The 144,179-nt window shown below is 41.0% G+C and overlaps 3 protein-coding genes and 1 long non-coding RNA gene across 16 annotated transcripts in view; 3 read left to right on the top strand and 1 right to left on the bottom strand.

Annotated features, from left to right (window-relative positions):
• The window catches only part of LOC117516901 (mitogen-activated protein kinase kinase kinase kinase 4-like), a 122,535-nt gene extending 83,492 nt beyond the window's left edge, over nt 1-39,043 (top strand). Inside the window, exons 15-33 of one of the 13 annotated variants that reach the window (XM_034177862.1) lie at nt 2,601-3,071; nt 8,329-8,481; nt 15,027-15,311; nt 15,877-15,977; nt 16,998-17,137; nt 17,404-17,498; nt 17,673-17,681; nt 20,301-20,479; nt 21,649-21,757; nt 22,153-22,413; nt 27,618-27,735; nt 28,721-28,891; nt 29,120-29,263; nt 32,090-32,224; nt 32,354-32,454; nt 32,554-32,703; nt 32,789-32,948; nt 34,647-34,786; nt 35,985-39,043. In XM_034177862.1, the coding sequence (XP_034033753.1) occupies nt 2,601-3,071; nt 8,329-8,481; nt 15,027-15,311; nt 15,877-15,977; nt 16,998-17,137; nt 17,404-17,498; nt 17,673-17,681; nt 20,301-20,479; nt 21,649-21,757; nt 22,153-22,413; nt 27,618-27,735; nt 28,721-28,891; nt 29,120-29,263; nt 32,090-32,224; nt 32,354-32,454; nt 32,554-32,703; nt 32,789-32,948; nt 34,647-34,786; nt 35,985-36,068 (3,006 nt within the window). In that variant the 3' untranslated portion in view covers nt 36,069-39,043. Of the gene's footprint in view, nt 1-2,600; nt 3,072-8,328; nt 8,482-15,026; nt 15,312-15,876; nt 15,978-16,997; nt 17,138-17,403; nt 17,499-17,672; nt 17,682-20,300; nt 20,480-21,648; nt 21,758-22,152; nt 22,414-27,617; nt 27,736-28,720; nt 28,892-29,119; nt 29,264-32,089; nt 32,225-32,353; nt 32,455-32,553; nt 32,704-32,788; nt 32,949-34,628; nt 34,787-35,984 lie in introns of all 13 variants that reach the window. The other 12 variants (XM_034177816.1, XM_034177832.1, XM_034177801.1 and 9 more) reach the window with 12 other exon arrangements.
• On the top strand, nt 8,871-14,351 carry LOC117516982. The gene is made up of 3 exons (XR_004562604.1): nt 8,871-8,881; nt 9,494-9,498; nt 14,126-14,351. It is a non-coding gene; the product is annotated as an uncharacterized LOC117516982 (long non-coding RNA).
• A 1,828-nt stretch (nt 39,044-40,871) lies between the features above and the next one.
• LOC117516881 (probable ribonuclease ZC3H12C) lies at nt 40,872-70,536 on the top strand. The gene is made up of 6 exons (XM_034177768.1): nt 40,872-41,004; nt 60,888-61,746; nt 61,849-61,988; nt 62,072-62,306; nt 63,713-63,819; nt 63,906-70,536. Exons 2-6 carry the CDS (start codon nt 60,944-60,946, stop codon nt 65,468-65,470), a joined length of 2,850 nt encoding a protein of 949 aa, XP_034033659.1. The 5' UTR covers nt 40,872-41,004; nt 60,888-60,943; the 3' UTR covers nt 65,471-70,536.
• Nucleotides 70,537-72,632: 2,096 nt separating this feature from the next.
• Nucleotides 72,633-139,507, bottom strand: LOC117516893 (radixin-like). Its single transcript, XM_034177780.1, has 15 exons — nt 139,371-139,507; nt 128,999-129,079; nt 106,421-106,504; nt 105,682-105,777; nt 97,149-97,271; nt 88,516-88,667; nt 88,086-88,169; nt 87,757-87,903; nt 83,548-83,644; nt 83,249-83,412; nt 79,293-79,423; nt 78,978-79,138; nt 78,770-78,862; nt 76,770-77,006; nt 72,633-74,890 (listed from the first exon to the last, which is right to left on the bottom strand). The coding sequence occupies exons 2-15, from the start codon at nt 129,008-129,010 to the stop codon at nt 74,726-74,728; spliced, it is 1,746 nt and encodes a 581-aa protein (XP_034033671.1). The 5' UTR covers nt 129,011-129,079; nt 139,371-139,507; the 3' UTR covers nt 72,633-74,725.
• Nucleotides 139,508-144,179: the final 4,672 nt, after the last annotated feature.

The following is a 144,179-nucleotide window of genomic DNA, read 5'->3' as shown; positions in this document are numbered from 1 at the left end:
GCCCTGCAGACATACAAGTCCTGTAGGGATGGCAGACTGCAATCAATCATCTTCTCTGCTGCATGTATGATACACTGCAGTCTGCACCTGTCCTTAGCAGTGGCGACAGTGGACCAGATGGTGATGGATGGACTCAGTGATGGCAATATAGAAGTTCACCATCATTGTTTTTGGCAGCTTGAACGTCCTCAACTGCTGCAGGAAGTACATCCTCTGTTGTGCTCTCTTGATGAGAAAGCTGATGTTCAACTTCCATTCAAGGTTCTCTGTGATGGTGATCCACAGGTAACGGAAGGACTCCACATTAGTGACTGGGGAGTCACACGGGGTAATGGGGGTGTCCAGGACTGGGTTCTTTCTGAAGTCAACAACCATCTCCACTATCTTGAGGGCATTGAGCTTCAGGTTTTCTGTGTGTTCCAGGACACCAGGTGGTTGATCTCATGTCTGTAGGCAGACTTGTCCCCATCAGAGATGAGTCCAATGAGGGTTGTATCATCTGCAAACTTCAGGAGCAGCTGTTTGTGTACAGGGAGAAGAGTAGAGGAGAAAGAACGCAGCCTCAGCCTTGGGGGGATCCAGTGCTGATGGACCATGTGTTGGACAGGAAGTCAGTGATCCACCTATAGACATGCCAAACTGAGAGAGCTTGTCCTGCAGCAGGGTCGGGATGATCGCATTGAAAGCAGAGCTGAATACTGGAGGATGAAGTTGAGGGCTGTGTTGACAGCATAGTCTACACACCTGTTGGCTCTGTAGATGAACTGAAGGGGTCCAGGAGTGGGTCAGAGATGGCCTTGAGGTGTGTGAGGACAATGCGCTCGAAGGTCTCCATTACCACAGAGGTCAGGGCGACGGGTCAGTAGTCATTAAGTCCTGTAGTGCTTTGTTTTAGGGGATGGGGATGATGGTGGAGGCCTTGAAGCATGCTGGCACCTGGCATGTCTCCAATGAAGTGTTGAAGATGTGTGTGAACACTGAGGACAGTTGGTCTACACAGTTCTTCAATATGGATGTGGACACAGACTCCGGTCCAGCTGCTTTGCATGCATCCTGTCTCTTGAAGAGCTTGTTGACATCCCTCTCATGAAGGGAGAGGAGTGTGGTGGGGGAGGGGGTGGGGGGTCTTGTTGTGAACAGTTGTATGGTGGAGCAGATCCCAGATTGGGAGGGGGAATAGGTGCTGGTGAGCTGGAGCTGATGGTCGTCCTTGGGGATGGTAATAGTACTGTCCCATTGTCCCTTCAGAATGCCTTTATTGTTATTGTACAGTTGTACAATGAAATTTGGTGCTTCTCCACAGCGGTGCATGTATACAATATAAAAACACCATAATTTAACATAAAAAGATATAGACAAATATAAATTTAGAAAAATATAAATTGTCAGTATTGCTCTGTGGGTCAGTCTGATAGTGACTAATTGTTGGACTTATTGAAATTATATTGCGAGTCATAGTAATAGTTACTGCAAGTCTTCACTATTCTGAAGTTAGGTTCAGTTCTATGGTGGCATATGGTGAGAAACTCTTCAAGAATAACTTGCTATCCTGTATTTGTACAGATATGCACACAACCTATGGTGTATATTAAAAATGGTAACGCAAATGAAAACTCCCAAAGTCTCTAAAGGCTCATTTATGCTCTATTTACATGCATACATCTATGTATGCTTTACAAACTGTAATCGTCAGTACCTACATGCTTCCATGCTCCCTTTACGTTGCCATGGAGGTTAAGGACAACATCCACTAGAGGGCACTGAAGAGTCTCCTGAAAGTTTCTGACAGAATCAAACATTGTAACAGTCAAACAAATCGTAATAATATTGTGCACAAAAGAAACAAATTAATTTCAATTGAATTCTAAAGTACCAAATCACAACAAAGCTCATGTGCCCAAGATAAGCAAGGTTTAAACGTGTCCCACCCCCAGTGGTGACGACAATGAGGGGAAAAAAACCCACTCGGGTGTTAAAGGAAGAAACCTCAAGCAGACCAGACTCAGTGGGGTAACCATACTAACGGAATAAAAGAAAACACAGTATTGTCAGAACATGCAGTTATAGAAATATTGCAGTTAAGCAACCATATATAGTCCAGTGTTCAGATAGCCTGAAAGGACAACCCTCAGTCCCGGCCACACCAGTCAATCAGCAATTGCTCTGATGCCAGATTATTCACTGAAATTAGGACATGTCCCAGTTCCATCCCAAGTCAAATGTTGTTCCAAACCCCTCACAAAGTGGTGCACATCCCAGAAGAATGTCCTGGAGTTCAAAAGCTCCAGTATGGCCTGCACAGATCCCGTGTCCAAGGCCACATGCAGGTGCAGTGCAGGTGGTTCTCCCCCATCTGCCACCAAACACAGCCAATCAGAAGCATAGGCAGTGTTGATGGAAGTGGTGTGTGCTTTATTTTATTCATGTTTGTAAACTTTAAGAAAATGGGCACAAATACGGACGAGATGAGTGTAAATGAGCCTTAAATGTGTTTTTGGGAGGGCAGGGGTTTATAAGATGACAGTGGTTTTAGTCGGCCTGACTGGCTTCGTCTCTCGTCTGTTTTCACCTACTTGAATCAACCCTGCACTCTGCAATAGGAATTCAAGTGGCGGGAGCTTGAGGAGCAGCGCAAAGCCGAGCGACTCCATAAGCGGCTGCAACAGGAGCAGGCTTACTTGCTGTCGCTTCAGCATGAATCCAAACAGCCTGCTGATAAGACCAAACTCCTCTCAGACCATTCCAAACCCCCACAGACCTCCACCCTGCCCCCTGACAGAGTCCTCCCCACAATCCCACAAGCTCAGGTCCTTGATGGTGGCATTCCTGAAGCGAGAGTTGCTTCTGAGCCCTCCAGAACTCTTCAGACAGTCCTCTCTGACAGCAGTCAATCCCACTCAATAGTGCCAGAAAAGACTGACTCTGAAACCTGCGCCAGCCATCTGTCTAACATCAGTCCCAACCCCCCTGAGACTGAAATTCCCACTGACCCTAAACCTCCCCAGGGAGAACCTGTGGAGCCCCATAGGCCGCATGAGTCCACCCAACATCCTCCTCAAGCTATCAGAGAGGTGACCTTCTCGCTGGCTCTGCCTTACCTCACTGCCTGCTCTTTCCAGCTTCTTCTTGCTTCTTCTTACATAAAATAGAGCTGGTGCAAGTGACAAATTTTTAGACAGTTGCTGCATAATGTTGAATGTGTTTTTTTTGGGGGTGGGGGTGTGTTTGTGGATTTTCCCAAAGCAGAAGTTAACGTGCTGCAGTGCATAGCTTCAAAGAATCGTCCTTTATACGAGACAAATAGGGGTATGATGGAGAAGGAAAAACCACAGGCTTGAAACCAAACTGTGTTTTAATGTCCTGAAGCTAAAGTGAAGCTGTTCTCATGTACTAAAGACAGAAATAACAAAGTATAACAATGTTTACAAAAATAATTTCCTCATATTTTTGATAAATTTGTCACCCTTTTGAGTAGTGGTGGGCACAGCTTACCTGAAGGTTATCTCATCTTCAATGAGCTCTAATCCGCTAACTAAAAAGTTAACTGTGAGAATGCAAAGCTGATAAACCGCTAAGACATTTAGCATATGCTATCAATAACAGCTAGCTTCTGTTATATGACTGTTGCTGGAGGTGGGGGATAATATCCTGAAAGACGGACCGAAAAAAAAAGGAATTTTTATATATTGTAGCATAAACATGAAGGTTCCAAAAAAGGTTTAGCATGCCAACATAAATGGTTAAATGAACAAATGAAATTAAAATGAATGAATGAATGGATTTATTCGGCACACACACAAATCCGAAAGAACAGAAACATACCAATAATATGAATGTTATATAAACAAGCCTGTGAGTCCAAAAGGGTGTGGGCAGAAGCAAAGCTTATCAACGCCCACCCCTGCTAGAATGAGTCCAACAATTATAACAGTCATAACAACATATACACAAATTCACAACACACTACATATCAACACAGACATACGCTTCAATATTCAATTACATTTCAATTCATGTATAAGTATGTTATGTATAAAGCGCCAAATCACAACAAACTTGGCCCAAGTCACTCCATATTAACCCTGCCGACCCCCAGAGCAAGCACTAGGCAACTGTGGTGAGGAAAAACTCCCTCTTAGGAAGAAACTTCAAGCAGACCAGGCTCTAGGGGGTGACCCTCTGCTTGGGCCGTGCATATATACCTGTATACGTACATACATACACACACATTATATACATATATACACATATACACACTCACATATATACACTACATATATATACACATACATACATTTATACCTACACATACATATACATACCCCCCCTACACATATATATATATATATATACACGCACACATATACATACATACACATACATACTACATATATGCATATACATATATACACACACATATACACGTACATATACATACATATTGACTGATTGATCATTTATTTTGAGTTTTACAAAATAAGCATTTCTTTGACATCTACATTTACCCACATTGGGTTGAAAAGAACAGGAGATACAAACATACACGCATACATACCCACGCACTTAACCCGAAAAGGGGTGGGATGAAGACGAACTTATTTAATCCCACCCCCAAATACCCATGTTATTACGACTACCGAGTGTGACCAATATTCCTTTTTTATTACTATGTAATTGATATCATATATTAGTGATGAGTATCTATAATAATAATAATAATAATGATGAAAACAATTCCCACCATAATAGACAGTAATAATGACAATAATTATTGTCAATCAATTTTTTTTTAAATTTCTATCATTATTATTACTACCATTTTTTTTAAAATTGCTATTGATATTGCTGGTGTCATTCCTTAAGCCATTTTCATATGTCAATAAATTCCCACATTTACTCAGAAAATGACTATTTAAAAGGACTATTCTTGTGTGTGTCGATGGTAATTCTCTCTCTCTCTCTCTCTCTCTCTCTCTCTCTCTCTCTCTCTCTCTCTCTCTCTCTCTCTCCTCTCTCTCTCTCTCTCTCTCTCTCTCTCTCTCTCTCTCTCTCTCCTATATATATATATATCTATATATAGATATTATCTATATATATATATATATATATATGCTACATTCATTTTATTATTTTCTTTTTCTTTTCCCCTTTCCCTCCTTCCCCATTTGTCATGTGTGTGGTGCATTAAAAGATGCAAAGTATTTTGTAAACCTGCTGCCAGAGAGGGGTCGCCCCCTGACACAGGTCCACCCTTTGCTGAATGTCCTAGGCTCTGCATTAAAAGACAAGGTTTTGAAGTCTGCTGGCAGAAGGGGGAGACCTTTGAGCAACAGACCCCCACTTGCCGACCCTGATCTGGTGATAATGATGTAAGTGATGTAAGAGGGGGAAACAAGGAGGAAAGAAAAGGAAAAGTCTTTTTATGTATCAGTAAACTTACATATGTACATATTTATATAAATGTAAACATAAATATACGAGGGCTGTCAATAAAGTATAGGTCCTTTTTATTTTTTTCAAAAACTATATGGATTTCATTCATATGTTTTTACGTCAGACATGCTTGAACCCTCGTGCGCATGCGTGAGTTTTTCCACGCCTGTTGGTGACGTCATCCGCCTGTGAGCACTCCTTGTGGGAGGAGTCGTCCAGCCCCTCGTCGGAATTCCTTTGTCTGAGAAGTTGCTGAGAGACTGGCGCTTTGTTTGATCAAAATTTTTTCTAAACCTGTGAGGCACATCGAAGTGGACACGGTTCGAAAAATTAAGCTGGTTTTCGGTGAAAATTTTAACGGCTGATGAGAGATTTTGAGGTGATACTGTCGCTTTAAGGACTTCCCATGCAGTGGGACGTCGCGCAGCGCTCCCAGGCGCCGTCGTCAGCCTGTTTCAAGCAGAAAACCTCCACATTTCAGGCTCTATTGATCCAGGACGTCGTGAGAGAACAGAGAAGTTTCATAAGAAGTCGGTTTCAGCATTTTATCCGGATATTCCACTGTTAAAGGAGATTTTTTTAATGAAAGATGTGCGGATGGGTCTGCGCATCGGGACGCAGCCGGCGCGGTGAAAAGGAAAAACACCTCCGTGTTGATAACCATTTGTAAAATCCAGGCGGCTTTTGATGGCTTTCAGTGGAGTGAGTATCTGAGAAATTGTTTAACAGTTGGACATGTTCCAACTTGTCCTTAAGGCGTCCAACAGAGGTGTTTTTCCTGTGGCGGAGCGTCGTGGCGGCTGCGAGCCGACGCTGCAATCCGTCCGCACGTCTTTCATTAAAAAAATCTCCTTTAACAGTGGAATATCCGGATAAAATGCTGAAACCGACTTCTTCTGAAATTCTCTGTTCTCTCACGATGTCCTGGATCAATAGAGCCTGAAATGTGGAGGTTTTCAGCTTGAAACAGGTTGATGACGGCGCCTCGGAGCGCTGTGCGACGTCCCACTGCGTGGGAAGTCCTTAAAGCGACAGTATCACCTCAAAATCTCTCATCAGCCATTAAAATTTTCACCGAAAACCAGCTTAATTTTTCGAACCGTGTCCACTTCGATGTGCCTCACAGGTTTAGAAAAAATTTTGATCAAACAAAGCGCCAGTCTCTCGGCAACTTCTCAGACAAAGGAATTCCGACGAGGGGCTGGACGACTCCTCCCACAAGGAGTGCTCACAAGCGAATGACGTCACCGACAGGCGTGGAAAAACTCACGCATGTGCACGAGGGTTCAAGCATGTCTGACGTAAAAACATGAATGAAATCCATATAGTTTTTGAAAAAAATAAAAAGGACCTATACTTTGACAGACCTCATACATATATGTATATATACATACATACACACCCACATATACATACATATTATACATACACACACACACACATATATATATATATATATATATATATATATATATATATATATATATATACGTACATACATACAAATTAAACAGTAGTTTCCATTCAACATACAGTTTACTAACAGTAAAGAAGGTATAAAATGAATAAAAAAAATTACAAAATACAGATGGAAAATAATTTTTATCTAATTAATTAATTTGCTTGACCTGCTGCTCGTCCATCTCCTTGACGTGATACTTATTGCCTTTGTGCAATGTGTCAGTTTTGCTTATTGATTAGTGTATAAGTTCTAACAGTAACCAACAAAAAGTACGATTTATTTATTTATTTATTTGGGATGGGGGAGGTGGGTGTTATAAACATTTTTGAGTGTTAAGCTTTATTCAAAAACATGTTCGCGGACTTAAAATTTGCAGAACTAAATTTGGTGGAAGATAGTTGGTCCGCTCATGGTTTTCAAAATTAGCTGACAAGCTAATCTGCTAACAAAAACTTAACTTTGCTAATTAGCTGGTAGCTGAACTGTACCCACCACTACTTTTGACAGTCAACAGTCCATGCTGAAGGGATCATCAGTGATGCTTTGTACATTACTGGTTTCATTCATCCTTTTTATTTTATTTTGACTTATTTTTCTTCAGAAATTTTAAAGAATTTTCCTCAGTCTGGGTTGCCTGCCTATGAAATGTTTAATGTGGCTGTGTTTTGGGCCATTGCATGTTGATGACTGAGGCCTGAACTAACATGCAAGACTTTCAAGAGGCATGTCTCACCATCAACAATGCTATTTAATGTTCTTAACATGGCTCTATTATCTCTGTTTTAATTAATCAAATGTGTCTCAGCAGTATTTCTTCAAGAGACACCTATGTCCATCTTTGTGTGTCCACACACTTGTCTGTAGCTGCCTCGAATAAGCTTTGAGCATGTTTAACATCATTACTCGTTTTTCTCAATGAATACTAAAGGTTTAAAAGTAATGTCAGAAAAATAAGGACATGAGAACCATTTTCAATGGACGAAATCTGAGACACAGCTTTTATTTTACATCTCTTTTTAACATTAGATACCAATTCAATTCATTTGTGTGGTGCCAAATCACAACACAGTCATCCCAAAGCCCTAGACTTTATCCACCCAGGGTGCACGCAGATTGGCCACAGTGGTAAGTATAAACGCTTCTTTTAAAAATATTTAACAGGAAGAAATTTCAACAGGATTGGACTCAGTGGGGTGGCCGTCTGCTATAGCCACTCTGTCAAGACAGAACAGAAGGCATAAAACAAGATTAACAGAACGTAATAACTGCAGCAGTGAAAGACAATTTTAGACTTTCAACATGCTGTTGAAACTGGTTCCATGTTTTTCTTAAATTCCTCTTTGTTTTTGTTTTGTTTGTTTTTTTTACTTGATTTAGTTATGCGTTTCCTGGCCCTCACTGTAATTTAGTTCTCTACGATTTTCTCATACCAGGCTGATGAGAGGTACCGTAAGAATATTCAGGGCTCTCCTCAGGCTGCACCTCCTCCCAAACAGCCTCCCTTACCTCCCCGTTCCTCTGAACCATTCTCCAATGGCGGCTTGTCCTCTGAAACATCTGCCATGCACCGACCCATGGAGCCTCAGGTAACTCCTCTCTTTTCTTTGTTTTTGTTCCACATTCTCCGATTGTGCCCAGTGGGGGCAGTGTCACATACAGGAGACATCGACCGGTTCAGAGTACATTTAGTTAGATTCAGGGGTCCATGTGCATCAACGTAGTCATAGCCATTACTTTAAAAATTAAAAAAATAATAATAATGATTAATTTTTCTATCTGCATAAGTTTACTATTACACCCTTAGTACTTAAAATAGTAGCTTAAAGATATTTTATTTGTGTGTGTTGTTTTGGTTGGTTATTGGAGAAGAAATGTTCTCTTTGTTTTCTCTCACTTACAAACTAGCTTGTGCATCTTCATTCTGCACTAGAGCTGCAAGAATTAACTGATTATTAATTGAGTAAAACTAATCAGCTATTTTTGAAAGTCTGTTGAGTTTTAAATATTCAGATTCCTCTTTCCATGACAAAAACTCCTGTAACAGTGGAATGTGCCGTTCATTTCCAAACTGGACGCTGTGTTTTATCCAGGATGTCATCTGGCTAGCACAGGAATTGTGAAAAGACGTGGACATCAGCACTTTTTCAGCACATTGAGACAGACGTGCGGAGGAATTCCGCGTGTCGTGGCGGTGCCGCATGGCGCAAAGCAACGCCGTGATGAAGCCTCACGGGACATGTCCAGGCACATCCACAATTTCTTGGGTAATCACTCGATGGAAAAACCACCGACAGCTGTCTGAACGCCATCTCAAAGCCGTCCTGTGAGACCAAAACGGAGGTGGTTTTGTCTCGCTCCAGTAGCGAATCCATCGTGACGCGCGAAGCCTCCGCTCGGCTTTCCATGACAAAATCTCTTGTTAAAAGTGAAATCTGCCGGAAAATGGTTGATGTCCAGCTCTTGTGATAACCAGAGAAATTGCACACAATGGTCACGGATCCATACAGCCATCCGTTTAGAAATGAAATGGTCGGTCAGCCTGTCGAGGGCGGCTTCGGAGCGCAGCGCACCACCAGTCGCTCTGGGCTGTCCTTAAAGCGACAGTAACACTCCGTAATCTCTTTGAAACCCATAAAATTTTCACCAAAAACCATCTGAATTTCTCAAATGGTGTCCACTTTGATGTCCCTCACAGTTTCTGAAAAAATTTTGATCAAGCAAAGCGGCAGTCTCTGAGCCATTCCTAAACAATGAAAAAAACGACGAGAGGGGTGGACCACTCCTCACTCAAAGCCTGCTCACAGGCGAATGACGCAACCGACAGGCGTGAAAAAACTCAGGCATGCGCACGAAGGTTCAAGCTTGGCTGACGCAATCACACGATTCAAATCCATATGGTTTTTGAAAAAAATAATAAGGTCGGATACTTTTCTAATAGACCTCGTGTGTATGTTTTTGCAAAAATTGTGTGGCTGTCCTTCTTTGCTGTTTTTTTTTTTTGTTGTTTTTTTGTTTGTTTTTTTTGCTTTATTTTTAATCAAAGTTTTATAATCTTAGAGAGAAAAATAAAACACAAACTATACAACACATAGAACCTAGAACAGGTGGGTCATGGGGGGGCAGTGGTGCATTGCTAAAAAGAAAACAGTAGTTTTGAATAGCGACGGGTTACAATAAACCTTGATAAAATGCCAAGAAGTATGAAGGAATTGGGGCATTGGCTCAAACCCACCCACCTTGAGCACATGGACTGCCTGAGTAGGTCCGTCCAGTATGAATTAAGAACGAGGAGGGTATCCCATGCTGCTGTTGTATTAACATGGATTAATCAACTCAATATCAGAAAGTTGACCGGTGGGAGTTTACTGCGTGATTCACTGCAAAAAAAAGGGGTGGGGGCATTAGTTCACGCTACTTTCACCTTTGCATATGTTAACCATGTTGAACAATATTTTTGGGCCTTGCTACTATTGAGTCTTAGGGAGAAGGTAAGCATTTCCATTTCACAAATTTCTTCTATGGTGGCTGACCATTCGTTTATTTTCGGTGGGTCCCCATTAAGCCATTTCCTTGTTGCTGATTTTTTTCCCAGCTATCAGTAGTATTTTCAAAAGGTACTTATCCTGAGGGTTGATTTAGTTTGGTAAATTACACAACTATATAGTTTGAAAGTTATGTTCAATTTCCAAGCCAAAAATTAATCTTATCTCTTTGACTACCTTTAACCAGTAGGAATGAATCAATGGGCAACCCCAGAAAATATGAAAATGGAGAAAAATTGTCTTCAACAATATCCAGATTTAGCCCTGCCCATCTGAGAATTTGTCCTTTTGGGGGTTAATAAAAAAAACCTAACAATATTCTTCCACATGAATTCCCTCCTTTGCTCTGAGCTAGTGGTGGTGGAATTAATTTGGCACATGTTAAGCCACTCATTTTCTGTCAGTATTACTTTTACGTCCTTTTCCCATGTACTTTTAATGTATAGAGTTGATTTTTTTTCTTTTTTTTTTGTAAGCCTCTAGGCATACATATATTCTGGATAGCCTCTTCTTATAGGATTTACCTTTGTAGGCATCAGTAAAGATATTAATGAAATCTTGATAGTTTTCTAATGTTTTAACATTTTTATTAAAATAATATCTGAAAATGTTTCGCTTGTTGAGATCAAATTTTTCCTGCAGTTGTTGGAAACTTTCAAGGTCGGACCCAGAAGAGATTACAGTATGAGGTAATGCCTTTTCTGGTCCATTCTTTAAATCTAAAGTCAAGTTGTGCTGGTCTAAAATCCCTATCATGTTCAGTCCATTTCAGTAATCGTGTTCTTCTCTCTAAAAGGGGATTACGGAGTTCTCTGAACAAGATGCTGAGAGGGACTCTAGTATAATCGCATAACGTTTCTGAATATATAGTAATGAGGTATTTTTCACCCAGCAGAGCTTGAAGGGGGATGTCAATTTGACTTTATTCTAGCTCCTTCCACTTTGCATCATACCCCTCTTCACACCAGTAAACAGCATACTGCAATTGTGCTGCTCTATAGTAATTTCCCAAACATGGGAGTGACATTCCTCCTTTATCTCTTGGTAATTGTAATGTTTTCTAGCATACCCTCCGTTTCTTGTTCTGCCATATAAACCTAGAGATGGTTCGATCCCACTCATTGAATTGCTTAGTAGGAATTTCCAATGATAAAGATTGAAAAAGGAATAACATTTGAGGTAAAACAACAACATCTTTATAATTTCTATTCGGTTATGTAAATCGAGTGTTAAGGGGGCCCATCTGTCCAAATCATTTTTCATTTTGTTAGTCATAGTGCAATAATTTGCTTCATATATTTTGTTTCGATTTTTAGTAATATTAACGCCTAAATATTTCATGATTTTTGTTTTCCATTTAAATTTGTACAGTTTACTTATATCCTCTCTGGGTGTGTAATTAAAGCATAGTGTCTGAGTTTTTTCTATATTTAGTTTATAACCCGAGTAGAGTCCAAATTGATAGAGGCTGGACATGAGATTAGGTAGACTGGCATCGGGGTCAGATAAGGTCACCAAGACATCTTCAGCGTATAGACATAATTTGTGTTCTCTTCTCTTAAATAAGATTCCCTTAATTCTCAGATCCTCCCTAATTTTTTGGACACGTGATCCTATGAAAAGTGCGAAGAGAACAGGACTCAGTGGAGATCCTTGCCGGCATCCTCGTTCCCAGGGAATTGCGCCTGAAAGGCCACCATCTATTTTAATCCAGGCCATTGGCAAATTGTATATTGATTTCAGACAACTTATAATTGTATTATTAATGCCAAAACATTGTAGGACCAGATATAAATATTCCCAGCGTACAGAATCAAAGGCTTTTTCAGCATAGAAACTAATTGCTAAAGAGTTCATATTATTCCCACTCATAATGTCAGTAAGGTGTAATGCTCACCTCACATTATCCTGTGTACGTCTATTTTTAATAAATCCCGTGTGGTCTGTATCAGTCAGTTCAGGGGTGATATTTTCTAGTCTAACAATTATTGAAGTAAAAATTTTATAATCGATGTTAAAGACAGAGATTGGCCGATATGAATTACATTCCATTTTGTCTTTTCCTGGTTTTGGTATGATGGATATTATTGCTTGTTTCCAGGATGGTGGAGTCTCACCCCCTTTAAACACATGGTTAAGACAGTTTAGCAGCAAAGGTGTTAGGACGTCCTAAAAGTCTTAAACATTCAGCTGGTAATCTGTCTCCACCTGGTGCCTTGCTTGCTTTCAATTTTGAAATGGCTTGATCGACCTCTGCTTGTGTTATATCAGCAGTTATCCATTTGTTTTGTTCTACGCCCGTTGAAGGAAGGCCCAGAGAATCAGGAAGCTCGGTTTAGTTCAGGTTGACTATATAAATTCCTATAATATATTTCAAATGATTTATGTATTTCATCAGGTGTAAAGTACATATGGTTGGTAACAGGATTTTTAATTTTAAAGATAGATCAGTCCAGTTGTTTTTTAGTAACCAAGCCAATATTTTTTTGCTCAGGGTCCATTTTCATAATAGGTTTGTTTATATATTTGAGTTTAAGTTTCACCTTGTCGTTGAGTTTCCTATTTAGTTCTGCTTTTATGGTTGCAATTTGCTGTAGTAGATTAGGGTCTTTGGTCTCTATATGCTTTTGCTTGAATGTGTTTAGCCGTTTTGTCAGGTGATCGAATTGCTCAGGTTTTTCCTTTTTCTTCCTTGATGCCCACATTATAATTTTTCCTCGCAATACTGCTTTTGCAGCGTCCCAAAGGATGCTTGGGGACATTTCTGTGCTGTTGTTAAATTCTACATATTCCATAAATTCTTTGTTAATGAATTCCTCATTTATTATCATTTAACAGGGCTGTGTTGAGTCTCCATATCGTTGTCTTAGGTTGAACATCTAAATGTAGTTTCAAGTATACTCCAGAATGGTCTGACACATCCCTAGTGCCAATATTACAGTCTGTATCTGTCTGCTCTCAATAAGAAAAAAAAATAGTCAGTTTGTGAGTAGACAGCATGAGGGTGAGAGAAAAAGGTGAACTACCTAGCCATTGGGTGACATTCCCTCCACACATCACATAGGCCAATCCTTTTAGTCATTTTTTTTAATATACAGTGATTCAGAGTTAGGTTTTGTTAATGGGTTTGAGGAATCCAGGGAAGAATGCAGTTGCGCATTTCAGTCTGAGGTTTCTGCCACTATGAGAGCAAATATTCTGTCAATTGTTTTATCGTGTCCTGGAGGTTTGTATACACTGAGTAAAGTTACTTTGTTTGAGTCTGTTGTTCCCCTCACCAAAACAAACCACCCTTCCTTGTCCGTGATCTGTTTGGATAACTGGAAGTCTACTTTATTTGCAATTAATATTGCAATGCCCCTTGTTCGTCCATTTGTATGGGAAGAATAGTGTCTTTTATAAACCCCATTTTTTTAAAATTTCTCATGGTTCTCTCTTGTTAGGTGAATTTCTTGCCAGAAGATATGTTGCTGTTCCCTCTTCATCTTAGCTATGTGTTTTCCTCTTTTGATTGGCTTCTGTAACCTGTGAACGTTGAGTTATAATTTGATATTGCTATTGAGACATAAATCATTAAATAAAGTTGTTCCCTCTAACTTACACATCCAATACACACGGATGTTATTTCTTCTTGAGTGCGCTTCTAAATCAGTCAGCTTGGCTTGAATCTTACCTTGGCTGCTTGTAGTTTGAGACGGCACCTCTTTAGCAACCGTGGTCCACTCCTCCATTTCTGCTATGCGTTGTAGTGACTCCTCTGCTCTGTCTTTGGTCTCTTTCATATCGGCCATGATTTCGTTTAGCTTTCCATTAACCTCCTCCCTAAAATTATTTAACTCTCTCTTCATGTCACTGGAGAGGTTATCACGAAAGCAGCTCAATTCTTCTTTCACATTTGAACAGATAGCTAAAATCTCTTTGTGGATAGCTTCTGTGCTAGCTTATAGCCCTTGTACCCCTTCCATAGCCATGTGTTGGTCAAATGCCTCCTCGTTGACCTTTTGTTTAGAGTCCCTCTCGCCAATTTCTTGTATCTGGTTCGGTTTACAGTTACTTTTTGGTGTCTTTCCCTTTTTCATCATAAGTTTTTGGATTCTAGAAGGTTAATACAGCTCTAGCATAGGGAAGCTAGCCGACTGCGTTGGGAGCACTTGTTCAGTATGTCTGCTCACCTCAGCGCCATGCCGGAAGTCCTTGCCACTTTTTTAAAAAACAATTTGGTTTTGCAAGGACAAGTCACAGTAACAATATCAAATTTTTAATAATAATTTTATGAATTAACGTTCATCGGTAGACTAATTATAAGCAGATAAACCCACAAATTATGACATTTATGCAAAATAATTACAGCTGTGGATTTATATATTGAGCAGATTTCAGATAAAATAACTGAAGCATTTCAGATTGCATTGGTTGCAAAATAAAAACATTGTTGGGTTAGTGTTGTGGTTTGTTTGCTTTGTTTACATGTGAATATACTTAAATGTGTGTGTGTGTGGGGGAGAGATAAACACACATCTTCCCCCATGTCTCACTGTGCTGTCTGTTTGTTTCACCCCTTTCCCCTCACTCTCCTTCCGCCATAAAAGGTCCAGTGGTCCCACCTGGCTGCTCTAAAGAGTAGCAACAGTGGCGCCCCCTCTCCTCCTCCTCCCCCACCTCCTCCACCTGTGGTCGCTCGCTCACAGTCCTTCAGTGAGCCTGGAGGCGTTACTACTAGCATTGCACAACTCCACCTGCGTTCCCAGGACCCTCACCATCACCACCACCCATCGCCCGCACGCACTGACCCCCAGCCCCAACCTCCCCTCCATCACCCCCAGGCCCAGCCTCGGCCTGAGCGCCAGGCCAGTAACGAGGAGGTGCCTCCTAAGGTAAGGACAACCAGGGCCTGTCTACTCTCTCCTTATGTCAGTCTCTTCACTGGAGCTGCTTCACCACTTCATGTCTCCTGTCAGCCATCCTGTCCTTTTGTGTGTCGTCTCATTGTTGCACATCAATACTGTACATGCCTTCATCATCTGAAGAACCACAACAATAGGACAATGTGTAAAAATGTTTTGGCAACAATAAGTTGACTAAACAGGACAGTCCATGGTCTTGAATGAGTCATTGTATTATGCAGTGGAGGTGTCGGGGACTGCTGTTGTTGAAATTTTCTGTGGGTTTATAAGATGTTTCCTGTTTTTCTGCACAGTCTGCTTTAGATTTTGGATTTGCACAGTTATTTATGGTGGATGCATCTGTCTATTTCACTAAACAGTCTCATCTTGTGCTGCTTTAAATTCTTGATGCAACTTCACTTTCACATTAACTGCAATGCAAGATGTGCTCACACTCTGCAGCTAAAACATTTATATTCAGTTGCTAGTTATTTTATTGATGGGTTTCAGTTTAATCGCATCTCTCGCACACATTCTGTGAATCTGTTTCCTCCAGGTACCAGTAAGGACCACATCCAGGTCTCCGGTACTGTCACGGCGTGAGTCCCCTCTGCCGTCACAGCCCAGCAACCAGGGTGGGCAGAGGAGCACTGGCAGGTAAGTAAATCGGTCTTAGTTAGTGATGGGTGACCCATCATATCGATGAACCAGTTTGAAATCTACCTTTGGTTAAAAATATGTCAATACTAATATATCAGTTACAAGCAGGGAAGTCTGTGTGTGTGTGTAAAATATATAATATATATATTTAATATATAATATAAAGATTTTTGGCAAAACCACCCACAACTAATTTCCATTCATTTGGATTTCAGTAATCATTTCTGTGCAGCTCTGATCAGCACTGCAGCACAAAAGCCCGACATCTGTGTGTTATTCTCAAATTTAATATTTCACATTTGACAACTAAAGCTGCTCTTACACCTGAATGAGTTTTCACAGGCAGAGTCACGGCTCTGTACATGTCCATTGACTTCCTCAAACAGCTCCTGCCTGGGTGCATTCAGTGCCACGTGCTTCCCGTGCAAGCACATCTCTTGGCAAAAGTTGGAAAAGGTTGGATTTGATAAAACACAGTGGACCAACACCAGCAGACGAAATATGTGACACAAAATATTGAAATCTTTCACAATATTCAAATTTTTTGAGATGCATTTGTATACTCCATACTCAGCTCTTCATATCTTGCAGTAAGTCTTTCCTTACTTTACTGACAAACTGGATACCAATGTGTGTGTGGATCCTAAACCACATCAAATGTACAAGGCAGCCAGGAGTCCAGCTGTGCTTTCAAAAAATGTTGAACATATTCAGGCTTAACAGACCTTTCTGGAGTTGTGCTGATCTGTGCTGAGTAGCATGTCAGCAACCCTGGACGCGCACACACACAAGGTTGTGAAAATGCTGCACTGAACTCGACTAGGTGGAGGAGCTTCTTAAGATAATGGTCTTTTAATAAATAAAATATAGCTGGTATTGGGTGTGATGTCATCTAAACATCAAAAATTATTATTTTTTTATGGCAAATTGTAAGAAAAAGTAAATCACATCATTGTACTGTGAATTTTATTTCTACTCTGCTTGGTTATTAATTAGATATCCCCCCCCTTGTGACAGTAATGTGGAGCAGCGCCCTCTGTGGGACAGAGTTGAGAAGCTACAACCCCGACCAGGCAGTGGTAGCTCTTCTGGTTCCTCCAACTCCAGCTCCCAGGCCAGTTCTGGGGACCGCTTCAGGCCACGCTGTGAGTCCCCTGGTACTGTACTCAGCTGTACTACTTTATCTCTAAAGACTACGCGTGTGACTTTATAACTACTCGACTGGCATCATGCTTACTACATTACATACACAAGGAACTGCAGAAAGCGATTGTCTTGGTTCTCAGTTTGGTGTTATATCTTCCTCTTCATACTTTAATCATCTTTGTTTGGCTCCATACCAGCGTTTTTATTAGGTTTTTAGCTGTTTTCATTACTTCTTGACTATAATTTGTTCATAACTTCCTTATTTGTTTCCTCAAAGCTTCCTCTAAATCTGAAGGTTCACCTCTCCAGAGACCTGAAAATGTTCCCAAAAAGCAAGATGACAAAAACCTGGCCAGGCCCACCCGACCAGCTGTAAGTGCTTTCCTGCTAAAGCCCATGCTAAATTAGTCTGACTACAGAACTGTTGAAACATTTTCTATACTTTATGTCCTACATTTTCTCTGCAAACTGCTCTTAATTATTCAACCGCCTGATGGGTGCAACTTCACAATTCTAATGGGTCGTGGTTGTTTGGGGACCTCTTAGGTTGATGTGGTAAGATTAAGTGAGACTAAATATTCATGCCATTACTATGCTTGTGCCATTGCATCAATCTGTGCATTGTACGCTCAAGATTTTTGATGATTTTTGTTCTTCTTGCTAAATCTGTGTTACACATAACGATGGCAAGTCATGAATGCCACGAAGTATACATTCTTGGCCGCTTATAGCGAATGTGATGATTTGAGGCAGAGGGGTCAGGTGTCCTCAAGAACTGCTGCAACCTGTTACCACACATTATGATTAATGGCACGTGTTGCTGGAGAATTATCAGGAACCATTATGCATGGTCAAGAATAACGTTCCGTGCTGTTGCGCTCTATCCTGTGTAACAGTGCATTGTTAAGTTCTGCCACATTGTGAATGAGGCGAATTGTCTTCTCTCTCTCACACACACACACACACACACACACACACACACACACACACACACACACACACACGTATTCATCCAACTGTCAGTTGCTGAACAATTCAGATCGCTCCAGTTTGCTCCTCAAAATCCACAGCAGAAGAACTTTGTGATTGCATGCTTAGTTGGGCTCTGTGCCATGGAGTGGGGCAGAGAGGAGGAGGAGACTGAGAGAGCCATATGTGTGGCTCCACACGGCTCTCATCTTGCTCGTTTTCCCACACATCAGGCACATGCAGCAGGTGGAACACCTGCAGGAGCGTGCGGAGGAGCATTGGAACGAGACTTTTAACCGACTTGGCGTCACTGTCCTTCTTCAGCACACTGCAGCAATGAAACTGAATGTGGTGCAGCAGGGTTTAATTGTGCGTACATCAGAGAAGAACGCTGTCACGCTCTATTAAGGATCACCACTAATCAAGATGGATCGGCACGCTCACTTGCGACCTCCACGACATGAGGCAAATGAGGGTGGTGCGTGACATTCATGGAAGATTTTTTTGACACCCAAAAACATGCTCCATGAAAATCACGCACCAACACGCACTATTAAGAAACCTATTCAGATGTGTTAAGACACGTTAAGAATGTCAGGAATGTGCCAAGAATGACACAAATATGACATTCGTGATGCGTCCTGCCTATGTGTAAACGCAGCATTATTCTGCCTCATGCCTGCACTGTTCTGTTTATTGCACTAGAAGAATTTGCGTTCACAGGATTTAATGCACTCACTCTGCTCCAATTTCCCTTTTACTTTTGAGAATGGCACTTACTTCCAACAGGTGTAGTTGATTCATAAACCGTATACCTTTGTGGAACATCTCAAAAGTATCTCTCCTTTGTTTCCTGCTTGTCACTGTTACCACAAGACCACATTAAGGGATAACAAAGGAGAGCAATCAGAGGATCAACATTGTTGCATTAACTGACCATAGATCCTAGCTACTGTTATGGCCAAGATTCCACAGTGAAATATAGGTGAGCATATCTCACCTATATTGGCCTCTCTTCATTGGCTTCCTGTTAATTCTAGAATAGAATTTAAAATTCTTCTTCTTACTTATAAGGTTTTGAATAATCAGGTCCCATCTTATCTTAGGGACCTCGTAGTACCATATCACCCCAATAGAGCGCTTCGCTCTCAGACTGCAGGCTTACTTGTAGTTCCTAGGGTTTGTAAGAGTAGAATGGGAGGCAGAGCCTTCAGCTTTCAGGCTCCTCTCCTGTGGAACCAGCTCCCAATTCAGATCAGGGAGACAGACACCCTCTCTACTTTTAAGATTAGGCTTAAAACTTTCCTTTTTGCTAAAGCTTATAGTTAGGGCTGGATCAGGTGACCCTGAACCATCCCTTAGTTATGCTGCTATAGACGTAGACTGCTGGGGGGTTCCCATGATGCACTGTTTCTTTCTCTTTTTGCTCTGTATGCACCACTCTGCATTTAATCATTAGTGATCGATCTCTGCTCCCCTCCACAGCATGTCTTTTTCCTGGTTCTCTCCCTCAGCCCCAACCAGTCCCAGCAGAAGACTGCCCCTCCCTGAGCCTGGTTCTGCTGGAGGTTTCTTCCTGTTAAAAGGGAGTTTTTCCTTCCCACTGTAGCCAAGTGCTTGCTCACAGGGGGTCGTTTTGACCGTTGGGGTTTTACATAATTATTGTATGGCCTTGCCTTACAATATAAAGCGCCTTGGGGCAACTGTTTGTTGTGATTTGGCGCTATATAAAAAAAATTGATTGATTGATTGATTGAAATTGACCACTTTGTCATAGGAATCTGATAAGAGGAACACAAAAGCCACACACACCTAGTTTTCATTTTTCCAGAATTAAATATACTGGCAATATCAATACAGTCACAACAGTTTTTGTATTTACTGTTGGTTGACTTGAGGAGCATGTTGATATCAAGCCTTTATTATCGCTGAGAGGTTGCATGATATGAGGAGAAATAACATCAATGCTGCTTTCAGGTTGTCTAGAAAATCACAGCATCTAATGCATCGATTCACCTGAGATGTGGCAATTTATTTAAAGTTATTAAAGCAACAACACTTGCTCACACCATTGGTACTTTCTGTTAAAGTAGTTGGTAGATAAAAAAATAATTTAAAACTGGTAAGTGATTATTCTAAACAACCTGAGTTTTGCTAAAGTGTAGACATGTATGACTCCAAGGTGGTTTTAATGGTTCCTTTCAGGACCTGACTGCTCTGGCCAAGGAGCTCCGTGCGGTAGATGATGTGCGACCACCACACAAAGTTACTGACTATTCCTCCTCAAGCGATGACTCAAACACCACTGATGAAGAAGATGATGAGGAGGTGGATCAGGAGGCTGGAGAGGAATCCACCTCAGGGGCTGAGGACTCCAGGGCCGGGTAGGTTCACCTACAATGATCGTGTATAACTACTGTGGAATGCGATTTAAGCCCTGGTGACACGGCACTAGCGAAGGACACCAAAGCTAAAACAAAACAAGAAATTTGGACTTATGTTGACTTTCGGAGACATCGTTTAACCGTTGTCCAGTTTTGTTTCTGTAGCTGGCACTTCCTCAGAATTTTCAGATTGTTGAAAAATGTGAACGTCTTGACGGTTACAGCGGAGCTGCAGGTGTCTGTGGACAGCACAGACTCGCTGCAGAAATGATCACACGCTGGCGCTTTGTTTTGATTTTGTTTAAAAGCATCAAAGTCACTGTTCGCTTCGTTTTTGTTCGTTTGGGTCTTTTATGCATTCTGCACTCGCAGGCTTTGTGGTGATGGGAGAAGTCCAGGCTCATTCGCCCAATTTTCTCGACTATTTGTGACTTTGGGACTTTTTTCCCTTCGTTCAGCTAACACTGGGTGCTAACTAGTTTGTACTCTTACATTTAGAATGAAATAAAAATGTATTTTAACTATATCCCACCACTATGTACATGCTAAGATACAGTTGTGTTCAAAATAACAGCAGTGTGTTTAAAAAAGTGAGTAAACCTCAAAATCTTTATAACAGCTTTTACTTACAGATACGCAAATGCATTGGGAACACTGCACATTCTGTTCCAAATCAAAACATGAACATTATTTCTTTGAATTCATGATGTCTAGATGACTTTTACTGAGAGTTTAAAGGTTGTCATTTTAGAAGTTTTAATGTATAAAGCCAGAATTTGTTTTCAAACTTTTTCATATCACTGTATGTCAAATATATATATATATATATATATATATATATATGTGTGTGTGTGTGTGTGTGTGTGTTTTAATGTCTCATGTCCTTATTGTTAAATTTCACTTTGACAGAACACAAAATTCAATCCAGATGTATTATTCTCACTTTGAATTAAATAAAACTGCTTCACTTTGTCATTTGAAAGAGGAATATGCCTAATCAAGTTAAAGCTTTACATATTGAATTTGCATTTACTTTACATTGCCAAAATATTAATCTTAACGCAAGGGTCCATTTTTCAGTGACAGTCAGAAACCTTGCATGGTTTTCCGGCATGAATGTTAGCCTGGGTCTGGTTTAGAATTTGAGATATCTTGACTGGTTTCTGCAGGAGGCTGAGTAATGGGGAGGCAGACTCTGCCAAAACCATGCTGGTTGAAGACTCGGAGCGTGACCAAACCACCACCCCTTCCAAAGACGGCACACTGGTCATCAAACAGGTAGGAGGAGGGGACAGGACTCAGACTTCATTGAGATTTTCTATTTTTTAATTTTTTTTTTCTTTTTTTTTTTTTTTGCACCCTTTCAGATATGACAGAATGTTCTTGTTGATAGATGTTGTTTGTTCCATGTTACTGTCTTCACTTTTTTTGGCTGTATAATCACAACGTGTTCAGATTTAGTTTGAAAGTTCTGTTGAAAATAACCAGCCCAGCAGTGGCAGGTTGGCTAGTTGAGTGAAGCTGATGTTTTGTATGATGATGTGGGCGTAAGGCAACCTTTTTGGGGAAATAGAACAAACTTGAGGATACAAAGCTGCAGGCTAGCAGAACTAAAGCTCCTCCATCACTCCACCTGCATGTTCGAGCCAAAGTGTTGCTGTTCTTGCTTCCAGAGCACCGTTGACATAAAGCGGTTGGTCAGTTTCTCATCCTCGGCTATCCCTGGTCATGGTCACAGCCTCCCAGAGAAAAATGGCTTTGCCGGCCGCGTACACCATCTACCAGACCTTATCCAGCAGAGCCATCACTCCCCTTCCTCTTCCACAACCATTCTTTCCTCCTCCTGCTCTTTCCCTTCCTTCCCCGCATCATCTAGCAATGCCAGTCCCGCCATATCCCCACAAAACCCCCCGGAGAAGCTCACTGTTGTAGAGGTACGTCACCTTCACTCTGTCAAGACGAACAACGAGGATTGGACTGTTGTAAAGTGTTCAGACGTGTGCAAATCCTTAAGACTCAAAAGACATTTGCAAATCATTCTTGATTTTTTTTTTTTTTTTTTTTTTTTTTTTTTTTTTTTTGTGTATGTCTATTGCTTGTCTTCAGTGGGACTCTAGTATTTGATCACTGTCAGTAGAACTGACATTAATGTGCCAATTAATGATAAAATCCAGTGACACTCTTCAAATAGCTCATGTTTAAGCATCATGAATAAGTTAGGATCCAGGTGAGCAGTGCTCTTACCAGACTTACTTTTTCTCATATATATTCTACAAATGAGCATGCAAGTTAAACAAAATTCCTTTCTATTTTTTAATAGCACGGTATTTCTCCCACACTGCCCAAATGTACACACATGCACACACCCTTCAACAATAAACTGACAAAGATTGCAATCAACTACAGTAATATATATCTACGGGGAATCCCCAGCACCAATTCGGTTCACGTATTTCCTTGATTTAAATGCCTGACCTTGAATGGGGTCTGACTCATTTAATGACCGGGTCAAAACTTCATCTGGGGGGAAAAAAAAAAGTGCCTGCCTTAAGTAAGTGCCGGCCATTATTATCACTTACTGAGGCGTTGCTGGGCCGGTAGCATAGATTTACATTTACACTACCTGGCTATACCTGCCTGCAGTAACGGGCGGGTATCCCAATACCCACTGTGCATAAACTGATGACGTCATAGCGCACACAGCCCAAGAACTGTCCGCAGAGGAAAAGATGAAAAGGCGAGAAGTGTGTGTTGGTCCCAGTATGGATATTACAGATGATTTTCTCATGGATAGTCTGACAATGAACAGCAGCCAAAGCAGCCAGCTTGATGAGGACACCCTGGCAAATTTGGAGAGCAGCGTGCACCAGCCAACACGACAAAAGTTAAAGTGAGCCAACTTTTTACGTATGTTTGCTGGGTGTTGCGCGTTTTGAAATGACATTAAATATTGTTAATGTGATTCCACGTGTTGTGTATCTCAGTAAGTGATAATAATGCAAATAACATGCAGTTGTCGTGCGGTATGCATTTTCAGAGGCCCGACGTCTATGCCCAGTCACCCAAAATGACCGATATTTGCCCGAGTTACCATGTTATTGTGGTTATCATTCTTGTTTCTAAGTCCACTGCGGAGTGCTGCCTTAAAATCCTAAAGCCTGATTTATGCTTCTGCAACTCCATAACTCTGTGGCCATGCAATGACGTTGATGTGTGTGTGACCCTTTTAAAGTTCTCCATCGCGACTTAATGGTAAATGGACTGCATTTATATAGCGCTTTTCCATCTGCATCAGACGCTCAAAGCGCTTTACAATTATGCCTCACATTCACCCCGATGTCAGGGTGCTGCCATACAAGGCACTCACTACACACTGGGAGCAATGGGGGATTAAAGGCCTTGCCCTTAGTGATTTTCCAGTCAGGCGGGGATTTGAACCCATGATCTTCTGGACTCAAGCCCAACACCTTAACCACTAGACCATCACCTCACCCATCACCATCACCTCCCCCCTGACTTAATGCAATTTACAGCAGGAACAGCAGCCTTTTCTGGATCAATTTGTCCCTCAACGAGCTTTAATGGGCATCATTTCCCATGTTCACCTGTGCACAAATTATTGCTGAAAGGGAAATCACCAAGTCCATAATTTTACTTGCAAGACACCAATAACACAAGTCTCTTATAAGTTTGATACACAAACACAAAATAGATATTGTCATGTTCAAATTTTTACTGCCACTTTTATTTCAGAAACATTACCTGCTTTTGCCCCCGAAGCAGTCTGGTATCTTGTTTACATGTTTGTTTTTGTGCATGTGTATAACTACCACATGCATACAGTGCCTCAATGTTAATAGACTTAAGCTTAATAGCAGCGCCAGAGCAGTAGTATTTATTTATTTATTATATTGTTTAGTTGTTTTGGCAGTATTATTTATTGTTCCAAAATGTAGTACTGTGCAGAAGAAATATGCTGAAAACGTGTAAAAAAAAAAAAAAAAGACAATCTATTAAATACGTAATACTTACAAATAAGTAAAATGTTTGAGCACTTTTTACCTTTAATTTACTGTTTGTCTAGTGGAGTTGATCAGAATCGGGTTGTATGTTAGTTTAAATTTATTTTTAGCTCTTATTTAGTGGTGTTTGGAAACTATTTATACAGACAACACATACAGATAAATCAAGGGCTTTTTGTACTTGCTGATTATTTTATTTAATGCAGTAAAATGGGAAGGAATCCTATTTGAATTTAGTATAATATGAATGTATGTAGTCCAAATTCAGTTTAGTGTTGATCCACTGAAGAAAACCAAACATCAAACACTGTTTTTATCAAAAGTGTCTGAAACCTTTTGCACAGTACAACATTTAATTTTAAAATTCACTCCCTGTCCCACCAGCAATGGTGCTTTGGTGACCTCTGCTGTCTTAGAGTTAAAATATAAATACATAATTGTTGTGTTTAGTTTAACATTTGGGATGACGTAATATGCAACTGTTTGAGTCCGAACTATGGTGAGATTTACTTCAAAAGTTAAGTAAAAGTAACATATTAGTGTTTTTGGATGAGATTAGGAAATGTCTAGATCATCATTCAGACATAACAGGTTTAGCAAAGTAAATTTAAATAACTATATGCAAATGTTATTTTGTCTCACGCTACTTTCAGTTACTGTCAGTAGTTTTAGGTAATGTTAACATTCATCACCGTGTCTCCACATCTCGACAGTCCAGTCCTTCACTGTTGGTCCGAGCCTCTCCGCACCCTGTCCTTCCCCGTTTGTCACCTCCTGGCTTTACTCTGGCTCTCCTCTGCCCCCTTCTGGCTTGATGGTTTGACTCTTAAGTGGCTGCAATTCTTCTGCACCTTGCTACATATACGAGGTCTATTAGAAAAGTAGCCGACCTTATTATTTTTTTCAAAAACCATATGGATTTGAATCACGTGTGATTACATCAGACATGCTTGAACCCGCGAGAGTTTTTTCACGCCTGTCGGTTACGTCATTCGCCTGTGGGCAGTCTTTGAGTGAGGAGTGGCCCACCCTCTCGTCGATTTTTTTCATTGTTTAGGAATGGCTCAGAGACTGCTGCTTTGTTTGATCAAAATTTTTTCAAAACTGTAAGGCACAACTGAGTGGACACCATTCGATAAATTCAGCTGGTTTTCAGTAAAAATTTTAACGGCTGATGAGAGATTTTGGTCTGGTAGTGTCGCCGTAAGGATGGCCCACGGCGCCTGACGGCGATCTGCGCTTCGAGGCGGCAGCGTCTCGCCGTTTCAAGTTGAAAACTTCCACATTTCAGGCTCTGTTCACCCAATAAGTCGACAGAGAACAGAGAACTTTCAGAAGAAGTCGACATGAGTTTATTCAGACATTCCATTGTTAACGGACATTTTGTAATGAAAGAACATGCGGGCAGAGTCGCGTGTCGGGCCGGACCCGACCGCGGGGGGTCGCGACAGGAAAAACACCTCCGTTGGAAACCTTAACGGGCAAGTTGGAACATGCCCAAGCTGTTAAACGATTTCTCAGTTACTCACTTGTTTAAAGCCATCAAAAGCCGCCTGAATTTTACAAATGGTTTTCAACACGGAGGTGTTTTTCCTGTCGCGGCACACACAGATTCACCGAGTCGTCACGGAAACGACTCGGCGAATTTGCGCGCACGTCTTTCATTAAAAAATGTCCTTAAACAGTGGAATGTCCGCATAAAGTCCTCATGCCGGCCTCTTCTGAGTCTTCTCTGTTCTCTCACGACATCCTGGGTCAACAGAGCCTTAAATTAGGATGTTTTTAGGTCGAAACAGGCCGGCGACGGCGCCTGGAAGCGCTGCATGACGTCCCGCTCTGTGGGAAGTCCTTACAGCGACAGAAACACCCCATAATCTCTCATCAGCTGTTAAACCTTTCACCGAAAACCAGCTGAATTTCTCGAATAGTGTCCACTTGGATATTCCTCACAGGTCCAGAAAAAAGTTTGATAAAGCAACGCGCGCCGTCTCGAGCAGCGTGTGAAACAAAGGAATTCAGCCGAGAGGGCGGGACCACATCTCACTCAAGGCCTGCCTACAGGGAAATGACGTCACCGACACGCGTGGAAAAAACTCATGCATGCGCACGAGGGTTCAAGCATGATTGGTGTAATCGCATGTCATTCAAATCCATATAGTTTTTTTTTTTATAAAACTGCCGGTTAGTTTTATAAGATACCTCGTACTTGTGTCGCTGCTAATATGGCTCCTCGTATTTGTTGAGGGCAAACTAAACGGGAGTTGATTTGCGGTGAACTGCAGTTAAACGTTTCTCAGCATCGCAAAAAAACCCAATTTGTTGTTGGTGTTGCAGTGCCAGCTTGTCTACCTGTGGTAAAGTGGGACTGTAAAGACTATAAATGAGCTACTGGCTTGAATACTGCCTACACCTGTCTTGCACAGTGAAGCTTCATTGTGGGTGATGGAACAACAGCCTTCTTCTCTGCGCTTTATTACAACCATGTATTTTCCTTTCACGTTTCACAGCAGGTTGGCGAGGTTGTTTCTCATTTCCTTTTAACACGTGCCTTTGCTGCATATGTTGTTTTGTCTTTCTAACAATTCTGTCCTTGCCGGCTTCACAACAGCTGACAAGACTGCATGCCAAACTCGAATGAATGTCATCTTTTCATTTCAGTTGATATAAATTTGAACTGCAGTGCCAAGAATGTGTTCCAGGTTGCTTGTCATTACAAATGTAATTTGAGTGTCAGGTTTTTACTGCACATAGTTAAGCAGAACATTCTTTTACAAGGCCCCTGAGGTAGAACTGTAACTCATATAGTTTGAGCTACTCTAGTTTAAATCAACAGCTCTGATTTACAGTCGGCTTTATTCGTTTGCTGATGGGCTTAAAAGTTTAATCAGTGCAATGTAACACTGGAACAAAGTTTATTTATCCAGGCTTTGGATAACATACCAAACCACTGCATTTCTGACTTTTTTTTTTTTGCCTCCGTTGTCTGAGTAATTTCATTTCAATTCTGACACCACAGAAACTAGTTTATAATTATTATCACAGAATAATGTGACACATCTTAATAATGATGTTACTTGTTCAGGAATAGTTTCCATGTTTCCGTGCATGTATTCCAGAGCCAGTCAGAGAGCAACTCCATGTCCAAACACAAGTCCTCCTCTTCCTTCACTCCATTCATTGACCCACGGCTTCTACAAGTCTCGCCATCCAGCGGCACCTCCCTCAACAACATGGGTAGGTTACCTTCGTATAACTATACTAAGGTGATGCCACTGAAGATGGCAGATGTTTGCAACGACTGCTGCTGCATTAAGCTTTTGCCAGGATGTAAATTTGGGTGAATTGATGACTTATTTAACCCTCTGAACCCCACAAGCCGCCAGCGGGTTTGGAAGGCGTGTCATCATAATAAAAAACAAAAATGGGGGGAATGGCAAAATAACACTGTTTATCATAGCTGGGAACTGTAAAAAGAGAAATGATCAACTTCTCAAATTTGCAGTGGTTCTTGAACTCGTCATGTACATTGAATGCTTCCATCAATGAAGGTGAAATCACTAAATTAACTTAATATATTGATCCAGAAATAACTTTAATCTGTATCTAAAAAAAAAAAAAACACCAAAAACCCTTTACATTTTTTTTTAAACTTCATTTTGTTTGTGTTTTCCTTTTACAGGTTAAATGGTTAACACAACTTTAAAATATATGTATTTTTGGTGAAAATAAGTTGCAGCCTTTACTGTAAAAATAAAACCACTTTCAGCATAATGTGATTTTTTTTTTTTTTTTACATTAATGTATATCTGTTTATTATTTAGAATATATTGTCTATTTTTTGAAAATGTTGTGTTAATATGCTGAATAAAATGAGTAAAATAAATGTTATTGTCTTAGTGGACAAAATATTAGAGCTGATCTTTGCAAATGAACCCAAACTTATGTAAATTCTGGGACATGATTCTAAAGGGGCCTGAGGACAATTGGAATAATTTAGCCCTGATCCAAAATGTGATTGATTTAAATAGAGTGAAAATTCAAAACACTTGTGGCAGTGGGCATGCAAACAATTATGACAGAGGTCTGTATATCATATTAACGCACAGATACAGGGCTTTAGTTTGATATGTTTATACTGAAGTAAGTTTGGTTGTTCCCGCTGACGAGTTTTTTGTGCTGTAGAAGAGGTCTGACTTTTGTACGTCTGTGCTCCCATCAGCAGGATTTGGGCAGGATGGACGGCTGGCAGACCCGCTTAAGTCTGACCCATCCCGTAAAGGGTCCGTGGTCAACGTAAATCCAGTTAACACACGACCACCAAGTGACACACCAGAAATCCGCAAGTACAAGAAGAGGTTCAACTCTGAGATCCTGTGTGCAGCACTCTGGGGTATGTTATCTTCAAGATCTGCATTTATTATAGAATCTGCTGGAGGCTGTTCTGTCAGTCAACCATATTTCTGCAGGATGGATGCTTGTAGAACCATGAGGATGAAGCTAGTATTCCTGATCCAAATTCCCTTTTCTCATTACTCTACCAGAATCATCACTGCTCATTTGACTGCAGTTTGTTGGTTTTTTGGGGGGGTTAATTTCTTTATCTTTTACCATCCTCCAGGAGTAAACCTACTGGTAGGGACGGAGAGCGGCCTGATGCTGCTGGATCGAAGTGGTCAGGGGAAAGTCTACCCACTCATCAACCGGCGACGCATCCAGCAAATGGACGTTCTGGAGGGCCTCAATGTCCTCGTCACCATATCGGGTATGATGGGCTGTTTTTTGTGCTAGCAGATAAATGCCAGCTGTCATTATTGATAGATAATGTTCAGCTGTGGAAAAGGAGTTTCGGCTGGAAATTTGATTGAACAGATTAACCAGGCTACCCCCCACACCCCCAAAATAATGGATGACCCACAGCATCACAAACTGTCCATCAAGCAGATTTTTGAACACTTTTGATACACTTGATTTTGCTGTCAGATTAGTTCCAACATTGAAGTTATACACACACACACACACACACACACAACTGGCCATAGTTGGTGCCGTTTCACACACAACACTATTACAAATTGATTCACCTCAGCTGATTTCCTAAAGCAGCGTTCACCTGACTGTATCAAAATAATTACTGGAACATAGGATTACTGTATTTACTCCATTAAAGGCCTCCTCTCTGATAAAAGCCCCCCTTGATTTTTTTTTTCAGCACATTGCATGTAGTGAAATTATGAATTTCTGAGAGAACAGAGTCAAATGAAAATGAAAGTCTTACCTCATTGCCACGAAATCTCATCGACTGTTCTAGTTTTCATGTTGCTTATGCAGCTGTAGTGCCTCGTATTTCAGACTCTTCCCTGTCACGCGAACACCTGCTGTTCTCCTTTCCTGGAACCATTTTATCAGCTTTTCTTTGCTGTCCCGATAACGCACTTTGCTCCCCCCACCAGGCAGCTGTTTTGCTGTTTTGGCCAGGGTTACAAGCTCATAAAGATAAAGATCGACTTTATTTATCCTGAATGAAATTATTTTGCCAGAGTACACAAACAGTATACAGTGGTTAGTTAAATACATGATTACAGAAAGTGTTTGTTTGATTTCTATTTAATACTATCAATCTTTTTTTTTAACAGTAAGTACAACAAATTTATGTGAAATGACTTGAAAATATATTGCACAAGATGTTTGACATTATTGCATATAACTCTGAATAACTGTTCATTATGTATTCATCCTTCAGAAGGGGGAGGAATTATACAGTCTGATTGCCACAGGTAGGAAAGACCTCCTGTGGCATTCTGCGGTGCACTTCAGTGGTTTCAGTCTGTGGCTGAAGGTGGTCTGACAGGATGTCAGTGTGGCATATGCAGAGGGTGGGAGGTCACCTCCACCCAGATGCCAGCTCAACCCCCAGGACAGAGCCAGCTCTCCTGATGAGCTTTTTGAGTCTGTTCCTGTCAGCTGTCTTTAGCCTGCTGTGTCAGCACACTACAGTGTAGAAGATGATGCTGGAGACCACTGAGTGATAACACATCTGCAATATATTTCTGTAGACATTGAAAGATCTGAGACTCCTGAGGAAGTACAGTCGGCTCTGACCTTTTTTATACATAGCATCTGTGTTTACAGTCCAGTCCAGGTTGTTGTCTATGCGGACACCCAGGTGCTTGTAGTAGTCCACAATGTCCACCTCTGTTCCATTGACGATAACTGGGTTCAGACGGGTCTTCTGAAGTCCACCACCAGCTCCTTTGTGTTAAATATGTTGAGCTGCAGTGTCGTTGAGTCCACACCACTCCACAAATCTGTCCACCACACTCCTGTACTCAGCTTCCTGGTCACTGCCAGTGCAGTCTACAATGGCAGAGTCGTCCGAAAACTTCTGCAGGTGGCAGGACTGTGGCCAGAACCTGAAGTCTGAGGTGTAGAGTGTGAACAGGAAGGGAGACAGGACCGTCCCTTGTGGTGCCCCCGTGCTTGTCTTGATGGTGTGGGATATAATGTCTCGAAGTCTCACATACTGTGGGCAGCCTGTGAGATAGTTAGTAATCCAGACCACCAGTGGAGACTCCACCTTCATGTCAAGTAGCTTATTGGAGAGCAGGTCAGGACAGATGGTGTTGAACGCACCAGAGAAGTCAAAGAACGTGACTCTCACAGTGTTATCCTTGTTCCTACACCACTCCCAGACATGTTTCCTATTGACTAGGAAAATCTGAGTGGCATGGTGCTTCCTCTTTTCTGTTTCTTTTGTAACTTTCAGCTTGAACGATGCTGATAACTTTTGCACAGAGCCATTTTATGTAATTGTGTAGCAGCTATTGCATGCATAAAACAATATTCATTTTGAGTCTGTGCTGCTTCTCTTGCATGTATTACGCATGTCCCTATGTGCCATAAAGCTGTATTGTGTACAGCATGCATGCGAACGCAAACTATCGTCAATAAACTCCAACCTTTATGAAAATCACAGGCCCCCCGGGGTATTTAATAGAGTAAATACGGTATGTACATTTTGTTGATGATCTACTTTGTTGTTTCTCAGTAACTTTCTGTCGGACAAATAATAATATAATAATAGTAACCACCCTGACTCACGGCGGAGGAAGAGGAAGACAGAGTTCTTGCTTCAATTTGAAGTCTATTACCTCAGGAGTGTCATTACTGCCGCATATTAGCAAAACCTAAGAATATATCCAGTCTGGATCACATGGGGGGGTTTCCTAGCAACCATTTTGCCAGTCATAACCCGCTCCATGTCTCCGATACAGCTGCCAGACTTGTCTACTCAAGGTTGGCCAAGATGAGCATATTTTTCTCAAATGGGAAGTGTGGCCTTCTCTTATCTTATCCCCTGAGGAAAGCTCTGTCTTTTCTATTTCACATGAAAAACTCTCCTGCATTAAGTGGTCACACTTAAATGTAAAGTTAGCACTATATATATATATATATATATATATATATATATATATTCAGCATACATGATATCAATTAAAAGAAAACACCACATTCTCCCATCATGATAATAATGAAAAATAATCAAGCAAAAGAACCTTTCCAACACTTTCTTTCAATAACCCCCCCGCAGGCAAAAAGAACAAACTGCGAGTGTACTACCTGTCATGGCTTAGAAACAAGATTTTGCACAACGACCCTGAAGTAGAGAAGAAGCAAGGATGGGTCAATGTGGGCGACCTGGAGGGCTGCGTCCACTACAAAGTCGGTACGTTGTTCATGCTGCCACACAAGAATGAAAACCAAAACACACCAAGCACTGTTCAGGAAAGAGCCTGATTGGTTGAGAATGTTTAGTTTTTGATGGACTCTTCATCACTTCTGTTTTTCATTCCAGTGAAGTATGAGAGGATTAAGTTCTTGGTGCTGGCTTTGAAGAACTCTGTGGAAGTGTACGCCTGGGCACCCAAACCGTACCACAAATTTATGGCTTTTAAGGCGAGTTGTGTCCCTGCAGTGATTTGGATTTTTATTAGATTGTTCCAGCCACACAACAAAACGGTACTTCTTTGCTCACTGATTCTTGGTCTGCTTTAGTCTTTCGGTGACTTGGTGCACAAACCTCTGCTGGTTGACCTGACTGTGGAGGAAGGTCAGAGGTTAAAGGTCATCTATGGCTCCTGCTCAGGCTTCCATGCTGTGGATGTGGACTCTGGTGCTGTCTATGATATCTACCTGCCCACACATGTAAGTACTGTGGTGCAGAGTCACTGGGTGACCTCTGCTGTGACAGCAAAGACCTGGCCAACATTTGTTTTTTAACTCCTGTCAGATCCAGACCAGCATTCAGTGTCACGCCATTATCATTTTGCCCAACACTGACGGGATTGAACTGCTGGTGTGTTATGAAGACGAGGGCGTCTATGTCAATACTTACGGACGCATCACCAAGGATGTGGTGCTGCAGTGGGGAGAGATGCCAACTTCAGTGGGTAAGTGAACATTTTGTTCTTACAGTCGCTCGTTTTCTCCATAATGTGATTTTCTTAGCACTGCTCATTTACAGGTGATTGTTTTGCAGGAATGACTGGATTGTACCGGACGTTGCTATAGTGCCTTCAAAAAGTATTGAGCCCCTTGGTATTTCACACATTTTAATTTGTTTATGCCATTTAAAACATAAAAAGTGAATCAGGCTTCTCAATATAAAAATGTCTAAAAATTATCTTCCTTAAACTTAAACTCAAAGAAAATCTCTACAACTTGATATAAATGAATTACAAATATAAAAGCCAAGATGATGGGTTGCATAAGTAATCAGCCCCTTTGGTATAATACCTGTAAATAATCAATTTTATTGCCAGTTTTCTTCAGACAAGTCAGGGGATGGATACATGAACATTTCCAAGTCACTGAATTTGTCTTGGAGTTTATTTACATAAATTATGAAGAAATACAAACAGTATGGTAAATCTGTGTGGAGTAGACAGTTCTCAAAAACTGAGTGACTGTGCAAGAAGAACAGTGACGAAAGCCACCAAGACACTCAGAAATCCCAGAAGGTTACAGGCTTCTGTGGCTGTGATTGGAGAAATTGTGCACAGTGCATGTTTTACATGTTGTATCCCCAGTTATACAGCTTCATGATGAAGTTGAGCAGAGGAGGATTTTCAAAACATATCTAGGCTTGCATCTCAGATGTACCTTCTGGGAAATTGAAGTTAAACTTATTTTTAAGAAAATCCTCTTCTATAGCACCTTTTTGTATTTGAAATGGCATAAACAAACTAAAATGGGTGAAATCCCAATTGGCCCCAATACTTTTGGAGATCACTGTATATTGATGTGGTTCGGTTGACTGACTGTCCATTTTAAAGGAAATGCTAATGCAAATTTAGCAGAGGCATCATCAAGCACGAAAGAAACAGGAAAATACTTAGAAACTGTTTGAAAAAAGCAAATTTTACACTGGCAGAGGAATACTTTTTTTATGTGTTCTGTTAGGAATCTCATCATGAGCCCTGCATCATAGATCAAAATCAGCCATGAGCTGTTTGAGCGGTTGTGCTCTTCAAGCTATAGCGTGTAAGATTTAGAGGTGTGATTTAACAGAAATGGAATATAACATTCACAGCCATTTTCTCATTGGTGTATAATTACCTGCGTCAACAAATCAAAGTGTTTTCATGAACTTAGAATGGGTCCTTCATATCTACACAGGAGTGGACCTTCACATGGAGGCCACCATGTTGCACCATATTGCCAGCAATGGCATTCTGCAACCTCACCACTAGATGACACTAAATCATACACACTGTGTCTTTAAAAATGAGCTTTTTTGCACTATGGGAGAGAACCTTTGACAGTTTACAGTTTATAAATTTGTATTTTTAAATTCATCCTTCTGAGGTTGCAAGATAGTTCAGTGCTACAATACCGTAGGAGAACAAAGGACCCCGTATTTATGTTCCTGGTGCTTCCTGTCTTACTGTATGGTTGGGAGACCTGGATGCTAACCAGTGGCCTAAGGCAACAATTAAATATCTTTAGAATGAGAAACCTAAATTCATTATGTCCATACATATATGCCATGGTAGAAGGCCAAAACAAAAATTTGTTGATGTCCAAATAAATACAGACCTGAGGGTATGAACGTGCACGTATCTGTGCTGGTCTCTGTGTCTCTGCAGCCTACATTAGGTCGAACCAAATAATGGGCTGGGGTGAGAAGGCCATAGAGATCCGCTCTGTGGAGACGGGCCACCTGGACGGCGTCTTCATGCACAAGAGAGCCCAGAGACTTAAGTTCCTCTGTGAGCGGAATGACAAGGTAAGAATACGGCCACTGCAAGACCTTTTAGTTCTTTTTTTCACTTTGATATGCTAACAGATGACCTGTTGCAATCAGCTTTCATTCAAGCAATCATGTTTTCAACTTGGTCTCAGAAACCTTCTGTCAGAGTTTCATGAAACTTGGTTGATGCTGTGACACGGTGCACTATCATTAGCTCCCAGACTTTACTTGACCAAAGATAGAAATATCTTGAGGCTAAGTGCATCCAGTTTAAACGGAACCAGACAAGCTGACACTACACTGATTCTAAATCTTAACTGACTCTCAACAACTTTGGCAAACATTGTGGACAAAGAACGAATGATCATGTATGAAGAAGATGTTAATTTATTTCTTGAACAGTCACAAAAACGATGCCCATTTCCTTTTCTGTGCTTATCTAATGCTAGCCAAGCACTACTAAGTTGAGAACAACTGATCATTGGTTATTTGGTAAATATTTAAAAAAAAAAATGCTGAAGCCAGCACTTGTCTCCCGGAACATCATTGCTAATGAATGAATTGGCAGTCACAGCAACTGGACTGAGCATCTCTTCCCCTCAGAGATGGCAATTATGTCATCTAATGATGTCAGCTGCACAGGAACTATACTCAAAGGGCTGAGGGGCGGGGCCTGTAGAGGATAGAGTACAAAACCTCCAAGTGATGTCTCCTCTCAAGCATAACAATGGATGTTCACCAACATTTCATAAAATGATTCTTGGATGTCTGTATTAATTGATACTTCGGGAGGGGTTGAGCCCTGTGGTTGTGGTCTTATAGTGGGTCACTTGGTGATAAAACTTTCCGCTGTCAGCTGAAAAAAAAAGTTTACTTATGGACTTGCTGACTTGTTACTATTATAGGCTTAACAGTCAGGTGACCAGTAAGGCCTATCGGCTGCCACTACTTAACTGTACAGCACTGATTTTTGTTGGGCAGAAATATCAAATGGAATTTTATTGAATTACTACCAAAGTTCTTACTTACAACAAAGTTTTCGTCAGCAGACTGAAGGAGGTTTGCACGTTAGTGTGTCCATCTGGTGTGCACGAGGCATGAGCACGTTGCAGGATATGATGCTGTGTTTCAGCCACCAGGATGATCAACGTGTGTGTGTGTGTGTGTGTGTGTGTGTGTGTGTGTGTGTGTGTGTGTGTGTGTGTGTGTGTGTGTGTGTGTGTGTGTGTGTTAGGTGTTCTTTGCCTCTGTGCGCCCTGGAGGTGCTAGCCAGGTCTACTTTATGACGCTGGGACGCTCTTCTCTGATGAGCTGGTAGTCGAGACCCCAGTGCTCCGAACACCGTGACGCCCACACCTAAAGCAGCGATTCAACAGATGATGATTGTGACGATGACCAACACCGATGAAGAAGAGAACTGCCTGAAGGAGGAGCATTCCTCACGGAGGGAGCACCTCAGGCAAGCAGACGACATACTGAACTGTAAGAAAAGACGCGTTCGAGCAGGGAGGGGTGGGTGTTCGGCGATGGGGAGGCGCGAATGCCGAAACCCCCGTACGCCTCAACGTTTTCCTCGCGCCAACCCCGACGCCCAACCTTTGAGCCGATTCCCTCTTCTTTCGCCGCGCAGCGTGGGATCTGCTTCCTGTCGATGGTAAATCTGTGTCATAGTAAAAAAAATAAATTCTGCATTGTGTACGTGTGCGAACGCAGGACGGTGCAAGAGACACTGAGCATGTGAAACGAGGGTGTCGGGACGCCAGGAGATGAAATGGAGCTGTTGCTGTGTTGAAGGTGAATACTGTATGCGCCACACTTGTGGGTGTGGCCTCGCTGTTTGTTTGTGTGTTTTAGTCCAGGTCCTGTTCAGGTAAACTTAAACTTCTAGTCCCACCAGGGTAGACATCTGTCAGAAATGTCATTAAATTTGAGCTCACGTCATGGCCTCAGTTTTCCTCCCATAAATGATGCTTGACGTGTAAATCTGCCTCCACTTGTCTTCACTTTTTTGCCTTCTTCTCCTGAAAGTGGAGATTGATTCATTATTTTATATTTTTAAGGGACCTTCTCGATGAATCCATTAAATACAGGGTACTGGACATGAGCTTGTACATACGGAACACATTATCCACACCAGTTCAGACTCCGCCAGACACGCTCTCCACTTTTATTGCCTCACATAGGTTATGTTGGATGGATGTAGCCCTCTTTATGACAGCAGCTAAATTATTTCCACTTTTCAGACACTGTATGGTTGATTTTCTGCATAGAAATCGAGCCTAAGAAGGGAAAATTCTGACATTTATCAAAAATCTACGACTACTTTTTCATGCATTATTCCGTGATAATATGTTAGACTTTTCCTGAATTGGTTTTGTCTTTTTCCAGCTTTTCGTAGAATGTGTTTTAGGATGCCTCGGAGAACAGCTGTGAACTTAAGCGTGAGCCATGAACACTGACTTGGAATTCTGCTAGGTTTTTCAAACAACAAGCTGCGTAATCTGTGTAATTTTTCTGTCATAAATGGGGCTAGGATAAACTGTGAATTAGGAACTAGCAGGTGGCCACTAAGGTAGCATCAGGTGAGTGGAGACAACCAACACTGATGAAGACGAAAGTGAGATGAGCCAATTGTGTTGTCGGCATGGTTACAAAATTTTACATATTTCCAATGTCAACTATTTTTAAACTATCGTTTTGTCTATAAAATGAAGAAAAAAAAATGTCCATCAGGTCTCAAGAGTCCAATATAAAGTGTTCAAATGTCCAAAGTGCAAGGATATTCAGTTTAAGTAAAAATGTAAAAAATTTGTGTATTTTCACATTGACCCTTTAAAAAAAATTGTCTGAATCACTCAATCAATCAATCATTTCAGACCAACAAAAATTCACAATGGCAGTTGAGGATGGACATGAACCATAGCCTGACTGCATTTTTTATAAAAAAAAAAAAAGAAAAAAAAAAAGCTTTGGGCCAGTTATAACTGCCAACCTTCAAAACTTACTGGCCCCCTCAGGAGAGGAATGGAGCACTTAGGGCATGTTTTCTGATGAGGCCATGGCCGACAGCGGCCTGAAATTTTAAAAATGTTCACTTTGATTACAATAGTATAGTTAATGCCATTCAGTGAGAAGATACGAAGATTTGGCACCCACATTTTCAAGGGTGGCCAGTAAATTTTAAAAGTTACTGGCCCCCTGGGCTAGAGGTGGAAAAGGCTTTAATGTCTGCCCCTGCCCAGCGCTCAGCTAAGAGTTGCCTTAGAAGAAGCTGTGTTTGCCTAAAATCCACAAATTTGGATTTTACACCCTGCAGCAACACTTTAGTCTGAACCACCCATGTGAATCAATATTGGACCTTTTCCCCCCATTTTGGGCCAGGAATGACTCATTTGTTTCCTTATTCCAGAGACAAATATTGAGGCAGTTTATGTATCATATCATGTTTTTCTTCATCTCTTCTTCATTTTCTGAAAAAGGCAGCATTTTTGTCTTTGAGGATTTCCTGTCACTTCATGTCTCATTCTGCTGTCGGGATGTAGGAACCATCCTGCGGCTGCACGTGTGACTGAGAAAACTTGACAAAACCAGGCACTAACTCTGCCTGCATAAAGCGGACCATTTCGTGCTGCCTTTACTGTCCAACATGAGACAACCTCAGAGCCTTTAAGTTGCTTTTACTGTCTGATCTGTGAAAAACAAAACGAGGCAGAGGGTCACACGTTCTAATAGCAGTGTTACAAAAACCACTTCAGACAGCGTGAATTATGTGGATCATTATTATTATTATTTTTAAACTCTGACTTCGTTTTTAGCCTTGTTTCTGCAATTTTTAATGATGTAACCCTTCAGATCAGTATGCAACTGCAGTGTTTTTTTTTTTGTTTTTTTTTTCCTGACCGTAATGCACACCATTATGTTGGAAATGTTTACAGTAACAATCTTGTTTTGTCAAACCAACGATATTGATATTTATGGTTATTTTAAGGGCAGCCCCCCGTTTGTATTTTGTATTATTCCCTTTTTGTACTATCATTTAGACGTTTGTGTAGAAGAACGATAGACTTTTGCTCATGACTCCAGAGTGTGACATCACTGATTTCTCTGCATCCCGCTTCGTGGTTGTGTGACAACTGTTGACCAAATGTTTTCTACCTGCCAGGTGACATGTTCTTCAGTCATCTGTTTCAAATGCCTGTCTAATTTATGTCCTGTCTGTGTGTACTATGGGAATTACTGTATTTTCCTGAAGGTCTTTTCCCCCTCATTGAATAAAATCTGAAGTAATTTACAGTGTGGTGTCTGACTTTGGGTTGTAAACTCATTTTAATGCACACTTCCTGTACATACCTCAATTTTGCTGTCTGCCTAAATATTACAGTACCTACAGAGTGAGCAAATTTAATTTGGAAAATTCGAGGTTTAAAAGGTTTCAAAGTGTACAAAGAAGTCAAATCAGTTTGGATGACCATGACCTGCATTTTTGTCTTTGAGGACTTCCTGTCACTTCATGTCTCATTCTGCTGTCAGGATGTAGGAACCATCCTGCAGCTGCATGTGTGACTGAGAAAACTTGACAAAACCAGGCCAAGACCATGACCTTTGGCCAAAGTTTGGCCGCAGAGTCACTGGCATTCTTCTTTTGCATTGGACTTCGATTTATATTCTATAAATGATATTACTCGCGAGACGGAAGGTACAGTTCAAAAACAAGCTCAAGGTCATACTCCTGTTTGAGCTCCCCAAAGGGAGGGGTCTTGTTTTTGTCCTATTTTATTCCTAAAAGAAAGAAACAGGAAACTACATTACTACTATAGATTTTAAAATAAAAAAAATATTCTTTTCAAGTTTCTCTTGGGACAGAATTGACAGTTTTAAAAGTAGCTCAAGGTCATATTCCTCTTTAAGCTCTTTCTCCCCCTTAAATCAGAGGTCTTTTTTTTGTCCTACTTTATCTCTAAAACAAAGGTAACAGGAAATAACACTACCATTCTAGATTTTAAAATAAAAACTTTTTGAATTGTTCTAAAGTAAACATCTAAAGAGATTTCAGCCATGATGATTCTTTAAAAGGAAAAAAAAATGGTGTAGCTCAAACCAGCCACAATAATATTTGTCCTCAATTGTCTGAGTATCAAATTCAGAGTGGAAAGATCACCAACCTCAACTAAAAAATTTTTCCCACAATTTGGAAAGACAAACTATCAATACGACCAGAAGAGGGCGCTGTGATCCACTTCCTCATCTTTAAACGAAACGCATTTCAATATAAAGGTACTTGTATATTTTTTAAAAACAACATAAATCACGTCAGCGTTTATGTGAACATAGTGACTACATTTTAGAAATAAAAGCCTAATTTTAAACGAAGTATGGTTTCTGCTAAATGTTTTATCAAATGTAAACCGCCGCTTTATGTAGAATTAATGTTACAGTTTATGAATACACTAGTTAATATGATTAATTTTTATACATCGTAAGAAATTAAGATTTTGATTTGATCTGAATTTATTCGGCAATAAAATTACATAAAAATACTGTCGAGGATAACAAGAAAGCTTCCATTATGGATGCTTATTTACATTGTGGTCCTCGGAAAAAAAAGACAAACATGAAATACAATACTGAAAAAGCTCAACAAAATGTGTTACAGAAATAAACGGACCAGACGACAACACTAGTGAAATAACAAAAGTAATAGAGTATTCTTGAGCAATAGCTATAAGCAATTCACATACAGACCAAATACTTAAGAAGTGGACGTTGATTAGACGTGATTAAATCGCACCACATTATAAACTGATCGTGTTTTTTTTTTTTTTTAATAGTGAAAAAGTAAACATACCACTGTGATATATTTAAAATATCAGTTTATTCTTAATGTTGGAGCTGGTGTCTTAAAAAAAAAAACTAAAGGAATTGCAAGTATTGCATCACGGTAAGAAAAAACTAAGCTTGGTGTCTAAAGTTTAGTTTTATTTATTACTGCACTTTTAATGGTTTATCCATATAGGACATTATTAGATTTTGTGTTGGGACGATATAAATTTTTAAAATGTTAGATCTTTAAATCGGTAGCTTTATTTTGAAACGCTGACGGAACAGGAGTCTGCTCTCGCTTTGGCGTGCTCGACGCTGCTCGCTGGGTCACGCACGCTGCAGTCCGGCTGGATGTTTGGCGTCGCGTGTACGCGATGGGAACGTTACCCGGTTTGCACATCTCGTCCTGCGGCTTCACCGGCGGTGGCGACACGGTGAGTACCAACGTCCGGCTTCGTCCCAGCGAATCTACTCCGGAAGAAAAAAAAAAAAAGCCTCTCGTTTGTTCTGCTCCGGTTCCGAGGAGGTCGTGACGGTGCTGGTTTGGCCGTGCACGCCCCCTGCGCGCTCCCCAACATCCATAATAGAGTTTGTGCAGATTGCGCGTCGTCTGCGTAGAACAAAGTTTAATTATGTCCAGCAACAAGACAAACCTTAAGTAGTTCTTCAGGGAATAAATATCTGCGTTTGTGCTTTTTTTAAATTTTATTTCTGTATTTATAGGTTTCAAACTGCTGGTCCGAGTACTGATTGAGGCCCACAACTGCTCGCTCACACGTTCCACGGTGTACCTTGTGATTATTCTCCTTATTGACGCCTTTGTGTCAAATCTCGCGCGTAATCACGTTCTCGCTGGGGAGGCCGAGATTTCGTTGTCATTGGAGTGGACAAGCAACTTGTTTGCATCATTGCGTCGTTATGGAAGTGAGTTCAACTAAAATATGTATTTAGGTGTTTAAGATAATCGTGAGTCTTTAATGTGAGTTTTATAAAAAAAAAAAAATTTTAAAGCGTGTTGCTATTAGGGTTGCGTGTTACTGGTTCTTTTCGTGTATCCTTAAGAAATGATTCGATTCATCGACATCAATAGCCTTTTTGCTTAACGATTCCCTCATCGGTCCTTCAGAGTGGCTGTTGTTTTTGGGGGTGTTTGTCAGGAAAATGATCATTTCTCTACACTGATTACAGACCCTGCAGCGGGTCTGTATAATCAATCGTCTCTGCAGCGCAGCTTTGCTTTGAACCTTGAACCAATGAAGCAGTGCTTCGATCTTGATTTGCGGCTTCATTGGTTCTTTGTTTTATTTTGCTTTATCTTAAAGAGCACCTAAAGAGCATTTGTCTGTGAGTAATATTTACATTTTTTTTATGTTAAACCGACCTGTTATGGTCTTCTGAAACAGTTGATAGATGTATTTTATAACTTAAAAACGGGACCGATGCTAACGTGTTAGCATGACTGTGGCATCTTCAGTGTTAAAGTTAGCATTAAGCTGAGCCATTATCAAGCCTCCCTCCCCAGTGCGCAAAGGATTTTGGGATAGTCTAAAACCATCAATACAAATTGGCACTTAGTTGATATTGCAGTAGATCCAGGTTTCCCAAACTATGCGTCGTAAGAGTAAATTTGTCATAGCGGATTAAAAAAAAAAGCATAAAATAGGTACGTGTATGACCTAAATATGGCGTCTGCTGCAGTGGTTGTCAGCTGTACCTGGCCTAAGAGACTTTTCAGGCAGTAGCGCTGAGTTTGCCCTTTATGGATTGCGTTTATGACGTATTCTGATCAAAAATGACTCCAAGATTTCTCACAGCATTACTAGAGGTCAGGGTAATGCCATCCAGAGTAAGGATCTGGTTAGACACCATGTTTCTAAGATTTGTGGGGCCAAGTACAATAACTTCAGTTTTATCTGAGTTTAAAAGCAGGAAATTAGAGGTCATCCATGTCTTTATGTCTGTAAGACAATCCTGCAGTTTAGCTAATTGGTGTGTGTCCTCTGGCTTCATGGATAGATAAAGCTGGGTATCATCTGCGTAACAATGAAAATTTAAGCAATGCCGTCTAATAATACTGCCTAAGGGAAACATGTATAAAGTGAATAAAATTGGTCCTAGCACAGAACCTTGTGGAACTCCATAATTAACCTTAGTCTGTGAAGAAGATTCCCCATTTACATGAACAAATTGTAATCTATTAGATAAATATGATTCAAACCACCGCAGCGCAGTGCCTTTAATACCTATGGCATGCTCTAATCTCTGTAATAAAATTTTATGGTCAACAGTATCAAAAGCAGCACTGAGGTCTAACAGAACAAACACAGAGATGAGTCCACTGTCTGAGGCCATAAGAAGATCATTTGTAACCTTCACTAATGCTGTTTCTGTACTATGATGAATTCTAAAACCTGACTGAAACTCTTCAAATAGACCATTCCTCTGCAGATGATCAGTTAGCTGTTTTACAACTACCCTTTCAAGATTTTTTGAGAGAAAAGGAAGGTTGGAGATTGGCCTATAATTAGCTAAGATAGCTGGGTCAAGTGATGGCTTTTTAAGTAATGGTTTAATTACTGCCACCTTAAAAGCCTGTGGCACATAGCCAACTAATAAAGACAGATTGATCATATTTAAGATCGAAGCATTCATTAATGGTAGGGCTTCCTTGAGCAGCCTGGTAGGAATGGGGTCTAATAGACATGTTGATGGTTTGGAGGAAGTAACTAATGAAAATAACTCAGAACAATCGGAGAGAAAGAGTCTAACCAAATACCGGCATCACTGAAAGCAGCCAAAGAGAACGATATGTCTTTGGGATGGTTATGAGTAATTTTTTCTCTAATAGTTAAAATTTTATTAGCAAAGAAAGTCATGAAGTCATTACTAGTTAAAGGAATACTCAGCTCAATAGAGCTCTGACTCTTTGTCAGCCTGGCTACAGTGCTGAAAAGAAGCCTGGGGTTGTTCTTATTTTCTTCAATTAGTGATTAGTAAGATGTCCTAGCTTTACGGAGGGCTTTTTTTTATAGAGCAACAGACTCTTTTTCCAGGCTAAGTGAAGATCTTCTAAATTAGTGAGATGCCATTTCCTCCAACCTACGGGTTATCTGCTTTAAGCTGCGAGTTTGTGAGTTATACCACGGAGTCAGGCACTTCTGATTTAAGGCTCTCTTTTTCAGATGAGCTACAGCATCCAAAGTTGTCCTCAATGAGGATATAAAACTATTGACGAGATAATCTATCTCACTCACAGAGTTTAGGTAGCTACTCTGCCCTGTGTTGGTATATGGCATTGGAGAACATAAAGAAGGAATCATATCCTTAAACCTAGTTACAGCGCTTTCTGAAAGACTTCTACTGTAATGAAACTTATTCCCCACTACTGGGTAGTCCATCAGAATAAATGTAAATGTTATTAAGAAATGATCAGACAGAAGGGGGTTTTCAGGGAATACTGTTAAGTCTTCAATTTCCATACCATAAGTCAGAACAAGATCTAAGGTATGATTAAAGTGGTGGGTGGACTCATTTACATTTTGAGCAAAGCCAATCGAGTCTAACAATAGATTAAATGCAGTGTTGAGGCTGTCATTCTCAGCATCTGTGTGGATGTTAAAATTGCCCACTATAATTATCTTATCTGAGCTAAGCACTAAGTCAGACAAAAGGTCCGAAAATTCACAGAAAAACTCACAGTAACGACCAGGAGGACGATAGATAACAACAAATAAAACTGTTTTTTGGGACTTCCAATTTGGATGGACAAGACTAAGAGACAAGCTTTCAAATGAATTAAAGCTCTGTCTGGGTTTTTGATTAATTAATAAGCTGGAGTGGAAGATTGCTGCTAATCCCCCGCCTCGGCCCGTGCTACGAGCATTCTGGCAGTTAGTGTGACTCGGGGTTGTTGACTCATTTAAACTAACATATTCATCCTGCTGTAACCAGGTTTCTGTAAGGCAGAATAAATCAATATGTTGATCCATTATTATATCATTTACGAACAGGGACTTAGAAGAGAGAGATCTAATGTTTAATAGACCACATTTAACTGTTTTAGTCTGTGGTGCAGTTGAAGGTGCTATATTATTTTTTCTTTTTGAATTTTTATGCTTAAATAGATTTTTACTGGTTGTTGGTGGTCTGGGAGCAGGCACCGTCTCTACGGGGATGGGTTAATGAGGGGATGGCAGGGGGAGAGAAGCTGCAGTGAGGTGTATAAGACTACAACTCTGCTTCCTGGTCCCAACCCTGGATAGTCACGGTTTGGAGGATTTAAGAAGATTTAGATTTCTAGAAATGAGAGCTGCTCCATCCAAAGTGGGATGGATGCCGTCTTTCCTAACAAGACCAGGTTTTCCCCAGAAGCTTTGCCAATTATCTATGAAGCCCACCTCATTTTTTGGACACCACTCAGACAGCCAGCAATTCAAAGAGAACATGCGGCTAAACATGTCACTCCCGGTCCGATTGGGGAGGGGCCCAGAGAAAATTACAGAGTCCGACATTGTTTTTGCAAAGTTACACACCGATTCAATATTAATTTTAGTGACCTCCGATTGGCGTAACCGGGTGTCATTACTGCTGACGTGAATTACAATCTTACCAAATTTACGCTTAGCCTTAGCCAGCAGTTTCAAATTTCCTTCAATGTCGCCTGCTCTGGCCCCCAGAAGACAATTGACTATGGTTGCTGGTGTCGCTAACTTCACATTTCTCAAAACAGAGTCGCCAATAACCAGAGTTTGATCCTCAGCGGGTGTGTCGCCGAGTGGGGAAAAACGGTTAGAGATGTGAACGGGTTGGCGGTGTACACGGGGCTTCTGTTTAGGACTACACTTCCTCCTCACAGTCACCCAGTCGGTCTGCTTTCCCGGCTGCTCGGGATCTGCCGGGAGGGAACTAACGGCAGCTAAGCTACCTTGGTCCGCACCGACTACAGGGGCCTGGCTAGCTGTAGGATTTTCCAAGGTGCGGAGCCGAGTCTCCAATTCGCCCAGCCTGGCCTCCAAAGCTACGAGTAAGCTACACTTATTACAAGTACCATTACTGCTAAAGAACTTTAAGAACTTTTTGTGACGTCATTGTCTCACCGCGCTTGACATTCATTGGCTTTTAAATGTCAGCTTGTCAATTTGAGCTGAGAAAAATGAACAGATTTTGGATGAATGATCTCTTTGCAGTGGTCTCTGCCCTTTTCCTGATGGCTGTTTATTTATATATAATATATATATATATATATAAAACCTGAAATAAATTCCTCTGTTGACCTAAATATTTAAATCGTCATTGTTACACCTGAGAATGTTTAAACTTGCTGCCAACATATTTTACTGAAATCTTAAAAAGGACTTGTATTAGTTTTTACAAATGAAATGACTCTTGAATCATATGCTGAAAAGTAATTCTGTCGGTCACACAGCTGAGCGCTTACGTCAACACCGGCTGGTCTGACAACAGTTGAGCCGGATTGGATTGTTTCTGCAGTGCATGGTTTAATTTGACGTGATTTTCTTAAATTGTAGCCACTGTTTTTGGGTGAATGCACTTTAAATTCTCAACGGAGATGGATCCACAGTGCCAGAATATGCTGTCAAGATTTCATGAATGGTATGTCTAAAATTAGTTTATAGAAAGTTAAGACATTAATGAATTGAAATATTTTGTCATTTGTTGTATGATACAAATGTGTTGATGCTCTTTGCAATGGATAAATAAAATGTTTAATGTGACGGAGGCCAGCAGGAGGCACTGTGCAATAGTAGTGAACAGGCCTCACTCTCCTGCCCTGACAGCTGAAGGATCTGGGTCCCTGCTTTGAAAACCTTTGATTTACAACAGTGTACATCACAACAGTACGGCAGATTCTGTGCCGATTCTCCGGCCAATCACACGCCCCACTGTCTTCTCACTCGTGAACAAGACACCGAGGTACTTGAACTCCTTCACTTGGGGCAAGACCTCATTCCTTATCCGGAGTAGGCAATCCGTCGGTGCTGATCCTCATCCCAGCTGCTTCACACTCAGCTGCGAACCGATCCAGTGAGTGTTGGAGGTCACAGGCTGATGAAGCAAACGGGAACACATCATCTGCAAAAAGCAGTGATAAGACCACCCCACCTACACCTCCATATCCTGTCCATCGCAAACATAATTGGTGACAAGGCGCAGCCCTGGCGCAGGCCAACCTCCACCGGAAACGAGTCAGACTTACTGCCGAGCACCCGAACACAGCTCTTGCTTTGTGAGTACAAAGATTGGACGGCCCTGAGAAGGGACCCCCCTCACTCCATACTCCCACAGCACCTCCCACAGTATCTCCTGTGGTACCCTATCATACGCCTTTTCCAAGTCCAGAAAACACATGTAGACTAGATGGGCATACTCCCAGGCACCCTCCAGGATGCTTGTGAGAGTGAAGAGCTGGTCAGTGGTTCCACGGCGAGGACAGAACCCGCATTGTTCCTCTTAAATCAGAGGTTTGACTATCAGCTAAATCCTCCTTTCCAGCACCCTGGAGTTGACTTTACCAGGGAGGCTGAGTAGTGTGATGCCACTGTAACTGGCACACACTCTTTGGTCCTCTTTTTTTAATATGGGGACCACCACCCCAGTTTGCCACTCCTTAGGCACTGTGCCAGACCTCAGCACAATGTTGAAGAGACGTCTGTGTATTTATATTTCTATATATATATATATATATATATCTCCCTTCGTAGTACTGCAGCTCCCCCCGAGATGATATTTATAACTACTAAACATTGTGCATCTGCTACAGTAAAAAAAAAAAGAAAAAAAAGAGATTCTTTTAATATTGTAATGCACAATTGTCATTTTTATTGTCTTCTGAAATGAGGTGTAAAAATGATTTATTTCCATAAAGGGTCCATCTGTGGTTTCGTCTTCTGACCTCTGACTTTCCACGTTGGCTTCATTCAGTTTTTGTTTGTGTGCAAGTATCGATCAGACTTGCGTTGGTCTTCACACGCTGACGTATTCCACAGTGACGGCTTTGTCAGAGATTTCAGTGCAGGGGTCAGGAGACACGTCAGAGGTCACACGCGTGAAGCTTCTGGTATTAAGATGATGAGTCTCAGGACTTTCAGGGTATGAGAGGATAGCAGCCTGTTGTCCTGTTGCCGTTGCAGTTGTTGCGAGCGCACACCTGCTTCCTCTGACAGATGGTTTGTGTCAACTGAAAGCCCTCACTGTGTTTGCAGCCACTCAGCTGTTGTGTCTCTTCCCGTCTGCTCTTATCTGATGAAGCAATCTGACTCAGAACATATTAGCAGGCGCTGGTTTTCTTCCCGACACATGAAGGTAAAATGACACAGAAAAACATTGATGACTTGAAGGTCTGATCCAGGGCTGCACAAGGACACATATCAGGTTTGTTTTAAATTTAACGCTAATTTGTCCAAAAGTCTCATTGCCATTCTCACATTATTTCACGCACTGCATCCCAAATGTGCATTTTTAGGCCTGGTGGTGCTCAGAGATGAAAATAATATCCACTAACTGCATGGGTGCAAACAATATTATATAGTTTTAAGCAAAATTTAAATTGCATATTGCAGTCATCACTGACAGATATCTCGGGGTGCATGTGCACCCACTTTACAACTCATTACAGCTTAAATCCAGACACCCGGGTGAAGCATGACTGGGCCTTATGTGGCCCGTAGGGCGCCAGTTTGTAGCTTTCCTTCATATGCTGCACAGTGGCAGATCTACTGTACAACAAACCAGCGCTCAGTCCACATTAAGAATCATGGAGTTTTTATATGTCTGATTGTTTAATGACATGTTGACTTTTTCACTGCTGAATCTGGTGTGAAACGAGTTATTGGGGACTTTTAACAGCGCCAATAGTGAGAGCGGGTTCTTTTTTTTAAATGCCTACTTTTTCCAGTTAAGCTTCAAGGGGGTGTGCAACCTATTCACCACGTACACCACTGCAGATTGGCACTCGCCAGACAGTGTCCGATGCGGGCTGGTGACACACGGAGGTGGACACAGGCAGCGTGGAGACACTGGGAGGCCACTCCCAGCCACACCCAGCAGGTGTATGCGTGCATGACAGGTGCCTCCCCCTCTCCCCATGCAGGAAGAGGAGGAGCAAAGTGGCGAGGGCGGTCGCAGTGCGTCCCAGAGGGGCCAGCCCTCCATATGACGTGAGTTTTTAAAAGTCAGGTTCACAGTGTCATTTTGTTGGCTTGTTTTGGGAAAACTACTGTTATGTTTTATTCTACTACAATACTGTTTTATGAAAACTGTACATGTTTAGAAAGTTCATTGTGGAAGCATTTGAAAACCAGCGTTTTCTGTTTGTCCGGATATCTCTACGGTGACCGTTGATTAAAAAAAATAAATAAAGACTTGGTCAATATCTCGACTTCTAAGCAAACCAGAGCTTTGATTTAAACAGCTAAACTTATGTTTTTGGGGGGCAGAGGAATGAAGTGGTACCAAGCTGGAGAAGCTTAACCTATCCGGTGGCCGTTTTGGATTTTACAAAAAGGGTGACTATAAAACTAACTTTTCCATTAACTTTGCTTCTAAATGACCTAGGAGTATGATTTTAACAGCGTATGATTTTTATTATGTCCTTGGCGGACGTAATAAAATTATTGGCATTTATTTGTATGTCTGTTAGCAGGATTACTTCAAAACTACTTCACAGATTCTCACCAAATTTGCACCACAGATAGATATTAGGGCATAGAAGACTCCATTGAATTTAGGAGGTGATCCAGATCCAGTATTGCAGACTGAACGGTCCCCCCTAAAAATCAGTCTGCCCTGCCTTCACTGCACACGTGTCATTTGGGACCACAGCAGCTCGTGTAAGACGGACTCTCTACACCCAAAGCAGTCAAAGGGAATAATGTGATTATTAACCATTAGATGAAAAAGTAAAACCTCTTAAATCATTATAAAGTCAGTTTTAAGCAGAAATGAGGCGATAATTGGTGAGTCGCTACTGACGCTTTGAAATGATGGAGGTGCAGTGAACCCAGCAGCTAGCAGCTCGTCTGGCTGCTGCGCTCTGATCAATTCCTCTGTCTTTTATTATGAAATAATGCTGAATTTATGTGGAAATGATTGTTGTACGACAGCTTCAGATATCTGTCGCTGAGACAGATGACTGGAGTGAAGTTTGACGTAGAAACGAGGTGATAATCGGTGAACCGCGGCCGATGCACAGAAATGACACGTGGAGGGAAGGCAGGACGGACCGATTTTTAGGACTGTTCAGTCGGCGACACCGGATTGACGTATGTCACAAATCTCTTATTGTTCTTGTTTTTATTTCTATGAACTAGATACAAATAACATCTATACACACGTTTACCAATTTTCAAATACAAATGTCTTTTCCGTCTGTACACTTTGACAGTCAAATGAGTCGTCTAAGATAAAAGTCAAATGTTTAGTGGCTGTGTGATTTTAACATCCAAAAGTGAAGCCATGATGGGGGGTAGTGGGGGGCAGATTGCTAGAGTAACGGCGCGCTCCGTCCAACCACATTAAAGATGGAAACCACGTGTGTTCCACATCATCTGCCGTAAGTGTGCCACAACAATGGAGCAGGTTCTCTCCTCTTACTTAGAGGGACATAAAACTTTTTGATGTGCATCACCCCCCCCACCCCCAACCGCACTTAACTTTTTTTTTTTTTTTTTTATCATCAGTGCAGTCATACTCTTTATGTTGGAAACCCGCCACCCAGTACAAAGACAGCAGAGTGACTGTGGCGCTGTGCAGCCAGGTGTCCCCCCCCCGCCCCAGGCCGTAATGGCAGCAGGCCTCACACTGCAGCTGCCCTCTCCAGCCTCCTCCCATTGTTCAGCGCCATTGTTCATCCGCCCCCTTCACATTGATTCGTCGGCCACACAGGGGAAGCCCATTCAAACAGAGCGACCGTGCGTGTGTCCACAGGAGTGTGCACAGTGCCTACGCGTGCCTTGGGGGAAACTGGGTGGTGCACGCATTAGCCAATAAGCCCCCGCCCCCAATCTGCATGCCTCATTGTAGGACCGCTTCATTCCTATTGGTGGAGAAGCAGCCACTCATACGAGGGAAAGGCGGACGTTGTTGGTCCATCTGTTCTGCTGCTCATTGTCCAACGTCATCTGTGAGGGATGTCCAGGACCTGTGGATGAAGTCGGACATGCTGAGCTCATACCTTCAGCTTTGGATTTCACTTCAGAATGAACTTTAGCGTTTCAGCGGCCACAGTTTCACCTGCAGTGTCTGAAACCTGATTTTCAAGGATCAAAAATATGCAAGAATTAAATAATCAACCCCTCTGAGGCTTTTTGCAAAAGTCCGGTAAGTGTGATGAAGCCTCCGTCTGTCTGTTTGGAACTTTTTAATTATCTGCTTGCATTTAGCAGTTCTCATTGTGTGGGAGCACTGATGTTGGTTAAAGTTTTGGTGGGGGGTGGAGGGGGGTTGAGTTGTCCCTTTGAAGGCCTTTGCAGTAAGTGTTGCAGATACAGCTTTACATACACGTTAGGTGACGCACCGTGCTTGGCCCTGTACAGTGCTGCAGCTTCACTTTTTGGGTAACTGACATGTTCTGAATTCTTGCATATTGTAACCAAATTCATTTAAAATAAGGCAGAAGAGTCACAGTCGTTTAACAAAGTGGATCAGGTGCAACAGCTGAACCAATTCAAGTTTAGAAATATTGAAACTTAAGAATATGGCTGATGGTATTGTATTGATTCTAAATTAATATTTTGGTTAATATTAACTAATTTCAACAAATACTGTATAAACTATCACTTAAAAAGAGTTAAAATGTCAATCTGTCACGTTGGGGAAATCCTGGAACCAAAGAATGGTCACTGGATACGTGATTTAAGCACTTAGTCCATGATCAGAATAATTACCTCTGAACGTCATGCTTTCTTCTATAGCTGCTATTTGTTTTGTCACCTGGATTATTCAAGAAATTAACCAATTTCTAAGAATACATTCTTAAATTTTAGACATTCAGGTATTTTTATTTTCATTTCTGCATTTTGAGAGAGCATCTATAAAATGTATTTGGTCAAAAGGTTGGAATACTTATTACTTATTTCACCAGTAGGTTTAACAGAAAAACAAAATATTCAACTGTGATTTTGTTGTATGAACCAGCGGATGTTTGCATCGCTGTCTCATTTAAAGCTGTACGGCCTTTCAAATTTCATGCATGCTAACATTTGTAAGATGTCTTGTAAATCACTTCAAAGGTGGTATTTGGTTACAAAAATAGTGTTTTCAGATTTACAAGATTTTAGTTCTTGCTAACTTTTACAAAACATATGAGGAAACATATTAGATTTACACACAAAGTTTTAGAGCTCATACCTAAAACTGCCAGCTGACGTCATTCTACTTTTCTCAACTCCGACTGGCTGTCACAGTGTGCTTCCCAGCATCCTTCGTGCAGACAGAAGCCCACACCATATGACGTCACTACCAAATGTAGGTTCTGGCTGTCTGATTGCTTGAATTTCTCCCCTTCAGGGGGATAAATGCTAAATTCTTTCCAGACAGTGTGAATTTTGATCATATTGGCAATATAAAACTGTAAAAGTCTTTGGTTCATGGCGTTTTTCACCCTCATTGGAAAATGAAAATAGTCCAGGTTAAACTCTTGCTCAAATAAGATCATTATTACAGGGATTATCGAGTGCAAAAGCAGTAATACTGTGACATAATACAGTCACTGTCCAAAAAGTGAACAATACTACAATATTAATTTTAGGTCATACACCTGGGTATATCTCTAAAACTTGTACCTAGTGATGGCCAAATGAGGCTTCATGAAACATTTGTTGTTTTTTCTGAGCCCACTCGATGGCGGCCTTTGTTAAAGTGTTAAAGGTATCGCACTGCAGTGTGTTTTGCACGTCTTTTTTTTTTGTAAAGAGAATTCCATCTAGTGAAAAAACAGCAAATGAATTATGAAGCCCCATTTGGCCATTAATACTTGACACCATCCTGGACCATGATAGGCAGGGCTCACCAACCCTGCTGCTGGTGTGTATCCTGCATGTTTTAAAATCTTCCAGCTCCACCCACTGCTCATTAAGTTGTGTGCTCAGCCAGTCAAGAGATAGGAAACACCAGATGTGACCAGCTGCAGCGGACCCACAAGGGAAACTTGCAGGGTTTGTTGACCCCTGGTGTAAAGATTTACAGTGTTTGAGGAAGGTTTCAAGTTGTGGCCTTCCAGGATACATAGCTGTGAAAGTGAGAACAGGGTCTTACCATCTACCCGCCATTAGGGATGTTACAGCACCACACACAGGCCTGGCATATGTACTGCAACGTTAAACAGAGCGAGGCACAGAATTTACCTCGAACATTTTTTGTAATAGAATTATTCGAGTTACTCCACTAATTGTTTCAGCCCTACAGAACGCACAGCAACATTTCTTGACTCACCACAACTGTGTCGACCACAGACACTTCGTCCTGACCTCCCTTAAATTTGGGGAGAAGTTCTTTCTGTACTTGTATCCAGATGTGCACTGAGTGTGCACTATGCTCTCTTGTAGATCATGAGGCTGTTTTTATACAGGCTGCATTCACAACTTAATGTGCACGTGTAGCAGCAGCCTGTCCACTCAGTGTAATTTTTACCAGCACTGCATTGAAATTAACAGTTATCACTTAAAAAAAAAAACACCCACCATGACATGAAATCACTCATATGTAAACTTTTCACTTAAGATGCAGTTTATGTGTGCTGAACCGTGGGGGCACTCGTACAGATCGGCTGTGATCCGTTACACCTCTACCCACCATCTTAATTGGTAAAGTTTGCTGTTATCAAATCTCATTTTGAACCTTCTGGCTCGAAGGATGTGGTTGTTTCATGCTCAGCCTGAGTAAAAAGGTTGACGTCATATCACCTTTCTATTGGTCTGTCATGTTTTCCCTGTGCAGCCATGAGCCCACTGCACAGTGTCGCGCTTGAAGCGTGTGCATGGCTACTTTCTCTGGGTCAGGCTCCAAACTTTTCAGTCATCACTGAATAAAAAAAATGAATTTGCATGAATTGGTCAAATGTGTAAAATGTGGGTGTTACAATCTGAGTGTCCATTCTAGGCTTTTTATTTTTTAAATGTAGGTCACATGAGGGCAGTGAGACAGTTGGTGCCGAAATGTTGTGGCTTAAAATGTTGACCTTAATAATTGTATGTGCACTGTGAAAGTTGTGCATGTGCAACTGTGTATGTCTCCACTGTTTTTGTGCGTGTGTGTGTGCGTGCATGCATGCATGCATGTTGCAGGTCCCGCTTGGCGGACATCTGCTGTCTTGTTGCCGTTGAATCCTGAGCGTGCAGGCGCGCACACACACACACACAACCCGTGTCTCTTTGACATGATATTTTTGCACAGCGTCAGGCATACAGCAGTGGCATCGCCTCTTCCACCCCCCATTCCTCCTGTCACCCCACCCATCTCGCCCTCAAACAATATAACCCCCTCCCAAAGAAAAAGATGTTTTACATATTCATTACTGCCACCATCAAAGCTGTCGGTACTGTTACACGGGAGCCGACCCGCTGAGTTTTGAAAGATGCACCCGCTCCATGTGGAGGTCTAGAGATGCCCCACGTTGCCGTTGGTCTGTAAAGAGGAACTCTGGGCTCCCACAGTGCACTGCATGCATTATTGTCAAATACTGGGACCACATTCGAAGACGTTAAATAGGCCTCAGTGTTGCACAGTAACGACAAAGCGAGTTGCTGAGGATCACAGCACCAAGACTACTACTGCATAGTCAGCACGACATCAAGACGAGGCCGAGGTTGTCCATGTGCAGTAAATCAAATGTACCCCTCTTCTTCTGTGGCGTATAACGGCAGCTGGCCTCCTTATTGTTGCATTGCTGCCACCTTCTGTATCAGTCTGTTATAGCACTAATAAAACCTCTCAGTGAGTCCAGTGTCTTTTTAAAAAGCCAACACTTCCCCCTCTCACTTGACCTTATGGCTAAAATACTTCCTACAGAAACCTCTTTTAGGCCTTATAATTGATTTCCTTCAGTTTTTACTCAATAGATGAGCCATTCAAAAGTGATGATAGATTTTGAGGTAAAATTAAAGCACTGCTAAATACAATAGAGGTATAGTCATTGGTTATTATTTTTATTATTTATGTTCCAAGTGGTGGCATTTGAAAGCGCTGCATTCTGGTGATGGCATTTCACAACGTTATTTAGAATTCAGTTGGTCTAGTGGTGGTATTTGGAATTATGTGGTATTGATCTGATGGTGTATTTTTTAATTATTGCATCAGTTTTAAATGAGTTACAAGTGGCAAAAGACTTTTCATTGGCAATAGTTGTCTTTAAGTGTATTATGTACTAAAAGCAGAAAGGGTGTAATTATTGATTTGTTTTATAAGTACAGCTGAAACAACTAATCGAGTTAATTAACTAAAATCGATTAAAATAGTTGTCAACTAATTTAGTCATCGATTAGTTGCTAAATAACTTTGTTTTACTGCAAATGTTTCGTTTCTTCCATATAATCAACTGAGCTTTGCTTTGAATCTTGAACCAATGAAGGAGTGCTTCGAGCTGCTGCCTCGGTTTCATTTGTTTTATTTCGCTTTATCGTTATTTTTCCCCACTAAAACCTTTAAGAGCATATGTCTGTGAGGAATAGTTACCTTTTTTATGTTAAACTGACCTGTTATGGTCTTCTGAAACAGTTGATAGATGTATTTTATGCTAATGCTGATGCTAACGCGTTAGCATGTCTATGGCGTTTTTAGTGTTAAAGTTAACATTAAGCTGCTGGCATTTCAGCATGTTTGTACATTTGTTTTCTGTATAATAATTAATGGCTCAGCATTTGTTGTCGTAAGAGTCAAATATATTACTAATTATGTTTTTTAATTTATTTTTATTTATATATTATTAATAATAGCAACAATAATAATAGTAATAATGACTAGTAATGCTACAATACAATTTTAGAGAAAGGGATATGAGTCACATGTGTCATTGTGAAATGACCAGAGTTTACAAGTTATACAGAGAATGTTGCACATATGAGTCAGGTTACAGTTTTTGATTTAGGTTTTATGGTTAACTGTTTATGCTAATTGCTCATTTGCAGCCAGTGAGGCACACTTGGGCCCCTCCTTCCTCCACACCAGACTATTCATGTGCACGGAGAGCACGGCTGAATGCTGCAGCCTCCGTCTTGGCATTTGTGAAGGAGAATGCTTTCAACAGCTGTAACTTAGCAACAGTAGCTCTGCCACGTTGCTAGGCAGCCCTTTTTTGTAAAAATGTGCGCGCACACCCCCCATCTTACCATCATTTCCTGTTCAGTCATCTGCTTCTCTCCAGATACTGTGGGTTTGGGTTACTTCCTGGCTTCAGAGATGCAAAACTTGCAATCAGGTTGAAATCAAACTGCACACTTTTAGAAACTGTTGACATCATTCAGTGTGCAGGGTACAGCTAAAACACTGACTTACTTCTACACTATACATTTTTTCAGATAGTAGTTTGTAGGTGTTACACATTTTGAAGCTTTCAGACTGTGGAAGGACGTCAGCTCACACACAATACACTGATTTCAGATCAACTTTCCAAAGCGTCTTCCTATATATTCAACTAACCGAGTATGTACTCGTACTCGAGTGCTTTTCGTTCTTGAAGTCCAATTTGTTTGACAAGTGTTCGTGCTCTGGTTCCATGGTGGTCTGGGGGGTGGTCCAGTTGGATTCAGCTGCTACTTATGTTAAAAATCTTGCTATGCATGCAGACAAAATTTTATTTTCAGACGGGACAGACTTCATGTGGGAGTTGTGGTGAAGTAACTATTAACAGAGTATTATCTCTCAAGACTGTAGAGACAAATTTATTTTTTCAGATGGGTAGTTCCAGCTATGACACCCTGGGTGAATATCTCTCCTCCCCCATTGTTAAGGCTTTACAGAAGGTGAAGAAAAAAGAATATTAGGATGTTCAAAAAAAACCAAAAAAAAAACAGCAGTGTCTGCATTGTTCTTGACAAATTCAAACATTTACTACTTAAACTGAAAAATGCTTTAAGATTTACCTTTCCTGTGACTCAACTAATATTTAGTTGTATAACCACTGTGTCTGATAACAGCTTCACATCTGTGTTGCATGGAGTCATCAACTACTGGCACCAGCTCAGGATGATTCGACATTCCACAATTCCTTTCCATTTCAATTTATTTCCATTTATGTAGCGCCAAATCACAACAGAGTTGCCTCAAAGCGCTTCACACAGGTAAGGGCTAACCGTACCAACCCCCAGAGCAACAGTGGTAAGGAAAAACTCCCATTTCTCGGTTTTGCCTCAGAAACAGCATTTTTGATGTCACCCCACAAGTTTTCTATGCGATTAAGGCCCCAGGATTGGGCCATAACAATGATGCTGCTCACTTGCTGGTGTGTTTGGGCTTGTTGTCTTGTTGAAACACCTATGTCAAGGGCACTTCATCTTTGGGATAAAGCAACATGACCTCTTGAGGTATTTTGATGAATTCAAACTGAGCCATGATCTCTGGTATGTGACAAATAGGCTAGAAACCCAGTGGTGGGCACAGCTAACCAAAAAGAGCTTTGATAACTGCTAACTCAATCAATCAATCAATTTTTTTATATAGCGCCAAATCACAACAAACAGTTGCCCCAAGGCGCTTTATATTGCAAGGCAAGGCCATACAATAATTATGTAAAACCCCAACGGTCAAAACGACCCCCTGTGAGCAAGCACTTGGCTACAGTGGGAAGGAAAAACTCCCTTTTAACAGGAAGAAACCTCCAGCAGAACCAGGCTCAGGGAGGGGCAGTCTTCTGCTGGGACTGGTTGGGGCTGAGGGAGAGAACCAGGAAAAAGACATGCTGTGGAGGGGAGCAGAGATCGATCACTAATGATTAAATGCAGAGTGGTGCATACAGAGCAAAAAGAGAAAGAAACAGTGCATCATGGGAACCCCCCAGCAGTCTACGTCTATAGCAGCATAACTAAGGGATGGTTCAGGGTCACCTGATCCAGCCCTAACTATAAGCTTTAGCAAAAAGGAAAGTTTTAAGCCTAATCTTAAAAGTAGAGAGGGTGTCTGTCTCCCTGATCTGAATTGGGAGCTGGTTCCACAGGAGAGGAGCCTGAAAGCTGAAGGCTCTGCCTCCCATTCTACTCTTACAAACCCTAGGAACTACAAGTAAGCCTGCAGTCTGAGAGTGAAGCGCTCTATTGGGGTGATATGGTACTACGAGGTCCCTAAGATAAGATGGGACCTGATTATTCAAAACCTTATAAGTAAGAAGAAGAATTTTAAATTCTATTCTAGAATTAACAGGAAGCCAATGAAGAGAGGCCAATATGGGTGAGATATGCTCTCTCCTTCTAGTCCCCGTCAGTACTCTAGCTGCAGCATTTTGAATTAACTGAAGGCTTTTTAGGGAACTTTTAGGACAACCTGATAATAATGAATTACAATAGTCCAGCCTAGAGGAAATAAATGCATGAATTAGTTTTTCAGCATCACTCTGAGACAAGACCTTTCTGATTTTAGAGATATTGCGTAAATGCAAAAAAGCAGTCCTGAAAAGTTAACTTTTATAACCCTGAACAGATAATAAAAAATTAGCAGACGTTACAGCTAACCACTAACTTTTAGTACTGACTCGGCCAGTGTCTGCTACTGATAAACCAGTTTTGAATTTAAGCACCGCCGAGGCTTCTGAGTGAAATCAAAGGCAGCAGGAGCGGACGGGGTGCATAAAGACGGAAGCTCTGACTAGTTGTTCGTTTGAGGTTTGTGATCGCCTGGTTGGTTGGTTTATTTATTTGTAATGGCCAACAAACAAGTTACTAATGCTGCAGCCAGACTTTTTACGTGTAACAAAGTTCTACCACATTACACCCATTTTGGCATCTCTTCACTGGCTTCCTGACCCAGTGAGATCAGATTTTAAGGTTCTGCTACTAGTCTATAAAATTGTTCATGGACTGGCACCTCCCTACTTAGCTGACCTAATTAGACCTTACGTACCGGCCCAGGCTTTGCATTCTCAGGGTGTAGTACTACTTTGTGGCCCTAGGGTGAATAAGAAGTCTGCAGGTCACAGAGCTTTCTCTTATCATGCCCCTGTTCTGTGGAATGATCTACCTGCGTCAATAAAACAGTCAGATTCTGTGGAGACTTTCAAGTCCAGACTTGAGACGCGCTTATTTTCCCTTTTGTATGGCTAGCATACTGGTATAGTTTTGTTTTACGCTTTTTACTCTTTTAATTAATTTTATTAGTAAACGGAGCATGCCGCGGCCTCAACTTTACCTAAATTCTGGGTCATTTAGTGAAGCTCAGGGCTAGTGGCCAGTGATCACCTTAGCATTTCTTCTGTTTTTCTTGTTGTTTAATGCTGGCAAATTATACAGTGTTTCTTGTCTTTCTGATGCCTGTCTTTTTTTTTTTCTCCTCCCCTCTATTTAAGGTGCAGCTCCATCCAGAGATGGGAGTTGTATTTGTGCTAGCGACCCTCCTGTCCTGTGCACCAACAGCATTTCCTGTATATTCATTTTGAGAATTATTCTATAATTTATGTCTGTAGCATGGCCCAAGCAGAGGGTCACCCCTTTGAGTCTGGTCTGCTTGAGGTTTCTTCCTCTGAGGGAGTTTTTCCTTATCACTGTTGCTCTGAGGGGTTGGTGAGATTAGACCTTACCTGTGTAAAGCGCCTTGAGTCAACTCTGTTGTGATTTGACGCTATATAAATGAAAATGAGTTTCAATTGAGTTGAAAAAACTATAACGTGTTTTTACAAATAAATGTATTTGTAAATGTCATTTTTTTAATTAATTAATTAATTTAAACAAAGGAGAGGATTATCAAACTCTTAAAAAAAGGGTAAATCATCACGCAGTGTTGCAAAAGATGTTGGTTGTTCAGTCAGCTGTGTCTAAACTCTGGACCAAATACAAACAACATGGGAAGGTTGTTAAAGGCAAACATACTGGAAAACTTAAAGCAATATGTCTCAAAAATCGAAAATGCACAAAACAAATGAGGAACGAATGGGAGGAAACTGGAGTCAACATCTGTGACCAAACTGTAAGAAACCGCCTAAAGGAAATGGGATTTACATCCAGAAAAGCTAAACGAAAGCCATCATTAACACCTCAACAGAAAAAAACAAGGTTACAATGGGCTAAGGAAAAGCAATCGTGGACTGTGGATGACTGGATGAAAGTCATATTCAGTGATGAATCTCGCATCTGCACTGGGCAAGGTGATGATGCTGGGACTTTTGTTTGGTGCCGTTCCAATGAGATTTATAAAGATGACTGCCTGAAGAGAACATGTAAATTTCCACAGTCATTGATGATATGGGGCTGCATGTCAGGTAAAGGCACTGGGGAGATGGCTGTCATTACATCATCGATAAAGTTTACGTTGATATTTTGGACACTTTTCTTATCCCATCAATTGAAAGGATGTTTGGGGATGATGAAATCATTTTTCAAGATGATAATGCATCTTGCCATAGAGCAAAAACTGTGAAAACATTCCTTGCAAAAAGACACATAGGGTCAATGTCATGGCCTGCAAATAGTCCGGATCTTAATCCAATTGAAAATCTTTGGTGGAAGTTGAAGAAAATGGTCCATGACAAGGCTCCAACCTGCAAAGCTGATCTGGCAACAGCAATCAGAGAAAGTTGGAGCCAGATTGATGAAGAGTACTGTTTGTCACTCATTAAGTCCATGCCTCAGAGACTGCAAGCTGTTATAAAAGCCAGAGGTGGTGCAACAAAATACTAGTGATGTGATGGAGAGTTCTTTTGTTTTTCATGATTCCATAATTTATTCCTCAGAATTGAGTGATTCCATATTTTTTTTCCCTCTGCTTGGTCTAAAAAAGTAACCGTTACTGACTACCACAATTTTTTTTCCTGATTTTAGTGTTTCTTAAAGCCAGAAAGTTGCCATTTGAAATGACTTTAGTTTTGTGTCATGTCTGTGCTCTGCTTTTTTTTCTACAAAATTAAACAACTGAATGAACATCCACCGAGGCCGGTGATTCCATAAGTTTTGCCATGGGTTGTAGTAGAGACAATGGAATTGGTGTGTACGTGCTTGTGTGTCAGTTATGCTGGCGGAATGTGGCATCACGATGATGTCAATTTAGAATTCTAATCATTATAGAAAAAATGTTTATATTATGTGCCGACTTACATGTTAAGATTTTTCTTTGAAGCTAAAATTGGACTAAATTCTCGTCCTTTTATCTCTCTTGGTATCTTCAGGCACCAGTGAGTAGAGCTTTGTGATTAGGCAGCATTCAGATGCCTGGGACAGATCCATGGGCCAGAAGGACCATGTGGAAGCAGCAGCAGGCCACATCCTCGACCTGGGGTTGGATTTGGAGTATCTCCACATAGCAGGGGCTGACTGGCAGGCTGGCGGTGCTGACAAACCCCCTGCTATGGAGGAGCAGGGGGAGTGCTCCAGCAACAGCAGCACACTTGAGCCTTCTGTACCGGTTACAGCAGAGGAAAATGTCAGGTCCAGTGCTGAATGCGAGTTGGCACCATGTTTCGGTGCTGCACTCGCCACTAGCCCAGACCCGATTGGCGGAGAGAGTGGATTACCTCATGGCAAGAACAGCCACCAGCCGCTATGTCGGACCCCTTGCGTGGATTTGGGGACTGACGGGCCTCCTGAGCTACCATCTGAATTTCCACCAGAGCTTGGTCAAGATATCCACCCAGCCAGCTACCCATGCAAGCACCCAACTGAAGCGCCATCATGTCCATCTCCGTCAGAGTCGGCATCTGAGGACAGCGTGAAAGAATACCGGGCTAAGCTGGACTTTGCCCTGAAGTTAGGGTACTCTGAGGAAACCGTTCGACAGGTGCTGTCCAAACTTGGCCCAGACACCCTTATCAATGACATACTGGGAGAGCTGGTCAAATTGGGAAGCAAGACAGATAGTGAGCAGCAGTCTGGGTCGTTGGCCTCTACATCTTCATCTTCATCTTCCTCCTGTGGTTGTTCCGATGTGCTGGAGGGCCAGCGCTCTGACTCACCCTGCCCTTCAGATGTGCTGTGTGACCAGGACAATCTGCGACCAGTTGTGGTAGACGGCAGCAATGTAGCCATGAGGTGAGCAGTCTATGGTAATTTTTAAAATAAACGCATAACATTAGATCATAACCTCACTCCATTTTAATGTCACCACCTTTAACACTTTTATTTACCCTACAGCCATGGCAACAAGGAAGTGTTTTCCTGCCAGGGCATTCAGCTAGCTGTCGATTGGTTCCTTGAGCGCGGTCATCATGACATCACTGTGTTTGTGCCTGCATGGCGGAAAGAACAGTCCCGCCCTGATGCCCCTATAACAGGTTAGTTCTAGATACACTTGTTTGTATAGAGTTTTTCCGCCATAGCGTTATCTTAAACATCCATCGTGCCTCGCCCTCCCCAGACCAGGAGATCTTGCGTCGCCTTGAGAAAGAAAAAGTCCTCGTCTTCACACCATCACGCCGTGTCCAAGGTCGACGGGTGGTCTGCTATGATGATCGCTTCATTGTCAAGCTAGCCTATGAGTCAGACGGCATCATCGTCTCCAATGACAACTACCGTGACCTGGCAAACGAGAAGCCAGAGTGGAAGAAATTCATCGATGAGCGTCTGCTCATGTATTCCTTCGTTAACGACAAGTAAGCTGAGGTGGAGAGACTGAACTTCATGAAGATTTGGAGCAGTGCCAGTGGACTGCATACAGATGAAGAGTCTCAGTTGAATTCGGCGTGTTCTCTGCTGCTCTTAACATGTATTCTGTCACGGCAGCTAAACTGACAATTTACTTTTTAGATCATAAGCAGATCACAGCAGAATTGCACACAGTCAAATCATTGGCACAAATAGAAGACCGCATTTGTTTAGACTGCCAGTTAAATATAGCAACACATCCAGGTACAAGTACTATCAACTGTACAATTTATGATTTATTTAAAGCCTGATATTTGCTTCTGTAACTCCATGCCATGCAATGACGTGCGTGACACTTTAAAAGTTCTCCGTCTCTGGATTATGCTTTATTCTGCACTAATGAGCCTCAACAAGCTTTTCTTTCTACAATAATCACCTCTAATTCAAAATAAGGTGTATAATTTCCTCTTACTGACTCCGTGTTGTAAATTTGTGGACTTTTCTGCCAAGTGTATGTGATCCCGAAATGTAATCAGCATGCGCACTGCAAAAACTATTAAATTATGAGTGGAAAGAGTGAAAGCAGAAAAGTGTCAAATCACAGCCTTTTGCGCGGTCTGATTTAACAGGTGCACATCAGGTTGCAGGTCCATGTCTGAGCACGTTTTGAAAAAACTAAACAGTTGGACTTTAAATCACAGAAATGACTCCGGTCGTACATGCAAGGGACGGGGAATTTTATCCGATGTGAGAAAAATCTGTTACACAAAATCGGTTGCATACGGTGTTTATTACATGGAAAATACAGAAACTTTGGGACTTTTTTGTTTGGTGACTGCAAAAATCTGGTTTATACGATGACTGTTTGAGTTTTACTGTACATTAGACTGAACACTAAATTTACCTTTGTTTTTGCTTGTCATGTTGAATAAAGGGACTCTAGCCCCCCCCCCCCCAACTGAAGAACAGGTATAACCCAGCAGTGTGTCCCTAACGTAAGCAGCACTCAAGCACTACAAAAATGTGTACCAAATCAGTCGCAAAAAATGTAATTAAACAAAGCTTGGCTCAAGGCTTTGTTTAATTCCTATCAAAGTGTTCCTAAACATAGCGCTGAAAAATGTTGCAGTACATATGCCAGGCCTGTATGTGGCACTGGAACCCTCCCACAAAAAAATGAAGACATGGTGCATGTGCATTATAAGTGTAAGGAGCTAATCGATGTAGCAGCAGAAATACAAGAATCCAAAGTGGCCCACTAAAACCTTTTATGAGAAAGATTGCGTTGATCATCTGAAATAGAGTTGCTGCGTATTTAAAGCAGTAATTACCTTTTATCATATGAGATGCAACATAAATGTGAAGAAAAAAAATCCAAATTCTATCTTAATTGCGTTTTTCATTGGTTTGTTAGGTTCATGCCCCCAGATGACCCACTTGGGCGCCATGGGCCAAGTTTAGACAACTTCCTGAGGAAAAGACCTGTAATCCCAGAACAGAAGAAGCAGCCTTGCCCATATGGTAAGAACTCTGATCAGGAAGCAACTTATTTAATACTTTTTCATGTGCATTTGGGAAATCTGACATGTTCTGTCGTTTCCCTACAGGAAAGAAGTGCACTTATGGCCACAAGTGTAAGTACTACCATCCAGAAAGGGGTACACAGCCCCAGCGCGCGGTGGCTGATGAGTTGCGTGCCAGTGCCAAGATCTGTGTTACCCCTAAGAACCAGGGTGACACTGGGCTGGTAAAGAGCCACAGTGTGCCAGCTGGCAGCATTGAGGCAAAAAAGGGAGCTCCAAAAAGACAGTCAGACCCAAGTATTAGAGCTCTGTCCTACAGTGACGCTGAGGAGAAACTGCTGGCCAAAGGGAGGGTGGAAAGTCAGAAGAGCATGTGTAGTAGTGGCGGCGGCAGTAGCTCGAGCAGCAGCAGTAGTTGCAGTGGCAGCGTAACCATCTCTCCTGCACCAGGAGGTCCTCTGTCTGGAATGAACCATCTCCAGGACCAGCCATCCAGAGCAGGCACTCCTCACGGTCATCTGCCTGCACCCAGCATTGACCTTTACCCTCACTGTGAATCTCCAGACTTGGGTTACTACACTGTAGCACGCGCCTACTCCGGCCTCAGCCTCTCCAGCCAGCGTAGCCCAGACTGTCACTGCCCCGCCGATGCAGACCAACGGCTCGGCTCCATGGGCTCAGCAGGCTCTGAATGTGGGAGCGAAAGCAGCATGAGTTGCGGGAGTAACTGCGACTTGCACAACGAAAGGCTCGGCCTTGGATGCCACACAGATAATTTTCAGGAAGATGGCGTTCACTATGCTAATCTCCACAGCCGCCCGTACCCCCCACATTCCACATCCAACCACGAGTTTTGTGGCCTTTATCCTTCCGATTACACAAATATTCAACACAGCCACCTATCGAATAGTGGTGTGCACAGCTACCATCTTAATGTGGCACACGAGCCGCCTCCTGACACGCCACCGAAGCGCCCCCTTTACCCCTTGCCCCCACATCTTCAGCACCAGCCACTGACTGCACGTTCCAGCTGTCCCGGGGACTACTACTCACTGCCCCAGTCTAGTCCTCACCCACCGGGCTCTCCCCTTGGACGCTGCCTTGCTCCCACCAGAGCAGACAGCGTGTCAGACTCTCACCTTTACGAACACCTCTCAACATCACACCATCACCATCGGCCAAAGGTTTTGCCCAGCTGGGACACCTACTGCAGGCAGCCACTGTTACCGCCATCTGCCTATCAAAGCCTTCCGGACACACGGCAGTTATCTTGGCAAGCCCCTCCATGGGCACATGACAACTACGCCCAGCACCACTCCTCTCAGCCAACTCTACACCAGTCCCCAACACGTTACCACCCACCACCTCCAGCACACTCTCACCCACCGCACGCCTCCGGCACACCTCTCCTGCCTTACACCACACACCTTACAGTACCTTCCCACACGTCTCCCTCCTACTTGCCCCAGCACCCAAAATCTCCTGCACACAGCTGCTACGGGGACATGAGGGAGAAGGTGTATGTCAACTTATGCAACATCTTCCCTTCGGAGCTGGTGAGCCGGGTGATGACGAGGAGCCCCCACGTCACAGATCCCCAGCAGTTGGCAGCTGCCATTCTCGCAGAGAAGGCACAGACAGGGTACTGATGACAGTCAGGAAAAATGTGTCTTCATGAGAAAACAGGAGCTATGGACACAGAAGAAAAAGTATGCAGTGAAATTCTACAGTGGAATTATTAAACACAGGAATGACATTTTTCCTTTATAGTGAGATAATGCGCAAGAAAATAGAACAATAATCCACCTATGATCAGCAACTAACTTCATGAAGAATGGATCAAACTCATTTCAAAAGACTGACTTTGCACCATTTTATTTTTTTAGTACCTTATTTTTTATAACTTTCAATCAAATGGCGAGTGTCGAGTCAAGAAAAAAAACGCGGTCTTGTTGGAGGTGCCATTTTTGACAGAGCAACTATGTTAAATGCTTGAAACTTTTTTTTTTTTTTAATTGCAATCATGTTAAAAAGTTTCAAACTCATCTGTTGTGTGGAATGATGATTAACTAGTTTACACCTATTTGAACCAAAATCTAAAACCAGTATTTGCTCATAGTGGTTCGAAATCTGTTCAAGACTAAAGCCTCATTCACACGGAGACGTGCATAGCATCCATGTGTCATGTCACCACTAGCGGTACACTGTACAAACGACACATACAGTACCACACGGTTGATATAAAATTGGCACTACACAATTTCACCATATCGCTAAAGTTATTTCACACCAAGGTGTGCGGTACTTAACTTTTCCTTCAGATGGCGTTTGTACTAAAACGTGGCGAAACAAGTCAAAATAGTTTTAAGTCATTTCATTTCAATTGAAACAAATTGGTATTGTCACATGCATCCCAAATGCACTAATTACGGTCAATGAAATGACTGAAATGTATGAAAGAAAAAGCTATGTGGCACTAAATGGTATTAAACTGTCAAATGTAAAAATATTGTCAAGGCATGTTACTAAGGTATTTTCCAGACTCATGTTGCACCGGATAATAAGTCGTATCTGTCCAAAAATGTGTCTGGAGGGATTTCATCGATCCCAAAGTCATTTATTTTTGAAACATGGTGCTATTGCTTCATGTACCAAGAAACAAAATTAATTTTAACACCGCATTATTTTTTAACACAAACCCTCCACTAGCAAGCAGAAGCTATTGGACTCAATGTTGTTATATGGAGGTACAAAGAAGTCAAATAAATTGCTTCTTGTCACCACTGAACAGCGAAAGATGCACCTTTACTTCACTAAATGTAATTAAATGTTTTAAAACATCAGTTAGCCTCACCTTAGCCTAGATGTCCTTGTTTCCATTCTGGCCTTGCCACAAAGTGCATTGGAGTACTGAGTAATATCTTTATTCAAGAGCATGCACTTTCAGTTTGAGAGCATGATTTATTCATTTCACCTATTCTCCAAAATCTAGCACATCCTTCACAGTTGTATCTTTTTGTTTTACAGGGGTATGCATCCAGCTTAATGGTGAGTTATTGCCAACTTCCGCTCCAGAGTATGAATCACTATCTCATTCAGTACACAGGAGCAGCTTGCCACATGTATAGATTGTGCGGTCATAGATAATTCAGTATTTTTTCCATATAAATCGCATTGAAATATAAGTCGTAGGACAAGCAAAACAAGTGAATAAATGTTCTGACTTAGTTTGGAAAGCACAGTATATGCTATATGTGAGCATTGCTGCCTGGCGTGTAAACGTCATTGACTCAAGCTAGAGAGTCACTTTATGCGTAAGACCTCCATGTGAACAAATACCATAGGAAATCATGAAAATGATGACTGAGGAAAAATACTGTTTGTTGAATCCTGCGACTAGATTATTACTCTTACTACACATTATGAAGTTGTAAATTGTGCTGAAAGTTCCAATTTTATGTGACAGAATTGATATTCCATACAGCAAATAACATCTAGACTTCAAACTATGTGACCCCACTGCTCGTATTCTCTTAATCACTTTGTGTATGTTGTGCTCCTGTTTGTGGGGGTTTCCTTGTTGGTAAAAATAGATGGACGTCGTCTTATTTAAGACATCTTCTGGGTTTTGTTTTTGGTTGGAATTGTAGCTGTATAGATGGGTGACCCTGTCGTGTGTACCTTAGTTTTAGTAAGGGACATCTCTCTCAATCTCTCTCTGTGGCCCTTTCTTTTGGGTCAAAACTAGAATCTGCTACAGTCAAAGAAAACCGCTGTGTCAGTAAATTTAAACGTGTGTGTGTGTGTGTGTGTATATATATATATATACTGTAAATATATTTAACAGACTCACCTGTTGTGCTTTAACTTGAGCATCCACTGACACCTGTAGCAGATCTCAGTCAAATCCACACTAGACGGAGAAAATGCCACTTTGATACAAATTGTATCATTAAGTCTCTGATATTCTACACAGTACATATGGACTTGTTGATCCATATTCATGAAACACTCTTGATGTATATGATGAAGTGCATTGACTGGCAATAGTTCCAAATGTTCCAATGTTTTTAATCTTGGGAGAAAAAAAAACCTCGTTATTTTTCCAGTATGTTTAGGAAATTGAACAAGTTGTCTTCCTTGTGGTTTTAGGGGTTACATCTTTTTCTGTGCTTTTGGGTTTGAAGCTGGCTTGTCAAATTTAATCGCCCACCTGCTCAATATTAAGCATTTGGCACTTTTTTTTTTTGCCAAATGCTTTCTGTCCGAGAGTTTTTACATGACATCCAAAACAAACAAAGCTTCTCTAGTAAAATAATTTTTTTGTTCTTTTAATTTCATGAATAAGCTTTAAACTTTTACTTTTGCTGTTAAACAATGTAAATGTAGTGAGTGCTCCCCATATGCTGCCTTTTGAGACAAAAGTCAAAAATATTTAAGGTGGTCAAAGCTACACAGGACAAATTTGAAAAATTGTCAACTGCCATTTTTCCGCTTGTTGGAAAATGTACTCTACAAATTCCAGATTTGGAAGCTTATCTGGAAAAGTATGACCTTGCATTTGTGGATTCCCACTTGCATAGGACTTATAAAACCACGGTGCAGTCGATAACCTTGATGTCACTACGTGCGGGGAGTCTGTCAGTCATGTGACATTGCACTTATGAGCGATAGTCACCAAACTTGGTTTTTGCATTATGCAGTGACCCCCAAAAAGCCTACTGATTTGGGGGTCAAAAGGTCAAGGTCCCTGAAGCATACCTTGTAAAAATCTGTTGAGCACAGTAACTAATTGAAAGCTATGGGGCTACCCAAATTTCACTAAACTGATATAATTTAGTTTTCACTGAAATTCAACCATTGTGTTTTATTTATTTAAAAATGAGTTTTGAAATTATAGTTTATTTTAATGAGAACATATTTGGGGGGGGGAATTCAATAACATTTTATTTTCCTTTTAACGCTGTCTGTAGGCGTTACTGCGTGTGCACATCCATGAGCTTTCGAAGAGACTGGAAGTTACTTTTGACCTTGCAAGGTTCTCGCCAGTGCCGTTGAGCATAGGGGGCCCCTATGCTGTTATTTAACCCGCATAGGGGGGCTTTTCTGTTTTTTTATTTTTTTAAAAAGGACATGTCGCATGTTATTTAACGTCTCAGTCAGCAACATAAAGTGGCCCTCAAAATGCTGGAAATAGTGTTTCAAAGGGTTATAAATTTCAAAGTTTTTTCGGAGGGATGCCCCCGGACCCTCCTATAATACTTGCACCTGCATCGCTCGTCGAGTGGCTGGGCACCATTAAGTTCCCCCTTATGCTGTGAAAAATCCTGGTGAGAACTCTATCTTGGGTAATGTGTGCATACATCGCATGCATGTCTGCGAGATGTCTTGTAAATCACTTCAGAGATATCTGGTTACAAATACAGCATTTTTAGTTTTAGAAGTGTTTATTTCTCACTAGCTTTTACATAACACATGAAAAACGTTAGATTTACACAAACGTAGTGGTTTCGAAGCATTTCCCGCCATGTTGGCTTAGCAGCCAGAAAGAGACCAGCCAGCAGGTGGCACTGTGCATCCATACTGTCTGCTTCCCAACATCCCTCCGCAAGTCTGGGGAAGCCCCCTACATGATCTATGACATAGCTATTATAATCTGCATGTCACTGCTGTAAACAGTTCAAGGTAGTCTGTTCTTTTTAAATTTTCCCCTTCATGAGAATTTTCTTTAAATTGTTTTCTAGACAATGAAATTTTCATCATATTGGTAATGCCATTACGAATCCCCTATCCCATAAGGCTAATAAATAAATTTATGCCTTAAATCTTACACAGCTCAATGGCCCGTTACCTTTAACTGCCCAATTGCCACCAGACTTGGGGTGTGTTTTAGGCATATTGACCCCAACAAGTCTATCGACCACAAGCCAAGGTCACTGGACTGTATTTAGTAAGAAAATGTGAGTGCAATATCTAATTGAATGTCACCAAATTTAGTATTAGTTTTAGGCATGGTGACCCCATGCCAACTGATTTTATGGTAAAAAATAAATAAATAAAAGCAGTAGTCTTCTGCAGAAAACTTCTCTTGTCAACATTTGCCCATAGTACTATGGGTTCACAGGCTGTTTTTTTAAATTACGATGCATGTATTTTTAAGATGTTTAGTCTGTCAAAGTTATCTGCATCTCAATTTGATCAGGACCAACAGTTCCAGTAAATAAACACTTACTGAGGACTTCATGTCTGGAATGCAGCATTAATCAGTGACAATGCCACCATGACCAGGGTGCAGATAAGCAGCAGAGAATTAATGAATGAACCACTCGTGTAAAAACAAATTTTTAACATTAAGTGATGTGTTGGGATTTTTGGAATGATTTTGTTTCAGTCAATGTCTAAGTGCACCATTCAAGCCAGCTACATACAACCCATCAGCTTCCTAAGTCCTATGTGGCAGATTGTTAAAAAAAAAAAAACTATAAAATAACATGCTGTTGATGAGAAACCTCTGTGTGTACTGAAGAAGCGCCTTCTCTCCGGCCTCCTGGCACCGTGTGTCAGTGTGGGACCAGAGTGTGGGCCCAAAGTAATGCCTCTTCATGGCACTGTGCTTATGACACATCCAATACTCTGAACTATGTTCAGCTAACTACTTCTGCATGTTTTGAATTTGTTGGCTTTTTGGACGTCTGCTGTGATTAGTGTGTGTAAACAGATGTACTTCTGCATGTTTGTGCACAAAATTAGCCTTTTTCCATGCTCTGCCTGTCAATATTTTGTATGTTCATTATCAGAAACTGAATGTTGTGCAGGAAGCTACATTTTAATAGGACAGTTTGTTCCCCCCCCCCCCCCTTCTTTTTTTTGGGGGGTGGGGACAGCATGGAAATGCATCCTCACTTCCAGAACAGTTTGCCTTGGAAGTCTACTCGGCTGTAGCTCTGTGATAATGATCTACAGTGGATCCGGAAAGTATTCACAACGCTTCACTTTTTCAACATTTTATGTTACAGCCTTATTCCAAAATGGATTAAATAATTTTTTCCCCTCAAACATCTACACACAATACCCCATAATGACTTTCCATTTTGCAAATTTATTAAAAATTAAGAAATCAGACACATAAGGCTTCACAGCCTTTCCCATGAAGCTCAAACTTGAGCTCAGGTGCATTCTGTTTCCACTTGAGATGTTTCGACAGCTTAACCTGGGGTAAATTCAGTTGATTTGACAACCAACATCTGTCTACAGATAAGGTCCCACAGTTGTCAGTGCGTGTCAAACCAAAAATCAAGCTTGAAGTCAAAGGAATTGTCTGTAGACCTCCAAGACGGGATTGCCTCGAGGCACAAATCTGGGGAAGGATACAAAGACGTTTCTACTGCTTTTTGAAGGTCCTAATGAGCACAGTAGCTTCCATCATCTGTAAATGGAAGACGTTTGGATCTACCATGGACTATTCCCATAGCTGACCGCCCATCTAAACTGAGCAATCGGGAGAGAAGGGCCTTTGTCAGGAAGGTGACCATGAACCCAGTGGTCACTCTGTCAGAGCTCCAGCATTCCTCTGTGGAGAGAGGGGAACCTTCCAAAAGGACAACCATCTCTGCCGCAATCCACCAATCAGTCCTGTGTGGTAGAGTGGCCAGATAGAAGCCATTTCTTTGTAAAAGGCAGATGGCAGCCAGTCTGGAGTTTACCAAAAGGCACCTGAAGGACTCTCAGACCATGAGAAACAAAATTCTCTGGTCTAATGAGACCAACACTGAACACTTTGATGTGAATGCCAGGCATCATGTTTGGAGGAAACCATATGCACCATCCCTACAGTGAAGCATGGTGGTGGCAGAATCATACTGTGGGGATGTTTTTCAGCAGCAGAAACTGGGAGACTAGTCAGGATTGAGGGAAAGATGAATGCAACAATGTACAGAGACATCCTGGGTGAAAACCTGCTCCAGAGCATTGACCTCAGACTGGGGAGACGGTTCATCTTTCAGCAGGACAATGACCCGAAGCACACAGACAAGATAAAGGAGTGGCTTCAGGACAACTGTGAATGTCCTTGAGTGGCCCAGCCAGAGCCCAGGCCTGAATCTGATTGAACATCTCTGGAGAGATTTGAAGATGGCTGTGCACGGACACTCCCCATCCAACCTGATGGAGCTTGAGAGGAATGGACAAAACTGCCCACAGATAGGTGCACCAAGCTTGCGGCCTCACTTGAGGCTGCATTTGCTGCCGAAGGTACAACAAGTATTGATGTACATGTGATTTGTAATGTGATAGTTTTTTTATTTTTAATAAATTTGCAAAAATAAAATCTACTGTTATGCCAACATTATGTAGTAGAATTCTGAACTGGGAAAAATGAATTTACTCTATTTTGGAGTAAGGCTGTAAAGTTAAGCGCTGTGAATACTTTACGGATGCACCGTATGGGAACATTACGATGTTATACAAACCTGCCTTTAACAGTAGAACAGAGATTGTAACATTAAAGAGAACGCTGCAATGTAGTTGAATAAAGCTTTTCACAATTTCATGTGGAAGTATCGTGTTTACAAAACGTGTGCACTGTGTGAAGTGTTGCCCCAGGTACCCGACGAATGACTAAACAAAATTACACAGCAAAAGTGCTCCAGAGTTGTGGGATGTTAAAAGTTTTTCTAGGTCATAGTAGTACATTATAATGTATATAAATTTTGGAATAATCAGACAGAAGTTCTAAACAGTTGAGTGTGTATGGATGACTTTCATGACAACACCAAATCCACAAGGAGAAGTAAGAACTCAAATTGGACTGAAAATGTTCAAAATGTAAAACTTTTATTTATGAACAAATTAAATTTATTATAATCCATCTGTGCTTTTCCATCTTAAAGAATATTAATATGAACGGGTGGGGGTCACAGCTGGTTATTGGAGCAGATGTAATCGCACAGTCTTCATAGGATGGAACAAAAATACTTTTACCAACAGGAGGACTTTGTCCACTGGTGGGGTTATGGTGTCCTGATGAAGCTGCTTAACTTGTTTGAACACACACACACAAAAAAAAAAAAGTGAATCGGAAGCACAAAATACATCGATTCATCTGACGCAGGGGGACAAACAAACAACGCTAATAGACACGGGGTACAGATGCAAAAGAAAGGCTTCAGTGTCTGAATGCAAATGCTTTCATTTTAAAAGTACACACACAAAAAAAAAAAACCTAACACCAGCTGTCCAGTATCACTTAAATATAATACAAGCATCGTGTGGAAAAAAAAAAACAAAAAAAACACTGAATTCCAAAATGCAGATTCCTCACAATTTGTCTGAGCACAAACTCTTTAAAGAAAGATTAATGAGGAACAAACTGGCTTTATTAAATTGATTTTCTTCCCCAAGCGCCCGCTGCGTGAACACACGCACGCCACAATGAAATCCCTTATGTGATTTTTTTTTTTCTTAATCTTTCAGTCCCAGGAAAACGCAGTCTAGTCAGTTTCTTTTCCAGGTGAAATTATAAATGTGGGCTCGCCATACGCCAATTAAAATAATGGTTTAGTTTGTCAAATGAGTAAAAAAACAAAACAAAAAAAAACCACAACCCTGATCAGAGACGTGATATTTCCTCTGATGTGAGTAAAACATCTGCACCCCCCCCCAACATTTTGAAATGTATCAAGGACAATATTAAAAAAAGAAAAGGAGAACAAACCAGAACATATGCAAGGCTGGAAGCAGGAAATGACCAAAAACACGCTTCAAATGGAACCAAAAAAAAAAAAAAAAAAAATTCTGTCTGAGCTCTCAAAACATGAGCAGCAATCAAAGTCCCAACTTTACTGTTTGACAGGACAAGGGCACGTTTGACCGTCAGTCACCACTAAGGTAGACAGAAAGTCCCACACGGCAGACTCGGTCCCCAGCCAGAAAGGCACCAGGCAGCCTCAGTGTTCACACAAAAGCTGAACACATGAACAGGCCTCTGCCTGTCCAGCCGTTCATCCCAGGGATCCCTTCGTGAGCTGGCAGGTAGAAAAACATAAGACACCCATCCACGGCGCCTGAGCGTCAAAGGCTTGGATCCAATTGGTAAACGTGCACGCACGCCGTTACATCTGTGAAGACTTCGCATACACCCATTACACACCACTCTACCAGCTGTGCACACAACAAAACACTTTCTCCTTTTCTTCCCTTTGTTACAATCACAACATTCACTCATCAGGAGCTGCTTTTCAATTAAATGGTTACTTGATATTTTGAAGAAAATGCAAAAAAGCTGCTTTTAATCTGGAAAGAACCATAAAATACTGCAGGAGACAGAATTCAGTGATGGTACGATTATAATCACCTGATGCATTTTTGTACTAAATGAAAAAACATCACTATAACGTCAAGTGACATAACCAACCTAACTGACCTGATCCCCAATCGTCACTTCTGTCCCGATGTTACTGCGTCAATAAGACAAAGTTCAACAATCAGAAACGCCAAACAAATGCAAAGGAAAAGAAGCTTCACAACTGAACAGGAACGTTTTAACAAGCGAAAACAAGCATCGTGCACAGACTGTGGAGGGAAAAGAAAAACCCTTATGGCCATGTTTATGTTTGCTTAAAAAAAAAAAATTCCAACTCCTTTTTGGTTTTGGGGTTATGATTTTCCCCGAGGCTTCAGGTTAACTTCGCAGGAATTAGCTGAGAGTGGCGTTTAAGCAGCACCTTATCAAAACATTCAGAGAACTGTAGGGCATATAACTTTGGCAAAGATCAACAAGATGATTTCTCCAGATTACCTGTGGGAAGGATGGCAGCATCTGTTGTCCATAAAAAGCTAGCAGCTGCTGGGGCGGAAAGTTCAGGAACTCCTGAGCAAACGGGGGAAGAGGGACAGCGGTGCAGGTCTCACATGGACTCAAACTCGTCGATGCGTTGCTTGGTGTTGCCCTGCCGAATCTGGCGCAGCGTCTTGTACTTATCTCGGCCTGCTTTCACATTCTCGGCGTGCAGCACATCGTTTGTCGTCTTCTTGGTGTCGTCTCTGGCCTCAGCCAACTCTGAACTTAATGTCTGGGAAATCGAAGACAAAATTATTATAACAATCTGATTAAATATTAATCAGCTTTAAAAAAAAAAAAAATACAGCCCCATTTCCAAAAAGTTGGTACGCTGAAATATAAAGACATTGGCACAAGTGGGTTTTTGGACTGTAATGATGTTTCAAGTTGAAATATTAATGCGATACATGCAAGATAATCATGTTGTATAAGTAGTCTGGAATTAATTATAAAAAATAATAATCATAATCAAAATCTCTACATATTCAGATAAAAGGATTATTCAATGTTCCCCAATTTGTTGACAGATGCATCGGCAAATAAAGCAAAACTTTGTCAACAATGTTCCCCGAAAACAATTTTACCTTCTGTTGTGATCATTAAAACAATCAAGAAATCTGCTTCAGTAAACCTTTGCCATCATTCAACACTCGATCCACAAATGTCAGTTAAAGCTGCATTCTGCAAAACAAACAGCAACCCAGCAGAGGCTCTGCCCACATCTCTGAGCTTGCACAGGGACATCATGTTTTATTTTACGATGAGTCAACATTTTTCACAAGCTGGAGGTGTGCCAGTGAAGACTGGTTAGTGCATAACAGAAATAAAGTAGAGAGCTAATGAAAGCATGAATGACCGTTTCAAGATCAGATCTACCGAGAAAGGACTTTAGCTAGAATATGTAGATTGGGGGGGGGGGGGGGGGGGAACTTGCTTTGACAGAGTTTATCTGTTGGTCAAACCTCAAACAGCTGCCAAATATCACTCCCAAATGTGTGTGTATCTTATGGAGTGACCAGCCCAATACCCGGACCTTAACCCAACAGAAAATGTGGATTGACCAGGTTCTAGCTAGGACCATTTTAGCATCAGGTAAATTATGTCATTGCGGCTCATAGCTTCACGCCCCACCCCCAAAGCTATAGGGGTTTTTCTACCACTAAAACATTATGGTAAATGGACTGCATTTATATAGCGCGTTTCCATCTGCATCAGATGCTCAAAGCGCTTTACAATAATGCCTCACATTCACCCCGATGTCAGACTGCTGCCATGCAAGCCGCCCACTACACACCGGGAGCAACTAGGGGATTAAGGACCTTGCCCAAGAGCCCTTATTGATTTTCTGGTGAGGCTGGGATTTGAACAGAGGATCCTCTGGTCTCAAGCCTAACACTTAACCACTAGACCATCACCTCCCCTACATTATTTGCAAGCCCTATTTTAACTAAATTTGAGTGGTTTTAGATGGATTGAAAGCAAGAATAAACAAAAAAAAAAAATTATGTTGTAATATTTATAAGATCAAAGTACTTTTTGCATGTTTCTGTCAAAGTCTAAGTTAATAAATTAAATAATGTTGAAAATGTTAGACATTAATATTTAATGGACACAGCATTTACTTCTTCAAAAAGAACAGTTTTTAATCCAGTGAAGCAGGCAGTTTTTCTGTCATCCTGACAGTTTTTTTTTTGTTGTTTGTTTTGTTTTTTCAACATTTTTGAGTGGGACCGTGGAACAATTCTCTTTAAACAATATAATACCTAAGTGCCTTGTTTTAACAAGAGCTGAGCCTGGACTGATTTGTCAAACCTGCTTTTTTAAAAGAAAAACTTTCCTCTTTCACTGACATTGTGCCCCTCCTCCTTCCCACCCCTCCTCTGCTCTCTCTCGCTCACTGATCGCACCATCTCCTGTTTTTCAAACTCTGCGCTTTTTGGAAACAAAGCCAACTGTAAATTTCTGAATGTATCGTCACATACCAAGACAGACCTCTGGATTTAGTGTAGGATTTTCTTTTTTTTTTTCCTCTTCAGTTCAGAGCAGAGCAGAGACTAGACAAGTAGATTTACAAACTTCTCCCCCACAAACTCGTCACCCCGCCCCCACACCTGGAGCTGCTTCTTGACCCGCTCATTCTTCTGGGCTTCAGTGATACGTTCCTCCTCGCTGCGGAGATCCAGGTCATTGACGCCCTCATTGGAGAGCTCGGCACTGGCCTCTGCGTGGTTCTCATCCTGTTCGTCATGCTCGCTCTCAGCATGGCCACCCGGAGGGATTGGCACTGCCGTCACTGCAGTCTTCAACATCTCCTTGGTCTTCTCTAGGTCCTCCTGGGCTGAAATAGCCTGAAAATGGAGACACAGAGAATGCCAGATTAAAAATGGGAAAATAAAAAAGTCATACTTGCGTTCGTAAATAACTGTGCTGCAGTTTGCAAGGTTTTTATTTTGTTAGAGGAATTTTGACAGTTTTTGGATGAATTATTGTATTATGTTGCATGATTGTAGCTACATTATTGCAAACAGTTTTTAATGATTGTAGCACGTTTACATGGAACCTAATATGTCAGTTGATCTGAATGATTTAAATGTAGAACAGAAACATCTCAAGCGTGTTAATCAGAATGAAAGCCGATCAAAATGTCAGTCAGAATGAGAAGGCTGATGCACTGCTTTAATAATCCATTAGATAGGAAAACATTAGTGCCTGTTAGCCATGTAAATACTCAGACTGCCCTCTACAGGTGTAGCTTCCTGCACATTCTGATGCAACAAACAATCATGCATTAAAGGATGAGGGACAAGACTACGTTACTGCTGGAGCTCTTTAAAGAATCATTAACCGCTTCAGTAGCCAGACACAATGGAACAAGGAGTTGGTTCATGATGTACATGAACCACAATGTGTGTCGCATTTTCATTAAGGAGTCTGGTCTAAAGTGGAAGTAAAGAGCCGGAACAAGATGATGCGATTCTGTTGCTCTCCTCTTCCTCAGTGTGTCTCTACTGCTGCAGTTTGAGAACAATCATCAGAACAATTACGGCCAAGATGATGATGATGATACATGAGTCTGTTGTAATGAAAATGCACAGAGCAACAAGAGCTGCATTCAACACGTGAATCTATCTGATCATTTTTATTACAGTTGTATAAATGTGTGGAATCATTCATTGAAATTATTCTATTCCAATTTGGAAAACAACATATAAACAAATAGTATCTGTATTGAGTTTGTCTTAATTGTTGCAGTAACAAAAATAAATGTCAAACTGTGAAATCATTTTTAAAGCACTGGATCATTTACATAAGATCAACCATTCCCAGATTGAAGCACTAAGGCCCATCTGTGGACCACACAAACCTTTAAATCACACTTTTAAGCTACTCATAAGACTGATATTTCTCAATAAACACAATAAAATATAACAAAGTAAAATAAGTCCCATTGCTCCATTTTATTATATTAAAAACAAGAGCAATCAGAGGTGATCCGGATCCAGATCACTTCCAAAATGCAGTGGAGTCTTCTATGCCTTAATATCTGTGGTACAAATTTGGTGAGAATCCGTGAAGTAATCTTTCAAAAAGTATATAAAGTGAAACTTGATCCAGAAATCAGATCACCTCCAAAGTTTAATGGAATCTTCCATGGCCTAATACGGTGGTGTCCAAAGAATTCCAGAAAGGGCCAAGAGGGTGCAGGTTTTCTTTGCAGCCAACGACCCCAGCAGGTGATTTCACTGATTAACTCATCCCATCTGCTCAAAATGATGTTAAACCAGATTTCTGAATAGTTGAGTAAATAGGTTTTTTGTGTATATAGAAAATGTTTTAGAACTTTGATTTCAGCTCATGAAAAATGGGAGCAAAAACAAAAGTGTTGGATTTATGTTTTTGTTCAGTGTATGTACTGATACAAATACAAGTTTCATTGCTGCATTCATAAAAAGTGTTTCCAGTTTGTATTTATATTGTGCTTTAGGTTGTGATAATGTAATATATATGTGATTTCTTCCCACTTTTACTGTGAAATAAAAGCTTCAACAAGTGATTTCTATGTTTTGATGGTTTCAGACTGAAGATATTGCAGATGAGTTCAAACAAATACCTTATGCTGCCATTCTATGGCTTCATCCTCTTTCTTTCTTTTGGATTCTTCCAAAAGACTGATCTTTGCTGTGAACTCTGCCAATTCAGCAGCCTGCAACAACAGAAAAACTCTGCTGTTAACCAGCAAAACTCTACTTTCTGAAGTTATGCCTGTATGTACAAATACTGACATAAATATACATGTAGCCCACAGTGAGAAAACATACCAGTTGTTCCTGGGTCTTCTGTTGGTCTGCAGCCTGTCTGGCCAGCTCTGCTTTGGCCTCCTCAGCTGCTTGCCTCTCCTTTTCCAGTCGTTCTGCTTCCTCCCTTGCTCGCTTCCTCTCCTGTTCCAGCTCCAAGGCGCGGCGAGTCTGTTCCTCCAGCTCTGTGGGATAGCACAGAAAAGCCTTTGCGTTAACATGATTTTAAAACCAGGCTAAGTGCACTCTCAATCCAACAACTACAATGAACACTCCAGAGGGAAAGAAAGATGAGACAGCTTAAAAATATAAAAATAGATTAAAAATATAAGCCAGCACCTTTCTGAGCTTTCATCGTCTGCTCTTCAATCTGCCTCAGCCTCTCCATGAGGTCCTCTTTTTCTCGCTCTATCCTCTCCTTCTCCTTCTCTGCATGCTCTCGCTTCTTCTTCTCATTCTCCAGCTGGGCCCTGTGAAGTTTTGCATTTACATGCTTAAGAGCACTTACATTTTGCTTTTTAGTGTGATACAGTGCATCTGGAAAGTAGTCACATTTTCCACATTATGTTACAGCTTTATTCCAAAATGGAGTAAATTCATTTTTTTCCCCTCAAGATTCTACTCACAACACCCCATAATGACAACACAAAAGTTCTTTTGAAATTTTTGCTACTTTATTAAAAACAAACAAACAAAAAAAAAAAACTAAGAAACCACGCGTACGTAAGTATTCACACCGTTTGCTCAATACTCTGTTGCTGTACCTTTGGCAGAAATTACAGCCTCAAGTCTTCTGGAATATCAAATCAAATCAATTTTATTTATATAGCACCAAATCACAACAAACAGTTGCCCCAAGGCGCTTTATATTGCAAGGCAAAGCCATACAATAATTACGGAAAAATCCCAACGGTCAAAACGACCCCCTGTGAGCAAGCACTTGGCAACAGTGGGAAGAAAAAAAACTCCCTTTTAACAGGAAGAAACCTCCAGCAGAACCAGGCTCAGGGAGGGGCAGTCTTCTGCTGGGACTGGTTGGGGCTGAGGGAGAGAATCAGGAAAAAGACATGCTGTGGAGGGGAGCAGAGATCAATCACTAATGATTAAATGCAGAGTGGTGCATACAGAGCAAAAAGAGAAAGAAACACAGTGCATCATGGGAACCCCCCAGCAGTCTAAGTCTATAGCAGCATAACTAAGGGATGGTTCAGGGTCATCTGATCCAGCCCTAACTATAAGCTTTAGCAAAAAGTAAAGTTTTAAGCCTAATCTTAAAAGTAAAGAGGGTGTCTGTCTCCCTGATCCGAATTGGGAGCTGGTTCCACAGGAGAGGAGCCTGAAAGCTGAAGGCTCTGCCTCCCATTCTACTCTTACAAACCCTAGGAACTACAAGTAAGCCTGCAGTCTGAGAGCGAAGCGCTCTATTGGGGTGATATGGTACTATGAGGTCCCTAAGATAAGATGGGACCTGATTATTCAAAACCTTATAAGTAAGAAGAAGAATTTTAAATTCTATTCTAGAATTAACAGGAAGCCAATGAAGAGAGGCCAATATGGGTGAGATATGCTCTCTCCTTCTAGTCCCTGTCAGTACTCTAGCTGCAGCATTTTGAATTAACTGAAGGCTTTGCAGGGAACTTTTAGGACAACCTGATAATAATGAATTACAATAGTCCAGCCTAGAGGAAATAAATGCATGAATTAGTTTTTCAGCATCACTCTGAGACAAGACCTTTCTAATTTTAGAGATATTGCGCAAATGCAAAAAAGCAGTCCTACATATTTGTTTAATATGCGCATTGAATGACATATCCTGATCAAAAATGACTCCAAGATTTCTCACAGTATTACTAGAGGTCAGGGTAATGCCATCCAGAGTAAGGATCTGGTTAGACACCATGTTTCTAAGATTTGTGGGGCCAAGTACAATAACTTCAGTTTTATCTGAGTTTAAAAGCAGGAAATTAGAGGTCAACCATGTCTTTATGTCTGTAAGACAATCCTGCAGTTTAGCTAATTGGTGTGTGTCCTCTGACTTCATGGATAGATAAAGCTGGGTATCATCTGCGTAACAATGAAAATTTAAGCAATGCTGTCTAATAATACTGCCTAAGGGAAGCATGTATAAAGTGAATAAAATTGGTCCTAGCACAGAACCTTGTGGAACTCCATAATTAACCTTAGTCTGTGAAGAAGATTCCCCATTTACATGAACAAATTGTAATCTATTAGATAAATATGATTCAAACCACTGCAGCGCAGTGCCTTTAATACCTATAGCATGCGCTAATCTCTGTAATAAAATTTTATGGTCAACAGTATCAAAAGCAGCACTGAGGTCTAACAGAACAAGCACAGAGATGAGTCCACTGTCTGAGGCCATAAGAAGATCATTTGTAACCTTCACTAATGCTGTTTCTGTACTATGATGAATTCTAAACCCTGACTGAAACTCTTCAAATAGACCATTCCTCTGCAGATGATGAGTTAGCTGTTTTACAACTACCCTTTCAAGAATTTTTTAGAGAAAAGGAAGGTTGGAGATTGGCCTATAATTAGCTAAGATAGCTGGGTCAAGTGATGGCTTTTTAAGTAATGGTTTAATTACTGCCAATGGTTTAATGATGCCACAAGCTTAGTGCACCCATATTTGGCCAGTTTTGCCCATTCCTCTTTTCAGCATCTCTCAAGCTCCATCAGGTTGGAAGGGGAGCATCGGTGTACAGCCATTTTCAGATCTCTCCAGAGATGTTCAATCAGATTCAGGTCTGGGCTCTGGCTGGGCCACTCAAGGACATTCACACAGTTGTCCTGAAACCACTCCTTTGATGTTTTATCTGTGTGCTTGGGGTTATCGTCCTACTGACAGACAAACAGTGGCCCCAGTCTGAGGTCGAGTGCTCTGGAGCAGGTTTACATCCAGGATGTTTCTGCATTCACCTTTCCTTCAACCCTGACTAGTTTCCGAGTTCCTGCTGCTGAAAAACATCCCCACAGCATTATACTGCCACCACCATGCTTCAATGTAGGGATGGTGCCTGGTTTCCTCCAAACATGACACCTGGCATTCACACCAGAGTTCAATATTTGTCTCAGACAAGAGAATTTTGTTTCTCATGGTCTGAGAGTCCTTCAGGTTCCTTTTGGCAAACACCAGGTGAGCTGCCATGTGGCTTCCGTCTGGCCACTCTACCATACATGCCTGATTGGTGGATTGCTGCAGAGATAGTTATCCTTCTGGAAGTTTCTCCTCTCGCCACTGAGGAATGCTGGAGCTCTAACAGAGTGACTTTCGGGTTCTTGGTCACCTCCCTGACTAAGGCCATTCTACTCTGATCGCACAGTTTAGATGGCCGGCCAGCTCTAGGAAGAGTCCTGGTGGATCTGAACTTGTTCCATTTATGGATGATGGAGACCACTGTGCTCATCAGGGCTTTCAAAGCAGCAAAAATGTTACTGTACCATTTGCCAGATTTGGTCCTTGCGACAATCTTGTCTCAAAGGTCTACAGACAATTTCTTTGACTTCATGCTTGGTTTGTACTCTGACATGCACTGTCAACTGTGGGACCTTGTATGTAGACAGGTGTGTTAGTTTCCAAATCATGTCCAATCAACTGAATTTACCCCAGGTGGACTCCAGTTAAGCTGTAGAAACATCAAGGATGATCAGTGGAAACAGGATGTACCTGAGCTCAATTTTGAGCTTCATGACAAATGTGCATGTGGTTTCTTAATTTTTTTATTTTTAATAAGTTTGTAAACACATTTTTCCCCACATTGTCATTATAGTGTATTGTGTGTAGTAGAAGTTTGAGGGAAAAAATGAGTTTCATCCATTTTGGAATAATGGCTGTAACATAAAATGTGGAAAAAGTGAAACACTGAATACTTTCCAGATGCACTATAATAAAAAATGGACAAAGCCCCTCACATTAAATACTCTGAGCAAATATTAAAGTTGTCAAATATTTTTTAATGGAAGTTTCTGGTCCTCGTTTGAATTCTAAAAGAGAAGAGGGTCCTCTCGTGAAGAAGCTCTGCCAGCAGCTTTAGGTGATAAACATATGATTTCCACCTTTGAGATGTACGCTACAGTACTTGTGCACTCGAAGTCTCACAAAAGTCTTTAATGAAGAGGTAAAAATACACTAATAATGGTCACTAAGACGTACTTTATGGATCACATCCTTTATCTACAATCTGAGTGAACAGAAAAACAATCCGCTAAAATTTGGACAAGCCCATTTCTCTGACTTTATGGGAACAAAACATTATTATGGATAACATTATTACCGCTCCATCTGCTTGTGGTGCTTCTCCTCTCTGGCCTGAGCCTTCATCTGCTGCACCTCGATGGTGTCGGGCTTCCTCCTTCTCATGTACAGCTCGTGGTTACCCATACACAAGGCCAAAACTCGCTTATTGATACGTAGGCGCGGGGCATAAAACACAAAGTCCTACATGGGTAAAAAACAAAATACTATATATATATATATATATATATATATATATATATATATATATATATATATATATTACAGGGGACATTACATCAAACATATACAACAAATCTGGACAAATTTTACACTCACGGGTGCTTTCTTGTCGATGGGTTTGATCACAAACTTCTTATCATTGAAAGAGATGTTCCGAATTTCGCTCCAAGGGAATCCAATCTTTGGCGTTAATCTAGGAAAATACATGCGTGGTTAAAAGATAAAAGATACATAGTACACATTGTAGAATGTTACACAATTGCTTAGACGATGATTTGGAAGGTTCGTCCCCACCCCCCGCCAAACAAAGAAGAGTAAAAGTAATGATGGGGTTGTCGCATGAGAGGACATTTTAGGCCTTATGTCCTTCAACAAGGGAAGGACTAAGGCAGCTGTGCTAATGCAGGTAAAAAAGGGAAAGGCAAAACAACGAAGTAGTGAAAAGGAAAACAGCAGAAATCACAATTAAATGTTTCTGCTAAAATAGGAAGAAAAACTGCACGTGATCTGTGTATTTAGACTTATAATGGACCTGGACATATTCACCGGCTGGTGATCACCATTTACGGTAGCACTGTATAAGCATATGACTGTCCTAAATCGTTTTTTACGACATCCAACATGTGCATTCAAAACAATCTGATTTATATCTCACAGAAAATCAAATCAATTTTATTTATATAGCGCCAAATCACAACAAACAGTTGCCCCAAGGCACTTTATATTGTAAGGCAAAGTCATACAATAATTACGGAAAAACCCCAACGGTCAAAACGACCCCCTGTGAGCAAGCACTTGGCAACAGTGGGAAGGAAAAACTCCCTTTTAACAGGAAGAAACCTCCAGCAGAACCAGGCTCAGGGAGGGGCAGTCTTCTGCTGGGACTGGTTGGGGCTGAGGGAGAGAATCAGGAAAAAGACATGCTGTGGAGGGGAGCAGAGATCAATCACTAATGATTAAATGCAGAGTGGTGCATACAGAGCAAAAAGAGAAAGAAACACTCAGTGCATCATGGGAACCCCTCAGCAGTCTAAGTCTATAGCAGCATAACTAAGGGATGGTTCAGGGTCACCTGATCCAGCCCTAACTATAAGCTTTAGCAAAAAGGAAAGTTTTAAGCCTAATCTTAAAAGTAGAGAGGGTGTCTGTCTCCCTGATCCAAATTGGGAGCTGGTTCCAGAGGAGAGGAGCCTGAAAGCTGAAGGCTCTGCCTCCCATTCTACTCTTAAAAACCCTAGGAACTACAAGTAAGCCTGCAGTCTGAGAGCGAAGCGCTCTATTGGGGTGATATGGTACTATGAGGTCCCTAAGATAAGATGGGACCTGATTATTCAAAACCTTAGAAGTAAGAAGAAGAATTTTAAATTCTATTCTAGAATTAACAGGAAGCCAATGAAGAGAAGCCGATATGGGTGAAATATGCTCTCTCCTTCTAGTCCCTGTCAGTACTCTAGCTGCAGCATTTTGAATTAACTGAAGGCTTTTCAGGGAACTTTTAGGACAACCTGATAATAATGAATTACAATAGTCCAGCCTAGAGGAAATAAATGCATGAATTAGTTTTTCAGCATCACTCTGAGACAAGACCTTTCTAATTTTAGAGATATTGTGCAAATGCAAAAAAGCAGTCCTACATATTTGTTTAATATGCGCATTGAATGACATATCCTGATCAAAAATGACTCCAAGATTTTTCACAGTATTACTAGAGGTCAGGGTAATGCCATCCAGAGTAAGGATCTGGTTCGATACCATGTTTCTAAGATTTGTGGGGCCAAGTACAATAACTTCAGTTTTATCTGAGTTTAAAAGCAGGAAAGTAGAGGTCATCCATGTCTTTATGTCTGTAAGACAATCCTGCAGTTTAGCTAATTGGTGTGTGTCCTCTGGCTTCATGGATAGATAAAGCTGGGTATTATCTGCGTAACAATGAAAATTTAAGCAATGCTGTCTAATAATACTGCCTAAGGGAAGCATGTATAAAGTGAATAAAATTGGTCCTAGCACAGAACCTTGTGGAACTCCATAATTAACCTTAGTCTGTGAAGAAGATTCCCCATTTACATAAACAACTTGTAATCTATTAGATAAATATGATTCAAACCACTGCAGCGCAGTGCCTTTAATACCTATGGCATGCTCTAATCTCTGTAATAAAATTTTATGGTCAACAGTATCAAAAGCAGCACTGAGGTCTAACAGAACAAGTACAGAGATGAGTCCATTGTGAGGCCATAAGATGATCATTTGTAACCTTCACTAATGCTGTTTCTGTACTATGATGAATTCTAAACCCTGACTGAAACTCTTCAAATAGACCATTCCTCTGCAGATGATCAGTTAGCTGTTTTACAACTACCCTTTCCAGAATTTTTGAGAGAAAAGGAAGGTTGGAGATTGGCCTATAATTAGCTAAGATAGCTGGGTCAAGTGATGGCTTTTTAAGTAATGGTTTAATTACTACCACCTTAAAGGCCTGTGGTACATAGCCAACTAATAAAGATAGATTGATCATATTTAAGATCGAAGCATTAATTAATGGTAGGGCTTCCTTGAGCAGCCTGGTAGGAATGGGGTCTAATAGACATGTTGATGGTTTGGAGGAAGTAACTAATGAAAATAACTCCGACAGAACAATCGGAGAGAAAGAGTCTAACCAAATACCGGCATCACTGAAAGCAGCCAAAGAGAACGATATGTCTTTGGGATGGTTATGAGTAATTTTTTTTCTCTAATAGTTAAAATTTTATTAGCAAAGAAAGTCATGAAGTCATTACTAGTTAAAGTTAAAGGAATACTCAGCTCAATAGAGCTCTGACTCTGTCAGCCTGGCTACAGTGCTGAAAAGAAACCTGGGGTTGTTCTTATTTTCTTCAATTAGTGATGAGTAGTAAGATGTCCTAGCTTTACGGAGGGCTTTTTTTTATAGAGCAACAGACTCTTTTTCCAGGCTAAGTGAAGATCTTCTAAATTAGTGAGACGCCATTTCCTCTCCAACTTACGGGTTATCTGCTTTAAGCTGCGAGTTTGAGAGTTATACCACGGAGTAAACACTGGCAGAAATTTAAAAATGTGTAAATACGCAAAAATGTGCAGTTCTCACATGCCTGGGCTTACGTGGGCTCTGAGACTGACTAGTGTCAGTGCCAAAGAGGTCATGAATACTAAAGTCTGCACTCGCACTGAGCCGTGTCCCGGCAAGAAGGCGTGGTCGCCATTTCATTCCGGGCAAGTCAGGGGGCAGCATCCATAGAAGTTCAATTAGTCTCATCAAGAAACAGGTGGAATATGCTGGAAAGCTGCGCATGTTGGCAAAGCCACAAACGGAGGAAGACGGGAGACAATATTTCCTTCCATAAGTAAGTGGTTTTGGTTATTCTTGTCACTTTGTCCATGACATTTGGTCGATAAACAGGTGTATGTTGCCTGCCTGTGTCATTTGTGGACACACACCATTAATGTCTTATGTCTAGTTGATATTTTATCTTGCTAGACCAATGTTTAGTTAGAATACTTGTCGGCAGTGATTAAAATTGTTGGACAAAACTGACTTTTTTTAAATTATTTGCACCTTAAATAACAGACCCGCTGCTTGGAGATTATAATGACCCATGCATTGGCGCTCACACTCACACACAGAGATGTGCACCCACAACACTGACTTCATGAATGAAACTCGGTCAATGAACACAGCAGCAGCTCAGCAGCATAGATCCATGTAACTTTCAACACTAAGATTTTGGAATGTGTGGGGTTTAATACTTTCCTGACATAATTTAATGTTAATTAAGTTTACTGGCTTGATATCCAGGTCAGAATGGCATTTTAACACGTGTTTTGTGAGCGTTTTTCTGAGTGTGTACGGTCGCAAATCCCCATTGAAAATGCATTAACATCCGGGAACTTCATCAATATTTTGGTGTCATGTCGCTGTCCATGAAGGGACGTTTGTGTTTAGTGGGCAGCATTGGGAGTGCGGACTCTAGTACTCATATATAACCTCTCTGGTCAGTGCTCATCTCTGCATAGAATCTACGACTCCAGTTCCATGTCACTTCCCCAGACAAGGCCAGTACCCATTCACAGCTGGGTGGACTAGAACTACGCAGATGAAGTGTTTTGTCCAAAAACACAGACAGGTAGTGACAGGAAATTGAACCCAGGTCCACATATTGGTTAGCCCAACTCTCCACTGAGCTACCTGCTCTACATTTCTATTGTTTTCCTTAGAAAGTGGTATTAGCTTAATTTGACAAAACCGAGAAAAGAAAAAATAAATAAATAAAAATCTGACTGGTCTCTTACTTGTCCCCATGCTCATAAATGTTGAGGCCAAGGGCGTCCACACCAAGCCACAGCTGTGTGCCCTTCTTGTTTTTAATCTCAAAATAGTTGACCCCGTACATCTCCAAGTCCTGAGCAATTTTAAGATATTCCATCACTGAATCCTCTCTGGGGAGGAAGAGAACAATAGAAACAAAGCATGTAAAACACAAAGGGTTACATAATATACACAGTAAGTTAGTCTGTACCCTACAATATATAACATCACCAACATAACATAACACATGCAAACATGCACATCCATTTTCTTTATAAGTGGGGAAAAAAAATAAGCAATGTTTGGCAAACACCTGAGCATTCCTTTGTGCTCTTCATGCCAAGTCTGTATCCTGTCCTCCCACTGTTCCTTGGTTAGCTTATGCTGCTCCAGGACTCTATACATACATACATACACACACACAGGAAATAAAAGAAAATTCCAAAAGAGACTAGGCATTCCACAAGTTGTTGACATATTGTGCGTATGTGTACATGCACGTACAAGCTAAAGTGACATAAGTGTTGGCTCTTCATTTAGTAGTAACAAGTTGTTGTCATATTGTGTGTATGTGTACATGCATGTACAAGCTAAAGTGACATAAGTGTTGGCTCTTCATTTAGTAGTAGCACAATGCCTCCCATATACAAACCTGACTTCAGTGTAGCAGAAGCCAACTTTGTTCGACAGCAGATGGCTGTAACAATTTAAATCCGTACCAGTTATGACAAATGTGTGTTTACCTCTGCGGCAGGAGTCGGTCATGTGTTAGGTAGCCAGGCTTGTGGAGATCTTTGCTGTAGTCGCCATACTTTGATTGAACAGCATAGGATGCAAGTAGGACAGCTGTCTCTGGGGGACAATAATTCTCATCGTTCAGGATAGCTTCCTTCACCTGGAAGAACGGGACAAAGTGAAGGTTCTTTTATTTGATCATGGAGAGTAGAGTGGTGACTCCTAACAGGAGTAGCCGAAAGAAGTTTTTTTTTTCCCCTCAATAATTTACAATGCTTTTGGAAAGTATTCACAGTGCGTCACTCTTCCCATTTTGTTATGTTACAGCTTTATTCCAAAATGGATAAAACTCATTTTTCCCCTCAAGATTCTACAGACAATACTCCATAATGGCTATACACACACACACACATATACATATTTCCCCCTGCAAATTTATCAAAATAAAAAAACCCTCACATGTACATACATATTCACAGCCTTTACCATGAGGCTCAAAACTGACCTCAGGTGTATCCCATTTCCACTGATCATCCTTGAGATGTTTTTAAAGCTTAATTGGAGTCTGCCTGGGATAATTCAGTTGACTGGACAACAATTGGAAAGGCATACACCTGTCTAGATATAAGGCGCCACAGTTAACAGTGCATGTCAGAGCACAAACCAAGCATGAAGTCAAAGGAATTGTCTGCAGACCCCGTGAGACAGGATTGTCGAGGCACAAATCTGGGGAAGATATAGAAACATTGAACACAGTGACCATCATTAGTAAATGCAAGAAGTACAGATTGCCCAGGACTGTTCCGAGAGCTGGCCGTCCGTCTAAACTGAGATCAGGGCCTTAGTCAGGGAGGTGGCCATCCTTAGACAGGGATGTGGCTGACCGAGAACCCAATGGTCACTCTGTCAGAGCTCCAGCATTCCTCTGTGGAAAGAGGAGAACCTTCCAAAAGGACAACCATCTCTGTAGCAATCCACCCATCAGTCCTGTGTGGTAGAGTGGCCAGACAGAAGCCAATGCTTAGTAAAAGACGCATGGCAGCCCACCTGGAGTTTGCCAAAAGGCACCTGAAGGACTCTCAGACCATGAGAAACAAAATTCTCTGGTCTGATGAGACAAAGATTGAACTCTTTGGTGTGAATGCCAGGTGTCATATTTGGAGGAAACCAGGCAGCATCCCCACAGTGAAGCATGGTGGTGGCAGCATTATGCTGTGGGGATATTTTTCAGTGGTAGGAACTGGGAGACTAGTCAGGATTGAGTAAAAGATGAATGCAGCAATGTACAGAGACATCCTGGATGAAAACCTGCTCCAAAGCACTCTTGACCTCAGAGTGGGCCAATGGTTCATCTTTCAGCAGGACAATGACCCAAAGCACACAGACAAGATCTCAAAGTAGTGGCTTCAGGACAACTCTGTGAATATCCTTGAGTGGCCCAGCCAGAGCCCACACCTGAATCTGACTGAACACCTCTGGAGAGATCTGAAAATGGCTGTGCACTGACACTCCCCATCCAACTTGATGGAGCCTGAGAGGTGCTGCAAAGAGGAATAGGCAAAACTGCACAAAGATAGGTGCATCAAGCTTGTGGCATCATATTCAAGAAGACTTGAGGCTGTAATTGCTGCCAAACATGCATCAACGAAGGTGTGAATACTTATGTTCCTGTGATTTCTTAATTTTATATATATATATATATATATATATATATATATATATATATATATATATATATATATATATATATATATATATATATATATATATATATATATATATATATACACACACACACACACACACACACACACACAACACCTGGCAAAAATTATGGAATCACTGGCCTCGGAGGATGTTCATTCAGTTGTTTAATTTTGTAGAAAAAAAAAAGCAGATCACAGACATGACACAAAACTAAAGTCATTTCAAATGGCAACTTTCTGGCTTTAAGAAACACTATAAGAAATCAGGAAAAAAAAAAATTGTGGCAGTCAGTAACGGTTACTTTTTTAGACCAAGCAGAGGGAAAACAATATGGAATCACTCAATTCTGAGGAAAAAATTATGGAATCATGAAAAAAAAGAACGCTCCAACACATCACTAGTATTTTGTTGCACCACCTCTGGCTTTTATAACAGCTTGCAGTCTCTGAGGCATGGACTTAATGAGTGACAAACAGTACTCTTCATCAATCTGGCTCCAACTTTCTCTGGTTGCTGTTGCCAGATCAGCTTTGCAGGTTGGAGCCTTGTCATGGACCATTTTCTTCAACTTCCAAAGATTTTCAATTGGATTAAGATCTGGACTATTTGCAGGCCATGACATTGACCCTATGTGTCTTTTTGCAAGGAATGTTTTCACAGTTTTTGCTCTATGGCAAGATGCATTATCATCTTGAAAAATGATTTCATCATCCCCAAACATCCTTTCAATTGTCCAAAATATCAACATAAACTTGTGCATTTATTGATGATGTAATGACAGCCATCCCCCCAGTGCCTTTACCTGACATGCAGACCCATATCGTCAGTGACTGTGGAAATTTACATGTTCTCTTCAGGCAGTCATCTTTATAAATCTCACTGGAACGGCACCAAACAAAAGTTCCAGCAACATCACCTTGCCCAATGCAGATTCGAGATTCATCACTGAATATGACTTTCATCCAGTCATCCACAGTCCACGATTGCTTTTCCTTAGCCCATTGTAACCTTGTTTTTTTCTGTTTAGGTGTTAACGATGGCTTTCGTTTAGCTTTTCTGTATTGTAGAGAAGCTTGAATCTTCGACTGGACTGGGTTGCTTGACGCGAGGACGTTTCGCCTCAAATCGCAGAAGCTTCCTCAGCTAAAATTCTTGCTCTGGAAGTCTGACTTCCGTCTGACTCTTGTAGAGACGAATGAACAGAAGCCAACAAAAGCTGGAGTTTTAAACCTAACCCGACCCCTCCTACTGAGAGGCAGACCGCTATAGGCTAGTGACTAAACAATAGCTCTAATTAGCAACTATTGTGCTCTAGTTAGCACTCTCCTAATGACAGGGCAGCTGTCCCTCCTAATGATGGGATGGATGCCTTTCTTGATGGCTCCCTTGATGACGTGAATGACTCGTTACCATGAACAAAAGACTGAAACTCCTTTGACCTGAGTACCCCATTGTAAACAGGGGATAAAGCGTGTCTCGGACCCCCTCCCCGGTTAAGGCTGGGTTTCAAACGTTTCACAAAGAATGCCTCCTTGACCCCTCTCTCAAACCATTTCTTCCCTCTGGCTAATATTTTAACTTCCTTGTCCTCAAACGTGTGGTTAGTGTCTTTAAGGTGGAGATGAACTGCAGACTGAGGTCCACTGGCGCCCTCTCTGCGGTGCTGGTCTAGTCTTTTGTGTAAAGGTTGCTTAGTCTCACCTATGTAGTTCGTTACAGTTTTCCTGACATCTGATAGAATACACTACATTGCTCTGTTTGTAACTAGGGATCATGTCCTTAGGGTGAACTAATTTCTGTCTCAAGGTGTTAACAGGTTTAAAGTAAACTGGGATTTTGTGCTGTCTGAAGATCCTCTGTAGTTTTTCCCCTACTCCTGCTAAATAAGGGAGAGACACTCTTCTTTTTGTCTCCGTCTCCTGTCTATCTGGTCTCTTTGTTCTCTGGGACTTCTGCACTTTGTCCAGGGACCACTGTGGGTACCCACATACTGTGAGGGCTTTCCGGACACGTTGTTGTTCTTTAGCCCTTCCCTCTGCAGTTGTGGGCACCTGTAGGGCTCTGTGTTGAAGTGTCCTGATCACCCCGAGCTTGTGTTCAAGGGGTGGTTTGAGCTAAAGAGCAGATATTGGTCAGTGTGAGTTGGTTTTCTGTAAACCCGTCTGGAGCTGCCTGTTCTCTCCAATTGTAACATCACAGTCCAAGAAGGCTAAATGGTTGTTTCTGGCATCCTCACGTGTGAACTTGATGTTGGCGTCCACCGAGTTGATGTGTTCTGTAAAGTCTTCAACTTCCTGTTGCTTGATTTTAACCCATGTGTCATCCACATATCTGAACCAGTGACTGGGAGAGATGCCCGTGAAAGACGTCAAGGCTGTCTTCTCCACTCGCTCCATGTACAGATTGGCCACAATGAGGGATACCGGAGACCCCATCGCACAACCATGAATCTGTCTGTAGTAATTCCCCCTAAACAAGAAATACGTGGTGTTGAGACAGATCTCCAAGAGTTGGCAGATGTGGTCTGGTGTGAGTTTGGTCCTTTCAAGTAGAGACACATCCTCCAGCAGTCTTTGCCTCACAGCTGAGACGGCCTCAGCGGTGGGGATGCAGGTGAACAACGATGTCACATCAAATGACACCATAGTTTCATCTGCCTCCAGCTGTAAGTCCTTGATCTTGTTCACAAAATCTTGTGTGTTCTCCACATGGTGGTCTGAGTTACCCACTAGAGGAGCCAAACTCCACTTGAGGTGCTTGGCCAAACTGTACATGATGGAATCTGTGCTACATACAATACGCCTGAGTGGCACGTCCTGTTGGTGGATTTTGGGCAGTCCATAGATGCACGGAGTGGCGTCCCCAGGGTACAGTTTGTAGTATGTCTGCCTGTCAATGAGTCCCTCTTTCTCTGGGTTTTGGAGGTAGCTAATGATTTTCTTCTTATAGCCGCTCGTGGGGTCTCTCTTCAGAAGTTCGTATGTATTGGAGTCACTGAGCAAGTTGTTGATCTTGGCCTCGTAGTCCGATATGTTCAGGACCACCGTGCATCTGCCTTTATCCGCTGGCAGGTTAAGGATGCTTTGGTCCTTTTGCAGTGCTGACAAAGCTTTCTGTTCTCCTGTGATGTTGGACAGAGGAGGCTTAGCACTGTTCAGCACTGCTGTGACTCTTAATCGGAGGTCCCCAGCTTCTGACTCTGACAAACTGTTATGTTTACTGGCTGACTCTACTGCAGTGATGTAATCTACTGTCGGTATATGTTTAGGGGTCACTGAGAAATTTAGTCCTTTAGCGAGCACATCCTTTTCTGTCTGTGTAAGAACCCTGTTGGAGAGATTCTTTACCCAATTTTCCCTGTTGTCACCAATTTGTCTGGGTGTATCTTTAAAAATACTCCCACTGAAAATACGCCTTTTCTGCACTAAAAGGTTGTGAAACTTCCTGATTTGCCACTCTTTACTTTTTTGTATGTACTTTTCATACTTTTCTGTATGTAAATCCCATTTCCAATAGGCGGTTTCTTACAGTTCGGTCACAGACGTTGACTCCAGTTTCCTCCCAGACGTTGACTCCAGTTTCCTCCCATTCGTTCCTTATTTGTTTTGTTGTGCATTTTTGATTTTTGAGACATATTGCTTTAAGTTTTCTGTCTTGACGCTTTGATGTCTTCCTTGGTCTACCAGTATGTTTGTCTTTAACAACCTTCCCATGTTGTTTGTATTTGGTCCAGAGTTTATACACAGCTGACTGTGAACAACCAACATTTTTTACGACATTGCTTGATGATTTACCCTCTTTTAAGAGTTTGATAATCCTCTCCTTTGTTTCAATTGACATCTCATGTTGGAGCCATGATTCATGTCAGTCCACTTGGTGCAACAGCTCTCCAAGGTATGATCACTCCTTTTTAGATGCAGACTAACGAGCAGATCTGATCTGATGCAGGTGTTAGTTTTGGGGATGAAAATTTACAGGGTGATTCCATAATTTATTCCTCAGAATTGAGTGAGTCCATATTTTTTTCCCTCTGCTTGGTCTAAAAAGTAACCGTTACTGACTGCCACAATTTTTTTTCTTGATTTCTTATAGTGTTTCTTAAAGCCAGAAAGTTGCCATTTGAAATGACTTTAGTTTTGTGTCATGTCTGTGATCTGCTTTTTTTCTACAAAATTAAACAACTGAATGAACATCCTCCGAGCCCGGCGAGTCCATACATTTGCCAGGGGTTGTATATACACATATATGCAAAAATAAAAAATAAAAGAAACCTTTTCATATCGTCCTTATGGGGTGTTATGAGTAGAATTGTGAGGAAAACAAATGAATTTACCCCAGTGTGAAATAAGGCTGTATCATAAAATGTGGAAAAAGTGAAGCGCTGTGAATACTTTCCAGATGCACAGTAAATATACATCTATTTAGGCTTCATTACTGAGACATCTCATATTATACATTTTTAAAGTTACTGAGAATTTATTTTATACAGAGTCAATGTTGTATTGGAGCATTTTACATGTACGAGGAGGCTCCAAAAACTACAGGAATGTAACAAAATGTGGCACTGGGGGGCATTTTATGTATGCACAGTCATGCCAAGTTCATGCCAGTTCTGACACCGTTGTGCATACCAGTCTGTCAGTTTGAGTATTTGTGTTGCCTGATCAATCAATAAGTCTGCATGTCTTGCACTTGCTTGTGTTTCTGACTCAAACAGCTGAGTGAGGCTGCTTTGGTCTTCACTACTCTTTCTTAATTCTCTGTGAACAACAAATGCAATGCAAATGTTAACCAGTTTGTGGTTCCTTTGGGTCAATGGAAAAATTATTTTTTTCATTAAAGATGTGTTCATCTGATGACTAAACTGCGCAAACGAGCTGGTGCATGTGCACAACAAGACACCACTCACATTAAGTCTTCACTTTTGTGCTTTTCAAGTGATTATACCAGTCATTCTTAATGAATCCACATGTACTATCTGCTTCATCAACATTCATACAATTAAGTTTTTTTTTTGTCATTTTGCCTCTGTACACAAACCACAATGAAGTTTAAAATCAAACGATCAGTACGCATGTGCTGACTTTCAGCTTCGACTGAAAGGGGTTTAACAAAAATCACTTTTTTTTTTAAGATAATGTGGGTCTGTTGACTTCGTCAGTCAGTGACCTTCGAAGTGCACTGGGCGGGTTTGAGGCCAAGTATTTAGAGATTGGGATGAGGATTAACAACTCGAAATCTGAGAACAAGGTCCTCTGTCAGAAAACTGGACTGTCCCTTCCAGCTCATGGGAGAGTTATTGCCACAAGTGGAGAAGTTCAAGTATCACGAGGTCTTGTTTAAGAGTGGAGGTAAGATGGAGCGTGAGATCGACAGTGATTGGGGCTGCATCAGAGGTCCTGCACATGCTGTAACGCAGTGATTTTCAACCTTTTTTGAGCCGCGGCACCCTTTTTATATTTACAAAATCCTGCGGCACACCACCAACCAAAATAATAATATAATGCTATTACCTCTGGTTTTGCGCAAAACCCAAATATCATTATTATTATTAATAGAAAATCGGTACAGAAAACACCACATTTCGAAAATCCTCAAGCATTTTGCGCTCTGATCTCAAGTAGGGCTGTCACGATTAGGAATTTCTGGAGACGATTGTCAGAAATAATTGCGATTGACGAATATATTGTCCATTTCTTTTTCTTTTTTTCCCCTTCTTTATATTCTACTATTGTAGTATAATTACACAACTCTGGAAGAACGTTTGGCTTCTGTGAGTGGAGAAACTGGGAATGGTGCAACATTTTTATCTTCATTTTACATACAGTCCCAACTTTTTCTGAATTGTGGTTGTTTCTGTTGCATTTCTGAAATTGTTTCTCCTCATCAGTCACGTTTTGTGCTTAAACACTGCATTAAGCTCAAGATTGAACAAATAAATACCTCTGGAAAATAACAGCTGTTAAAGTTCAGAGTTCTCACCTGCTTTTTGTGATCTGTGCGTCTGAACATTGTTTTTTTTGTGGCTCAGTTCATTCATATAGTCTCATTTTTTAAATATGTTTTTAAAGATATTTGACCATTTATTTCATCTCATGATCTCATAAATTCAGCATACGACGCGCACATCGTGTGAACAGGACGGTAACGGCAGAATCACACCTTTAGAGAAAGTTCAGAGAGAAGTAAAGGCAGCTTCACGTTTCCGTTTTGTTAACGTTCACTCGGGTTAAAATCCACTCTGCTCCGCGCTCGCTGCGCACTGAACGTGTCGCGCCTGCATTCAGGAATCTCCCTCACCCACCCCCTCGCAGTCTGCAGCCTGTTAACTCCGCGTGCGCGCGCGCACACACACAGTCACAGACACACACACCGACAGCTCCGCATTTTAGACGGCTTTTGAAGAAGACGGCACTGTTTTAATCGGCTGTCAGCCTCCTTGTTATTGTGCCGCCTTAAGATGAGAGCGAGGCTGCAGCACGTTTGACGTCAGATTCTGTCGTTTTATGCTTTGTGGATAAAATAAATAATTCACGGTAATCGCGAATATGAAAAATACCCACGGCACCCCTGACGATCGATCACGGCACCCTAGGGTGCCGCGGCACCCCGGTTGAGAATCACTGCTGTAACGGACCGTTGTGATGACCCAATATGAGGATGGCTGCAGAGAAGACGACATAACTGCATGGGGTCAGTTTCACCAGTTAAGTCGCAACAGATTCACTTACTAAAATGGAACAAACCAGGCAGCAGAGTGGTTCAAGCAAACAATCCATCTATTTCTGCTGCAATGATTAGGTGATGCATTTCTAAGTTTTAGTTTACTTGCATAATCCTGGCTCTTTGAGCAACATGAGTGAAAAGTCTCAAATCATACGACTTCCTTGCTTATGAGTCATGAGCACTTGCTAGTAAAGTGACCAGCTGTTACCTGCAGGAAGAAAAGTCTCTGGGTGATCTCTTGGATGAGTTCCTCCGAGACATCTTCAGGGAAGAATTTGGCTCTGAACTTAAACTGCAATGGGTTGTCTTTCTTCACATCCTGTTGAGTCACCTAGGCAATAAAGACATCAGCTAACAGTGGTGTTGACATTTAACATACATACAGCATCAGAAAACTAACGCATTTATGAGACATGCAAACCCCCCCCCCCAAAAAAAATCTCCTTACAGATAGGGCTATTTTCAATATATAGCACCTTTCTTTCGGTCACTGGCAAAAATTATTGGACCAAAAATCTACAATCATGTTCTGGAAATGCCTCAGGGGGGAGGATAAGAGTGCGATATCTTGCCTTGTGTAAAACCTTCAACTTATTTAGAATGATTTTAAGTTATACAAGTAGATGCACACAATCATTCACAGTACCCTCTATCTACCCCCTGGCAGGGTGAGGGGCATAAAAAAAAATATATAAATCCTCATTAACTCTGGCTTGAACCAATGTCAAATCATCTTTGAAACTCAGTATATCATGATCTTACAAATTTATCAGGTTTTTTTTTTTTAAACCGGATTGGTGATTATATACCAGTACACAATCCCTGTACAATACGTGAAAACTTCATGATGTCAATCAGTCAGAAAATCAAAATGCACAAATACATCTTATCAACCTGCCTGGAGGGACAGACAAGTCACAATAATATAGTCTCTTCCCATATTGCACAAGTGATTCATCATGCCTGACAGACCCATCTGCCAGCCTGCTGCAATAGTTTCAAGAAAGCCACTAAAATAGGAGACACTTGAATTGCCCTGTATCTCATCATCCTCATTAACACGCAAATATATACACAGTACTCTCCCAAACTCTAATCTGCTGCCCAAGGGGTATCCGTGATACAAGTATTAAGTGGGTACATGTTACAGTGATTGGGAATGGAAAAGAAGCAAATGTCCCAACTTTGTGAAAATGTAATAGGACAATTTAATTTACAATAGGATGACTGCAAAATATTGTGGCAATAAATTTATAACAATCACTGTATTTAGTCTTCCTAATTTTTATATTATATATACATATATACACACACACACATATACACACACACACACATATACACACACACACATATACACACACACACATATACACACACACACATAGCACTTTATTAGTTACACTTGTTCAATTGCTTAACACCAAATGGCTAAATCAGCCAATCAGTGGCAGCAACTCGATGCATTTAGGCATCTAGACATTGTGAATACGACTTGCTGAAGTTCAAACACAGCATCAGAATGGAGGAGAAAGGGGATTTAATGGCCCAGTCACACGGCACACGACGATTCCCGAACAAAAGGAAAAAGCAAAAAAATGTTACAATCCGTTGAGAAAAGGTGGACGAAAGAGCTTTTATCACTGAACAGTCCACGAAGCAAGTGCGCAAAAGGTATGAAAGAGGAACTTAACAAAACCGAAGCTCACGATCTCAACGAAACGTGCCTGGAGCCACTGCTGGAGCAGAGCGTGTCTGCTCCAGCACTCAGTGCTGGAACGGAGCTCATAGCGCCTGAGTCCTGGAGAAACTGCAAACAGAATCTGTGGAGATGTCGATGGGCCACCTGCTCTGGTTCCTTGTCCAGAACAAAAGAGGGATCATCTCCATCATCATCAGAATCCACACTGTCGACACGATGCGTGCTCCGTCGTGCTCCAATTAAAAAAAAAAAAAAAAAAAAAGTGTTCGTGGTCACTGCTGTATCACAGTATTATGTTCTAAGCCATATATATTTATTTATAACAGAAAACTATCAAAAGGGAGAATAAATATAAATATAAGTGTAAAGGACTGTAGAAGGACTGGATTGTCATTCCTACACTCATATTGTTATATTTAATACAAAAAAATAAGCGCACAGAGCAGCTCCTACTGCCGCTGATGCTGCATTCAAGTACCGTCGGACATTACACAACTTTTTCGTCGTTTCAAATTCAACAGCTGCTTGTGGCAAAATAAATTATATCAACACAAAAGATTAATTCTGGCCTATGTAATGTGCATGAACCCATTGAAGCTGCCCCCCCACACAGATAAAAAAATCCAAGCAAGCAGGCTGAGTTTGCCCTGTAATTTCCAACGGTACATGAACGCAGCAGCAGCCTCAGCGCTCACAAACCGGCTTCTGCACTGTGTGAAAACGTTCAGCTGCTCCAACGAAGTCAAATTAAACAATAACATTACAAAAACTACACAAATGATTAAAAAAAACATCAAGAACGACAGTAAAACGAAACAGACGAACTGAGGTTTTCGTTGCCCTTCGTTCAAATTTTTCAACAGTTTAAAAATCCTGACGAAGCGCCCGCTGCAGGAACGAAGCTGCGCGAAGGTTAAATGATGTCAACGAAAGTCCAGATTTCTTGTTTCATCAGGGCTTCGTCACCCTTCGTTAAGTGCCGTGTGACTGGGCCATTAGTAACTGAACGTGGCATGGTTGTTGATGCCAAGCTGGCCATAGTATTTCACAAACTGCTATCTACTGGGATTTTCACACACAACCATCTCTAGGGTTTACAGAAAACGGGCCAAAAAAATGATATCCAGTGAGTAGCAGTTGTGTGGGCAAAAATGTCTCTATCAGAGGAGAATGGGCAGACTAGTTGAATGGGCGACTGCGTGATGCCAACATGTCAATATGGACCAACAGCTCTGAGGAGCGTCTCATCCATACACAGTTGTGTTCAAAAGTTTACATACCCTGGCAGATTTTTTTTTTTTTTGGCCATTTATGAGAGAATATGAATGATAACCCAGTAACTTTTTTTCACTCATGGTTAGTGGTTGTGTGAAGCCTATCATTGTCAAACAACTGTGTTTACTCTTTTTAAATCAAAATGACAACAGAAACTACCCAAATGACCCTGATCAAAAGTTTACATACCCGTTCTTAATACCACGTACGAGGTCTATTAGAAAAGTATCCGACCTTATTATTTTTTTCAAAAACCATATGGATTTGAATCACGTGTGATTACATCAGACATGCTTGAACCCTCGTGGGCATGCGAGAGTTTTTTCACGCCTGTCGGTTACGTCATTCGCCTGTGGGCAGTCTTTGAGTGAGGAGTCGTCCACCCGCTCGTCGATTTTTTTCATTGTTTAGGAATGGCTCAGAGACTGTTGCTTTGTTTGATAAAAAAAATTTCAAAACTGTAAGGCACAACTGAGTGGACACCATTCAATAAATTCAGCTGGTTTTCGGTAAAAAATTTAACAGCTGATGAGAGATTTTGGTCTGGTAGTGTCGCTTTAAGGACGGTCCACGGCGCCTGACAGCGATCTGCGCTTCGAGGCGGCAGCGTCTCGCCGTTTCAAGTTGAAAACTTCCACATTTCAGGCTCTGTTGACGCAGTAAGTCATCAGAGAACAGAGAACTTTCAGAAGAAGTCGGCATGAGGAGTTTATTCGGACATTCCATTGTTAACGGTCATTTTGTAATGAAAGAGTCGCATGTCGGGCTGGACCCGACCGCGGGGGGTTGCGGCAGGAAAAACACCTCCGTTGGAAATCTTAACGGGCAAGTTGGAACATGCCCAAGCTGTTAAACAATTTCTCAGTTACTCACTTGTTGAAAGCCATTAAAAGCCGCCTGAATTCTACAAATGGTTTTCAACACGGAGGTGTTTTTCCTGTCGCGGCGCACACAGATTTGCCGAGTCGTCACGGAAACGACTCGGCGAATTTGCGCGCACGTCTTTCATTAAAAAAAATGTCCTTAAACAGTGGAATGTCCGCATAAATTCCTCATGCCGGCCTCTTCTGAATCTTCTCTGTTCTCTCACGATGTCCTGGGTGAATTAAGCCTTAAATTAGGATGTTTTCAGCTCGAAACAGGCCGACGACAGCGCCTGGAAGCGCTGCAGGACGTCCCGCTCCGTGGGAAGTCCTTACACCGACAGAAACACCCCATAATCTCTCATCAGCCGTTAAACTTTTCACAGAAAACCAGCTTAATTTCTCGAATAGTGTCCACTCGGATATTCCTCACAGGTCCAGAAAAAATTTTGATAAAGCAACGCGCGCCGTCTCGAGCAGCGTGTGAAACAAAGGAATTCAGCCGAGAGGGCGGGACCACATCTCACTCAAGGCCTGCCCACAGGGAAATGACGTCACCGACATGCGTGAAAAAACTCATGCATGCGCACGAGGGTTCAAGCATGATTGGTGTAATCGCATGTCATTCAAATCCATATAGTTAAAAAAAAAAAATAAAAGGGTCGGCTTATTATCTAAGAGACCTCGTATTACCCCCTTTAACATCAATGAGAGCTTAGAGTCTTTTGTGGTAGTTGTGGACAAGGTTCTTTATTTTCTCTGATGGTAAAGCTGCCCATTCTTCTTAGCAAAAAGCCTCCAGTTCCTGTGAAGTCCTGGGCTGTGTTGCATGAACTGCACATTTGAGATCTCCCAGAGTGGCTCAATGATCTTGAGGTTAGTTACTGAGATGGCTACTCCAGAACCTTCACTTTATTCTGCTGTAGCCAATGACAGGTCGACTTGGCCTTGTGTTTTGGACTGTTGTCATGTCATGTTGTCAGGACATACATGGAACATCCAAGTATGTCCCATGCGCAACTTCTGGGCTGTTGAGTGCAAATTTTCCTCCAGTATTTTCTAACATGCTGCATTCATCCTGCCATCAATTCTGAACAAGTTTCCTGTGCCCAGCCATGAAAGTAGTGCAGCTGAAGCATATGTTTCTGTATATGCTCTCAGTTGTCCAGGTGGTTTCCATAGTAGAGAAGCTTGAATCTTCGACTGGACTGGGTTGCTTGATGTGAGGATGTTTCGCTTATATTGCAGAAGCGCTTGTATTGTATGACTTGTATGTACTGTTATGTATTGTATGATGTACGAGGTCTGTGATAAAAGTAATGGACCTTATTATTTTTTTCAAAAACCATATGGATTTGAAATCACGTGTGATTACATCAGACATGCTTGAACCCTCGTGGGCATGCAAGAGTTTTTTCACGCCCGTCGGTTACGTCATTCGCCTGTGGGCAGTCTGAGTGACGAGTCGCCCACCCTCTCGTCGTTTTTTCATTGTTTAGGAATGGCTCAGAGACTGCTGCTTTGTTTGATAAAAATTTTTTCAAAAACTAAGGCACAACTGAGTGGACACCATTCGATAAATTCAGCTGGTTTTCGGTAAAAATTTTAACAGCTGATGAGAGATTTTGGTCTGGTAGTGTCGCTTTAAGGACGGCCCACGGCACCTGATGGCGATCTGCGCTTTGAAGCGGCAGCGTCTCGCCATTTCAAGTTGAAAACTTCCACATTTCAGGCTCTGTTGACCCAGGAAGTCGTCAGAGAACAGAGAACTTTCAGAAGAAGTCGGCATGAGGAGTTTATTCGAACATTCCATTGTTAACGGACATTTTGTAATGAAAGAACGTGCGGGCAGAGTCGCATGTCGGGCCAGACCCGACCGCGGGGGGTCGCAACAGGAAAAACACCTCCGTTGGAAACCTTAACGGGCAAGTTGGAACATGTCCAAGCTGTTAAACAATTTCTCAGTTACTCACTTGTTGAAAGCCATCAAAAGCCGCCTGAATTTTACAAATGGTTTTCAACACGGAGGTGTTTTTCCTGTCGCGGCGCACACAGATTCGCCGAGTCGTTTCCATGACGACTCCGCGAATCTTCTCTGTTCTCTCACGACATCCTGGGTGAATTAAGCCTTAAATTAGAATGTCTTCAGGTCGAAACAGGCCGACGACGGCGCCTGGAAGCACTGCGCGACGTCCCGCTCCGTGGGAAGTCCTTACAGCGACAGAAACACCCCATAATCTCTCATCAGCCGTTAAACTTTTCACCGAAAACCAGCTTAATTTCTCGAATAGTGTCCACTCGGATATCCCTCACAGGTCCAGAAAAAATGTTGATAAAGCAACGCGCGCCGTCCGCAGCAGCTATTCAGACAAAGAGATTCCGACGGGCAGGGTGGAGCACCTCACTCAAGGCCTGCCCACAGGCGAATGACGTCACCGACGCGTGAAAAAACTCACGCATGCGCACAAGGGTTCAAGCTTGTCTGACGTAAAAACATATGAATCAAATCCATTTATTTTTTGAAAAAATAAAAAGGACCGCTTTTTTCATCACAGACCTCGTATTGTATGTATGACTTTTGTATTTTTCTTCTCTACAAGAGTCAAGATGGAAGTCAGACTACCAGAGCAAGAATTTTAGTTGAGGAACCTTCTGCAATTTAAGCGAAACATCCTCACGTCAAGCAACCCAGTCCAGTTGAAGATTCAAGCTTCTCTACAGCTGAAGCATAGATCAAGATCCTACAGCAATCAAGTTCAGTAGCCAATCACATCTACTACTCACAACTAGCTCCTACAAAGCCATTTGATTATGTCATGTAGCCTACTGATTAGGCACTCCTGGGTTTTGTTTCAAATGTTTGTTTTTTTTTGTTTTAAACCCACCAAATGGAACCCAAACCAGCCGAAACCTATTTTACTCACAACATAAAATTCAGAACTTCCCAATTGGGAGAGGAACACCACCTAATCAGGTAACAACATCTGGCAACACTGTGTGAACACTCCCCTGATGAGAGGTAACTCTCAGTTCTGGTCAAAGAGAAGTTGTTCCCGACTGATATTTGCAACAATTATTAACTCAGTTCTTTCCCTCTTGCTTTCAGAAACAAACTTGCCATTTTTTCTCCTGTGCTTTCAAAGAGTCCACCATTATTCTGATATATACATCCTTGATAGTACATAAGCACTACCACTGAACTGTGCAATGTTGATGGTGTTGGGGGGGGAGTCGATTCACGTCCGAATCACGATTCTTATTTTTTACAATTCTGAATCGATCCAAAATGTCCAAGAATCGATTTTTAAAAATCTTTTTTGTTTTATAAAAACATTTTCTTGCTTACTCGCTGCGTGTACTGTTTGTCAGGCAACAGCTTCCGTACTACAGCGTCCCCGTGAGGGGGGGGGGGGGGGGGGAGGGGGTCCGGCGTGATTCAAACACTCGTGAGCTGCAGAGTTCAGTGGCTGTAGCTTAGCATGGCGGACAAGAGCTAATTCAGCCAGCACCATCTTTGCTGAAGGCAAATGTTTGGGCGCATTTTGGAGTTTATTATTTGCTGCGTAAGAAGGGGCCTGACATGACTTGTGCAGTGTGCAAAATCTGCAAAATGAATGTCACGTACTTCGGAAACACTTCAAATCTGCAAGCCCACATGCTACGCCATCACCAGGAGCTAAAAGAGGGGAGCAGCGGCATCTGCCGACTACATCTGCCAGCCAACTCTGAATGAGCAAAGCAGATGAGTAAATTTACATCTAGAATCACTTGATTAACCTTGTGAAGCTGCATTTTCTTAAACTTTTTTTTTTTTTTTTTTAAGTAATATAACTATTTCTCAGAGTTCTATGAATCGAAAATCGATTCTGAATCGAAACGTCACCCCAAGAATCGGAATCGAATTGAATCTTGAGTTGTTAAACGATTCACATCCCTAATAGACATTACTAATAAAATATTTCTGGCCTGCTGGGGCCTGTCTCCACATGTTACTAAGATCAGAGACCAGTTAGAATGTGTGTCTGACCTACTGAATCAGCCATGGTAATAATTTTGCAGCCTATGTAGAATAATCACTGGTGAGAAAGGTAGCACCCATGGCACAAAAGATGTGAAACTGACGCAACAGTGGCACAAGGCATGTGCCCTTTTCAAGCTGTGTGTTATGGAGTTATGTTTATAAGGATGTGACCACCACATAGATGTAAATATGACAAAATTGTCCTGCCTGCTATACTACTCACTGAGGAGGTTGATAAAAATTACACTGTTCTGTAAAATTTATATTCATAGACCTACTAATCCTTTTTACGTGTACTCGAGTCAACTGAAATGACATTCAAGTGCTATCAGTCTAGCGGTCCTCACAGTATTGTCCTTTTCTGACTTTTCTTTAATCTCTAACAATTCATGCTTTGGCTTTTGGGAATACATGCTGCTGAGATGAGTTGTACATATGTTCACACATTTGTAAACACTGCCACACTGGCGCCTATAGCCACACATTTGATAACAGCAAGAGGTTCTCATAAACGTAAGGGGGAATTTATGACCGTTTTTCTGCCTGTGCACCTCTCTGAGATATGCACACTTGCAGAATTAAAGTGTGAGGGGATTTTTTTCTAACGTGTTAGCCTGGGTTGTTAACACTGGAGGGTTTGTTGGGTGAAGTCAGAGGAAGCCTGCACAAAGATCACATCTGAGGCTTCAAACCATAGCACAACACAAGGCAAACAAACTAGTGAAAAAGTCAACACTGAGGCGAAAGAAAGCAACAGAGATACTGGGGGGGGGGAAAAAAAACAAAAAAAAAAAACAGGCATAAGTGCAAGTACAAAAATTATAGTACTCCTAGTTGTGTTTGAGTGGTCATGACAAAGATTAAACAGACAGAAACAAACCTTTTTATTAAGTTTGAGCCAAGTGGCATAGCCCTTACTGTCCACATACTGCAGACCAAAGAACCACACCTCCCGTAGTCCTACAGTCTTCACCACCTGAGAACAGAAAAAAATAAATAAATAAATAAATAAATAAGAGTCAGAGTCACGACAAAGATGCTCAAACACTTCACCTCAACTTTGGAATTTTTGGTTGCAATGTCAGGTAAAAACCTTTGAATGTCACAAAATCAGAAGCAGCCCATGCTTTCTCATTGGCTATGACAATCGGTCAAATTGGCTCGTTATTCATTTTTCTGTCAATCTCTCAGGCAAACCTGCTCTACAACCACCCACAAACAAGAAAATGTAATGCTACAACTGTTGAAAGTTATTTGCTCTCACTACCTGCTAGTACCCTACAACTGGTTACCAAATTTACATTAAAGTCCACATGTAATTGTGAAAGAAGAAAAACAAAAATACTAAACTGGGCAGGTGCGACAATCAGTACTATCAAAGTAAAAAAAACTATACAGTCTCCACTGGATTTTAGGTTTTTACAGCACAGCTCAATTACTCAGAAAAACGACATGAACTTTTTAACATTACCATTACAGCTCAACATTACATTTACCTAGAGCTTTCGCAGAACTACACATTCTATACATTTCCAAATATAATACCAATGACACGGTCATCTTCAAAAGACACAAACTGTATTTGGTGGAAATTCTGTTTTTATTTAACTTGTGCTCACCTGGTCAAAGAGCTGTTTGCCTGTAGTGTTGGGCTGGATGGCAAACTCAAGCTCCGCATCCATGGTCGTCACACGGACGTTGATCTACAAAAACACAACGAAAAGTCTGCTTGAATTTTGTATTATTCAAAAATAAAGCAACAACTATTTATAATTTGTTATAAGTGCATTAGCCAAATAAAGCTGCTGTGATTACTGCATAAGCACAGTAATATCACACTTACCACTGCTCATCTGGCTCATTACAGTTAATCACTGCCTCCCCTACACCTAAATAAACCACACTAATCCCTCTATAAACCCTATAATCAGTCATGCAACATTATGAATGATCAAAACAACTCTGGTTCATGAGTTTCTCTACTTACAGCTACAGTTTCATACACCATTTTAAAAGGTCAATGTTTCATTATGCTAGAGCTGCTTTACATGGGTGCAGATGTTAAAAAAAGATAATATTTATATATGGACTTCATATTTTAGTGAATACGTTGGGGTGGGTGGGCACAGAAGCAAAGCATACGTCTGAGGGCAAAAGCGCCCAAGGGAAGGGACAGAGGTCTGGAGAGTATATATATATATGCGCTGCGTGACCTTCACCCACTTGTCTCAATTCGGATAACAGACTTCTTCAAACTTAGTGCACATAAACAATGTCAAATGTGTATGTGCTGTCTTTAATTCTGATGTGTGCCATTATTACAGTAAACAAGCAATAATTGTGGACTAATTGCTGCCTGAGGTAACTGGAGTGTAAGCATAATTTCTATAACATTTGTTGTTATTTACATTAATTATTAAGATTTGCTGTTTTGCAGTTGTGAATCTCATGCCATTTTGCGGTCCATGACTCACGTGAGAGGTCGGTTTCAGCAGAGTTCCAGTTCAGGGTACATTGTAAACACACCTCGTGAAATGTTAACATGCGATGTGAGACGCCGGAACTCTGCTGGCTCCGTGGTGCATTCTGGGAAGTGCAGGGGGCTGCCAGGGGGATTATGGGAAATGTTAATGTACAGAATTGGCTTACGTAAAATTTGTACGTGTTCAATAAAGCCTCTCAACCAATCAATCATAAACATTTTATTTACGTTTTAGCGGTGTCTGCAGGAAGACGTGCGTGCACACATTCATAAGCTTTTGACAAGAGTGAAAGTTAGCTTTGAATGAGTAAAGTTAGCATACATGCTGACACCTACAAAATGTCTTGTAAATCACTCCAGAGGTGCTATCAGGTTACAAAAACAGGATTTTAAGTTTTAGAAGTGTTTATTTCTCGCTAGATTTTACACATTATATGACAAAGAGATTATATTTACACAAACGAAAGAGTTTGCCGCTAGCTTGACTAGCCTGTGACTTCACCACGCTAACGTCCGTAAAATGTCTTGTAAATCACTTCAGAGGTGTTATTAGGTTCCAAAGACAGCATTTTCATTTTTAGAAGCGTTTATTCCTCTTTAGCTTTTACAGAATACATGGCAAAGAGGTCATATTTAGACACAAATGAAAGAGTTTGCAGCTAGCCACTGACGCCACGGTGCTGCTCTAATCCGATTGGCTCTCACCCCCACCCATCAAAAAATAAATAAAATAAAATCACAGAACAGAATGAAACAGAATGTGACTTCTTAACCTCTTAAAATAGGTCAAGGTTAACCATCTGAACTTGTCCAAGGTCTCTGTCCCAAGAATGTTCCTTGTGAATTTGAAGACTAGCAGTAATAGGACTGGACTTCTGTTGAGCACAGATGGACAGACAAAATCTTTGTAATACCCAATGGCCATATTTGATGGCCTCAGGTAAAAATCAGATGCACATTGGAGTACCGTATTTTCCGGCGTATAATGTGTGTGTTTTAACTAGGTTGAGAGGCCCTGCAATGTATACTCCGATTCAACTGGTATAACAAAGTCATGAGTTTGTTATTCACAGGAATAAAATCACTAAACAAAATAAACTCCAAGAATATAAGAATAAACGCAAAGAAGTACGCTTCAACAATGCACAAAAACCCCAAATTAATGTGCTGATAATAGTGAAAAAAAAAATGTGTGAGGGTTATTCCCTCTTCAAGAAGCATTTTCTAAACAGGTGCAACTTGTACTCTGGAAAATATGGCACTTTGAGGCATAAAACTTTATCACAAGTATGCTTTTACAAAAGCACAATGAAGACAAATATGTGAGAAATGCATAATTTCGCCAATCACAGCTACATAAGTCTATAACTTCTTCTGGGTTGTCTGGGTGGCTTTCCTCACTCTTCACCTTCTTGCACAGTCAGTTTTTGAGAACTATCTACTCCATGCAGATTTACCAAGAGTGCCATACTGTTTTTATTTTTTTCGTAACTTATGTAAATAATGTCTGAGACATATTCAGTGGCAGCTTCACCATCAGAGAGCCTCAACCACAACTACCACAAAACACTACAGGCTGTCATTGATGTTAAAGGGGGCAAGACACGGTATTAAGAACAGGGGTATGTAAATTTTGATTAGGGCCATTTGGGTAGTTTCTGTTACATTATGATTTAAACAAAGTAAACAGTTGTTTGACAATAAATGGCTTCACCCAACCACTACCCACAAGTGGAAAAAAGTTGTTATTCATATTCTCTGAAAAATGGCCAAACAAAAAAAATGAACAAAACAAAACAAAAAAAAAAAACACCCAAATAAAAACCAAAAAAATCTGCCAGGGTGGGTGGAAGTGCCTCATGCGTTTCTTCATTACTCCTCAAATTACAGCTAAAGTACAAGGGTTTGATCAGCTGTGTTGGAGACAATGTGGTCACTCGAATGCCAATCACTCTCACATTTTTTGGACATGTACAAAATTAAAACCTTTCTGGGACAATGTATATAAAACAACACAAAGTATTTTCTCATATGCAATCCCAGGGATCCCCAAATCTATCGCCTGGGCCTTCTAACAGAAGAGCTTTTTCAGAAAGAGGACATGTACCTTTTTAAAATTTTGTCAGTTGCATCGGAAAAAGCTATCACAAGGAACTGGATTAAACCCGACCCTCCAAGTCTTAATCACTGGCTGGACATTATACATTATGGAGAAACTGACCTTTTCTCTTAGACTTAAAGGACATGTCTTTTTAAAACGCTGGAAAAAATGGTTAGAATACACACAAAATGTAAACTAAATGTAAACAGTGACCCACATGTTTTGTTACTGCAAAAAGTCCAATAAAAAAAATAAGTATTTAAAAAAAAAAAAAAAAATCTGCCAGGGTATGTAAACTTTTGAACACAACTGTACAATAGCCAAATGGCCTCTATGTGCATGCATGCAACATGCGTATGGCTTCAATCATGCAGAAACCGGGGAGAGCTGACATTTGCTGTTTGGTATGCTTATGTATTTTGGGTCAAGGATGAATGCTCAAGCAAGAGCAACAAATTTAGAGAGAAGCACAGCTACAGGCATCCAGAAAGTATTCACAGCACTTTAATTTTTCCCATTCTGTTGCATTGCAGCCTTGTTCCAAAACAGAGTAAATTCATTTTTCCCTCAAAATTCTACTCACAACACCCCATAATGGAAACATGAAAAGTTTTACTTTTGAAATTTTTGCAAATTTATTAAAAAAAATGAAATAAAATAAATAAATAAAGTATTCACACCCTTATGATGCCACATGCTTGGTGCAGCCATCTCTGGGCAGTTTTGCCCATTTCTCTTTGCAGCACCTCTCAAATTCTAGGAAGAGTCCTAGTGAATCCCAACTTCTTCCATTTACAGATGATGGAGGCCACTGTGCTCATTGGGACCTTCAAAGCAGCAGAAATGTTTCTGTACCCTTCTTCAGATTTGTGCCTCGAGACAATCCTGTCTGAGGTCTACAGACAATTCCTTTGACTTCATGCTTGGTTTGTGCTCTGACGTGCACTGACAACTGTGGGACCTTATATGTAGACAAGTGTGTCTTTCCAAAAATTTTTCATGTCCAATTAACTGAATTTACCCCCAGGTGAACTCCAATTAAGCTGCAGAAACATCTCAAGGATGACCAGCAGAAACAGAATGCACCCTAACTGAAGTTTGAGCTTCCTGGCAAAGGCTGTGAATACTTATGTACACAGGATTTATTGTTTGTTTTTTTTTAATAAATTTGCAAAAATCTAAAAAAGAACTTTTTCACACTGTCATTATTGGGGTATGGGGTGTAGAACTTTGAAGAAAAAACATGAATTTCATCCATTTCAAAATGAGGCTGTAGCATAAAATGTGTGAATACTTATCAAATGCACTGTAAATAGCTAAGTAAGGTAAGAGACTTATTACTGTTATTCTACCCCCAGAACTCCCTGCCACGGAGAGAAATCCCCTCTTTTCATGTCACCCACTTCTCATAGCCCTCTGGCAGGTGGAGCAGAGAGTAAAACTCAGCTACTTGCAGTAGGCCTGGCAACAAATGATGGCACAGCGATGGACTGACCTCCGAGGCATCAGATATCCTTCCTCCCACACCTATACACATACTGGTTGCCCAAGTGGTGATTAGGGATATGAGAAGAGAGCCTGAAGGAAGCACATGATAGCGAGACTAAGAGAAGCAATGTGAAAAGCAAAACCTTTACCTTTAAAAAAAATTATTTCTTTTAAAAACATGCAGACAGACCAAGAAATATAACTGTGGTGGACTCCCATTGAGATTAAATTACAGTGAGGTTACTGTAGATGAACCACTCACACAAAAAGCAAAGAAAGGAAAAATGGACAGCTAAAGAAGGAACTGAGGCAACAAACTATTTTCCTCTCAGTAATTATACAACCCCTGGCAAAAATTATGGAATCACCGGCCTCGGAGGATGTTTATTCAGTTGTTTAATTTTGTAGAAAAAAAGCAGATCACAGACATGACACAAAACTAAAGTCATTTCAAATGGCAACTTTCTGGCTTTAAGAAACACTATAAGAAATCAAGAAAAAAAAGATTGTGGCAGTCAGTAACTGTTACTTTTTTAGACCAAGCAGAGGAAAAAAATATGGAATCACTCAATTCTGAAATCACCCTGTAAATTTTCATCCCCAAAACTAACACCTACATTAAATCACATCTGCTCGTTGATATTGACCCTATCCCATGACATTGACCCTGTGTGTCTTTTTGCAAGTTTTTGCTCTATGGCAAGATGCATTATCTTGAAAAATGATATCATCCCCAAACATCCTTTCAATTGTCCAAAATATCAACGTAAACTTGTGCATTTATTGGAACAGCACCAAACAAAAGTTCCAGCATCATCACCTTGCCCAATGCAGATTCGAGATTCATCACTGAATATGACTTTCATCCAGTCATCTACGATTGCTTTTCCTTAGCCCATTGTAACCTTGTTTTTTTTCTGTTTAGGTGTTAATGATGGCTTTCGTTTAGCTTTCTGTATGTAAATCCCATTTCCTTTAGGCGGTTTCTTACAGTTCGGTGACAGACATTGACTCCAGTTTCCTCCCATTTGTTCATTTGTTTTTTTGTGCATTTTTGATTTTTGAGATATTGCTTTAAGTTTTCTGTCTTGACGCTTTGATGTCTTCCTTGGTCTACCAGTATGTTTGCCTTTAACAACCTTCCTATGTTGTTTGTATTTGGTCCAGAGTTTAGACACAGCTGACTGTGAACAACCAACATCTTTTGCAACATTGCGTGATGATTTACCCTCTTTTAAGAGTTTGATAATCCTCTCCTTTGTTTCAATTGACATCTCTCGTGTTGGAGCCATGATTCATGTCAGTCCACTTGGTGCAACAGCTCTCCAAGGTGTGATCACTCCTTTTTAGATGCAGACTAATGAGCAGGTGTTAGTTTTGGGGATGAAAATTTACAGGGTGATTCCATAATTTATTCCTCAGAATTGAGCAATTCCATATTTTTTTCCTCTGCTTGGTCTAAAAAAATAACCGTTACTGACTGCCACAATCTTTTTTTCTTGATTTCTTATAGTGTTTGTTAAAGCCAGAAAGTTGCCATTTGAAATGACTTTAGTTTTGTGTCATGTCTGTGATCTGCTTTTTTTCTACAAAATGAAACAACTGAATGAACATCCTCTGAGGCCGGTGATTCCATAATTTTTGCCAGGGGTTGTACATAAAACCCCAGGAATGCTTACTTTGCATTTTTCATGCTCTGTCAACATTTATTCACTTTCTCTTCTGCCTTCACCCCTCAGTATCCCTGCAATAAATTATCCATGAAAAGTGTGTCTATACAGTATATAGCTGAACTCCCCACACACACACACACACACCAATGTATCTACCTCATTAATTACCCATGGAAATTTGCAGCACTTTCACTGCTGCCTGACCACGTGGGGTTAACACTCCCATGAGGCCACCATGTCAATTTACACAACACTCAGTGAAAGGGTCAAAGCAGTGCCGAGCATTATAATTTTACCTGTTTAACAGCTACTATTACTTTGATTAAAAAATGTGGGGAACTGCATTTTGTTTTCAGTCAGTGCAAAGATAATATAGCATCAGTTACTGCATATATCAATTGGCACATCGAGGGTAAAATGTTTGACATGCTTGATATCCACTGTGTTTTCCAGTGAAGACTGAGACCCCCCCCCCCCCCTTTATTTTTAGTACATGGCAAGACTTGATCTATGTCTCAGACGTCAACCCACAGTGCATAATGTTTATTTGCAGGGATGGAAAAGAGATCATTTCATAGACAGAAGGATGGCTTTTTGGTTTTTTTTTTGAGGGGGGGGGACTCATACTGATGTAGCTAACCTCTGAAGACACAGTGGCATACAAGCTGTAGCCAACAATTCAATTTATTATACATCTGACTGAAATCCTTTGTTCTGATTGGCTGATTCGCGCATAATAATTGCAATACTTTTCACAATAAATCATCCAAAGTCAACAACAGCCACATTATTGACTGATTCTGCACCATTTCAGGCAACATTATGAGTGATTGCGGACCGATTTTGTCATAACGGGGCAAACACAGTACCATGAACTCACTACGGTATGACTTAGCAAATTTTTCACACAATTGTAAAGATAAATTTATTAACTACACAGATGTATAATAAAACAAATGGCGACTGCTCTATCAGGCAGCATAATGGTATCACCCCTCGGGATCATTGTTGCCCGCGGCCTTCGGCAACAATGATCGCTTGGGGTGACATTCCATTATGCTGCCCTCCAAACCAGTCACTATTTGTATATTATTTATAGAGCACCAAGTCATAGCATACTACATAGTCAAGAAAATCTCTATCAGGGTTCAATTTAATGCCATCTCTCGATAGAAATAACGTACTGAAATCCAAAAGGACAGATTTTGCACAACCGTAATGTCTCTGGGACACAGAATTTCAATAGTCGACTGGAGTAAAAGTCACACAATGATCGGGAAGGACACATCCCTTGCACCATTGTCACATTAACATGAAAAATGTCTTACAACAGGAAAACTTCCACAAACACTGAAACAGGCGAATATAACCGTAATTTTAAAAAAGGGTATATATCCTGAATCCTGTGCGTCCTACAGGCCGATAGCCCTTTTAAACGTGGATAGAAAACTGCTTTCTAAAATTCTAGCCTCTCATTTAGAAAATCTTTTACCTTCACTGATAAAAGAAGATAGACAGGTTTCATAAAGGGCCAGCATTCCACTTTTAACGTTACACGGCTGCTAAATGCTATTCATGCTTTTAAACAAAACTCTATCAGAGGTCTTGTGCTTTCTCTCGATGCAGAGAAACCATTTGATCGCATCGCATGGCCCTTTTTATTTTACACATTAGGTAAATTTGATTTGGGTGAAAATTTCATCAAGTGGTAAAAATTATATATAATAAACCACAGACAGCAGTTTTGACAAATGGATTCCGCTCTGAATATTTTGCCACACAAAGAGGAGTGATGCAGGGCTTCCCTCTGTCGCCCCTCATTTTTGCGCTAGCCACTGAGCCTTTCGCTGAGGCCATAAGGGTAACACCCACAATAAGCAGTTTACAAATAGGACACTTAAGCCAAAAGATTACGCTGTACACAGATGATTTCTTGATTCTCTTGACTGACCCTGAAACGTCAGTACCAACTCTTATCCAACTAATCAATCATTTTAGTCACTTCTCTGGCTACAAGGTCAACCTGTCCAAATCCGAGGCTATGCCCCTTGGTACCCTCTCAGCAATGCCTACTATGGTGCCACCGTTCCCTTTCAAATGGTCTCTCAATGGGTTTGTGTACTTGGGAATTTCTATCACACCATCTCTTGACCAGCTTTACAACTGTAATTTTGTGCCTTTACTTTCCAAAATTAAAACAGGACCTGGAACATTGGGATTCACTCCCAGTTTCATGGTTAGGCCGTATTTTCTTGGTCAAAATGAATGTGTTACCTCAGCTCCTGTATCCCATTCAAATGATTCCTGTTTTGTTCTCTAAAAGAGTGTTGAAGGACATAAATGGATGGCTCAGTTCTTTTATTTGGAACAAACGTAAACCCAAGTTGAAGATGACAGTATTATGCTTACCAAGTTCAAAGGGCGGCTTAGATATGCCAAACATAAAAATATATCAACTGTGTGCCCACTTAAGATTTGTAAATGGCTGGGTTTAAGGTCAAAATTCAATCTGGATGGATACTCAATCAGCATCATCACAATGCAGACTTAGTGACTTACTATTTTTGAATAACTTCAAAGAAATCAAAACTTACTGTACAAATCCTATTACCATTAACACTCTAAAAGCATGGCGGCTTGTACGCCATCAAGAGGGCAGATCAAATGCAACATCCATGTTCACTCAGATTATAAACAACCCTGCCTTCCCTTCGGGCTCCTCAGACTTTGAATTCCGGAAGTGGGCTGGTAAAAATATCAAAACACTCTGATCTTTTTTCAAATAATAGACTCATGTCATTTGAAGATCTTACTAACACTTGTAATCTATACAAATCTGATTTTTGTTTTTGCAAATAAGACATTACATTACTCATAGTACATCACTAATTGATCACCCTGAAACATCCGCTGAGAAAATGCTGTTTCAACAACATTTGAAAGTGTCGCTGAGCTCATTTTATCATACACTCAATGGTCTATCCAATTGCGACAAAAAGAGAGTGAGAGTAGGAATTGGCAGTAAGCATAACTGAGGAAACATGGGATTCAATTTGGTCTAATGCAAAAAAGATTTTGATTTGTACACGTGCCAGAGCGATGCAACTTAAAATTATACACAGATTATATATTTCTCCGCACCGAAGGCATTTTTTTCCAACCATACGTTCTCTCCCCACCAGTTTCTTAAGTGCAAAGCTGATGTGGGAACCTTAACCTCATTGTTTCTCGTCGTGTTATAAAATTCAAACATACTGGTCTGAAATTCTCTGTGAAATAAGGAAAATAATTCATATTAACATTGAAATGGATGCCGTTACCCTGATCCTGGGACTTCCACACAAATGTATGAAAACATCAGCTGTCAAAAGGCTGTTCAAGATTCTAACCTTTACACCAGGAAATACATTCTTCTGCAGTGGATCAGTGACAAAGTCCCTATTGTAAGCGGTTGGCGCAAGAGAAGTTCTGAGATGATTCCCCTTGAATATCTTACCAGCATCATCCACAGTAGTGTAGACCAGTTCTACAGAGTGTGGCGCCCGTATCTGGACTACATAGGACTGGACCTCTCCCACGTCATTTTAAAATGACTCTAATGCAATTAAATCTTGTTTATAAATGTGTTATTCACAGTGCAAATACAACCCACCACCACTTCCTGTATTTTAATTTTTATTATTAAGAGCTGTAATAGTTTATCTGGTTTGTTTGGTATCTGTTGACAGTTGTTTTATGAAAATGTAAAATGACAATAAAAATAATGGGGAAAAAATATGAAAAATGTCAAATCTGTTTCATCAGCTCTGACATCGCAGGCGCTGCATCATTGCTAGATTTTCCTTTGCATACATTTTTGTACCGCCAATGATTCAGGAGAGCAGGTGCACATTCTAGTTGGCTTTGCGGCTTTTCATTGGTTTCTGTATTTATGTGCACATGCAAACACAAACAGATTTGACCAACATGCATGTCAACTATGAAGAAATCCCAGGAGCAAATACATTTGTCACTTCAAGTAAGTTTTTCCTCAACGAAAAGTACATCTTGCGTATCTGACAGAGCATCTAACTCTGTTTCTGGTCCATTAAAGGATAAAAGTGCCTATTTTAAAAAGATTTCCAACTCCGTCTGATAGACTGTGTGTTGGACATTCTCATTATAGGCCAGTCAAGCATCGAATTCCAATCAAGTAATGATTTGACTAACACTGGTGTTAGAGTATTAACATACATCAAAAGCAATGCCACCACCAAAATCAACGCACACCTTAGAGGACAGGTGGAACAGCTGCTGCAGGTATCTATGAATGGCTATGATTTTGTAGTCTTTGATAAAGAGGCTGCCAAGCACTTCATGGCCATCAAGGACAGGTAACTGTAATGTTGCCAAAATGAATTAATAAAGCAGTTTTTTTTTTCAGTTTGTCAAATCTGTAAATTGGTGCTACAGTACAGATATATCACTGAGTCACCAAATTACAAGATGTGCACAGATTGCAGGAAGGGTACGGTGCATGCAGAAAGTATTCACAGCGCTTCACTTTTTCCACATTTTGTTATGTTATAGCCTTATTCCCAAATGGATGAAACTTTTTCCCCTCAGAATTCTACACACAATACCACATAATGACTTTTTTAAATTTTTGCAAATGTATTAAAAAATGTTAGAAACTAAGAACTGAAGTCAAATTCCTTGTATCCTCCAAGGATTCTGAAATTACATGTACATAAGTATTCACAGGCTTCGTCATGATGTTCACAACTGAGCTCAGGTGCATCCTGTTTCCACTAATCATCCTTGAGATGTTTCTACAGCTTAACTGGAGTCCACCTGGGGTAAAATCATTTGGAAAGGCACACACCTGTCTACATATAAGGTCCCACAGTTGTCAGTGCATGTCAGAGTACAAACCAAGCATGAAGTAAAATGAATTGTCTGTAGACCTCAGACAGGATTGTCTCAAGGCACAAATCTGGGGAAGGGTACAGAAACATTTCTGCTGCTTTGAAGGTCCCAATGAGCACAGTGGCCTCCATTATCTGCAAATTTAAGACGCTCGGACCCACCAGGACTCTTCCTAGAGCTGGTCGTCTGTCTAAACTGAACCATCAGGGGAGAAGGGTCTTAGTCAGGGAGGTGAGAGAGAACACTGTCACTCCGTCAGAGCTCCAGCACTGTGTGGAGAGAGGAGAACCCTCGACAAGAACAACCATCTTTGCAGCAATCCATCTTTCAACCCTGTATTGTAGAGTGGCCAGAAGGAAGCCACTCCTTAGTAAAAGGCACATGGCAGTTCACCTGGAGTTTGACAAAAGGCACCTGAAGGACTCTCAGACCATGAGAAAAACATTCAAACTTATGGTCAAGTTAGAGTCACCAATTCACGTAACGCGCATGTTTTTGGAAGTGGGAGGAAGCCGGAGGGAACCCACGTGAACACAGGGAGACCATGTAAAGTCCACCCAGAAAGGACCAGGTGGGAAGTGATCCCACGACCTTCTTGCTGTGAGGTAAGAGTGTGAACCACGAAGGCACCATGCTACCCTGCACATCGCATTTGAAAGAAAGAAAAAGAAAAAATAAATAAATAGCAATAGTTACAACATAAATACCGGTTCATAGCGCCAAACACTATACTGGAATAAAAACAAATATCAAAAATACACAATAAAATCAAAGTTTAAAATTAAGAATTAAAACGCTACGAACTTTTAGCCTGACCAACGGTGACAGGTAGTGCTTTAAAATGTGATAAAATATGATTAAATTCCACCATCTTGATCAACTCTGACAATTTCAGCTTCTCCTTGATATTATTCAAGGAGAAGGGAGCAGAGTATTTAAGGGCTTTTTTTTTGCCAAGTTCAGTTGTGACTTTGGGGACGAACAGCTGAACAATATCGCATGAATACCTTGAGGATTTAGGTTCCGAACCATACCGTTTGCATTTCTTAATGATTGCAGTGTTTCCCATAAAACACCAAAGCCCTGACAGCCTCCAGGTCATTTTTTAAGGCATACCAAAAAGCACCAACACCCATTAATTTGTAAATTATTTTGGTCTATCTTTTGGTTTTTTTCCTTCCTGATGTGCAGGGTCACATTTCAATCAAACACTTGTTAACCACTTCTTATAGACTAAAGTGATTTGCACACAAAAACATAACAGTTACACAAATATTGTCTACAATAGTTTTCAGTGATGTAAAGCTACAGATGTTTATTTGCACCCACCTATTCCCTCTTGCACCTACTGACTTTCATCCCTCTTCTCTCTTGTGCACACCATCACCTCTTCAGGCTTGCTTCAACGTGCTCCATGCCCTCACTACAGATCACCTCTGCCATCTGCAAACATTAAAGTCCATGGAAACTCCTGTCTGATCTTGTCTGTCAACCTGGTGGTCATCACTATTGTGAACAAAAATGGTTTCAGAGCCCATCCTTGATACAAGCCCACCTCCACTTGAACACAGCGGTCATTCCTACTGTATACTTCAGCATCCTCCTACATACACTGCACCACCTTTACGTACTTCCTCATACAATATCACAACTCCTCTCTGTTCATCCAGTCATAAGCTTTCGCTATAATCTGTTTAGAGGAGCTCTGCTGAGAGGGGCATTAAGAAACACACTTCAATCAGTAGAGCTGCTAATCTGGTCTGCTTGGCTCCGAGCAACTGTCTGTCCTCTGATGCACCGCCCCTAGGGTGTGGTAAGAATGAAGTGAATGAGGGAAAACCACCATTCACAAACATAAATATTTATCATCCTTTCAGAAGAGGTGACCCCGTGTGTGGCAAAGAATCAAGCATCTTTTATGACAGTAGTAGTCATTAAGGGGAAAGACACTTTTGTGCTGCAGAATTGAGCCAAACTTGGCATAGATATACTTTGACTGTTTGACAGTTGAGTTTCTGGCAAAACATTTCCCAGTCGTTGCATATTGTTGGTTGTTGTTTGTTTTTCAGGGTTCTAGCTAGCGCAAACTTGCGTTATGCTATAATTTTGGACCGTTACAGCGTCTGTAATCAACTGTTCCTGCAGCGCGACTCCAGTTTGAAGCTTGAATCGAAGCAATGCTTTAATTCAATGGCTTGTGGCTCTTTGTTTCGCTGCTCTTCAGAAGCGGCAAGTCCGCTTCTTAACCCCTCTGAAAGCCATTAAAATATCATGAGTCACTTTTGTGTGGATTAAAGTCACTAACTGGGACTCTTGTCTTGTTGCAGTCGAGAAACGAGAATCGTCCTCCGTTCCATTGTCACAGCTTCAAATGGTGCGCGGCTGCCGAGACCGAGTCCGCTCGGAATTAATAACTTCAAAACAAATCGCCGCTTTAAATAAAATGACACCTCTTACAAACGTTGCAATACAGACAATAAACTACAATTGACTAAAACGTTTTTCCTCCCAAAATGAGACGTCTTGCATTCTTTATAAACCTGACCTGCAGCACAGCTGCAAGAGCTCAGCTCATAGGTATGGAAAGACATTCATGCCAATAATGTCTGAAAGGAAATGCTTTTGACAAAAACAGATTTTAATTCTGTTTCTGTCCAGAGATCAAGGATCCACCATGTAGAGTTTATTATGTCCAGAGATCATGAATCCAGTAACCAATTTCATATTTATTTACTTTAAGACTCAATAAAATGTTGTTCAATTTCAACTTAATCAGCTTATAAAGTACCAAATTACAACAAAAGCCACCTCAAGGTGCCTCACACACACACACAACAGTTCAACATAAAAAAAAAAAACAAAAAAAAACAAATACCTAATTAAAAACAGACGTAAAAGAATAAAACAAAATAAAAACTACTCATAAGAAAGAGAATAAAAATAGGTTTTAAGTCTTGACTTAAATATGTCCACAGACTCCGGCTGCCACGTACTGGCTAACCCAGAATGAGACTGACCACTCAACAAACTTCCCCAGCCTTCTGGGCATGATGAAGGGACTTGGCCTGTCATACCTGGCTTTTCCCCTTTGGGTACCCCTAGAATGGCCAATTTTTAGCTTGCATTTTCAAAAGCTCCCCCCCTTAAAGTTTCATCTCATTCTCGTGAACCCAATATCATGTACGGTCTCCTTTTCTGAGCAAAGTGTATAGTCACATACATAAGCTTACATAAATGATCAGCCCCTACAAACCTCGTGACCCCTGTTAAAGCCAGCTTGTTTTAGTGATCAAGTTTGAGCAACATGTACAGAAATTAAGCAAATGTGAGAGAAATTCAAGGAAACATGATTACCGTACTCTGCTTACATTTGAAAATGGACACAAATTAGCCATTACCCTCCAAAACCATGAAGGGGGGAACTCTAAAATACAAAAACGAGGCTAAAGCAACACTCTATATTAAAATTCAAGAGAGAACATTGATTCTGGCATTTTGGACCATTTGGTGAATTTATCTGGCGTGATCCAGCATGTAGGTGCCTCACTGTTAAAGATTCAGCAGCTGAAGGTTCCTGAGATGTTACTTTTGAAAGGTTGGGAATCGAGAACCGGTTCTTTTCGAGAATCGTTAAGAAATGATTCGATCCACCACCATCAATAACCTTTTTGCTTAACGACTCCCTTATCAGTCCTTCAGAGCAGCCATTGTTTTTGAGGGTGTTTATCGGGAAAACTATCATTTCTCTATGTTGACTGCAGACCCTGCAGCGGGTCTGTAATCAACCGCTTCAACAGCGACTGTGCTTGAAGCAACGAAGCAGTGCTCTAACCCGCTGCTTCGTTGGTTCTCTGCGTTGCTTCTTTTCAGAAGCGGCAAGTCCGCTTTTTAACCACTCTCAATGCCATTAAAATATGTTAATCGTGAGGTACTTTTGTGTGGATTAAAGTCAATAACTGGGACTCTTGTCTTGCTGCTGGCAAGAAATGAGACTCGTCCTCTGTTCTGTTTGTACGGAACATTCCAAGTCAAGATAGAGTCCGTCAGAATTAATAACTTCAAAGCGAATCGCCGTTTTAAATAAAATGACACCTCTTTCCAAACGTTGTAATACAGACAACAAACCAAAACATTTTTTTCTCCCAAAATAAGACGTCATCCGTGTTTTATGAATTACATCCTGACGTGCAGTACAGCCGGCTGAGCTCAGAGGTATAGAGCTACGTTTGTGCCATTAATGTCTGAAAGTAAATGCTTTTGACAAGCTACTGATTTTGTTTATATCTATTCATGTTCAGAGATCTAGGATCCACCATGTACAGATTTTACTTATGTCCAGAGATCAAGGATCCAGTGACCAACTTCATATTTATTTACTTTAAGACTCAATAAAATGTTGTTGGCATAGAAAAACCTGTAAAGCCTACTTTTAGTACACAGAAAATTCACAGGAGGTATTGATAAGGGAATCGATAAGGCATTGGATCAACAGATAAAATCTTATCAATACCCATTAATAGTTAGGATGGACCGGTTGTCTACATAGGTGGTTGTCATCCAGGACCCAGGGTGGTTTAGTTGCGTGGTGGATGCGGCAATGTTGGGCACCAGCATAGGCTCCCAGACCCAACCTCCTCCAGTGGTGAGTCCCACTCACACACTCAAAACGTCACGCTCCTGCCCACCATTCTGTCTCTTTTACAGTGATCTACGTGGCTCTGCAACTTTGTCTGCTGCCAACTTAATGGTGGAAGAACAATGCCCTACCATTCCACATATGTGCATTTTATACAGAACAGAGAGGCACAACAGTGCAACATTCCTGCCTTGAACAGAAGCGATAAAAAAGGGGCAACTGTTGACCTCCCTCTTAAAATGCCAAAACGAGTATCTCTTAGTCAATTCAGCCAACTCCTTTTCTTTCTCTCAAGTGCCATTTTCCCTCCAACGTCATCTTCAGATTCATGAGCCCTTTGCGGACAGCGTCTTTGGTCATACTTTCTCTTCTCCTTGCTTCTGTACTTTCACTGCAACAGGATGTTGACATATACTGGGCCTCAATGTACATAGTCAGCCCCCTGCCTCCCCTTCTCAAGCAAACAGGAAAACAGTCAAAATCAGAAGTCATGAAGGGCCATCTTTCTGTAGGGTTCCAGCCATTCCATTCCACCGCCCCTCTTCCTAAAAACTATTTCCAGACCAAATTAATGTCCAGTGTCAAGGCATTATTAAAACTAAAACAACAACTAGCATGTTGCCCACGGGCATCCGCGGGCTCTAGATTGGGTAAAAGTTAAGTCCCTTCGGCTGCACCCTTGTTTTGCACTCAGGGTCGCCACAGCATTCCGGAGGTGGATCTGCATGTTGAACAGACAAGTTTATAAAAAGGGTAGCTGACATTTTTTTCAAGGGTGGTGAATTAAGCCAAGCTTGTATAATGAGTTACAATAGCTTGTGAGTCCAGAATTGAAAAGAGGAACGTGACCCTTTTATTTCCTGTTAATTATGTAATTTGTTTAATGTTAATTTACTATTTTAATGTAGTTATAAATTGTTTAGGTTACTATCATAAATACATTATTTTTCTATCATTACCTCTATTTTGTCATTTGATTTTTAAATGGACCACAATGGAAATAAGTGTTTTCACCTTCTTGTGTCATCCATGTATTTACACAATTATATCATGCACTTACATTGAACTTAAATGGACTGCATTTATATAGCTCTTTTCCATCTGTATCAGACACTGAAACTTACTAAATGAAATCACACACTTACGCTTTTAATATATAGATGAGTTACCACCCCTACTGCAATGGCATGCGAGTCTATCCACTAATATCCGTAGCTTCTCCAAAAATGTGTCCCATCAACATTCCTTGACCCAAAATGCATAAGCATACCAAACGGCAAATGTCAGCCGTCCATAGTTTCTCCGCGATCGAAGTTACACACATGCACGGAGAGCGTGTCTGTCTTTTCCACATTCTGCCACAAGCAGGTGCTTCTAATTTTAGACATGCACAAACAGAGACGTGGCAGAAGCTATGAAACAATACACTTTTCAGTCATAGTGCTGGCAACATGAGACTGAACTGACTCATGGTAACAGCAACATGAGACTTAACTAAACTGACAACCAACTGAACTACAAAAACCACTATAAACCAATAACACTAACACTATTAAACTAACATGAACCACAATAACATTTAAAACCCCAAACTCCCATGGTGCATTGCAGCACAACATCCACAGTTTACTGGTTAGCTAAATTTGCTAATCTATCCAAAATATTAGTCATACCAATTTATATTTTTTTTTGCAGAGATCATCCTTTATACAAAATATACAAGCAAAATTTCCTGTATATTCATTTTGTCAATTGTGTCGGTAGGATGGCCCAAGCAGAGGGTCACCCCTTTGAGTCTGGTCTGCTTGAGGTTTTTTCCTCAAATCATCAGTGCTTGCTCTAGGGCAGGGTTGGCCAGGTTCGGTCCTCGAGAGCCACCTTCCTGACACTCTTAGTTGTGTCCCTGCTCCAACACACCTGAATCCAATGAAAGGCTCATTAAAAGTCTGCTAACGAGACTTTCATTGGATTCAGGTGTGTTGGAGCAGGGAGACAACAGAGTGTCAGGAAGGTGGCTCTCAAGGACCGAACTTGGCCACCCCTGCTCTAGGGGTTGGTAAGGTTAGACCTTACTCGTGTGAAGCACCTTGAGGCAACTTTGTAGTGATTTGGCGCTATATAAATGAAATGGGGAAAAAAGAAAAAAAAAAAGCATACCAAATGCAAATGTCAGCTCTTCCCGGTTTCGGCGTGATCGAAGCCATACACACGCATGCAGTAGCCATTTGGCTATTATAATATAGATAATGGCTATATGGTTTACAATACCTGGGGTTTTCTTACTTTAATACTGTAAAGGCCAGGGTCTGCATTAGCGGTTTTGGCTACCGAGTGCTGGGGCACACTAGTTATTGAAAATGCGAGTCCCAAAGAAGAGCACCAAGTTCCGGCACCTAGAGGCTGCTTTGTTGCCTTGCAAAAGGCAACACAAACAAGAGTAAAAAGGGGCCTTGAGCAAGGTCCTTAAACCCCTAGTTGCTCCCAGTGTGTAGTGAGCACCTTGCATGGCAACACCCTGACATCGGTGTGTGAGTGCGTTTGTGTGAATGTGAGGAATAATTATAAAGTGCTTTGAGCTTCTGATACAGATGGAAAAGCGCTATCTAAATGCAGTCCATTTACCATTTATTTACTATTTAAACCATGACGCAGTCTTTTGAAATGAAATGGCCACTGGATCAAGTTATTCTTTTGATACATTCAGAAGTGGCTGGAAATTAGTTATGGTGAACCAAAATAATATAAAATAAATAATTTAAAGATTTGCAATGCACTGTTTTTAATCTATTGTAAGAGCCATGACTTGAGCAAATTTTTTATATATGACTCATACCTTATGTCATATTTCATGTCATTTGTTATGTATTAGTCAAAAATAATGTTAAAACAATCTGATATCTACCCACAGTAGCTTTAATCTGAGCATCAGAGAGCAGATATAAAGTATTTTTTTCATTCAAATCTTACACACAGCAGGCTGACCCCTCCCCCTCCTCCTACAGAAAAGTGACACAAGAGCTAATGGCAGGTAGGAAAAGTTAACAAAACGGAGATGTTATTTTAAATACCAATTTTTGAACCTTTGACGGGATGTCACAGCCTGGGGATGCGGTACATTTATATCTTGCATCCAGCCTTGATGATTTTGCGTCAGGACAGCGTCAGTGTGAACCCTGAAAGGCTCTTACAAAACAAAAACTCGATGAATGTACAAGTACTTATGATACACAACCTAGTGTTTATAGGTAACTGCATGAACTAAAGGCATTTTCACACCTAGCTCATTTGGAGCACATTTACCATGACCATAACAATCCGTTAATTTGGCGTAATTAGATAACAGTAATAATCTGATCGCTCACGTTTACATGATTTCAGTTCATTAGCTGGGTTTCTTTGGAAGTCAAGAAAGGACATATGGCAGCTCCTGAAGAAAAAGCATAGACTGTACAAAGAAACAGAGCTCTCTCTCTCTGTGTGTGTGTGTGTGTGTGTGTGTGTGTGTGTGTGTGTGTGTGTGTGTGTGTGGACATGCGTGGAGTTGATGTCCTCGCCCACGAACAGTGGAAATATGTCATGCTTTTAGGGCCCCTTCACACATAACACGACATTGGGCGAAAGATGCAGAAACCAGAAGAACATCCGCGAACCAAAAATTAAATGGGGAACTGCAAAACATTCCACCTGCTGTTGGGAGGGACACACGAACACAGTGCAAGCATGTGGAAAGTCGCGTACACAGCAGCAGAGCAAAATATAAAAAAAAAACACCACAATTTATAATACGAGGTCTGTTAGAAAAGTATCGGACCTTTTTATTTTTTGCAAAACCCTGATGGATTTGAATCACGTGTGCTTGCATGAGCCAACCTTGAACCAGAAACTGGGCGACAGCCAGGTGGAAACCATTCGGATGATTCAGACGGCTTTTGGTGACTTTTCAGTCATGTGACTATATGAGAAATTGTGGAAGAGGTGGGCATGTCAAGGCATGTCCTGTGAGACTTCAACACGGAGGTGCTTTTGCTCCCCCGTCAGCATCGGCATGAATTTCACAGCCACTCTTTTCATGGCCAAATCTTCTGTCACAGTGGAATGTACCGAAAAAGTGCTGATGTCCACCTCTTCCGCAATTTCTCGAACAGTCACGCGACGGTCCCGCATCACCACAGCGTTCATTTTGGAATGATCTGGTCATTTCAGCATGTTGATGGCCGACCGGAGCGTGGCTCGCTCTCCACCGTTGTGCGGACGTCTTTAAACTGGTTGTACTGCTCCTTAATCTGTGTGATGCCCATAGGATCATCACCGAAAGCCGTCTGAATCTTCCAAATGGTTTCCGCCTGGCTGTCGCCCAGTTTCTGGCAAAATTTGATGCAGTAGCACTGCTCCAGTCGTTACGTCTTTTTCCTTGCACTGAAAATCCGCCGAGCGCACTACACACGTCCTCACACAAAGGCTGCTTACCAACAAATGACGCAATCGACAGGCGTGAAAAAAAATTCACATGCGCACGAAGGTTCAAGGTTTGCTCATACAAGCACACGATTCAAATTCATCAGGTTTTTGCAAAAAATAAAAAGGTCTGATACTTTTCTAACAGACCTCGTACTTAATTCCTGTTATAAAGCTCAGACTTTGTGTTCGTGTGTGACACCTGGAATTTGGCCGACACCTGCCAAGAGAGGGGTCGAATGGGCATGCGCAAGGCATTCGCTGTCTTCCGGCATCATGTGTGCACGAATGGTTGTGGCGACAGGTGTACGAGGCGTTTGAGTCGGCTCCGATTTTCACGAGTGGCATGCAATTCCTCCTTTGTGCACCAGTTGGCTTCAATCGTGTTATGTGTGAAGGGGCCCTTAGCAATCTCCACTAAATTCCAAAATATTTATCTATAAACTGCACGTCAAGAAATTTGCTCTTTAGAATGCTGAAACACACAAGGAAGCACACTTGTATGTCCAAAAAAAATAAATAAATAAAAAATTTGCTAGTACGCACACCAGACACTCTGAACTTTGTGATCTGATGAAAGATGTTACGAGCCCTGACAAGACAACCGTACATCCTGCTGTACCTCTGGAAATGTGCCAATTGCTTTTACACATGCGCAAATATAAAAGAATGAAATAAAGCTAATTAATGGTACACATGCACCAAAGAAATCCAAGTATTGGGGTGAAATCCAGGTGTGTTAACATAATTTTTCATAATCGGATAACGGTCGTTACAGGATAAACCATATCGAATTTCGCTGTTTACATGACCACTTAATTGGATAACAGAAAGTAATCAGACAGAAATCAGGTGTTTAGTGTGTATGTAAACAGGGCCAATGAAACTTTTTCATTCATTTATACTGAAAAAGCAAGTCAAATATCCAAATGTCCAAGCTATATTTTATTTTCTAAAGATACTGCAGAATGAAACATGGGTTGATTTGGAGTACAGATGAGGTGTGTCAATCATTAAAATGTTACATGACCATCACGTATCCTCACAAACACATTGAAGTAATCACTGCCTTGATGCATAAAGCACAATAGACTACTGCCGCATTGTCTGGTGTGTGCAATAACTACTCTGGAAGGGCTTGAGGTGCAAAGCACTAAGTGAGCAGTTCTGGGACATGTATGCTCCGCGTAAGCTTCATGAAGATGGCTGACTCTATGGATAACAACGCAACAAATGCTTGTACTTTAGGGGTCTTGGGACTTCTATGAAATGGTAAACTTACTTTGCACCTGTGATTGGAACAGTCAATGGCACAACGATCGTTTTAGCCCATCTTTCTAGTCAGTAACACATGCTACAGTAACACTATACTGTTGCAATCTTAGAATAATGCTTTGCCTCCCCAAACTGAAAGCGGAAGTAGGCCTTCACACTTAGTTGCGCAAAAGTTATAGACCACTGAGCATGCGCATTCAACTTGTAACATGGGTCTAATCTGCCAAATTTCAGCCAGCTTCTTCAAGAGATAGCTGGAAGCTTGAAAGCTATAAGTTTACAAAGACACAAATTCCTGTTATTAACATACCAAGAAGCAACAAACTATCAAGATTCATCTGTGCCCTCCACCCACATCTGCATATGATGAATGAACAGCAGTGCTAATCCCATGCCATGAAGAAACTGCATCAAATTGGTTTTGTTTTGACATTAGTCATGTCCCAGGACTCTGGCATTCCCTCCACCCTCAGACCAACAATGACTGCAGTGTTGCAATTGTGAGGCCTGTGGGCCAGGCAGTTCACTTTACACTCTGGGACTTGTTTACTTCACACAGGAATAGGAGGAGTGGGACCAGCCACGGGGATGATATAGTCACTTTCCAGATTGCACAACAGTACAGTAGCATATAGTGACAATGACAACTCAACAGCAGATCTAAAAAGTAAATGCACCCCCCCTCCCCAAAAGAAGGCAAGAACAAGCTACTTTTACATTTGTGATTCACGTTTATCTTGAGCCAGACAGCCCAGTGTTTATTAACTTGAAGTGTTATCAGGGTTCTACCTAGCGCAAACTTGCGTTACGGCCCGTTACACTATAATTTTGGACCGTTATGCTTATTTTCAATACAGCGTAATGGGTCTGTAATCAACCATTTCTGCAGCGCGACTCCAGTTTCAAGCGTGAATTAATGAAACAATGGTTCAATTCAATGGCTCATGGCTCTTTGATTCGCTGCTCTTCAGAAACGGCAAGTCTGCTTCTTAACCCCTCTCAAAGCCATTAAAATATTATGAGTCACTTTTGTGTGTATTAAAGTCACTAACTGGGACTCGTCTTGTTGCAGTCAAGAAACGAGAATCATCCTGCTTTTCCCCTTTGGGTACCCCTACAATGGTCAATTTTTAGCTTAAATTTTCAAAAGCTGCCCCCCTTCCGATTTCATTCTCTTACCGGTTTCGGCATCTTTGCTGCCTCTCCTCGTTACACCACACAGCTGAGAGGACAGATCCGTCAAAGGATCTGTCACAGGACCTGTAAGAGAAAGACAATATTTCCATTATGTGCCAAAACTCTGCACCTGAACACTACTGTCAACAGGGTAAAATCCCCACGTAAGACGGGTTGTGTTTTTAGAACTGTTTAATGAAAAGAAGCCACCAAGAATAAGTACTACTTGCTAAACTGCAATGCTCCCATACAACTTTCAATATCACTTTTGTTGAAACACTCAATATTTGACACAAAGCAGAAAAAAAGTCCACAAACATACAGAACTTGAGGAATTAGAGAAAGCTTATGACAGAGTGTCACGAGAAAAGTTGCAATATTGTATGAGGAAGTCTGACGTTGCTCCAGTTTGAGGACCTCCTATCCCGTTCGCGCGCGCGCACATGTAAAAAAAAAAAACAAAAAAACAAAAAAAAAAAAAAAACTGGCTGCCGCTGCGGTTCCTCGCTCTCTCCCCTCAAACCAGTGACCATTTGTTTTATTATACATCTGTGTAGATAATAAAATTATCTTCACGGATGATTAGTTCGCGCGCACGTAAAAAAAACAAAAAAAACACTGTCTGCTGCTGCTCTCCCCTCAAACTCTCCCCAGAGAGAAAGCGTCTGACACATCAGAGGAGGAGTTTTAAGATTGATATAAGACTGACTTCTGGTTGTGCAAGTAATTTTTTTGTTACTAGCACCAGTGAAAGTAGGTTAAAAAAATGTATTTCGACCCCTATAACAGATATTTACACAGAAAGATGTAAGACAAAGATTTTTTTAACTTTTAATTTAATACGTACCATAAATGCTTTTTTTCCCTGAAGGTGACACGTAAATATTGATGCGCATGTCACCCAGCTTGCACGTACGGTGTCTCCGCTCCACACAGAGAACTAAGTAGTTTTTACCTCTTTTTTTTTAGATTTCATCACGTGCAGCCAGGATTGGATGGAGTCTGTGGTAAATGAGACCTTAATGAGGTGCTGTGACTTTTTCAACTTGTTGCACCAAGACAGAGACCCGGTGGGGAAGGGTGGGGGGAGAAGGCTCTGCTCCGCTAACTGATCTGATGGCACAACTCTGGCACAAACTGCTGGAGAGGGACTTTTCTTCAGCCACTACAAGGAATTAAAAGTATGATTAATCCACTAAAACAAACAGGTAAGACCTTATATGTAGGGCTGAAACGATTAGTAGAGTAACTTGAATAATTTGATTACAAAAAAACTGTCCGAGGCAAATTCTGTGCCTCAAAGCTAGTACATATACCAGGCCTGTGTGTGGTGCTGTAACGTCGCCAGAAAAAGACAGAAGAAGACTAGGGCATGACAATAAGCCGTGTAAATGCTAATCAAATTAGCACATAAAGCTACCACTTTCCAACATGACAGAGTAAAATTAAGCCTTTTAAGCGAAAGAGGGTCCGCGCTGATCATCTGAAATAGACGGACTGCGCATTTAAAGTGAAGCTATGTGTTTGTCTATTTTTTTAAAAACACGTTTCGCTCCATGTGGGGAGTGACTATTGACTGGGCGGCCGGCTGCCGTCTCTCTCTGCCCGGTGCGATAGGCTGGACGAGTCACAGCTCTGTCCCCGGCTCCAATGACAAACACTTTCTGGAAGATCCTTTCAGCAAAAGTCTACTCTTTCTTCTGTGTTTTGCTGACTCACACTGAATGTTTCACTTTTTAATTAATGCCTTTTTGTGCAACACGTAGTGCTTCACAAACACGTTAACTTAAATAAAATAATAATAATAAAAAAAACTGACTGCGATTCTTGCATGTTCAACCTTCAGCTGAAATGCATCTGCTGAATTGCAGAGAAAGAGGGATAATAAAAGACGCAGGGACCCAGTCCACCAACCTTTAAGCTGCGTTTACACATGACAGCAAGTCACGAATGCCACGAAGTATACATTCTTGGCCGCTGATCACAAATGTGATGATTCGGGGCAGAGGCGTCAGGTGTCCTCAGGAACTGCTGCAACTGTTACCACGCGTTATGATTAATGGCACGTGTTGCTGGAGAATTATCAGGAACCACTACGCACAGTCACGAATAATGTTCCGCGTTGCTATTGCGCGTAACAATGCACTGTTAAGTTCTGTCACGTTGTGAAGAGGCAAACTGTCTCCACACACACACACCCAGAAGAACTTTGTGACTGCATGCTTAGTTGGGCTCTGTGCCATGGAGTGGCGCAGAGAGGAGGAGGAGATGGAGAGAGCCAGATGTGTGGCTCCATGCGGCTCTCGTCTCAAGTTTTCCCAAACATCAGGCACATGCAGCAGGTGGAACACCCGCAGGAGCGCACTGATGAGTATTGGAACGAGACTTAGTTGACTTGGCATCACTGTCCTTCAGCATACTGCAACAATGAAACTCAACGTGGTGCAGCAGGGTTTAATTGTTCGCACGTCAGAGAAGAACGCGGTCACGCTCTATTAAGGATCACCACTAATCAAGACGGATCAAAATGCTCAGTTGCGACCTCCACGACATGAGACGAAATGAGGGTGGCGCATGACATTCATGGAAGTTTCTTTGACAGCCAAAAACACGCTCTACGAAAATCACGAATATCACACACCAACACGCACTATTAAGAAACCTATTCAGATGCGTTAAGTCACATTAAGAATGTCAGGAATGTGCCAAGAATGAGGAAAATATGACATTCGTACGTGTCCTGCCTATGTGTAAATGCAGCATAAAAAAAGGTCAAATTTTACAAGTTGGGCAAAAAAAAAAAAAGAAAAACAGAAACTATATCCCACTGCTATTTCAGCAAAATGTTATTTTAGCTATTTTGCCATTTGTGTCCAAATAAAGCTTTTTGCATGGGAGCGCTCAGGTTGTGCAGATTTTGGCTTTGGTATTTTTTCTTTTTTGATCCAGCATGCCTTGTTTTTTTGTTTTTTTTTAAACACATCTTGGATATGCATGTCTCTTCTGATTAACTAAGATTTTGGCAGCGACATTGTGCCATTGCTTAGGGAGAGCCTGGTAGACTATTGATGTTTAAAAACGCAAAAGAACTTTTTATCTGATTACTCGATTAAACGCCAGAATAATCGACAGAATAATCTATTACTAAAATAATCGATAGCTGCAGCCCTATTATATTCACACTGTGTGTGAATTTACACCGCATGAGGACCGCAGCTTTCAGGAAATCATTTGACAGCATCAACTGACGTATTTCGACTTAGGAGAAAGCCTGTAAAAATTCAATAAATTAGCCGCCTCGTCGTTTTAGCTGCAGTGTTCAAAGCGTGTGAAAAAAGTAGCAGCTTATAGTCCGGAAATTATGGTAGTGAACTCCACCCTCAGCAGAAAAAAGAAAGTCACAATTAAGGTGTGGAGAAGCGCTTCACCCAGCTTAGCATTAACATAAATAAATGTCTGCAGGGTATGCCTTTCTAAAAAGCTGATAAAAGATGTCACCCTCACTAGAAAAATATAGGTCAATCCAACCTGCTCTCATAAATTAGTTTTAACTGTCTCTATGTTGACATGTCAGCAAATACAAGGTTCTCACCCCGTGATTCAATGTTACATTGCAGTCTGCATGTACCAAAATTGGAGTCTAAGTCAAACAAATCCATGTTGCACAGTGTGGCTTGCAGTGAACTCATAAGACTGCGGAAATTTCACAGTGTATACCAGGCTTTAGTTTTTTTTGTTTGTTTTTTTTTTTCATTTCAACTTGTACTTCCTTCCTTCATGAAACCCCTGCTCGGCCCCATCAGTCGCTATAATTGCGAGAGAAAACAGTGTCATGCAAAGTCTCAGCCATCCACTGATGTTTGGGGATGTTCTCATGCCTGAAAATCCCTTTAATATCAGTGTGATCAACATTCAGGACAATCTTGTGTGAAAGGGGTACTGCATCTTGGTGTAATGATGATGTAATGACTCTTTGGTGGAACCAAATGTTTATTCGTAGCACTAATATTCCAAAATCTTGAAGGCATCCGGTTACGGCTGGGCAATATGACCTAAAATTCATATTGTATCAATTGAATCCCTTCACGGTAACGGTATATAATTGCGATATAAACTTAAGTGTAAAAGTTATAATGGGAGGTGTTTCTCTCCCGTACTTTTCTGCTCTGGGTGTGAAATGTTTAGTTATTCCTCGGCCTCCTTTAGCAGTAACGGTACTTGTAATAAGTGCAGCTTATTCGTAGCTTTGGAGGCCAGGCTGGGCGAATTGGAGACTCGGCTCCACACCGTGGAAAATTCTACAGCTAGCCAGGCCCCTGTAGTCGGTGCGGACCAAGGTAGCTTAGCTGCCGCTAGTTCCCCCCTGGCAGATCCCGGGCAGTCGGGAAAGCAGGCTGACTGGGTGACTGTGAGGAGGAAGCGTAGCCCTAAACAGAAGCCCCGTGTACACCGTCAACCCATTCACATCTCTAACCGTTTTTCCCCACTCGACGATACACTCGCCGAGGATCAAACTCTGGTTATTGGCGACTCTGTTTTGAGAAATGGGAAGTTAGCGACACCAGCAACCATTGTCAATTGTCTTCCGGGAGCCAGAGCAGGCGACATCGAAGGACATTTGAAATTGCTGGCTAAGGCTAAGCGTAAATTTGGTAAGATTGTAATTCACGTCGGCAGTAATGACACTCGGTTACGCCAATCGGAGGTCACTAAAATTAACATTAAATCGGTGTGTAACTTTGCAAAAACAATGTTGGACTCTGTTGTTTTCTCTGGGCCCCTCCCCAATCAGACCGGGAGTGACATGTTTAGCCGCATGTTCTCCTTGAATTGCTGGCTGTCTGAGTGGTGTCCAAAAAATGAGGTGGGCTTCATTGATAATTGGCAAAGCTTCTGGGGAAAACCTGGTCTTGTTAGGAGAGACGGCATCCATCCCACTTTAGATGGAGCAGCTCTCATTTCTAGAAATCTGGCCAATTTTCTTGGATCCTCCAAACTGTGACTGTCCAGCGTTGGGACCAGGAGGCAGAGCTGTGGTCTTATACACCTCTCTGCAGCTTCTCTCCCCCTGCCATCCCCTCGTTGCCCCATCCCCGTAGAGACGGTGCCTGCTCCCAGACCACCAATAACCAGCAAAAATCTATTTAAGCATAAAAATTCAAAAAGAAAAAATAATATAGCACCTTCAATTGCACCACAGACTAAAACAGTTAAATGTGGTCTATTAAACATTAGGTCTCTCTCTTCTAAGTCCCTGTTGGTAAATGATATAATAATTGATCAACGTATTGATTTATTCTGCCTAACAGAAACCTGGTTACAGCAGGATGAATATGTTAGTTTAAATGAGTCAACACCCCCGAGTCACACTAACTGTCAGAATGCTCGTAGCACGGGCCGTGGCGGAGGATTAGCAGCAATCTTCCATTCCAGCTTATTAATTAATCAAAAACCTAGACAGAGCTTTAATTCATTTGAAAGCTTGACTCTTAGTCTTGTCCATCCAAATTGGAAGTCCCAAAAAACAGTTTTATTTGTTATTATCTATCGTCCACCTGGTCGTTACTGTGAGTTTCTCTGTGAATTTTCAGACCTTTTGTCTGACTTAGTGCTTAGCTCAGATAAGATAATTATAGTGGGCGATTTTAATATCCACACAGACGCTGAGAATGACAGCCTCAACACTGCATTTAATCTATTATTAGACTATCGGCTTTGCTCAAAAAGTAAATGAGTCCACCCACCACTTTAATCATATCTTAGATCTTGTTCTGACTTATGGTATGGAAATAGAAGACTTAACAGTATTCCCTGAAAACTCCCTTCTGTCTGATCATTTTTTAATAACATTTACATTTACCCTGATGGACTACCCTGCAGTGGGGAATAAGTTTCATTACACTAGAAGTCTTTCAGAAAGCGCTGTAACTAGGTTTAAGGATATGATTCCTTCGTTATGTTCTCTAATGTCATATACCAACACAGAGCAGAGTAGCTACCTAAACTCTGTAAGGGAGTTAGAGTATCTCGTCAATAGTTTTACATCCTCTTTGAAGACAACTTTGGATGCTGTAGCTCCTCTGAAAAAGAGAGCTTTAAATCAGAAGTGTCTGACTCCGTGGTATAACTCACAAACTCGTAGCTTAAAGCAGATAACCCGTAAGTTGGAGAGGAAATGGCGTCTCACTAATTTAGAAGATCTTCACTTAGCCTGGAAAAAGAGTTTGTTGCTCTATAAAAAAGCCCTCCGTAAAGCTAGGACATCTTTCTACTCATCACTAATTGAAGAAAATAAGAATAACCTCAGGTTTCTTTTCAGCACTGTAGCTAGGCTGACAAAGAGTCAGAGCTCTATTGAGCTGAGTATTCCATTAATTTTAACTAGTAATGACTTCATGACTTTCTTTGCTAACAAAATTTTGACTATTAGAGAAAAAATTACTCATAACCATCCCAAAGATGTATCGTTATCTTTGGCTGCTTTCAGTGATGCCGGTATTTGGTTAGACTCTTTCTCTCCGGTTGTTCTGTCTGAGTTATTTTCATTGGTTGCTTCGTCCAAACCATCGGCATGTTTATTGGACCCCATTCCTGCCAGGCTGCTCAAGGAAGTCCTACCATTATTTAATGCTTCAATCTTAAATATGATCAATCTATCTTTGTTAGTTGGTTATGTACCACAGGCCTTTAAGGTGGCAGTAATTAAACCATTACTTAAAAAGCCATCACTTGACCCAGCTATCTTAGCTAATTATAGGCCAATTTCCAACCTTCCTTTTCTCTCAAAGATTCTTGAGAGGGTAGTTGTAAAACAGCTAACTGATCACCTGCAGAGGAATGGTCTATTTGAAGAGTTTCAGTCAGGTTTTAGAATTCATCATAGTACAGAAACAGCATTAGTGAAGGTTACAAATGATCTTCTTATGGCTTCGGACAGTGGACTTATCTCTGTGCTTGTTCTGTTGGACCTCAGTGCTGCTTTTGATACTGTTGACCATAAAATTTTATTACAGAGATTAGAGCATGTCATAGGTATTAAAGGCACTGCGCTGTGGTGGTTTGAATCATATTTGTCTAATAGATTACAATTTGTTCATGTAAATGGGGAATCTTCTTCACAGACTAAAGTTAATTATGGAGTTCCACAAGGTTCTGTGCTAGGACCAATTTTATTCACTTTATACATGCTTCCCTTAGGCAGTATTATTAGACGGTATTGCTTAAATTTTCATTGTTACGCAGATGATACCCAGCTTTATCTATCCATGAAGCCAGAGGATACACACCAATTAGCTAAACTGCAGGATTGTCTTACAGACATAAAGACATGGATGACCTCTAATTTCCTGCTTTTAAACTCAGATAAAACTGAAGTTATTGTACTTGGCCCCACAAATCTTAGAAGCATGGTGTCTAACCAGATCGTTACTCTGGATGGCATTTCCCTGATCTCTAGTAATACTGTGAGAAATCTTGGAGTCATTTTTGATCAGGATATGTCATTCAAAGCGCATATTAAACAAATATGTAGGACTGCCTTTTTGCATTTACACAATATCTCTAAAATCAGAAAGGTCTTGTCTCAGAGTGATGCTGAAAAACTAATTCATGCATTTATTTCCTCTAGGCTGGACTATTGTAATTCATTATTATCAGGTTGTCCTAAAAGTTCCCTAAAAAGCCTTCAGTTGGTTCAGAATGCTGCAGCTAGAGTACTGACGGGGACTAGCAGGAGAGAGCATATCTCACCCGTGTTGGCCTCTCTTCATTGGCTTCCTGTTAATTCTAGAATAGAATTTAAAATTCTTCTTCTTACTTATAAGGTTTTGAATAATCAGGTCCCATCTTATCTTAGGGACCTCGTAGTACCATATTACCCCATTAGAGCGCTTCGTTCTCAGACTGCGGGCTTACTTGTAGTTCCTAGGGTTTGTAAGAGTAGAATGGGAGGCAGAGCCTTCAGCTTTCAGGCTCCTCTCCTGTGGAACCAGCTCCCAATTCAGATCAGGGAGACAGATACCCTCTCTACTTTTAAGATTAGGCTTAAAACTTTCCTTTTCGCTAAGGCTTATAGTTAGGGCTGGATCGGGTGACCCTGGACCATCCCTTGGTTATGCTGCTTTAGACGTAGATTGTGGGGGGGTTCCCATGATGCACTGTTTCTTTCTCTTTTTGCTCCGTATGCATCACTCTGCATTTAATCATTAGTGATCGATCTCTGCCCCCCTTCACGGCATGTCTTTTTCCTGGTTTTTTCCCTCAGCCCCAACCAGTCTCAGCAGAAGACTGCCCCTCCCTGAGCCTGGTTCTGCTGGAGGTTTCTTCCTGTTAAAAGGGAGTTTTTCCTTCCCACTGTTGCCAAGTGCTTGCTCATAGGGGGTCGTTTTGACCGTTGGGGTTTTTCATAATTATTGTATGGCCTTGCCTTGCAATATGGAGCGCCTTGGGGCAACTGTTTGTTGTGATTTGGCGCTATATAAGAAAAAAGTTGATTGATTGATTGATATAGTCCCTTAGCAAAGCTAAATTGATAAAGAAAAAAAGATACATTTATTGTGCAATTCTCAAAACCATAGCTACAATTTGCCAGAAGGTACATCTAAGATGCAAGCCCAGATTTGATGTTTTGGTGAAAGAATTAAATACATTTATTTATTGCTAGATGGCACACCCGCTCCAAATAACATGAACCATTTTCAGGACAGAGGCATTTCCTCCTTTCAAAAACGCAACAAGAAACCCAAAAATAAATAAATAAATAAATGTGCTTAATTTACTCATATTTTAAGTCAGTCTGGGTAAGCCATCGTTCCCTGGCTGATTTTGTCTTTATTCTCCCGGTTAAAAAAAACCTTGCGTTATTTAATGTGGCCCTTTCTCAAATGTTTGATTCCGGTCATGACGGCACGTCGCCCCCGCCCACAATGTCAGCTGAATGAAATGAACGAACAACAGCTTTGCGGTGTTCAGCAGACATGTCCGCGACAGAACTCCTGTTTAGCTGACTGCTAAGTTTGGAAGACACTGCTCGAAACACTCATCTCAGTGAGACACATAGCTCAGAACACCCCCCACCCCCAACTCTGTCTGCAACAAAGGAGCGACGTTTCACAGAGTTTTCCTGGATTGTAAAACTCGCGTTATGCAATTAGTCGGTGGAGTGCAAATCGCTACTGTAGGCCAAATTTATATAATTTATATTGTGTACCACCTATACCACATAGTACTACATTCAGTTTATTTTCCAACTTGCTGTTTTGTTGTCCATTCGGCTGCTCCCGTTGGGTTCGGGGTCACCACAGCGGATACAGATCCGCATTGGCATGTGGCACAGGTTTTACGCCGGATGCCCTTCCTGACGCAACTCCAGTGTAACCTGGAGAAACACTCACAGCCGCTGGTGTTCCAAAGAGGTCTTCCATCCAAGTACTAACCAGGACCCGCACTGCTTAGCTTCTGAGATCTGACGGGATCACTGACACAGAGCAGACATACCGGCTGCATTTTCCAACTTGCTGTGCTTTGTGGAAAATGAAACCCATTTATCTCATGTGTGACATCATTTCCAGTTACATGCGCTCTACTGAGGGCCCCTCTAGTTTGATATGCATCATACATAAAACTACCTTGTCAACAGATTATTAGCGGATTTTGAGAGCATTCGTGGACTTCTATTATTTTTAAACAAATCACTACAAACATAATTAGGAAGCTAATATTCACAGACAAGGTCTAGGCAGTCCAGAGTCTAAAATAATTTGTAATTAAGGCACTGATTGAAACTGTACACATCATGATACTGTCAACAAAGGATGAAAATAATTAGAACAAATCATGACCCAACTGTGATAAAAGAATTCTAGTAAGCTTAAACTGAGGCAAGTGCTCTGGAAAAAGGCACTTAATTAGATTTTGACGCTGCTGTAATTTTAAGCACAATGTGTGAATTTATAGCCTGTGGGGAGAACAACGCCAGCCGATAATATATTAATAATAATAATAAAAAAAAAAAAACTAAAATTCACACGTGTGTAAAAAGCGTTTTACAATCCTGACCGACTTTTAAAGGACGTTGACAGCTTTTAGCTAGTTAGCGGGTGTCGTCTACATAACGGGACAAGACGGCCGTGACTTCAACTCTATGTGAAGTTTTAAAGCAGAAACTGTTGCCGTCTTCATTAAATTCACTCAATTTGCCACAAAAACAAACAGTTCACGACTTCACATAAGGACTTGATGCAAATGAGCGTTTTCAAGCAAATTAAGAGGCACAAATTGGTCGCCGTCTAAAATTTAAATTAGCCCAACACGAGGATATCCGCTATTGCATCAAACTTGAAGAAGCTCATATTTTAGGAAAAAAGAGACAACTCACCAGAGCACGTCTGTAAGTCGATAAGAAACAACAATAAAAGAAGCTCACTTCAAGTACAAAAACCCAGAGAGAGAGAGACGACAAGCAATCTTCAGTTACCCTTTATCTCTACGTGTTGTCTGGTTAAATAAATTCCGACAGACATGAGGGGAAAAAAACCGCTGAACTCTCAAGAGGCGATTTTTGTGTATGAAGTGACACGAAAAATAACATGGCAACGTCCGGTGTTTTCTTTAAAAATAAAAGTTAAATATAAAAAAAAAAAAGAAAAAGTTCAGAACGCAGTATGCTTAACCGATTTTCTATGAAGTCGTACTACAAAATGATAATAAATAAAAATGCATTGTTTAATTAATTTATTATAATGAATGTATTTCACAATTTTTTCATTTATTTACAGTTTTTGTTTTAAAAAAAAAAATCCCATTTTAACATTGAACACAGTTTCATTTATCACTGTGCAACCTGTAAATATAAACTCATTCACCAGATAAACATCACTATTATAGTTTGATTTTTTGTCATCTGCTAATAAGCCAGTTTTCTGAACTAGCGCAGATTCGAGTAAATAGTCAAAATACACAATTTTGTTGTCTGACTGTTTTAATTGATTATTTGCAGTTTTCAAAACTGTAGTTAGGAAAAATGTTTTTAAAAAGTTCATTTGCGGTTCTCTTTATCCTGACATCCAAGACAATTTACAACAGAATAATTTAGAGGCAATACGTAGTTAACAATCGAGCTAATTTAAGAACTACTCGTATATTATAATTATTTGGATCCGTTGTGGCGACCCCAAAAAGTTATTTCCTTAAATTTTAGTTCGTGGTTTTATTTTGAAGGAAGTTTCTTTTTTCTATATGGTGGGTTTCTGTCCCTAAATTGACGAGGCTAATTTCGGAGATGCACAATATGGCTGTCAAGAGAAGAGTAGCGGATGCTACGCCTGTATGAGGGATGCATCATGCCCTGAGTCGTATGGGGGTGATTTATTGGGACACTAAAGCCTTATCTAGAAAACACATTATTTTCAAAAGTTCACTGGCAGAGCTAAGAAAAAACATGCACATATCTTTGTAATATTTTGACAGCATGCATATCAAATGATTAATAATTGCATTTTTATCAAAGTTAAAATGCATTGCATTTTTATATAAAGTGAAATTATCTCCCCTCTGTTTAGTACCTTCTCTTTAATTGGTACAATAACATTGTGCCGCCTATATGAATAAGAAATGTAGAAGCCACTAAGACACCAATGAAAGTTTTGATGGAATTACAAATGTCAATGGCTACGACTGGAAAGATTACACCTGATAGATTCATGGTACAGCAGTACAGAGAAACACTTTTTCAGAAAAGAACAAAATAAAGTATTATGTTGAGGCTCCAGTTTGTCAGAAGACCTGTGGGAAACTGTGACAGATATCTGAAAACAACCTTGTCAATATCCAACTATATATGGACCCACTGTGTGTCTGTGCAGCTATGTTTGTGAACGCTCTTATATTATCATGAATTTTGATGAGTTTAAATCTCTTTATCCAAACAACTAGATGAACAAGCGTCATAGCCTCAGACAAACAGATAAGAACGATAAACTCGAACACAATAGGAGAAAAAAAGGAGCTGAGAAAGAGAAGAAGCCACTCGACCGAATAACAGCTGTTACTTTATATCTGCAACATTGAAATTTTACACCAATAAACCAAAAGAGGATTCAAACCCTTCTTAAGTAAATTCTTCAAAAACTCAAAAGCTATGATGCCTTTGGAGAGACAAAGTGGATAAAAAGATGACTCATCAACAAATATTACGGTGGCCCTGAAGTGCAAAACACAACAGCAAATCGCACAGAACAACAGCAAATCACACACCACAACAGCAAATCAAAAAAACAAACAGCAAATCACACAACACAACAGGAAATCACACAACAGCAAATCGCACAACACAACAGCAAATCGCACAGCAAAACAGCAAATCGTACAACACAACAGCAAATTGCACAGCACAACAGCAAATCAAAAAAACAACAGCAAATCGCACAACACAACAGGAAATCACACAACAGCAAATCGCACAACACAACAGCAAATCGTACAACACAACAGCAAATCGTACAACACAACAGCAAATTGTACAACACAACAGCAAATCGCACAGCACAACAGCAAATCGTACAACACAACAGCAAATTGTACAACACAACAGCAAATCAAAAAAACAACAGCAACTCACACAACACAACAGGAAATCACACAACAGCAAATCGCACAACACAACAGCAAATCGTACAACACAACAGCAAATCAAAAAAACAACAGCAACTCACACAACACAACAGGAAATCACACAACAGCAAATCGCACAACACAACAGCAAATCGTACAACACAACAGCAAATCGTACAACACAACAGCAAATTGTACAACACAACAGCAAATCGCACAGCACAACAGCAAATCGTACAACACAACAGCAAATTGTACAACACAACAGCAAATCGCACAGCACAACAGCAAATCAAAAAAACAACAGCAACTCACACAACACAACAGGAAATCACACAACAGCAAATCGCACAGCACAACAGCAAATCGCACAGCACTACAGCAAATCGTACAACACAACAGCAAATCGTACAACACAACAGGAAATCACACAACAGCAAATCATACAACACAACAGGAAATCACACAACAGCAAATCGCACAACACAACAGAAAATCACACAACAGCAAATTGTACAACACAACAACAAATCGCACAGCACAACAGCAAATCAAAAAAACAACAGCAACTCACACAACAAAACAGGAAATCACACAACAGCAAATCGCACAACACAACAGCAAATCGCACAGCACAACAGCAAATCGCACAGCACAACAGCAAATCGTACAACACAACAGCAAATCGTACAACACAACAGCAAATCGCACAACACAACAGCAAATCGCACAGCACAACAGCAAATCGTACAACACAACAGCAAATCGTACAACACAACAGCAAATCGTACAACACAACAGGAAATTGTACAACACAACAACAAATCGCACAGCACAACAGCAAATCGCACAGCACAACAGCAAATCGTACAACACAACAGCAAATCGTACAACACAACAGCAAATCGCACAACACAACAGCAAATTGTACAACACAACAACAAATCGCACAGCACAACAGCAAATCAAAAAAACAACAGCAACTCACACAACAAAACAGCAAATCGCACAGCAAAACAGCAAATCGCACAGCACAACAGCAAATCGCACAGCACAACAGCAAATCGTACAACACAACAGCAAATCGTACAACACAACAGGAAATCACACAACAGCAAATCGCACAACACAACAGAAAATCACACAACACAACAGAAAATCACACAACAGCAAATCGCACAACACAACAGCAAATCATACAACACAACAGAAAATCGTACAACACAACAGCAAATTGTACAACACAACAACAAATCGCACAGCACAACAGCAAATCGTACAACACAACAGCAAATTGTACAACACAACAGCAAATCGCACAGCACAACAGCAAATCAAAAAAACAACAGCAACTCACACAACAAAACAGGAAATCACACAACAGCAAATCGCACAGCACAACAGCAAATCGCACAGCACTACAGCAAATCGTACAACACAACAGCAAATCGTACAACACAACAGGAAATCACACAACAGCAAATCATACAACACAACAGGAAATCACACAACAGCAAATCGCACAACACAACAGAAAATCACACAACAGCAAATTGTACAACACAACAACAAATCGCACAGCACAACAGCAAATCAAAAAAACAACAGCAACTCACACAACAAAACAGGAAATCACACAACAGCAAATCGCACAACACAACAGCAAATCGCACAGCACAACAGCAAATCGCACAGCACAACAGCAAATCGTACAACACAACAGCAAATCGTACAACACAACAGCAAATCGCACAACACAACAGCAAATCGCACAGCACAACAGCAAATCGTACAACACAACAGCAAATCGTACAACACAACAGGAAATTGTACAACACAACAACAAATCGCACAGCACAACAGCAAATCGCACAGCACAACAGCAAATCGTACAACACAACAGCAAATCGTACAACACAACAGCAAATCGCACAACACAACAGCAAATTGTACAACACAACAACAAATCGCACAGCACAACAGCAAATCAAAAAAACAACAGCAACTCACACAACAAAACAGGAAATCACACAACAGCAAATCGCACAACACAACAGCAAATCGCACAGCAAAACAGCAAATCGCACAGCACAACAGCAAATCGCACAGCACAACAGCAAATCGTACAACACAACAGCAAATCGTACAACACAACAGGAAATCACACAACAGCAAATCGCACAACACAACAGAAAATCACACAACACAACAGAAAATCACACAACAGCAAATCGCACAACACAACAGCAAATCATACAACACAACAGAAAATCGTACAACACAACAGCAAATTGTACAACACAACAACAAATCGCACAGCACAACAGCAAATCGTACAACACAACAGCAAATTGTACAACACAACAGCAAATCGCACAGCACAACAGCAAATCAAAAAAACAACAGCAACTCACACAACAAAACAGGAAATCACACAACAGCAAATCGCACAGCACAACAGCAAATCGCACAGCACAACAGCAAATTGCACAGCACAACAGCAAATCAAAAAAACAACAGCAAATCGCACAGCACAACAGCAAATCGCACAACACAACAGCAAATCGCACAACAC

The sequence above is a fragment of the Thalassophryne amazonica genome, chromosome 1, assembly GCF_902500255.1.
Source record: "Thalassophryne amazonica chromosome 1, fThaAma1.1, whole genome shotgun sequence".
NCBI lineage: Eukaryota > Metazoa > Chordata > Actinopteri > Batrachoidiformes > Batrachoididae > Thalassophryne > Thalassophryne amazonica.
This window is presented reverse-complemented; position numbering and strand designations above follow the sequence as displayed.

Coding starts and splice junctions, on each gene's coding strand:
- LOC117516881 (XM_034177768.1), top strand. CDS start 60,944: ATGGGCCAGAAGGACCATGTGGAAGCAGCAGCAGGCCACATCCTCGAC. Junction 61,989..62,071: donor CCCTGATGCCCCTATAACAG/GTTAGTTCTAGA, acceptor CGCCCTCCCCAG/ACCAGGAGATCTTGCGTCGC. Junction 63,820..63,905: donor GAAGCAGCCTTGCCCATATG/GTAAGAACTCTG, acceptor GTTTCCCTACAG/GAAAGAAGTGCACTTATGGC.
- LOC117516893 (XM_034177780.1), bottom strand. Junction 83,645..87,756: donor ATTTATGAGCATGGGGACAA/GTAAGAGACCAG, acceptor GTATTTTCCTAG/ATTAACGCCAAAGATTGGAT. Junction 79,424..83,248: donor CACCACAAGCAGATGGAGCG/GTAATAATGTTA, acceptor AAAACTTCACAG/GGCCCAGCTGGAGAATGAGA.